The 144,179-nt window shown below is 40.0% G+C and overlaps 2 protein-coding genes across 20 annotated transcripts; one reads left to right on the forward strand and one right to left on the reverse strand.

Moving 5' to 3' along the window:
- Positions 1 to 10,029: 10,029 nt before the first annotated feature.
- GK (glycerol kinase) lies at positions 10,030 to 75,347 on the reverse strand. 18 transcript variants are annotated; one of them, XR_010474013.1, is made up of 22 exons: positions 75,121 to 75,347; positions 67,223 to 67,296; positions 66,442 to 66,548; positions 65,795 to 65,872; positions 63,886 to 63,965; positions 62,485 to 62,622; positions 61,885 to 61,994; positions 61,241 to 61,307; positions 60,098 to 60,115; positions 59,057 to 59,092; positions 58,365 to 58,432; positions 56,750 to 56,792; positions 55,984 to 56,064; positions 54,039 to 54,117; positions 52,079 to 52,175; positions 50,328 to 50,412; positions 46,406 to 46,526; positions 44,514 to 44,657; positions 43,520 to 43,600; positions 14,265 to 14,323; positions 13,883 to 13,995; positions 10,030 to 12,750 (listed from the first exon to the last, which is right to left on the reverse strand). XR_010474013.1 is itself a non-coding variant. In XM_065070600.1 (22 exons), the coding sequence occupies exons 1-21, from the start codon at positions 75,196 to 75,198 to the stop codon at positions 39,861 to 39,863; spliced, it is 1,716 nt and encodes a 571-aa protein (XP_064926672.1). In that variant the 5' UTR covers positions 75,199 to 75,347; the 3' UTR covers positions 36,447 to 38,744; positions 39,834 to 39,860. The 18 variants fall into 18 exon arrangements, 14 of the variants coding, with proteins under 14 accessions (XP_064926743.1, XP_064926655.1, XP_064926680.1 ...); XM_065070600.1 differs by lacking the exons at positions 10,030 to 12,750; positions 13,883 to 13,995; positions 14,265 to 14,323 and adding exons at positions 36,447 to 38,744; positions 39,834 to 39,904; positions 41,863 to 41,949; XM_065070593.1 differs by lacking the exons at positions 10,030 to 12,750; positions 13,883 to 13,995; positions 14,265 to 14,323 and adding exons at positions 36,447 to 38,744; positions 39,834 to 39,904; positions 41,863 to 41,952.
- A 20,649-nt stretch (positions 75,348 to 95,996) lies between these two features.
- TASL (TLR adaptor interacting with endolysosomal SLC15A4) lies at positions 95,997 to 107,565 on the forward strand. Of its 2 annotated transcripts, none has more exons than XM_021295386.2 (2): positions 95,997 to 96,549; positions 105,454 to 107,565. In XM_021295386.2, the coding sequence occupies exon 2, from the start codon at positions 105,477 to 105,479 to the stop codon at positions 106,353 to 106,355; it is 879 nt and encodes a 292-aa protein (XP_021151061.2). In that variant the 5' UTR covers positions 95,997 to 96,549; positions 105,454 to 105,476; the 3' UTR covers positions 106,356 to 107,565. The 2 variants fall into 2 exon arrangements, with proteins under 2 accessions (XP_021151061.2, XP_021151062.2); XM_021295387.2 differs by lacking the exon at positions 95,997 to 96,549 and adding an exon at positions 97,940 to 98,401.
- Positions 107,566 to 144,179: the final 36,614 nt, after the last annotated feature.

A 144,179-nucleotide genomic window follows, 5' to 3' on the forward strand; every position in this document is an offset into this window, starting at 1 on the left:
CATGCATCGGTATGCAGCCCATTTCTGTTTATTAGTACGTCTTCTCAATTATCTTGATTGTAACAGCTCACCATAATCTTGAAACTTGAAAGCTCTGCAGCTATGCTACGGCTGTATTTTGTTCACATACAGTTTCAGTCACTAAACACATTCTGGTCTAAAAAACCTACTGCCGCTTTGGTTTTGTACTTTCATCAGCAAACGTGTAAGAATTTAGTTTTGCATTCCTTTTGCTAAACTGAATTTATAAAATTTTTAGGATAAGTTTGTATTTTAATCAAGCATTTGATTCTTTCACTTTAGAATTCGTTGCAATTGAAACTATTTTTTTAAAAAGCTAGCTTATAAAAAAAATTTTAAAAGTTTAGGTCCAGATAAAATATTTTATGCTAATGGAGAACAAAAAGTCAGAAGACGGTAGATATAACAACTGACAGTGGCCACTATTCTGTTGTTTTCCTGACGTCATGACAAGGAGGACCTGCCTGAAATAATTGCATAGAACTAATTTATTTATTTGTAAGAATTGCTTGGTTTTGACAGTACTGCACCATCTCTTACACCTGTGGCACCGAGACTGATGATTTGTGATCTGGTGGGTACTCCAGGAATTCAGTGCTGCTGCTTCTCATCAGTCAAGATGATCCACAGTGCCGGGTAAGTCCTGGGCAGTCTGTAATTGCACCCTTTCTGACTGTAAATACACCTTTTGGAAGGAGGTGATTTAGATAACTGATTTCACCTGAGAGCTGGATTTACCACTATATATTAAATGGGTTGCATGACCTTTTTGTAGAGTCTTACAAAGTTGAGGAGAGGCCATATTAGTTGTAAGATAGAGGGTCTGTGATTGTGACATGTTCTAGTTTGACACCAAAACCAGGCCAGACCCTTAAAAGCCTCTTGCAGGAGTGAGACTTCATTTCACAAAATATTGTCTCTAGAAAGTTGTATTTCTAAACCAAAACACACACACACACAAAAGAGCCCTCCCCTCTCCCCAATTCATAAAAATTCCACTGTCCATATTTCTTTCCAGTTAGGCAAGACTTAAAACCTTGCATGTATTTGTTTATTTTGAAGATTTTGGCGCATTAATTTTCCTTTATTCCAAAACCATAGTGATTGTGTTGAAGTTACAGAGGCTTTCTTGCTGGGTTTGCTTAAAACAAGGAGTAATAACAGTTCTGTTACTGCTTTAGAAACAAACCCAAAAGGCCTCTGAATGAAAAACATGCAACACAGATGCTATTTGATTTTTGACTAAAAGGTTCTGACTGACGCTTCACAAGGCCTGCCTGCAGTTTAGTCAGCTGAAGTGTAGATTTGCCACAGCAGGAAAGATCATTGGCCTGTTAGGAAAAACAAACAAACCAAAACAAAGAAACCCCACACAGGACCAAAGGCTCCCCACCTTTGCAGAGGAGGTTGTTCAGGAGCTACCTGGTATTTATAAGTTCTGGTTAGCTGAAGCTGGGGCTTCCCTGCCCTGAATCAAACACGTAAGTTACGGCGTGATGAACATTCACCACAAGCTCTCGATGGCTCTGCCGATTTGTTCTCAGGTATCCTGAAGCAGCCTTGCAAATTGCCAGCATTGGGAATTCTATTTCACCTGAATTTTTTCTTCTCTATTAATAATTTTGAGCCTATTCAATTAATTCTAATGACTTGGCAAAGCTGAAGTTGCTTTTGGCAATGTAAATGGGTGTCTTTGTGAGTACCTCAAGCTCTAGACAGTGCCTGGTGTGACTCTGCCTGAGGTCCAGATCCCTGTGTAGACCCCTGTGACCCGTCCCTCAGTGATGGGGATAATAAATCAGATACGCTTTCCTCACAGATATGTGGGTTTAGAGTAAGCAGGGTCTGAAAAAACTCTGCAGAGAATGGCTTCTGTCTATGATGATTTGGGAATCCTTTTCCCTGGTTAGATTTCTGTGTATGTTTTGCTTCATGATGTGCAGCTGCAGTGGCGAAAAGCCTTGGTCATCTTTCATCACAGATACAGAGGCCTGATGGATTGTCTTGGTTGCTCTTCCAAGTAACTGTAACTTTCTTTTCCTACATTTATCTCAAAGGACCAGTTGTAAGCCAAACAGAAGTTATTTTCTCTCTCTTTTTTTTTCTTTGTTTTTGACTGATGTATATGACTATGAATCTGTTGCTTATCTTTGCAAACTGAAAATGCAACAAGCTTTGTGTGCTTTCACATTCTTCTTCACAATTCTTATAACTTCAGGTCACTGTTGTATCACATAAAGAACTACATAAATACTTTATAAACCTATAAAGCAAATCTTGAAAAATACATGTCATTTTAAAACTTACTTCAGGCTTTACTATTACTTTTGAATGAAACTGTTTGAGAAGCAGACTGGCTGACTTGATCCTGTCGCCCTTTTAAGAAACTCACGGCAATGCTGCTAGTAAGAATTGTTATCTCCAAAAAAACAGCAACTGCCAGACAGAATTTGCATACCTCACTTTGTACAATTGCAGAGAAATATTTGAAATAAGTTTATTTTTAAATATGTATGTTGGCCTTGCTTATCACACAATTGATTAAATAAAAAGCTAAGTGATTGGCATGCAAAACATTCACATCTAGTAGTCCGTATATTACAGTGTTGAAGCAGAAAGTCATCAGTCATATTCGTCAAGAGTGACAAGAAAAGAAGAACCTTTTTTTCAACAGCAGTATTAAACTGACTGAATATGACACTGTATGCCCTTTAAATGTTTTAGCATGTGTTCCCAGTTCATTGCCTTCCAGTTCTAGTCAATGCGAAATACATCCTGCTTTGGCCAAGGCAGTTCCCCAAGTATTTGTTGGTTCCTTGACTGAGGTTATCGATGGATAGCAACATTTTTCCAAATTACTAACTTTCCGGTCTGTGATAGTTGTTCATGCATGGTCACCTTGTGAGCATCACCTCCTCTCCAGCAATGCTTCTGTAAAGAAGCAGACTCTTTAGAAGTCAGAAAATCCAAATGGATCAACTGTGAACTTTTAAAGACAACTCTGTGAGTGTTGAACAGCTGTGTGCTTGCAAGATCTGTTATGAAAAATAATCTTCATTACTGAAATGTTATTTTGAGACAATACTCCATCTGGAATAGAGGCTGATGCAATTTGTCTCCCACTGCAAGAGCCACTGTTGATGTACAACTTCAAATGATTTCCCCCCTCCCAGTTTAATCTTTTAGACAAGCAGAGAATGGGTTAGGTGTATCAATGTGCTTTTTTGACTGGCTGTTTCCTAGGTTGCTAGTTAATCCCTACATTTGCATATTTCCCATCCCCTCCAGTGGGACTGAGGTGCAAATCCCTACCATTTGTGACTCTTTACAGTTCTATTTTTTTCTAATAAATCCTTAGTAGGAATTCTATTCTGATGAGAATGTATTTCAAACCCCAACTATGTGTTCTTGATGTCTAGAACTGAGAAGCAATAGCCATTTTTCCTTCTCCTTGTCTTTCTGATCCGCCTGGATCCACGACAATGTTTAGACTCCCTGCAGTCACAGAATCATAGAATGCCCTGAGTTGGAAGGGACCCACAAAGATTGAGTCCAACTCCTGGCCCTGCATAGGAGAACCCCAAAATTCACACCACATGCCTGAGTGCACTGTCCAGTCTCTTCTTGAACACTGTCAGGCTTGGGGCTGTGACACCTCCCTGGGGAGCCTGTTCCAGTGCTCCACCACCCTCTGGGGGAAGAACCTTCTCCTCATGTCCAACTTGAATCTCCCCTGGCACATCTTCCTGCCATTGCCTCGGGTTCTGTCACTGGTCACCAGAGAGAAGAGATCAGTGCCTGCCCCTCCTCCTCCCCTTGTGAGGAAGCTGGAGCCGCCATGAGCTCCAGGTGAGGCCGCACCAGTGCAGAGCAGAGTGGGACAATCTCCTCCCTCGCCCGGCTGGCAATGCTGTGCTTGGTGCACCCCGGACACCGTTGCCCCTCTTGGCTGCCAGGGCACACTGCTGGCTCACGTTCAACTTGCTGTTGACCAAAGCCCCCCGGTCTCTTTCTGCAGAGCTGCTCTCCAGCATTTCGTCCCCCAGGCTGGATGTACAGCCAGGGTCGCCATGTCCCAGGCACAAAATCTGGTGCTTGCTTTTATTGAACTTCATGCGACTGGTGACTGCCCAGTTCTCAAACTGTCCAGATCCCTCTGCAGGAGAATCATCCCTTACCATTTCAGTCTCCAAAAATGGAAAGGTACTGTTCCTGCACTGGTGTACCTCACACTCAGAGAACTAGGTAGCAAAAGGTAACCCTCTGGTGCCCACAGGGGAGAGCTAATATCGTTAGTCTCTGGCCTGCAGGACTTCTTTCTGCCAAAACCCGAGACCAGAGTAGATGCATGAGGTTTGTCCTGGGAAACTAAATGGAAAAGGAGGTGTCAGAAAAATGCAGCAGCTCTGGCCACTGCATGGCCAACAAACAGCACAGACAGCCACCTAGGCTTCCTAAAACAGAAATCAACTTGAAAATGACACCAAGCAACCTCAAGCCACCAAATAACCAACCTCAACCAAGCTAAACCAACAAACCTAAAACAACCAACCCAAGACAACCAAGCGGAACCCAACTTCAACAGCCCCAAACCCATCAAGCTTCAATGGCCTACAAACACACAACCTGCAAAAAACCTGCCTCAAACAAACAACCAGCCTCAACAAAACACTCTGAAACAACTCACAGAAACCCGGCTAAAGCAACCAACTTCAACCACCACTCAAAACAACAACAAGCTCCTAGCAAGGTAGAAACAAACAATCTACAAACAACCTAATTAGAACCTAATTCAGTGTAAAAAAAGCAAGTGAAAACAACCAGCTGTAAACAACCAGCCTCAACCAACCAAGCAACCAACCTCGAACAAAAGGCCTCAAGCAACCTAAACCAGCCTGGAACAAACAACCTCCCCCACCCTGAAGAAAAACAGCCTCCACAAAGCAACCTAAACCAAATCACTTGAAAATCCTACCTCAAACAAACAAGCCTGAACTAAGAAACCCAAAACAAACAACCTCGAACACTGCACATTCAACAACAAACCTCCAACTCCCTACCATCAGTGCACAAACAATCGGAACGGAAAAGGAGGTGGCAGGGCCACCCAGCAGCTGTGCCCAGTGCAGGGCCACCAAACAGCAGGGCAGCCCCTGGACCTCCTGGGCACAGGAACTGCCTCGGGGCAGCACCCTAAAGGCTTCCTCCATAGGGTGCTGGGCGGAGGGCTGGCAGGCGGGGCTGCTGCGGGTGGGGCTGCGGGCGGGGCTGCACACAGGGGCCCCGTCACCACCACGTCACAATGCCAGCACCCGGCAACGCAGCGGTCACAATGCCCCGGGCAGGATAAGAAGGAGCAGCCTCCCGTGTCCACTGCCAGAGCTGGCCCAGGGGCAGCCCGCACACATCCCAGAGGAAGCCCTTGAAGGGCTGGTGGAATTCCTCAGCGGGGGCTGAGGGAGGAGAAGACTGGAGGCTGGACGAGGCTGCTGGAGGTTCTTTGCTGCAAGGCTTATCTTTTGGATGGAAACCCTTGTCAGCTGGACAGCGGTGGTAAGACCAAGGGAATGACGTCTGGAGGAGCACTGTGGAGCTCGCTGTCCTCATCCCCTGCAGAGCCAGAGGCAGCAGTGGTAAGAAATAGGATGTAGAGATGCTGCCAGGGCTCCCGGTGCTTTGGAGCAGCCACTGCTGTCCTGGCAGGGATGGGAAAGATTCTTGCCGCCAAGTCGCACTCTCGCAACTGAGGCCCCTCACCACCTTTGGCCAACCTTTGGCCAACCTACTGCGACAAATGTACCCAAAGCCACATTCATACGCTAACCTACTGAAACCACCAACCTAAAAGAACCAATCTAAAGCATCCAACCTAAAATAATCTAAATAACCTATATCCAGTGACCTAAACTGCGATAAAGCAAACAAGCTCAACCAAACGACCTAAACCAACCTAAAACAACAGCAAAAGAGGAGAAAACATCCTAAACAAAAAACAGCACAGAGCATCCCACCTAAAACAATCAACCTAAAATACCAGCCTAGACCAACCAGCTAAATCACCTCAACCAAAAATCACCTCAACCAACCAACCCAAACCAGCCAACCCGAACCACTCAGCCTTCAAGAAAAAGCCTCTCACAAACACCCTCAAAACAACCTTCCTCAAAAAAAACTAAAACCACCTAAACACCCTGAACCAAGATACTTCAACCAAAAATCTAAACCAGACCAAGACAACCTACCCCAAAAAACCTCTCTGAAAAAACATCAACCAAACAGCCTAACAGAAACCAGGAAAACCAACCCACCTAAAACAAACAACACAAGTCAACTTTCACAAAATGACATCAAACAACCTAAACCAAGCTAAAACTGTAACCTAAACCAAGTCATTTAAGACCACCATCCTATACCAAACTCAACCAACCTTAAAACAACCTAAAACAACAAGGTTTAAGTGCCTTACGAACACGCAACCTATAGAGAGCCTAGAAATAAACTAGACACAACCTCACACAGCATCAAACCACCAACCGCACAAATCAACCCCAAAACAACTAATGGAAACAGAGCTAAAACAACCAACTTCAACCAACATTCAAACAAACAAGATTCAAAACACAAGGTAAAAATAAACAAGCTTCACCAAAAAAAAAAAAAAAAAAGAAAAGAAAGGAGGAACATAGAAGATCAAAACAAGCTACAAAGAACTACACAGAACCTCATCAAGGGTAAAAAAAGCAACCAAACCCAACCAACTGTAAACAACCAAACCCAGCCAACCAGCAAATCTCAAGCAACCAGCCTCAAACAGCCAGCCTCAAACCACCTAAGCCAAACCACCTGAGCCAACCTAAACAGCCTTAACCAAGACACCAAGACCAAAACCCATAACCAAACTCTAGTAGCCAACCCTCAAGAACCTTCCTGAAATAACATCCACCAAACAGCCTCATAAAAACAAGAACTACCAAAACACCTAAACCAAACAATAGAACTCAGCCTTAAAATGACGCCAAACCACCTCAAGCCACCAATTAACCAACCTCAACCAAGCTAAACCAATAAACCTAAATCCAGCAGCATAAGACAACCAACCGAAATCCAGCTTCAATAACCCCACAACAACCAAGCTTCAATGGCCTACAAAGAGACAGCCTGCAAACACCTTACCTCAACCAGCCTCAAAAAAAAAACCACCCTCCAACAACTAAGAGAAACCCAGCTAAAGCAACCAACTCGAAACAACTGACCTAAAAACAACTCAAACAACCTAATCCAACAACCTAAACCTAGCTCAACAGAAACAAACCCACCCAAATGACATAAAGCCAACTTCCTTGTAAAACATCCAACCTAAAATAATCTAAATAACCTTAATCCAACGACCTAAACCACACCAAAGCAAAGAAGCTCAACCAAATGACCTAAACCAACCTAAAACAAACAGCACCCATCCAGAACAAAAAGAGCTTAAAACATCTCACCTAAAAGAACCAACCCAAAAGAACCAATCTTAACCAATGAGCCTCCAAGAAAAAGCCTCTAACAAACACCCTCAAACAACCTTCCTCAAAAAAAAACTAAAACCACCTAAACACCCTGAACCAAGATACTTCAACCAAAAATCTAAACCAGACTAAGGCAACCTACCCCAAAGAACCTTTCTGAAAAAACATCAACCAAACAGCCTAACAGAAACCAGGAAAACCAACCCACCTAAAACAAACAACACAAATCAACCTTCACAAAATGACATCAAACAACCTACAACAACCAACTTGAAATAACCATCCTAAACCAAGCTAAAACAGAAACCCAAAACAAGTAACGTTAGACCACCAATCTAAACCAAACTTATCCAGCCTTCAGCAGCCTAAAACAACAAGGTTTAAATGCCTTACGAACACACAACCTACAAAGAACCTACAAAGAACCTAGAAACAACCTCATACAGCATCAAACAACCAACCACAAAAATGAATCATAAAAAAACTAATGGAAAGAACTCGTGGAAACCCAGCCAAAGCAACCAACTTCAACCAACCTTCAAAACAACAAGCTTCAAACAAGCTAGAAAGAAAGAATCTACCAGCAACCTCATTAGAACCTAATCCAGTGTAAAAAAAGCAACCAAATACAACCAGCTGTAAACAACCAGCCTCAACCAGCCAACCAACCTCGACCAACCAACCAACCAGCCCCAACCAACCTAAACCAAATGACCTAAGCCAGCCTAGAACAAACAACATCAATCTAAACCAAAATAGCCTCCACCAACCAGCCTAAACTAAACAACCTGAAACAACCAGCCCCAACCAAACAAGCTTGAAACAAGAAACCCTAAGCAAACAACCTCGAATCACAAACCTTCAGCAACCTACAAACCGTCCACAAACAATCGGAATGGCAAAGGATTAAGTTCGAAGCGCACCTGATGGATAGAAATCCTACTTCGCTGTTCAGCGAACAGATGCATACCCCTCAGGAGATAGGAAGAACCACCAAGCCCTAGAAGTGCCCAAGGCTATCAGGTCTTTTCAGCTGAACAGAAGTGGTAAGACCAAGGGAATGACTTCTGGAGGAGCACTGTGGAGCTCGCTGTCTTCATCCCCTGCAGAGCCAGGGGCAGCAGTGGTAAGCAATAGGATATACAGATGTTGCCAGGGCTCCCAGTGCTTTGGAGCAGCCCCTGCTGTCCTCACAGGCACAGGAAGGATTCTTGCCCTCCAGTCCAATCTGGCCAGAGGCATCTGGGCACTCTCAGAAGCCCATGAGACGACTCCCGGTTTAGTGATCATAGGGCTTGGGCAGCTCCTGGGAGGCACGACCGGCCTATGGGACAAGGAGCCAGGTCTGGCTCACATGCTCAGGGAACAGCCGATCGCCAGCGTTGGGGTCAGGAAGGAATTTTCCCCCGGGGCAGATTGGCACTGGTCCCCGGGGGTTTTTTGCCTTCCTCTGCAGCATTGAGCATGACCGCTTTGCAGAGCTCCTCTGAGCCCTTTGGGCTTGGTTCCTGCCTGTTGCTCAAGCACCAGGAAGATGGCCTCTCGTGCCCTGCAGCCGGGAGGAGGAAGCTTCTTGGAGTCCCAGGGTGGGTCCCAAGTCTTCTCCTAGGAGTTCCTTCTTGTCCTCCGTAGCACTGAGCACAGCCCCTGGCTCTCGCAGGCTTTCTTGCCCAGAGCAACTTTGCAGCAGGAGCCAGCTCTTCTCTTCCCTGGATTCCATTTCCCCAGGGCTCCTGGCTGCTGCCAAACAGCCTGTGCTTGGAAGGGCTCCCAGCTTGCTGCACCATCTGGATCTCCCACTTTTCAGCTCTCCCTGCATGCAACTCAAGCACCGCGCAGGAACAAGAGCGCTTTTCATGCAGCCCTAGCCAAGTAGCGTAGGAACCAAGAAAGTTTTCAAAGGGGAAAAACTCTGCTTGTCATCACTATCTGCCACACTTTGGAAAATACCTCACAGTATCACACAGCTCTTCCTCTTCTTCCTTACCTTCTTCTTCTTGTTTTTCTTCTTCTTCTTCCTCATCTTCCTCTTCTTCTTATTCTTCTTCCTTCTCATCTTCTTCTCCTTCCTCATCTTCTTCTTTTGTGTGTGGTCTGTCCTGATCCTCATTCCTCACATTCTCCCTCTTCAGGACACAGGGACAGCTTGGCCTAGATTGCTGCTGCTGTTCTTGCAGTTCTGCAACTTGCCTTTGCCAGCCTGCAAGGGATGTTTCTTCAAGGTAAACTGAAGAATGCATCAGCCTGCTCCTGGCTGCGCATGGGCATTGTGTTAATGCTCATGAGCATCGGCTCTGTAAACAGAGTCAGTAAATGACATAGAATAACCGAAAATAAAACAAAATAGAATCAAATCCTGTTTCCACTCGTATCCTTTGTGTTCTGTGTCCTCAAAAGTGTTTCCGGAGCTGAAAACCCCCTGGCATTTCATGTAAATAGTATTCCCATCCTTATTGGACTCACGGTGAGCACACGCAATAGAATACAATACATAGGATAGAATAGAAAAGAATTTAATAGTTATGCTGTGTTATGCCTTGAGTTCTGCATGACGAGTTCTTACAGAGCCCTGAGGGCTCCGTCCATCCAGGAGAGCCTCTCTCTGCAGGGCAGGGCCCAGGCCCAGCCAGGGACAGAGGTCGAGACGAGACGGGCACACACACCTACAACATGGCTCAGGCAGGGACACAAGGTCCCAGGCTGAGCTGAGACACGTCCCCTGGGCCCTTGGCAGGAGACGGTGGCGCTGGGTGGGGGTCCCAGGGGAGGCCAGTCCCAGACACTGAGCCCTAGGAGCAGCCCTATGGACCTTCTCTCTGTTAGAGTACTGTTGTTCTCAGGCTCTTTTGTCTTAGTCATGAAAAACTGAGAGGGTAATTCTAAAAATGAGTACAAGAAGGAAGAAAGAATCCACAGGAAATGAGCAGGTATTGTTCACCTCAGAAAGATTCGCAAGCCCTTGGCTGAGGAGCATGGCCTGCTTCAGACTGAGGGCTTGATCTTTGAGCCTCACTGGTGTCAGAGGTATGAGGTTTTGCTGCCCTGTGGAAACCCAACTCAACCAGATGAACAGAGAAGAGTTTCAAAAACTCTACTCATACTTGCTTTTTGCCAGTTTGCCCAGATGGTCCAACTACCTTGAGACGATGCCCAGCTCTCACCCCAGCACAAGGTACGTGCCTCCTTCCCACACCGCGACACAGGCAATGCCTGTGCTGGGATATGGTTATGGGTATTCAGTGCCTTCTGCACTGAAACGTCATCACAGATTTCCTCAGCATCTACTTTTGGGAAAGCAGGAGATAGGAAGAAGAATGGCATAGAATAGAACAGGACAGAACAATTCAGATGGAAGGGCCTTGTAACCATCACCTAGTCCAACTGCCTGACTGCTTCAGCACTCACCAGAAGTTAAAGCATGGTACTGAGGATGTTGCCCAAATGCCTCTTCAGCACTGACAGATGTGGGGCATCGACCACCTCTCCAGGAAGACTCTTCCAGGGTTTGACCACCTCTCAGTAAAGAAATGTTTCCTCATGTCAAGGCTGAACCGCCCCTGATGGACACAGCTGAGAGCCATTCCCATGTTTCCTGGCACTGGGGACCAGGCAGAAGAGCTCAGCACCTCCCTCTCCACTTCCCCTCCTCAGGAACCTGGAGACAGCAGTCATGTTGCCCCTCCGCCTCCTTCTCTCCAAAGCAGACAGACCCAGGGTCCTCAGCAGCTCCCCTTCCCCAGCTTTGCTGCCCTCCTCGCCATGCATCCAAGTCATGGAAGAAACTGCCATTTAAAATATTTAAATAGGAGCAACAGCAATTGCAGAGGGGGAGCAACAAGCCGGGGCAATACACTACTAGTAGTGTAAAAACATTAAAATTAAACAGGAAAAACAAAACCTGAGCACCATTTTAATTTACTGCTGCTGAGATCCACCTGTGCTTTTACATGGAGAGAAATTGGAAAACTAAATTCAGTAAAGACATTAGGAAACACACTGTCTAGAACAACCTTTGCTATTCAGAAGACAGAAAGATTTTTCTGTTCTATGAGATGATACCTCTAGGATCTTGATTCTGCGACTACGCAAAAGCATAATACCGTAGTGTTTCCTGTGAGGATCAGAGCATGTCAGAGACCTATTGAAAACCTATTCCCATCAAGCTTCTAGCTTCACTTACACATAAATATCTAGAAATTGGCTTCACAGAATCATAGAATGCCCTGAGTTGGAAGGCACCTACAAAGATTGAGTCCAACTCCTGGCCCTGCACAGGAGAACCCCACAGTTCACACCATGTGTCTGAGGGCTTGTCCAGTCTCTTCTTGAACACTGTCAGGCTTGGGGCTGTGACACCTCCCTGGGGAGCCTGTTCCAGTGCTCCACCACCCTCTGGGTAAAGAACCTTCTCCTCATGTCCAACTTGAATCTCCCCTGGCACATCTTCCTGCCATTCCCTCGGGTTCTGTCACTGGTCACCAGAGAGAAGAGCTCAGTGCCTGCCCCTCCTCCGCCCCTTGTGAGGAAGCTGTAGCCGCCATGAGGTTTCCCCTCAGCCTCCTCTTCTCCAGGCTGAACAAACCCAGTGACTTTAGCCGCTTCTCATATGGCTTCTCCTCTAAACCCTTCACCAACTTCACAGCCCTCTTCTGGACACTCTCCAGTAGCCTTATGTCCTTTTTATCCTGTGATGCTCAGAATTCCACAGAGTTCTCCAGTCATCCAGGTCACAAATCTTAAAGCACTACTCTCTCCTGGTGTCCTTTTCAAATACACTCTCCCACACTGGGAATCAAATGCAGCTGGCTTGCTGTGTTGACAAGGTGCCCACACTACTGAGATGATGAAAAATTAGATTATTATGATCCAAGACACCTTCAGTCCTTGTAGATCAGGGTGGGTGGATACCCACCCTCCAGCAAAGAGATGGAGAAGTCTTTGGAGGAAAATGCAAGTGCATACAACTGCTGTTGTGTGCCAGCAGCTGGGGAGGGCGGGGAGTCAGGGCAGCCCTAGAAATAGCCTGTGACTGAGCCTGGGTGCCGGGGATCCACATTGCACACTTGTGTGTATGTCCTCACGCTGGCAGATCCGCTGGAGAGGGGTTCGGCGTGAGACCACTGGTGCTGGGGCCACAGAGCAGCTGCAGCTTCATCTCCATCAGGCTACAGGGTTTGGTGACTCCATGCCGCTGGCAGTATGTGGCTGTAGAAATGCACTTGGGAAGGTGCAGTCATTCAGGAGAAAGTAGCACATAAACATAAGAAAAAGACATAATTGTACCAATGACAACAGAGTAATAGCAGGAGTTATGCTAAATATAAGCAAGTTATTTTAGTGTATTCTGGTTGTGACACAAATCATCTGGCCACCAAGGTGGGAAATACAGATGTTTTCATGAGCTATAAAAGTCACCAATCGTGTGAAATTCCCACATGGTGATGCCTGGCTTTAAAAATGAAAGCGAGTTTATTACAGCAATAAATGCAGAGTGTGTAAATGTTTCCCAGTAGTCTTCAAAGCTGTTTCTTAAAGCTGGAAGTGAAAGATAACCACTTTGCTCTTTTTCCAGCTCAATAATTCTACTGGCATCAAATTCACTCTACAAGAGAAACCACTTTAAAAGAAACTCTGCCTTGACAGATGAGGGACCTATTCCTTATTCAGAGGAATGATTTACGGTCTCCCAGAGAATTTTGTCTTGACTGGGTTTTTCTAACTTCTGCAGATATGCAGATCTTTATCAAGTTGTGCTGTTCCTCAGCTGCAACATTTTTTCATCAGCCTTTGCCAGTTGCAAGTAAAGGTCTGGCTGGTCTCCTGCAGGTCGCTGGTCTGATGCTGAAGACCTGCTGTTCCATTAGGGTTTGGAAATCCCAGCACCACCTTGGACGCTGGTTCCTCTCGTGATCTCAGTCGCCTCTCACAGTCTCTGCTTCTCTGGCTCTGATTTTGAGGAAAACAATCTGAACTACCTGTTTTGAAACCTTGCTGACCCAAGTGCGTGTACTGTCATTGAAGGCATCTAACATCTGGCAGTGCCCATGTAATGCTGTATAGCTGACTATTGCCTTTTTTTGTGTGTGTGCATAACCAGAAGATAGTATTTTGAAGCTCAGTTCTACAACTACATGTGTGGGTCCCGCTGAAGTAGAGAGGATCCTTTACATGCATCCAGTTTAGTAAGCGTGTTTTGTCAGATGAAGGTCTTGGTGACAGAACATGTGAGAAACTTTAGCCAGTTACTATTTTTATGAACAGTATTCAGGTGTGAGAAGAGTTAAATGATGGTAAGGAACATCAAGGGAAAAATATGCTGTTACCTTTGTGTGGTTATTTACATGAAATACCTTATTCAAGACACTGTGAGTTTTTCTTGGTAGTGGTTATCTATCCTTCACGGTTAAACCTCTCAAAAAGAAGAGAGTGGGGAGGTTCAGAATGCAAACGTCTTGCTGTCAGCCTGAAAACATTAGAGATACAAAATATTGGTCATGCACAACAGTGAAGTGACCACGGGAATGGAGAACAGAGTGAGGAGACAGTAGTAGTTGTCTATATGTATAATTTCTGGGTGCTGGTTTTGTGCTTGCAGTCACCAAAATCATAAGAGCAACTGCCTGCTTATCACAAACATGGCAACAGTAAATCATTTTTTCTCTGAACATGTCAGACCAAAGAAATACTGTCAGTGTAATAATACCAAGCTCCTTTACTTGTAGGCGTCCTCACCTGTAAACAGTCCCCACCAGACATGATATATATTTTCTGTGTCCAGTTCTGTCATAGATCTATTGTGAGGTAGAAAAGTGGGGAAAGTAAGATTAGGAACAACTGTATTTTTGTTTCATTACCTGTTCAGGTTAAAAAACCAACCGTCTACATCCTGGTTGTCCGACTGCCTTTAATTTGAAAGAAATGTTGCAGAGAAAACATTTTTTTCATTGCCTCTTCTGGTCTGCTCCAGACACATTGCACATTGGAAGCACAAAAAAAAGGGCGTATCAGAAACACACCCAGCTTCACCTTCTTTCCGAGCCACTTGCGTCAGGCACGAGCCGGGGCTGCTCTTGCGGCTGCTGCTGGCCACACGGCTCCGTGCCCCACTGGCGGCACCAGTGTGGCTGTGTCCTCTGGTGACTTTGTCCGGTGTTCAGGGAAAGGGAAGAAAAATCCGAGCCTGATTTCACTAGAATTTTGTAAAGGTCACATAGTGCAAGTTATTCTACTTAGTGAACTTGGGCTTTGTAGACATAAACCAAAATGGAGGTATGACTAACATTACAGAGCATCAATAGATAATGTGCCGAAACATCCCAGCGATGCAACGTCCAGTGAAGTGCCACTCAACAGAACAGAAACATACTGAGCCATCACCTGCAAGCAGGAAAAATGCTTTTGAGCCATAAGTCTTATGGCTAAGACTGGACACGGGAGAAAAGTTTGGCTCACACTGGAAACAGTGGCTCTGCTTTCTAGATCTAATCTATTGTAGCATATTGTTTTTGGTTTGCCACCACTTGAAAAATCAGAAATGAAATGTCTGCAGTGGATTAAGACCCTTCATGTGCTGTAGGAAGAGGTATAATCTAGATTAAGGCTCTAAACATCACAGCGTCACTCAAGACTATATTACCTATTTCTTTCTTTCTTTTTACATTCTTGTTTAAAAAAAAAACATGAGGTGGCCTGATGTGCTACCCTGCAGAAAGGTACAGTAATAGCACTGAACCTCAATTACTCTAGTTTTGCCCATCAGCTTTGATGGGATAAGATACTGATAAAACCTCAGTTATTCCCTTAAAATGTACCTCTAAGTTGTCAGGTTACATTTATTCACACATTGTCGTAGTACAGAATTTTTAACAGGCTAATTCCAAAGCCCTTTTCAAAGATTTCATCCATTCCCTCCAAAGCCAAAGTCAGAATACAACAACCGTAATTTGGTTTAAAAGCAAAAATTCCCTATCCCACCTTAACAGCTGTTGCTTTAACTTTCCTTGCATTGCTCTGGCCTTTCAGCCTGTGCCCAGGCGCCCAAACCCAGCACCCCCGGCAACAGCATCAGCCTCCCCTTGGAGCCGCATTGCCTTTCATGTGGGGCTTTAAGCAGCTCAGGGGCAGCAGCCGTGGTGCCCTCACCACATCCCCAGCCCGATGGTCCGAGCTGTCGCTGCCTGGCAAAACCCTCCCCGCTCGTCCCTTGGTGGGGCTGAAGGAGGGAGCAGAAGAGGGGCCAAAGATGCTGGGGACAGCGAGCAGCTCCAGCCCACGTCCATCACCAGCTGCGCCAGCCAGCGGCTACAAAAGGGGCTTTTTGGAGGCAGTGCTCTGATCCTAAAACAAAGGTGAAACCTGACATAAGAGATTTGTGAAAACGGCAGATATATTGCCCTGTGAAAGGTTTGGAATTACACCATTTCATGCCACAGTGGCTTTTATACTTGTCTGGGTTTGAAAAATCATATGGTGCAGTTTGAAATGGCTGGAAAAATAAAAAAAAAAAAAATCGATAGTAATGGTCTACTACCTGAGCAGTGGAAGAAATTCCAACATAACGTTAGAAACAAGGGTTATGCCTCTCCTGTAATGGTGTCTTTTGCTAGCCAGTAAAAACCTGTTTTTCTTGACCCGGTGGATCTGGAGGTGATGCCCTTCATCCTCTCCCACATTTGTAACAATGCCATCCACAACCCTGTCAGCCTAGGCGTCTCTAAAACCATAGTTATCACTAGTTTGTGACTCCTAAGTTGGTCAAACCCCAAAAAGCTTCACTTTCTTCCCAAGCTGCTGTCATTTCCCTGTGCAGATGTGCCCCTGCCACCTCATCTCGGCTCACTGGGGACTTTCCCTGCTCACTCCAGCCTTGGATTCTCTGTCAGGTCTCCCACTGCTCACTTATGAAAAGGGACCAAACAGAAGCAGGGTTGGCCTTTTATTTATTTCCTCCTTCTCATCAGACAACAGGCATTTAGGTTTATTCATGTATTCCTGGGGCTGACAAGGTGGGGAGGTGACACCAGTAACAGATGATACCAGTATTACATTAAGCTACCTGGCAGAACTCTCCAGCTTAACTTCTTATATATTTTCATATTTGGGTAAATAGGAGACTTGGAGCCCCATGACTGAACAAGGTCATAGAATCACAGAATAGTTTGGGTAGGGACCTTCAAAGGTCATCTAGTCCAACCCCCCTGCAATGAGCAGGGACATCTTCAATCAGATCAGGTTGCTCAGAGCCCCATCCAGCCTGGCCTCGGATGTCCCCAGGGATGGGGCATCTACCACCTCTCTGGGAAACCTGGGCCAGTGTTTCACCACCCTCATTGTAAAAAATTTCTTCCTCATGCCTAGTCTGAATCTCTCCTCTTTCAATTTAAAGCCATTACCCCTTGTCCTATCACAACAGACCCTTCTAAAAAGTCTTCCTATAGGTCCTTTTAAGTACTGAAAGGTTGCAATAATGTGTCCCTGGAGCCTTCTCTTCTCCAGGCTGAACAACCCCAAGTCTTTCAAGTCTCTAGGAAAGGCTTCTTTTGAGCAAAGGTATGCCATTGGCATTTGGGCTGAGCACCTTTACTGCACTCTAAGTGCAAAAGTGCAACCCTCAGCTCCCACACTGTGCCCAACAAGTTGTGGCACTTCATTTTGCCAATGTCCTTTCAGCACAATGAGCTGCGGGATCTAAGTATGTACTGGTAAAAGATTTCTTGAATTGGAAAGGGCTGAACAGGTCCAGATGTTTATCTGAATCTCTCTAAGGAACTGGAGCTAGCTGTTCCCCAGGTAGCTATGCTGCTGAGTCTCTCAGTAAAGCTGAGATAAGCCATAAGCCAAAGGAACACCAGGAAAGTTTGTCTCCCTCTCTTACAACCGTGCCTACCAGAGTCATCAAACAGCTCCATTAATCCCGAGTTGGAATAAGAAAACAGTTACTTTTCTAACGAAGCAGGAGAAGAAAACTATTGAGAAGTTAAGCAGCTGCCCCCCAAGAGGACAGCATCGAAGCCAACACAGTCCCACAGTATTCTCCGCCAGCATCAAAGCATTAATGCTCTCCCCACTTCAAGGGGTGAACCAGAGAAACAAACATTGTGTGACCAGCCCACAGTCGCACAGGACACATGTAGTGGAGGTGGGAGCTGAACCTGTAACCCCCGCTCTGACATCAGGGGTACCACACAAGAAAACATTATCACTGTTTTCTTAATTGGTCATATAAAGCAAAATTAAACCAACAAGGGTATACAATCTTAATTCTTAGTACAAATTATTAGACAACTGCTGAAGGAAATAATTGTGAACAAGTCATAGTATTGTTAAGAGAAAAAAATAAACCTGCACCAACTTTATAGGTACTGTTTAGGAAAACCTACTTTACTGAAAGCCAGTATATTATGATTTAACTACTTTATGATTTACGTGTGTTAACTTATTAATGAAAGGGCTCAATATATGTAAACAATCTTGGAAATAAAGGAAAATATCCTTTGCTACACCAAAATTAGAAACAAACAAAACGTGTTTTTAATGTTGTTCCAAGCTAAAAGAAAATAAAACCATCCCTGTGGACAGATACAATATGCATTAGCTAGTCCTTATCAGTTTTAATGAAATTTAAATAGATAGACAGGAAGTCTTAAGAAATGCAGAAGAGCAATATAAAAGGTGTTTGCTTTCAGTCCTTTCAAATCAAGTTATCCCCCTCACTGGCTATACATCAACTCAGCCAAAACCAGCTGTGAGATTGCTTGGACTGAGCCTGTGCAAAGCAGGCTCAATTAAACTATTATTTTATTACAGTTTGCTGCATGAGTTTATGCTCACAAAGAAATTATAACTTAAGTATCAAGCCTGCAATGGCATTTTTCATACTGAAAAATAGTCTCTTGCACAAAATCGATTTCAGTAACAATTCTCAGGGCAAGGTACAAGGACAATGTTTCAAAACCCAACTACAAAGGAAAAAAGAGCTCCCTTCCTCTGAAACACCAACCAAAGTGCAGTTTATCACATGCATGCCCTGTGTGTTACTGCCCCAAATTAGAGCATCTGGGAAAATAAACAGCAGTCTCATTTCATCTGCTCGTGATACTGTGAGGTCTAGATCGTGACTTCATAACAAAAATGGGCCTCAAATGTCATGGCCTGCGCTTTACACCCATTTAAAGAGAAAACAATATATGCAATAAGATCAATATTAAAACAAAAATAAAAAAACAACCCCAGACCCAAAACTAAGACCTGTGCATGAGGTGCCATCAGAGTAGATCACTCCAGAGCCCCTCCTTGTACTTGGACCATTCCTAGTGCCAGGACCCAGCCTAATGTGTCCTCAGCCTCCATCCAGCCTTGCTCCAGAGAGGTCCCAAAGCGTCTGTTGGGAAGGGTTCGGTCTCTGCAAGAGCAGGTTCACCCACAGCACCTGTAGTCATGCCCCAGCAGCTGGCCAGGGAATGGGCAGCTGAATTTGGATGCTGATACAGAGAGGCACCACAGTCTGGAATTGAGCCGGAGTTCTCTGGTATGCTGGAGAGGCTGCCCCTGAATCAGTGTGGGGGGAACCGGGCACCTGGGTTCCTGGCACTTTTATAGTTCACAGAATGCAACCATTCAGTCACAGGCTTCAGGGGAAATACTGCTATTCCTTTTCATCTGTGGGTTTGATGCCGTAAGGTGCTGGTGTCTTTCATTTTTCCGGTGAGTGTGGTGGCAGCTGGGAAACTCAGCTCCTCACAGAGCTGGGCTGGCTGGTGCAGGGTGATCCACCAGAAAAACCAATGCGGAGCAGCAGCCCTTAACAGGGCAGCCAAGTTGGTTTCAGCATCCCTTTTTTTCCACTGCTCTTTTCTCACTGTATTTTTAAATAATCTGAAGACTTTGGGGGTTGGACTAGATGACCTTTGAAGGTCCCTTCCAACCCAAACTATTTATGATTCCATGATATATGAATTCATACCCATGTAACTTTGCGTAAAACAATGTAGATCCACGAAATGCAAGTAAAACTTTGCTGAGAACTACCTAGTACTGATTTTGATGTATGAACATGCTTAACATACTTTACAGTAACATTTATGAGAACGCAATAACTGTGGTGTCCAGCACTTAATGTTCAATGTGCATTCTTGAAACACCTGAATTATAGTACTTAAAGACTTTACAATGCAGAGTAAAAAGGTATTAGACTGGAATATAGAGTTGTACTTATTCACAGTATCACAGTATCACAGTATGTTTGGGATTGGAATGGACCTCAAAAGATCATCTAGTCCAATCCCCCTGCTGGAGCAGGAACGCCTAAGTGAGGTCGCACAGGAACATGTCCAGGTGGGTTTTGAATGTCTCCAGAGAAGGAGACTCCACAGCCCCCCTGGGCAGCCTGTTCCAGTGCTCTGTCACTCTCACTGAGAAGAAGTTTTTTCTCAAATTTAAGTGGAACCTCTTGTGTTCCAGCTTGATCCCATTACCCCTTATCCTATCATTGTTTGCCACCAAGAAGAGCCTGGCTCCATCCTCATGGCACTCACCCTTTATATATTTATAAACATGAATGAGGTCACCCCTCAGTCTCCTCCAAACTAAAGAGTCCCAGCTCCCTCAGCCTTTCCTCATAAGGGAGATGCTCCACTCCCTTAATCATCTTTGTTGCCCTGCGCTGGACCCTCTCCAGCAGTTCCCTGTCCTTCTGGAACTGAGGGGCCCAGAACTTATTATTGAACCTAATTGTATTTTGCAGGAAAATATTAAATGAATCAGCTCTAACACTAGTGCAATTTCTTATTTCCAGCACTAAAACACCTCTGCAATAATGGAAACCCAGTGAAGAGTATTAACGAAAAAGGTCTTTTCGGTGTTCATGTGCTCAGTTCTACTTTTGGTAAGAAAAAACATTTTTTTGGTCCACATTTTCCACAGATTTCAGTGCATTCCTTTCGCTCTGTTTATGATTTGTTTTGACAGTTCAGACTGTATATGTTGAGAAAGGTAATGTAGACAAAAGGCACAACTGAGAAAGAATGGCAAAATTCAGTGCCAAAACACGGAGGTTACTTTATCTAGTAAACATAAAGCAAGGCATTTAGAACAAGGCTGAGTATCATCAAAGTAAATAGCAAATACACAGCAGTCCATTTATTTTCCCTTTCTTCCCATCAGAAATAATTACTGTTTAAAGATACCTACCTGAAGACCCATCATGTCTAGGAAAGACCAACAGAAATAATCACTTCCTTCAAAACTGATAAGAACTCAAACTGTGCAAATCAAATTTTCCCCACTTTGTCTGGCAAAAACTGTCAATCATACAAGGTATAGCAAACAATTCTCTGATTAAAAGAGCAGAAACAGTGCATTTTTTTTCCCCAAAGATAAAGCAGAAAAAATTTCTCAGCAGGTTTTATGGCAAATACAGCAATTAGACACTGGAAGGACATAAAAGATACTGTGGTTTGATTTCAGGTTCGCTGTAACTCTGTTTCTTTTACTGGAGTTTATAGTCCTTTTCATAATTCTCTATCTGCATGGAAAGTTCAAATCAAATTAATTTATTTTTCCTCAAATAAAGCCTCTACACCATATTCCATTTCTATTAAGTGGGACACAAAACCTGAAATAAAAACAACTGAATAGATTAAAGATACCATACTGTTTTTAACATTCAGATCATCTTTTACCTGGTAAAAAGAAGAACAAAAAAAAGAGTAAATAACCGGTGGAAGGTTTATTTTTTTGGTCTGGCCTTCACAAGTCCCCAAAATAACACAGAATTATTTTAGCCAATTCAGTCTTGCTTTAGCTACAGGATACAGCCGCAGTGATTTGCTGGTACCTTCTCAGGTGCACCCAAGCAGTGCTGGGGGTTCGATGCACTGCAGCGCTGTGTGGCCTTTGCCAGCACATTCCTCTTAATCTCATTCATGCAGTCAGCATTCCTAGTAAACACAGCGCGAAATCTCGAGGCTCAAATTTAAAGTTCCCTTAACAATAATTTTTTTCCCCCAACACAGGTATTTAATCTATATTGAGGAAAATAAAAAGTGTTATCTGGACCAATTTATCACAGCGTTGGTAAGGTATTAAAGGAAAACTGAAAGGAAATGAAGCTGTAAAGCAGAACTAGGTAGGAAGATTAATTTGGGGATTTCCTTTTTCTTTATGTCCTACTGCATATTTAATATTTAAAGAAGATACCTTCTTCTCCAAGAAGCAATAGAAAATACAGGGGAAAAAAAGAACATAAAAAGATAAAGCATAGTCATAAAACAGAGAAGGAAATTATAAAACTGGCACTGAAGTGAACATGAGCTGTTTAAAGAGAAAAAGGAATAGATTTTTTTTTCTGAAAAAAAAAAAAAACACATGCATTTAAATTTAAAGTGTAATTAAACAGAATGCTGGCTGGCAATTTAATATAGAGAAGATATCAAATAGCCATTGCACAGTAGTAAAGTGTTTAGTTAGCCAAGCTGATGGATTAAGTAAAGACTGTATGTCCCAACTCTTAACATCACCAGAAATTAAAATATATCTGAACTGCCGACAACACTTGGCATAAAGTTACTACTTAGGCTCTTGTCATTCCAGAGACTGCCTTGACCACCTCTCACACTTACTTCCTAGCTAAAGGTTGGATATTCATTGCCTGTGCTGTCCAGAATTCCTATATTAATGATGTTAAATATTTATGTGCCTTGAAGCAACAAAGAAGCATAAGTAAATGCATTAAAAAAGCTACCAAATAAAACAAAAACAAAAACCAAAAAACCCAAGCAGGGGAGTGTGGGGCATCCAGAAGACAACTCAGCCCACCAAAGATCCTGACTGTGCTCCAGTGGTGACTTTCTGTACTGAATACAAACGTGGCCCAGGGCAACAGGGTCAGAGCTGTGAGACTCGAGGGCACCTAAATTGTAGGCATTACATAGCTGCAAAGGAAAATACTTTCCACACCGTCACTTGAAGACCTTTTAGTATGTTTTAGCCGGAGAACATGATACCTGCATCCAAGAACATCCTTCTTTGGAGAAGGAAACCTGCAGGATTTGATGCCTAGTGCAGAACCATCAGTCTCACAAGGGTTAACCACACAGCTACTGGGGCAACAGGGCTGGACATTGTCTTTCACTGGTGGATTTGTGGGGGAAGTCAACACATGTATGAGTGAACGGTCCAAGCTCTGAAACCACACCTACATGAATGCAGAGGTTGTAAAGTTCCCTCAGGGTAGGGGGAAATCTTCAGCCATCAGGCTGGTGTTTGATCTGCACGTTTTCTTTTACAGCGTCTCTGCTTAGTCCAGAATTTATTTATACAGGAGTCCCACATGTGGATGTCATAGGTTTAACATAAAACTATAATAACGAGGGTCATAAATCAGCTAATGGTGTGATGTTGGTTAATGATTCATTGAAAAGCTGAAATAATAGAACTTAATAAATGATTGGGTTAGGGTAGGAAAAAAAACCCACCTGTATTTTAAAACAGAAAGGCATATGCGTGACCCCTTACTGACAGTGACAGAAACTTCACATTTGTTGTCTGGCAGCTGGAACTCTTCTCCCTTGCATACTATGTGGAACTAATCATTTTCCAAAAATAAACAGTCAGTGTGACCTTAAATAACAAATACGTAGCTTTTCAGGGTGGTAAAATCCATAACTTCTCAAGGTTCTTCTATATAATTCAGCAATGACCTGCTAGTGCCTTTCAAAGGACAACATAAAAATCAATACTGAGTTACAGAATTTTTTTGGTAACTTTCCCATTATCGATTTAACTCTTTTTAGAATTTAAGGCAATGAAACATTTATTACTTTTTCAAACTTTATTTTCCTGAAAAATTCTTACTCCAGTTTTGCTGTCCTGTCCTTACATTTACTCATTTCACTTTGCACCAGGCCCTCTATATTTCTGTGAAGTTAAATACATAATGAGATTTTCCCTACTTAGTTTATGTATATATTTTTGCTAAGTCTGGTAAGAGGACAACTCTTAATGTGCTTGATCTGCATATTTGTCATTTTAATTTATCAAGGTGCCCAGACCTCCTGCCCTTACTGGAGACAAGCATGAAGCATGAGAATTGTTGAAAGTTGATTTCTTTCTCTGGAAACAGATACCTATTTCTTTCTTGTTGAAGCTGTTAACAATAAAATACAGTCAAACACCTTTTCTGAGTGGAGACATTTCTCTGGATCAAAGCTATTATGACCAGCATTTTGTCCAGGGTTTTAATTTTTTTACACTTGACTGTCCTGAAAAGACAAAGAAGATCTGCACCATCAGTGGAAAGTAAAATCTCTTCTTGTCCTTCAAATTACAACTAAAAGATGGGAAAAGCACAAGAGGAAATACAGCAAAAGTAATGACCAGAGTGCTGTCCACACAGACCGCTTAGACATCTTTCAATTTAAGGTTATTTATTCAGCTTAAATCAAGTTTCAGTTATAAATAAAAGTGATAAACTATCCATCATTGTTTTTTCATAGGGCTCTTAGGCTATCAGATGGCAACATGCATCAATAGTTTTGTTTAGTTGCAAAGTTGAAGTGCCATGTATTCACAACTCATAAAGACCTGTTAAGATACGTGCTCTAATTTTTGTGCTTCACCTTTGAAATATATACACAAAATTCAGTTCAGGAAGGCAAGGAAATACTCAGAGCACAGGCTATGTTCTGGGCATCATTTCTGGGTTTATATGAAACTGTATCAAAGATCTGTACCAATTTCAAACAAGAGGTACAGCAATTATTGATATCCCAGAACACCGAGTTATGTGCTCTGCACAATTTCCACTTGAAATGCAGTAGCAGAAACCAGCAAATTGTTGCATTTGCTTTTAGCTCTATCTTCATTCCACAGAAAAGACACAACCATGTTTCAGTGCTGGGTGAAAGCAGCTTACAAATTGTTTGGAAAGCATTGATGTATCTTACACAATTAAAAGGACATAGCCTTCCTTTTTTAAAAATCAGAGTACAGTCAGGCACTGCACATTATCTGTGCATTCAAATCTTTCCTCATCGCATTTACTAAGTACATCAGCAAGCACTGAAATAAATGCCAGGTTGAAAATTTCCCGTGTGAGTTAATGTGAGAGCAAAGGTATTGCCTGATCTGAGAAGAATTTGTAGCAACCATTTGAGGCTTGTGCTTAGGGACAAACAGGGTAAATCATGCACTGCTGCTGTGGGAGGTTGATGTCAGGTAGAAAGGGTGGCTGGGCCAAGCGATTTCTGCTTCTTCTTCATTTCATGGTCATTATCTTCTTACCAGCAACCCTGAGTACTACTCCACCCATGCTTGTAAAGCAAATCAAAGAATCATTTTGATTGGAAAAGACCTTTGAGATCCTCAAGTCCAACTATTAATGTCACACTGCCAAGTTCACACCTAACCAAGTCCCTAGGAACCTCGTCTATGCATCTTTTAAACACCTCCAGGGATGGTGACGCCACCACTTCCCTGGGCAGCCTGTTCCAATGCCTGACAACCCTTTCCATTAAAAAAAAAAAATGTTTGTAATATCCAATCTAAACCTCCCCTGGCACAACTTGAGGCCATTTCCTCTCATCCTATCGCTTGCTACTTGAGAGAACAGACCAACACCCTCTATGCTAAAACCTCCTCTCAGGAGGTGAAACAGGGCACACACACACCAGTGACACCCGCACAACTTGCTCTCCTCATCCTGATGAAGGCTCTAGGATGACTGGGAAAATGTTGCTGGGCAGTGGGAAATGCCACCAGACTCAGCCATGTTCAGCAGTTCCCCAGGTCTCCAGTAGCCCAGGTATGACCCCTGCGCTGGGCAAGCACAGAGCGCACCTTGTGCCAGCAGCCACTGCATGGGATTTTCCAGCAACAGCTTCCCTTGACCTACTGAAAAACACAGTGGACAGTCAACTCACCTCTGTTCCTACTATTTGCACTAATTGTCTGTTATTTCATCACAGGAAGGATTAAAAATATGTCCTTGGGTACTGGCTAACTACTTCTGCAATAGAAAATAAAGAGAAAGCAACCTGTCTTCTCTTGATCCCAATTCATAGTCTTGATGACCACTGGAGTAAACCATCTCTTTAGACATAATCACAGTCCATTCACATGTAGGCATGTGCCCACATCCCTAAACCTTCTTCACTAACTCCTGCTCGCTGTGATGAAGTGTAAGTGTTTGGAAATGTTATTAATGTGCAAACAAGACCTGATCAGACCCCATAGTCATTTAGAGATCAAATCAACAGCCCAATACATAATATTTATCCTGGAGGAGCTACACAAACATCACTTGGCTGATTTTAAATGACTAATCATGCCTTGCAATAACACTTTTCTCATCAAAAATTGTTTCTTACCAGCAATTAAGTTTTGGGTGGTTTACTGCCTTTGGGATATTTTGCATAAACTTTGCTCAGGAACGGCAGAAACAGAATGAAGTTTATTTTGAAGCTAAAATGATCATGCAAGGAAACAAACACTCTGGCTGAAAACTCAACCTGGAGCTGATGGGTCATCACAGTTTATATGTAATAGATCTGTGATACAATATAAATAATACAAGTCCTACCATGCAGTCTGGAAAACACAATAATTACCAAGACTTTACATATTCATCCACCTACTCACATTTTGATTTTAGAGTGGTCTGTGACCTTTTTGCTTTCTAATAATAAACCCTTTTATTCACTTTCCTCTCATCAGAAAAAAAGTCAGACTACAATTAAGACAATTAGTCATATGTTACAGATTAAATAATAAAAAGCAGAAAATATAGTTTAATTAAAAATAAGGACACAGGAAAACAAAAATCAGCTATTTGACATACTAAAACTATATGGAACACTATAGTTTAAGTTTCTCTTCTCAGAAAGAGAGGTAATGAAAAAATAATAAACTTCAAGCACAATGTTCCAGATGTACTTCTCCTACTCTACATATAGGGAAATAAAAGCTACACAGAAATAAAGAGAAGATAAGCTATGGTAGACTCAACAGACCTTCTAAGAGGTCTTCCAAAGTCTAGTTAGAGGATGGAAATATGCTGCCATGCCCAACAACTCAAACACTACATAAATTGAAAAATAGAACTATTTCTATCTTCTTGAGCTTGAGAGAGAGAAAAAAGATTAAAAAGGTGAAAGCTAGAGGCTTTAAAATACATATATATATATATATATATAGAGCTATACCTGCAAGTGATAATTTTAACCCAGTACAGTGAAATTTGTATTAAAATAATTAAAGCTAACAGTGGCAATCCCATTAGGTGCAAAAGTGATCCCTAGGGAGAGAGAAAGCGGAAAAGCAAAGAACCAATGGCCAGAAAACAAGTTGTAGTAAGAGTAGTTGCATTTAAACAGTCCTAAAATTACATTCAGCCCTTTGAAGGAAACTGTAAGGCTGATGTGGCCCCTGGTGAAAATGAATTTAACACCCATGCCCTAGAGGAAGGGAATAAATCTTGTATATTGCCCGTGCCCCTTAGGGTTTACATCTACCTCCATTTGTTAAATACACCATGCCCGGGGCAGTGATATCATGACTTTCCTTACCAGCTAAAGATTCACAGCAACAGAGAGGCTGGTGGTGATGAGAAACATCCACCCCCACCCTGCTGGGATGAGTAATTTCCTAATGAAGAGCTTTACTTTCCACTCCAGCATCACGGATGTATCATTGAAAACTGTTTTGGATATAGCTGTAAATAATTAAATGCTGCTGGATGTAACTCATTTATTGACCATCTAGGAGTGAGACAAGGGCTCTTCCTAACTCATGGATAAAGAGCAGCGGGGTCCCAAATAGATGAGCAGTAATCAGGAGAAAAGCACGTGTGTTGGGTGAAAGAGTACGGCAGAACAGCAAAGTTCCTGTCCGGTGTAACACTGGATGAAACCTGCAGATAACAGTGGATCCTCACTGTAAGAGGGAACACAAAGAAACAGGCTGACAATCCTGTTTGAGTTTTGTGACCTTTTCCAGACATATCCTCGCTAATGGCACTTTGGCTCCTACTGGAGCTAATCCTGCAAAATTTGTACATTGGACTGCCCAAAGAAATCTCTCTTTGCCTGACAATGTCCCTTTCCTGGGGAGAGCAACAAACTGCAGCTACTGCAAAAGGCAGAGCCCTTTTTGCCCCTTATTTTTCAGAAAACATCAGACTTTCTTTGTGTGCAAAACCAAACACAGAAAAACAGTGAGGAACCATGTGCTTGACAAAATGTAGAGGGAAAACTCAGAAAGTCCAGCTTCATTTTGCCAGAAAGCTGTAATTTGGGGTCAGTTAAGTCAGAACAGGGGAAAATAAAGCTATGGTTCTGTAAAGGACACCGTAAGGAGGAGGGGGGGAAGGGAAAGTGGAAGCAATGAAAGCACCACCTCCACTTTCAAGCTGTTAATGATATCCAGCTGGTTTTCACTACTGAGAATATTGCTTTCCTCCCTGTGAAAAGTTAAGGTAATGCATTCTATTAAGCAGGAAAGTGTTCAAACTGACTAATATCCACTGTTCTGTGGAGAGGTGTCAGCATGGTATTTTTATTCTTCTCCTTCCTACTCCATCAGTAAAGCAGCAAAGGAAGCCGTGTTGAACAGCATTAGGCAATTAACGCAACTGATGCACTGACATTTTCCAGTGAAATCCTTTTGCTAGAATTTAATTATAAAACTTGGTGGACTCCTTTTACACAGTGAAAGTAATTTTAATTAAAACTTTTGCAGGGCTTTCAGTCAACTTCCTTTACACAATTTACTTGATGAATTTGATAAACACGTGCAATTACAGTGCTCTGGATTTTTAAATTGGTTTTATTTTTGTCAGGAATTCTAGCAGGCTTCTAAATGTCACCTGGGCAAAGATGATGTGATATGAATGGCTGGGTGGGAGCTGCCCTTGGCCACCATCCTAGTTAAGGGCTCAGTCTTTGATCAAATTATGCCTGTCTGTCTAGGTCCTGTCACTTGAGAGTGATGGCCCTGAGTGAAAGCATCCCAGACTCCTGGTGTGACTCAGGGTGAATGACTTAGTCCTATTGCAAGTACCATGTTTTGGACCTCCAGTCTGGACAGTGTGTCTTTGGAGGTCCAAAACTAAGCCTCAAAGTCCGTGAAGTCCCCTCAAAAGTACCACTTTGCGCTGCATGTTGGGCATGAGGTTAGGGCACCGTTCTGGCAAGCTGCTGGTCTCAACGCCGTGGTCCCCAAATGCAAAGGGATGGAGAACGCAGCCCCTCATAGCCTAGTTGTCACCTCTGCCGGGGCACTGAAACTGCATGGCTTCAGCTTGTGTGCTTGGTTTTTAGGGGAAGCAAGGAGAACACCTTCAGGTGAGAATCTTTTTGCTGCCTCATGGATGGAGGGCATTTGTGGAGCTGGTGTGCGTGACTTGCTGTGCTACTGCATGGGGGGAAAGCACAATTTTGCCTCCCAGGGCCAGCTCTGTGCTCCCAAGGGACTTCCAGTCACACGGGGTTGATGGGATGAAGCCCAAGAGACTTACTGGTCCCTGACAGCTTAGGGGTTAGGCTTAAATTTACATACAACTGTAGCTATCATAGGCAGGATTATTCCGCTCATAGCTAACCAGGGTTAAGAGACCCTGTGCTTTGTCATCTCTACTAGGATACCCAACACAGTATTTTTATAAAAAAGGAAATACAGCAGAACAATGAATAACTGAGTGACATTTCTCACACTGCACTGGTCTAGCACAACTATTAAGAAATGGTTAGTCTTATTTTGAGTAATTTAAACACAACAAAACAGTCAGTGAATGAAGAAAAATAAAGGAAAGAAGATGACTGAATGGGATCCAGAATGCCATGTTGTTACCTGGCTGATTCAGCCACAGGTTAGTGACAGGAGATCAGTGTCCTTCGTCGTTGTTTGCCCACCCACCGACAATGGCGTTAGAAACTCCTTTGGTATCTATCAGACATGTAGCTACACAGGGACAAACTGTAATCTCAACAGACATCCTAATGCCCAAAGACATAGTCCAGGTTTAAGTGGCAACAAGTATCCACTTGTGTATGGGGTGCACAAGGGTAAGAGAGTAAGACTTAGTCTGCTGCCTGTGCTTGGCTTGTTTTCTGAATAAACAAAGAGCTTCTCTTCTTTTTTAGTTATAAACAGCCAGTACTTTTCAGCAAAGACAGAATGTGGTTAAGAAAGCTAACACAATTTTCTGGTCCTCTATTAAGAAAATCAATTTGTGCTTTAAATTTTTAATCAATCAAAGGCTTCAGATTTAAAGCAGAACTTACCATAACCATATAGAAGTTTTTTACGTTGCAGTTGTTTATAAACTACACAATCATTTAGAATTTTCTCTCAAGTCACCTGTGGCATTAACTTAATGCTAACCTAGGTGGCACTAATAAATGATGACAACATCAAAGAATGAAAACAAATGTATATTTGTTGAAAATGAACATAACAAATAACATAATAAATATCCGTGCAACTGGCTTTTGAGTACAAATATGCCTTGATTAAACAATAGAAGTCCCATGCCTTGGGCCAGCAATGTCTGGTTACTTGGCTGATCAAACAGGAGTTTCATTTTTACAGTTAAGGCTACATTTCCTTAATATCTGCTGTGGCAGGAAAATGACAGTGGTGACAAACCTGTTTTTTGGAAAGTTTGCACCATATGGGTTGGTAGCAAAGATCAACCTAAAGAAAAAAGGAGACTGGAGGAATCAATCAGTCTGAACTGTGCACATACCCAAATAAAGGGATACCATCCCTGGGGGCTTTTTTTAAAACTCTTACCCATAATTCCTATCTCAAATGCTTTAGAAGTTTTCTTCATTGAAGAAAGATTACTTTTGAATAGATTAGCTTTATTCTACATTGTTTAAATTAGAGGTGTCATGCAACTTGGCCTGAAAAACAAGCTATTTAAATTGCTGTGATAACAGTCTGGTTTAGTTCAAGCCCAAGAGGCCAAGGCTAGGTCTGCAAAACAGTTTCTTAAAGCACAGAAATAAGGCTATTTTGCTGTGGTAAGACAGAGATTTTAGATCAGTTCCAATCTAAAAGGCCAGCGAAGCCAGTGAAAGCACAGCATTGCCACTATGTCTAACGTACATGGGTGCTAAGGTATCAACCAAGCAAAGTGCCCGTGTCCCCAGGGGAATCACAGCTGTGCTGGCAAAGGGTTACAGTGTGGGCTGCACTTCAGCATTGAGGTGGGGATGGAGAAGGATTATTTGAATTTATACAAACGCTAATGTACTTTTTTCTTCTGAATGTTCTTTTCCAGAAGCAGTTTTGTCATGATGGAAACCAGATCCACAAAAATCCCTATAAGGTACTATCCTGAATCCCAACAAACACCCAATGTGTGAACTTCAGCATCACTCTTCTTCAGTTCATCCCTCTGTATAGTGTTTCTTTCATACTGTAGCTACAAGGCCATCTGTCAAGAGGAAGGATTAGCTCTGTAAAGGTGGATAAGGAGTACACACACTCTGAAAAATGTATCTTTAAAGTATGAAAATGTCTGGCATGGCTACATTTTCTCTAAGATTGTCAGACAGTATCTCACTACAGTAGCAGGGTGAGGGGACAGATGGAGAAACCCCAGCTTCTTGTTCCTGTTCTGGAATGGCAACACTTTTACTGACATGAGGTCCTGACTCAAAGTGATGAAGTAGATAAGCAAACCCCAAATAACAAACAAACAGCTATCAGAAGCCTTCTGAGTGGATAAAATGTTTGAGTTTTTTCAGGGCCAGAGAAAAGAGGTAGAGAGAAAGAGGTACCTTGGAGATGCCTGTGAAAAGGTATTAGCTTCAGGCACCACAAGAATGAGAACCCATGCCTTATGCACTGCAAAACCTCTAACTTCAAAATAAAATAAAATAAAGAGACATGGATCCCAGTTACATCTGTTTTCTTCACTATGGAACATCAGTTCATTTCAAAACCTAGGCAGTGTCCAATATTAAATAGCCATAGGGAGAAAGAAATTACATACAGACTGGGAGACAAGATGCTGGAAAACAGTTCTGCGGAGAAGGATTTGGGAGTTTTAGTGGACAGCAAGTTGAACGTGATCCATCAGTGTGCCCTGGCAGCCAAGAGGGTCACCCATGTCCTGGGTGCACCAAGCACAGCGTTGCCAGCCGGGCGAGGGAGGTGATTGTCCCGCTCTGCTCTGCACTGGTGCGGCCTCACCTGGAGCACTGTGTGCAGTTCTGGGCAACACAGGATAAAAAGGACATAAAGCTACTGGAGAGTGTCCAGAAGAGAGATACGAAGTCAGTGAAGGGTTTGAAGGGGAGCTGTATGAGGAGCAGCTAAAGTCACTGGGTTTGTTCAGCCTGGAGGAGGCTGAGAGGAGACCTCATGGCAGCTACAGCTTCCTCACAAGGGGAGGAGGAGGGGCAGATGCTGAGCTCTTTTCTTTAGTGGCCAACCACAGAATCTGAAGGAATGGCAGGAAAATGTGCCAGGGGAGGTTTAGGTTGGACATGAGGAAAAGGTTCTTTACCCAGAGGGTGGTGGAGCACTGGAACAGGCTCCCCAGGGAGGTGTCACGGCCCCAAGCCTGACAGTGTTCAAGAAGAGACTGGACAACACCCTCAGACACATGGTGTGAACTGTGGGGTTGTCCTGTGCAGGGACAGGTTTTGGACTCGATGATCCTTGTGGGTCCCTTGCAACTCTGGACATTCTATGGTTCTACCTAATTATACTTTAATGGCTACTTTGTGCATATGGACTCTTAGGTCTGTGTGTAACCTTGGCACTGGAACAGTGTGAATTTTCGGTGAAAATTTGTAACATTACAAGTCTTAGGGGGATTTCTGTAAACAAGAATTGCTACATCTCTTGTTTTTTATTTTATTATGAAAGAACTCACTGTCTGTCCTCATACGCAGTTATTACTATGCATTTACTGCAAACTAGTTTGGTAGCACTGATCTACAGTGTGTAAATGAATTGCTCATATACTGATGCTATCTTTGTTTCTACTGTAAGGTAGTACAGCTGTGACTCATGTTTTTGTACAAATATTTAAATTATTATTTCAACATTTTCATTTAGAGAATACTGTGCCAAATGCTGCTGTGATAGCTTCAACAGATGCTATTTTGAAAGCAAGTAGGAATTTATTTTTTTTTTAGTGAAACTATAACAAAATCTTCCAACAATTTCAGAAATTCAAGGATATTATGTAAACCACTATAATCCTACTACTATGACCCGCAACCATCCTGTTGCTTGTGATATTGACCTACTGTTGTGTTACACTTGATTCTGCACTGCTAAAATTCTGGTATGTTTTTTCCTATGTTTCCTAAGTGCTTATCTCACACACTAAATATTAAAACCATGCCTGCATAATCCAACATACAACAAGCCTCATTTACGTATCAGTTGGGACTTGGTGTTTCACATACTCATGAATAAACAAATAGCCTATTTCAAGATTAGCAAATAAAATCTTTCATCACTACTGTAATATGTTTAACTTAATTAATTAATTAATATGAATTTTACTTAACATTACTTAACATTTAGTAGTTTGACAAACCCTGCACTGTATATGCTTGTTTGTTGTAGTATCAGTGGGGAAACAGAAAGACTGGTATCAAAGAAATGATCGCGTGATCTGAGATCTATTGCTGGCTATGACAGCCCTTGGTCATGCTTGAGTCTGAAGCTCATCAATGAGCCGAAATGCAAGCCAAGGTCAGGTACAATTCATTTACTTTAAGGCTTATGTATCAGAAAATCACAGAATAGATGCATCATGCTGCATATGAAGTGGTTTGCACCTCGTTGAAGACTAACTAGAGTCCAAATAGAACAGGTTGTGTTGGTAATACAAACCTGTTTCCTGAGGGGGCATGTCTTAAAGAGACTTAATAATACTTGTCTTGAGGTTTAACTGAGATACAACCACCACTACTTAGAGAACAATGTTAAAGTTATCATCTCATATTTTGAAGACAGGGTTCTTGCATGTTCCATATAGGTCACTCTCCCCCCTTTTCCCCTTCTTCCTTAACGCAAAAAGTTTGGACAGTATCAGATGCCTCCAATATTTGTAGCATGAGAGCTCTAGAAGCTTTTCTTCTTGTCAGCATTTTCTTCAGCTGAAGAATTCTTTAAAGTTTGTGGATGAAAGTGATGTTAATATTGAAACACAATGCAGGGGAGTGCGGGAGTGCATTACTATTTGTGTAATGCGTCCTCTCAACTGTAAGCTGACTTCAGTTTTTTAATATGGAGTAGTAATACAGTAGGCATTTCTGTGCTCATAAAAGCTGTCGAGAAACACTCATCAGTCTTGAATTCCTCTGTATCAAAGAGTAAGCTCAGGTTTTCAGTAATCAGTTCACCTGCAAGATAACATTTGCAAGAAAGATGGGTAGGGCTGTTGCAGTCAGAAAACTTAAAAAATAAATAGCTGCAGTGATATGCTCAAAGTTCCTGATGCTGTTTATGAAGGAGCCTGGGAAATGCAGGCACTGCAGAGCACACTGACTAACCCATCCTGTTGCCAAAACAAATAGAAGACCACCTGAACAGCTTTGGAACTGCGAGGGAAAGTGCTTGTTCAAGGCAGTGACAGCTGATCACCAATACCATCCTGTCTGCAAGGTCTTTTCTAGTTGCACAAGACACAAGAAGTGTGTCAGGTGATCCAGAAGCTAGAGCTCCTGGACCTTCAGTTCTGGGAGTGCTCCATCCCTGCAAAAACGAAAAATAATGGTGCTGGAGATTCTTCCAATGGAAGTGAATGTAAGGATAGTCAGAGAAGGAAGCCCCAGATCAGAATCCCATGGATTTAAAGAAAAAACACCACAGACAAAAAGAAATTACTCCCAAACTGGTATCTTCCCATTATAAAAATTTAAGGTATCCATATTTTTAGGTTTTGCTAACTACAATATAACTGCAGTCTCTTTGGAAGCATGTCATACCATGGCTGGCTTTTGGGCAGTTCTGAAGCACCTGGTGGTATAATACCATATAAAAAATAGGGTATTGAACTAATGCAATCAGGAATCTGAAAAAAAACAGTCTGGTTAAACTCCCACTAGCAAATGCTTAAAAAAGCAGAGCCAGCGAGAGCGGGGCCAGGTCCCGTTGGGTTTTGAGAATCTTGAAGGATGGAGACTCCACAACCTCTCTGAGCAACATGCTCCTGTGTGTGACCACCTTTTCTTTTGTTTGAATGGAATTTCCTGCATTTCAGTTTGTGCCCACTGCCCCTCATCCTGTCACTGGGCACCACAGAGAAGGGTCTTGCTCCATTGCTTTACTCCCTGCATCGGGTATTTCTATCTGAGCTTTCTCCAAGCTGAGAGGTCCCAGATCTCTCAGTGTCTCCCGTACAACAGATGATCCCATCCTTTACCCATCTTCGTGGCCTGTCACAGGACTCACTTTGGTATGTTCATCTGTCTCTCATACTGGCAATCCCAGAGCTGGACCCAGCACGCCAGGTGTGTCTCACCAGGGGAAGGATCACTCCCTTGACCTGTTGGAGATGCTCTGCCTGATGCAGCCCATGGTGCTGTTGGCCTTCTTTCCTGCAAGCACTGCCTCATGTTCAACTTGGTGTCCACCAGGACCATTTTTGCAAAGCTGCTTCCCAGCAGATTGGCCCTCAACATGCCTCAGTACAACAGGCTGGACTTGGCACTTCCCCTTATTGAACTTCACATGGTTCCTGTCAGTCCTTTCTCCACCTTCTTGAGATCCCTCTGGAGAGCATGGGAAAACCATTCCAGCAATGTTCTTTCGTCATTTTTTCGAGATTTAGAGGGCTGCTACTCATTTGCCTGCCCTTATCTCCAGGACTGATGAGTACTACTTCCATGAATGCTGGTAAATTATGATAATTAAAAAAAAACAACCCCAACAACAGCCAAAGATCCTGGGCTTGTGTTACAGCTCTTAATGGGACAGCATTCCACAGCTACAGATCTCAAATTCTTTAGATGGAAAGATTAGGGCCTGGGGATGCTGGTATGGATATTAAGAAGCTTATTTGGATAGGGCTCCAATAATAGACTAGACATTGTATTAGCTTTTGTTGAACAAAAAAATCTTCATACACATAAATTTCTGCTACTGATTACATTAATAAAGTTCTCATCTCATAATATTCCAGCTTGATGAATCATGGGATTTGAGTGTGCTCTTGTGCAGCACAGCCAAGGGCAAGCCTGTAATTTTGCTGTGTGAAAGGAAGACTCAAGTCTGATATTGAGTAATAATGTATTACCTCAGGTTTCTGTGTCCCGATGTGATATTTAAATGCCTTTTTTGGCAGGGGGGTGAGGAGGTGGGTTGGTTCTGACTCACACAACTGATTTTGATATAGGGAACTAAAGACTCTGTAAAAACTATACATGTATCATCTCCACATATACACGTACCCCCATGCTTCTTTCTTAAAATAATACCTGACACTCCTGGCTAGTGCCCTCAGCAGTGTTTTCTACTCCATGAGCATTTCTTCCCCCAACCCATAAAGGCTTTTGATCTGTAGCAGTTACCAGACCATGGTATAAGAGCAAAAGCCATTGGGCCTGTTGGCCCCACCATGCAAAGCTGTTTGAGATCTTCGGATCAAACCTGTATTATGACTGTATCCTTTTTAGTTTTTCTCCTTGTGTTTTCCTGCTTTTGTTCCTGAATATGGAGGGACTTGAAGAAATGTAATTTCTAATCCAGTCCTTGAAACTGAATATATCACTGAAAAGCAGAACGAAGTACTGCATGGATTTGAGCTGTACATGAGAGCACATGAAAGCACATCTGTGATATTTAAAGAGGGTGCTCTACTATTTAATGTGTCAATGTATGCTAATGCCTCATGCAAAAAACATTAATTAAAATGTGTCTGAAAGATAATGTGCAAGAATAAACTGACAGCTTATATTGATTTATTTATGGTATTTTAATACCAAGTTAACGCATTTCTCAAGTAAGAATTTTATAAATCTGGCAATTTATAGAAAAAAATAAATCACAGCTTCACAAAAGGCTAACTTTCAACAGTTTGTTCCCTCCCCCCCAACACGCAGTTTAAAATATATTTCAACTATGTTGGTAGAAAGTTAACAGTGGTGTGAAGTTCTTAAAAAACATTTGCAACAACAATTGAAAATAAAATAACGATTTTTGCTCAGTGAAAAAGTAACAGGAATTGTGTTTCCCGGTAAAATTCAGAAAAGCAGCAAAAAATCTCCCTTCTACTTATTATGTGCTACTTTTCCCCCTGCCACGTACATCACCAGCAAAAGCAACACTTCATCATTAACCATTCCCAGGTTCAGTACTTCAGTGTTTTTGGCAAGAAGTCAAGGGCAGAGGTCCGTTGTTTGAGATGTGTGCTTCCCTTGCCCTGTGTGCTCCAGAGCCTGCTGTCACTCTTGTTCCTTAGGGTGAGGTGGGATCAGTAACAACCCCAAGTAAAGGTAAGGAGTATAAAGATATTTCTATGGATTGACGCTGATTTTTCATTCTTTCTTTACCTCTCCCATACAAACTGGAAAACACAGACATTTTAGCTGGCACACCTCACATTTGAGTATTTATGAGATAAAGGATTCGAATGATGTTGTTATATTTTCTCCTGTGCACAAAACCCCCCTCTGTCAAATTTATACATGTAATCACAGGACAAAAAAAATGTTCCCTTCTCTAACTTCTTAAGTAAAAGTCACATTTTCAAAAGTCATTGCACTCAATAATAAAAAGGCAATTAATATGTATTTGATATTAAATACATTGTACAGACCTGAACTTCTGTGCAATCCATTGCTTCAGACACACACATATTTAACATCTTTTTAAAAACGAATCCTCTAAACATAGTTTCTATACTGATCTAATGGCACTAGACGAAAATACATTTTCTTTGACCTAAGCAATAAGGCTGGCACTTGTCATGCTCTTGGTGCAAACAGGAAAGCTGAACATACTATTATTGCATCACTCCTTTACCCCTGGAGGACAAAAAACTTCCAAGTGGATGCAACTCAGTTGTCATACACGTTGCCTGTGAATTCCAGTGGCCCAGTTCAGGTGCCAAGTGCTTACTCTTTCAGGTCAGGGTTTTGGTTGTCCCAGCATACTTTGTGACAACTTGCTGTTAAAACTATGGACATTGAAACTGAAAGGGAGATTTTGGTCCCTGAGATATACTAAATGAGATCAAGAGCTAAAGCACTGATATTTAATTTGGAGTGGACTCTCTTTAAGGAAAACTAAGTTAGCTTCAACTTCCAAAAGTTTAACAAATATCACTAAAATATTCTTGAGCAGGATGTCAGAATATATGTGGTATTGCTGAAGAAAAGTGCATTGTACAGAGTAGTTTTAAGAGTTATCAGTTGCTGAGGACCTGTCAGCAGTCCTGTATCAAATCTATCTTTTCAACCCAGCAGAATAGCACAAGAACATGAAACATGGCCTTAACAAACACATCTATTTAGTCCTATTTCTTTAAAGAAACAGCTACAGGACTTAGTCCTGAAAAACTGAACACAAATGCCAGAAGGCAAACCAAATTTTTAAACTTTGTAACTGATCATTTCGACAGTACCCTGTGGACCATACCAGCAACCTCTTCATTGCCAAACCAGTGGCGATGTGTGCTACTGGTAATACATTTTGAAATAGTGTTTAAAAGGTTTGTACCATTGAAGGTGTTTCAGATCAGCAGCAACTACAATAAAACATCTTTGGCAACCATAAACATATGAAAGGTAATTCACAGCAGCTGGAAGAATTGTAAGATGTTTACAAAGTTCTATAGTGCATTGTTAACTTTCTGCAGTGTGTTGTATAAAGTACCAAAGCCCTGAAAAGGGGAGCTAAACATCTGATATTACTTCAAAAGGTGCAGGGTTTTGATATACCAGCTTTCTCACACAAAGCTAGGGCTTGTGAAATTTTAGAGGATGATGTGAGAAAGTCCATGCAAAGACCTCCAGTGCAGTCAGAGTTGATGGGGAAAGGAGCAGAGTAATCGAGGGCTGAGGACTTAAGTTTCAGAGTACCCGTGGGAGGTTACACAGGGACTGGGAACAGATGGATTCATGAACGAATTTAGTCACACAAATAGTACAATCACATTGGTGGTGGAACCTCTTCAGAAAACAAAAGAAAAAAAATCAGCTGCATCTGGACAGTCCACTAAGTAGTTTCATTTACCAGTACCTTAAATAAGAAAAAAACATGTGTTAGTAATATAGAATTTACTCTAAAACATTAATAACACTCTATAATACAGCTGAGCTATTATATAAGAGGAATTCAGTATAACCATCTTTTGTTTTCAGTTAATGGGATTATAAATTAGGTGTATCTTGTGACATCAGATAAACCAGCACTTAAGTGTGTGGGATGTGCAGGAGAGAAAGATGGGTAAATTTTAACAAGTAGAAGAATCGAAGGAAGGTACTCTAAGCTTATTATTTTATTTTTTTTTTTTTCTGAATATGAGCTCAGCTTTCACAAATTTGGGAAACATTACTGCAACTAACTTGCAGAACTGCACAGTGATCCCTATACGTAAATAAGTATGCAATATGGCAGCATCTATCACAACACAAGAAACTAAAAAGGAAAAAGAGAATCTTAAAAAGACCACAAAGCATATTTAAGCAGGAAGAATATAGTTTTACTATCAGTACTGATGCCTTATCCTGTGAGAATAAAGTAAAAGAATTTATGTCACATAAGATCCCATATATAGCCAATCCCCATTTACACCTCACTTGAGAGGTGTCAGTTTAAGCATGCAAAGGCATGTCTTTAAATTTCAGTCTAATAAAACATAATATCACTTTCAGCTAACTTCCACCCCCTACAGAAGTACAGCTGCAGAATATGTTGAAACCTCTCAGATGTCCACTTCCAAAACTACTGTGAAAACTTAAAAGAATCTTAGCATAACAATTCCAGTCGCTACACACAACTTAATAGTGACATAAAACAAAGTACAGGCCATTTCTCCCCTGGGAGAGAAGAAGAATGAGGATCATAGAATAAGGTACAAGTAATGATCTAATTTTGATGAAATTGTGAAATGATATCATGCAATACGTTATTGTACTTCATATGCAGTCATCAGGTGCTGCATGAAAAGGCAGTTAGTCTAGCAGTTCTGTAAATGGGTTTTTGCCACATTAGTGTTCTCTATTCTGCCACAGCAGATTTTTCCTTCGCATTTCAGTAGCTGTAAAATCATGGCCCTGCCTTACAGAGACATGTTCAACAACAGCGCTGTTGACGTGCAAGACTTACTGCTGTTTCAGCACATGAAGGATGAATTCAATCCTCAGTAGATTCAATCCTCAAACCTACAATACTGATGACTGCGTTCCAGTTCCAGTGTTTTATTAAAAGGTAAAATATAACAAATTAATTAATGGAGTTCCTGTACTGAATTAGAAAGAAAGTCTGGTCAGCTGGTTCCAGCTTTTAAAAGCAGAGAATATTTACCAGAGGAAATGTCTAAGGGGGAAGCAGCCCTGCTCCAATCAGCAACACAAATTCTGTATATCATGTTCTACCCTAACACACAGCTGAGCAAAACTGCAAGCTGTACATATCATCGCTGATGCTATTCCTGTCTAGAGATCATCGTTTTCAAAACAAATAATAGCTGGAAATTTCTTGCAACTTCTCCTGTCCCCAAGCTTAACATGTAAATAATACACCAACATATTGGTATATAAAGTTCCTGTATTGGTATATATTGTAACTATATAGAGAGGATAATTTGAAAACAACAGTAAAAATGGGTTCTGAAGGCCAGAGTGATGGGATGAATGTTTCCCACTTGTGGGTTAGAAAAGCACTGACAAGCTTAGGGAAGGGAGAAAAATATATTTTTTTAATGAGTTCCAGCAGTGCAGGTTTAGATATTTATATGCAGGTTACTGATTAGTTAGTTTTAAAAAGCAATACACCCAGAATTTAAATTGCTTATCTGCCTAGTTAACATTGTTCTTCATATTATTTTAGGTATCCTCCATGTGGTGAAGAACCTGACCTGGAATTAATATTCGAGTTGCTTAGTTCAGCTTGTTAAAAATTTACCCACTTAATCACAGCTGGTTTTATTTTGTTCTTCACAATCAAGATTGTTTTCATTCACAGATACATTCCAGAATTAGTAAATTAATGTCAATCCATTTGTTCAGTTTGATTTTTGCCTAGCGTTTGTTTAGTTTGAATTTAGTTCTCCTACAAGCTCAGACAGTCTCTTCCATGCAAGAAAAAATACAACTGAATAGTTAATTCAGGCCGAATGAGTAGAAACAAAATACAAACACATAATCCCAGGAGCATGCTAGAGTCCTCAATTGTCTGTTTAATTAACACCTCCCACTCAGCCCACCAAAACCTAACAAAACAAAACAAACCAAAAACTAAACAAGCACCCCCCAAAAGCTTACTAAGTGGTAACAATGGCTATACTGTAAAATATTTTATTTGGAATGAAATTATGAAACACCACAACAAAGAACAAATGACATCACCATATAATCTTTTTCTTACCATAAGAATATCTTAATGAAATATCTTACTCCTGGCATAAGCAACTAACACCGTCATCCATGTTAAGAACTTCATTTTCAAATAAAACATATATTAATAGGTTGAAGATGCATCTTCATTGCATATGCACACAGTCCCTTTCCCCAGTTTTGCAGAGAGGCCTTTCAGGGTCTCTTTACACAAAATGAACTCAGTTATCCATCAAGAGTAAAGTACAAGAGAATATTCAATAGATTTAGTTGATGAAGATTTCTAACAATACAATTCCAAGGGGACCAGAAAAACTAAAAGGATGCATGAAACCTTTCAGGGACAGAAAAAAAGTCTTCCTTTTCTTTAAACAAGATCCTCAAAATAATTTTGAACATTATGAGAAGAAATAGAGAATAAAGGATGGAACCTTATTCTAACTGCAATACACACAGTAATGCAGGCAATGCAAAACTCTGCTGGGCTGCTCCAACCTATATACCCCTTTGGTAAACTGTGTACAGTCTGTGTAGCCAGATATAGGGAAAGGAGAATTCAAAGTTTCATGTGCATCTAACAACTATGAATTTCATGGCACATGAGGATGAATTGAAGATGGCATTCACCTGGTTCCCCTAGGTACCATATGTCTAATTCGCACCCTGGAACACTCGTGTGCATGAACAACAAAAAGCATCAGACATTTTTGCTAAAAATAAACAGGTGGAATACAAAAAAACCCAACACTTAAACCAGTGTAGACAGCTTTTAAAGTGATCTAGTTCAAACAATAACTAACCTGAGACGTACTTTGCTCCGATTAACATTATCACGCTACTCATAATAAAAAAACCCAAAGGCAGACTACAGAAGATACTAGGGTCAACTGCTGTCATCCAGGGGAGGGTGTTTCCAGTCAAGCAAATCAAAAGAGAGATATATATATAAATTACAATATATGTGTTAAAAATCATACGAACAGCAAAAAGTAACAAATGTAATGACATTTGCAGAAAAAATGAAAAAGATCATGTATAACCCCCACAATAATTCAAACAGGCTCTCAATATAAGAGTTCAAATCCAAATTCCACTGTTAGCACTATCTAGGTTAAGCCCAGTTCTAGTATTCTTCAATCTTAAATATTCCTAGCAGGCAGAAGACAGAGTTTCAAAGCACGAACTAAGGAAAGTAACATTTCCCTCCCCCCAGCGTTAAACAAGATAATTACTGAGGGTAAGTTTTTATAAGCATATCCCTTTTCATATGAGCTGAAGAATAAGAGTTTTAGTTTTCTGCAAGGTAGAATTTTCTATCTTTCAAAATGAAATAATGGTATAAAGTAAGACATGCATCAAGGATTTGGGATTTTAGCATACATAACAAAGAGTTTAGATGTAAGGCTACTAAATGACAACGGACAACACTGAAGTGAATCTTGTTATTCATTCGAAGTAACCTACTTCCCTTCCAAATAGCCTTGACAGAATTCTTTGTATAACCATGGTGTTAAATAAAACACTTAAACAAACATATAAGATGGTAAAAGGAAAATTTTAGCTTTAGCTTTTAAGAATAAAGGAAGAGACTTCATGCCACTCGAGGGCTTCAACAGTGGATTGTGGGGGTAGATTACATTTTGAGGATTCTTTACTTAATACTTTTCATTCTAACAGTTTTTCCAGCAAAAGGAAAGTGAAATTAAGACAAAGCCCATAAATGATGTGTTGTAGGATGACCCAGGACTAAAAACCTACCCTGAAATAGTGCTGAAATATAAATTCAAATTACAGATCAGAGAAGACTGCAGGTTTATTTAATCCACATCTGACAGATGAAAAAGCCCTCTACTTCGAAAGAAAAAATTTGTTCTGTCCCTCAAAAGTGTTTGTATATTCTCTGTGTGTGAACAATAGGTTTATGCAATTTTTCACTTTGTAACTTCTTGCTCTTAGTCCTCATGGGTCAAACAGGTTTTGATGTGGCTATCAATCCCTCCTTCCTATACAGCAAATAATAAAGGCAAGCTATAGCAAGAAAAAACACAGGATGAAACTTTTCTCCTTTGCAACATGAGGTTATAGTATAAGAAGAAAGTTTATTAAATCCCTCCACTGTCTTAGAATTGTGTTGTTTCTCTTCTACTAGGTAAGATTTTTTTTCTGTTGTAAACCAATGCTATTCTGCAAAACCTGCACTTAGTTGTGATTTCATGTCCTCTTTTTTTAGAGCCCTACAAGATATTGCTTGTGCATTCCTTTCAAAAGGAAGACCTGTCTGTCTGTCTATCTATCCATCTTCCTGCTTTGTTTCCATAGTGGTTTTAAGTAACAATTTTAAAATCATCGGAATAGTCCAGAGATTCTATGAACAGAAAAGGTCATGAAACTCAAGATTAACTACCTAGGCTAACTGGCTAATTAATAATAATTGACTTGCATTAATTTCTGGTTTACCATTTGACGGAGCTTCAGATGTCTCCCAGTCCATAGATCTCATCACAGCTTTCTTCCATCTGGCGTAGCGAGATTCACTTTCTGAAATTGAGAAATCAGCAAACAGAAAAGCTTATCAACGCATACAAGGAGTATTTGAAAAGCAGAGACTACAATATTAGCTTTCCACTCTTTTGCAGAGTATAGTTTGTCTGCACAGAACAAGTATTATAAAATGATGTTTTGAATACAAAACCCAAATGAAACCAACCCCAAACCCTACAGTTACGTATAGTAAGGAGAAATAAGCCTTAAAACCAATTTTACGCATGTTTGCCAATAAGAAGGTTTACAAGTAGGACAAAATGAAGCAATTGTTATTCACGTGGAAGCCTTTCAGTGCTGAAAATACTGTCTTAAGTAGGGATTATAGCAGTAATTGTAATCAAAATGATAAGACAAAATTCTGTACCAAAAACTAAGAAATTACTGAAAAGACAAAAATTCATTGTTTTGTATATGGATGAAATATGTCAAGACCATCTTTCCCATTCCTAGGAGCACATAAGAAAAGTCTCATCAAAACAATCTGTCCTTTCTACATCTGTGAAAACTCACAACTGCACAGAAATTTTAGAAGACATCTTTCTCAGTAAAAACCTTCCAAGATTTCTTTAATTTTACTTGCTATAAATAAATAGCTACTAACTGCAATGCTCAGTACAAAGCTTATTTCAAAAAGAAGGGAAAAACCCCAAACAACACATTCCCCTGTGGAATTATGTTGTTTTAATCATTTTCCAATCTTACTAGTCAATACATGGACAATATAGCAAGTGGAATGCACTTTTCTCTAAACCAAACACTATAAATCAGATCTTCAACATCTGTGAAGATACTCATGTATGTAGCTGTTTTTTAGATCAGTATATTAGACCGCAACAAAGAAAAAACCTTATCTGTGGACATAAAATATTGATTTTGCAACTTCTTAGATAACATGAAAGGGTTTTACCCTCTGGGTTGATCTGTGGTTCAAATCGTTCACATGTCACTGCTGTCAAATCTCCAGGATTCAGACTCCAAACTCCAACTCCTTCTGCAGCTCCTGCTGCCATAGCAGCTCCTAGAGCTGTTGTTTCAGGCATTGATGGCTTTACTGAAGTAAATCACAGAGAAGGTTGGGATGATTTTAATGAAAGTCACCTTGATTACATCAGAACTAAAGATTCACATATCTATCTAGAATAATATATATTTTCTACAACTGCTATATGCTTCCTTTAAATTTACCAATTGCAAACCTCACTTTATTGCCATTCACATGGTTATGAGGCTAACTTCACCTATGAGTCATCCAAGTTTTTGAAATATCTCAGATCACTACTTCCTTCAAGACTGAATCATGCAATTGCCCATTTTCATGCCATGTACAGGGCTGCTGACCTCAACCATTAGTTTCCTTAGAGTACTCCTGTTCACGATATACCACTTTTTTGCCTTCTCCCTTCTCAATAAAGTAATCACTGGCTAAGTTATCAGTCTTGTTCCCATGCTCTGGATATTGCATTATTGAAAGCATTTAAAAAAGGCATCTTAAAAGAGGCTACACACCTGTACTTATCAGCTTGCTTGCCTTCCAAGATACTATAGAGGACCATCTCATGGTCATCTGTTCTATTAACTCTAGAACTGCCTGCTTCTCCGCTTCAGCTAGGAAATCCTTTAAAATCTGATTTTACCAATCAAGTCCTTTCATCTGCTAACTACACATCTGCACTGCTAGTATGAGCCCTGTGTATTATGTATTATTTAAGGCAAGATATAATACCTCTAGAATCAAATACTTTCCATTGAAGTGTCTCACATTTATGCGTAAGAGACAATATGTTTTTTTTCTAAATGATTTTCTAGAAGCTGCATATTAGGCAAGATTATTACATTTATGCAGCAAATTATCAGTATTGATGAAGATATATAATATCTTTATGTTAATCAGTGACACACCGCATCATTAAGAATGCTACTGTATGGCTTACAATACTCAGCAATTTGGGATCTGCTACAGGTGTTAAAACATGTCTTCAGAAAGATGCACCCTTTTCACTGAAAATGTTCCAGGTTTCAAGTAAAGTCTTTAAAGAACTTTAGTGTACTGAAACACATCCTTCAAAAGCTAAAAGCTCTTTTCTATTATTCTAGGGGGCTTCTGTGAAAGAAATGTTACATGTTCATTTCTAAAATGGTCATGTTGATGTTAGATCAGAATAATGGTATTGGAAACTTTCATGTGCCTCAGAGAGGAGCGACCCCATTTGGGTTTGTATTTTTTCTTACGCATGTAAAGAAAACTGTTTGCAAGATCCCCACTTTTATTGTAAACTCTATTCCTTTCTTTGCTGCTGCTGTGGGAGGAAACAAAATGGACAATGTGTTCTGTGTGTCTTCTTTTACATTGTAAATGAACTCAAAATTTTGTGCAGGCAAAGAGAAAAGAAAAAAGGGTATTTGCTGTTTGCTGATATGCAAGAACAAAACATGAGCAGTGGAAGTGCAAAGTTCTGATTTTTCTCTGAGTAAGATTCTCAGGGACAACATGTTGCAGGAGGGCATTAGTTTAATTAATTTAAAAATTGATAGATGTTCAGCAATTTATATAAAAATTTTGAAGCTCAATATCATCACAGTACTGTCATATCTCAACACAAGAAAGAAGTCAGTGATTCTCTATGAAAGTGAATCTCAAAACTGGATGCAAGATCTAAAAACTTTTTCCTGAAAACAACTCCAACATTCTCAAACAGTAGCAAAAGACCAGCAAAACCAACAATTTGCCCTTATTAGTCATTACAAACCAATGTTGTTTTCAGTTTTAAAAAGAAATTCAGAGTTGTAATTTCATCTTACCTACTGGAATACAGAGAATGTCTGATTGGAGTTGCATGAGGAGCTTGTTATTAGTCATTCCTCCGTCTACTTGTAACTGATGTAGTGGTATCCCACAGTCCTTGTTCATGGCATCTAAAATCTTAAGTAAGAGCAATATACGTTATGATTTCATTGTAGAGAAATCCACTATACACTCTCAGTGTAAAATACTACTATAAATAATAAATTGTTATAATAATAAATAATTTTTAATAAGTTAATAATAAATAAAGAATTAATAAATAAGGAATAAAATTATTAATAATAAATTAAAAATAAATAATAATTCAGCATTTGCTGAAGTGTATTAAGTAGGTAATTGCCCTCCCCTATATATCAAGAGGGCAAAATGGAAGCAGTGGAAATACATTTTTGTTTAACATACAGCAAATGCATTCTATTTATTACAGAAATGGTAGTGCAGGAGCATCTCCTTTGAGAGCATCTCCTTTGATGCTCTATATCTAGCCAATGTGTTGCTCATTTGGTCTGAGAGGAAGAATTTTGAAGAAAAGCTGATGACAACTACAACATTTATCAAAGCAAACAAAGGAAGAAATAACACTAAGTGGAGGCCTTTAGCTGACTACAGTTTGTCTAGACACTTTCTCCAATTTGATGCATTAAAGACTTGAAAAATTTAAATATTTGAACTGGCAATCTGGAAGACACCTCAACAGGAACTGCTGAACATCAAACTGTTTCGAAAGAGCCGCCTCTTGAAATATTTTCAATTAGTTGTTGAAAATTTTACATTACATGAGATAGACTGGAAAAATCAACTTAGTGTAATTTTTTGTAAAATTATGCTACCTTCTTTTGAGCAGAGTAGAGGGATAAAAATTAATGAAAACTGTTCAAGTGTTTGCAAGGGATAATTAACTAAGAGCAGAGCATTTAATTCACTGATACCCATCAGTATGCATTTTAGGGGTCTGAAGCATCTTTCTTATGAAAAAAGATTGCGAGTCTTTTCAGCCTGCAGAAGAGAAGGCTGAGAGGGGATCTCATCAATGTTTATAAATATCTCAGGAGTGGGTATCAAGAGGATGGGACCAGACTCCTTCCAGTGGTGCCCAACAACAGGATGAGGGGCAACGGGCACAGACTGAAGCACAGGAGGTTCCATCTAAACATGAGGAGAAACTTCTTTACTTTGAGGTGCCAGAGCACTGGAACAGGCTGCCCAGAGAGGTTGTGGAGTCTCCTCCTGCCTGGACACATTCCTGTGCAATCTACTCTAGGTGAACCTGCTTTAGCAGGTGGGTTGGACTAGATGATCTCCAGAGGTTTCTTCCAACCCCAACCATTCTGTGATTCTGTTTTCTAAAAATGTAAGATTTGCTTTAAACCTTAGCTACTGGTAACACCACAGCATTATGCTACAAGCACCTATTAAATGCAGAATAGTGGGTTTTCTAGGGTTTTGTTAAAGCAACCAATTACATACCTCATTTACATTTTTTAACGTTAGAGCAGAATTTTTGTTGACAAAGTTAGGTATTCTCTTTGAATTTTTTCTATTTATTTGAATAAAAAAAGAGGTGTGCTTTTCTCAGCTTTAAATGATTAAGCAAGATAGACCACAAAAAAGACCAAAACTACAATGCATTCTGTGTTGCTCTGTAGTTCACAAAGTACCCAGTTATGCAATCCTTACTGGGAAAAGTCAACACGGTTTTTAAAAAAGAACAAAAAATTTATAGGTTTGTAAGGCAGTAAAAACTATACAGAGATTAATTGTCCAGTAGATTCTACCCATTCCCAGGAAGTATATCAGCCAGGTTCCTTATCAGAAAATCTTCAAAGGAACTAAAAGAACTACCAAAGGATAAATAACGGTTACAAATTAGAAGGATAAAGGCCAGTTTTCATGGTGGCAGCATCTGTCCATAGGTCTGCACTGTTCAACGCATCAGAAATAACCTGGAAAAGAGGACTCATAGCACAGCAGCAAAGTTTGCTGATACTACTAAGCTAGTACTGTTCTCCACCACTTACTTCTTTCACTTGTATCATTTTACATTTGTCTGTGCTGATTCCATCTGTCTTTTTTAAGATTCAGAAATTTCAGCAGTGCCTCATAATCTCAGCTTTACATACAGACACTGCTGGAGGCTCTGGCTTTGTTTACCACCGTGCAAGAGTGTGTTGTATCATACTATGCATTCAGTAGAGACTAAAACAAAGAAAAGAATGCTAGAAATCCAGAAGGGATGAAGGAATAAAACAAATCATGATCATGACACTGCTATCCCCATTGTACTGAAGTAGGATGAAGAATAAGGTATTCAAGTATGTAAGTTTCATCTAATGACAGCACTGTACAGCTCCTAGAACTGAAAAATTGCTTATTTTTCCATAATGCCTTCTGGAATAAAAAGTAAATGTCATCTGTCTGCACAAGGAAGGAGCTTTTTGGATAACAAGGAACAGAGACTTTGAAGGATTGGATGGCACAATAAAACAAGAAAAACTCCAATGAAGATGAAATGTGAAGGTTTTCCTGAAGGATACAAAAGATTTTTATTTTAACTGGAATGAAAACAAAAGCACTTAATTTCTGACAAGACAAAACTAACAACGTGTCTTTGAAAAATGTCGCTAGGACTTAATCTATTAATTTAAGCATGTCCACAGACCTGATTAGGCACTCCTGTCATTGTAATAACAGCACATTGGCTAAAGTATGAGGAAGTATTAAATCTTTTCAGTTAACTTCACCCTCACTCAGTCTGAGAGCTTTATTCCTTTCCCTCCTACTCCCAGCCACGCACCCTATCTCTTGTTCTGATATTTGCTACACTCCTCTATGAGGTAGCTGAGGTCATTAATCCAGCAGAAAAATTGCCCAGCAAAATGAGGGATAATTTCCTGCTGGAAAGTTAATTGAGCTGACACATGAAAAGGAATGGATGGGAGGAGGCACAAGGAAAGAGAGGATCATACAACAAACTAAACTATCAGTTCAGTTCCCTGTGACTTTACCCAGACTTCTAGTACCAGAAGCTTCCAATCTCCTTCAAGACTTTCTGAGGACTCAGAGGCTGCTTAGCACAGCTTCAAAAGCAGACATCTGGGTGAAATTGCTGCCTTTTTCTAGTTGAGTACTTTTTACTCTATTCTATGTTACTAATGAAACAGCAAGTTGCTTTCCTCGTCTCACACAGTTTTAGCTGAGTGTTACTTTAAAACTCAGTATCTTTAAATAGCTACAGTTTAAAAGCATGCAATCAAATCAAGGTTTGACTGTCACCCTTTGGTGTCTATGGATTTCATTTTCTCCTGTATTTGTATGTAACACAGGGAGTGTAAATTGGTAATAGATGGTGATACAAAGGTTCTAACACTCAGAACATACTGATATCAACTCCTTTGATTTGACTGGAGGATTCATTTCTTCTGTGAGAATTCAGGTTTGCTGTTGCAGAATGCAGCGAAGGCAATACAAGATGTAACAGGCAGGAGGTGAGTCCAGATTTCACTTGGTATGTTTGCTCCTGTCTTGCTTAAACTTATTTTTGTTCTCGTGTACTGGAAGCGACATAAGCCATCTCTGTCACAGCAGACAATATAAAATGTAATCTCCTATGCTAACACAACTTTTTAGTTACAGAACAGGCCTTGTTTAATGTTTAATGTTTCTATGTTCTGCCTCTCAAAATATTCACAAAATACATTCACCTTATTCTAAGTGCTGATAAAAAGCAGCATTGCCACCCCAAAATAATGTACCACCCAACCTCACCATTGTAGCTAGGCCCACAGGAACAGTTTTTCAACATTAGCACCACATAAAGAATAGCATCAAAGTATAATAAAAAGCAAATGATTAATCTTCCTGAAGAGTCCCTGTTATCACCCTAATTTGCAATGAATTTAGGATCAAATTTGTCCTTACCTCTCGTGTTTGAAAGCAGACTGCTTCCAGTGCAGCAAAGGCAATGTGGTTTTTATTTGTAAACTGAGTAAGGCCACAGATAATACTGTTAAAAACAAACAAACAAAAAACAGTTAGGACATACTTCTTTACCATACATCATTACTTCAGACATAGGCCTTCTAATTCAAAGCTCACCCAGTTCCATTGAGTGAGGACTGCTTTTTAATATTAAAAAGCTTTTTTCTCTTTAAACTCTCTAATCCCTGTTTTCCTGACAAATATGCTTTCAATGTCCATCCAATACAATTGCTAGAAATTAAAACTGCTTGCCAATCTGCATGCAAATGGGTACATATTCACCCATACACACACAAGCACACACACAGATTCTGGTCTTCCTTTAAGAAAAGGAAATGTATGATCAAGGCTGATTTTTCTTTAAAAAATTATATTACCTATGACTAAAATCTTAATAAGTTCTCTAGTGCTTTCAGTTCTTAAGGAAAAGTCCAGTGGGGTCAGTGCTATGCTCTAAATGCTTAACATTGTTTTCAGATCTATTCTGATCATTAGTTGCTTCTGCACCTTCAAAGATTTTTGGATATGGAAATTATGCTACATCTAACCATGAGTAAGCTGAATTCTGCCAATGTGCACTGAACTGCAGAGCTAAATAATCATCCTTTTATTCTATTTAAACATCTGAGGAACAGTATTGTACTACACAGATATGCTGCTATATTTGGTGTTGGATACGTGCAAGTTCAAAGATATTTAAAGGACATTTTTAGTTATCGCCACTCCAAGGATCAGCTTTTAACAGTGAAAAACTTAAGCTCTGTGATCTGAAAAACTGGAAAAACATCTAAAGCAAAGATTTTTTTCTTCCTTACATTGAAGGAAGGCATTGAAAAGGCATTGAAATTCTAAAGATGCAACGACTCAAAACCTTGGGAGATAGATATTCTTTTAAGTTATTTTATATTCAAATTTGTTATGCTTCTGTGACTCCCACAGCACATTGTGATTCCAGCAACAGTAGGCAAGCACAATAGCAGAAAAGACAAATAGAAGGCTACTGTTTGAACTAGTAGTTCTAATGAGGAACAGCTAGTTAAGTCCTAAAAACCAGGGAAGGGACTGGAAGGAGAAAAGAGTATTCAATAGACTGGAAAGAAAGCTGGACATAAGGGAAAGGAGAGGGAGAAGTGGGGAGGAATTAAGTAGCCTGTACCATTTGATACAGTGAATGCAGCAACCATGGGCAACAGTGCTCAAAAACATCATCAACTCTGAAATCTTCATTTTCTACTATTGTTGCCTGGCAGCTCACAGGTATGCAGACCTCCTCTTTCTCTTTAGTGAGATGAAAATCCTTACAGAACCAGAAATGTGTCAAGAAAATAGCTGGCACCATTAGCAGCAAGAATGATAGAACTGTCTTGCACTTGTCCCCTGAAATGCACAACCCAGACCAAATGTTTTCCCTTTCCTCCACCCTCTTTTTTTTGTTTTGGAGGGGAGAGGGAGAGCAGGGTGAGTAGCTGAGCTAGCTAATCCTTCTTTTTCTCCCTGTTGCAGCTGCTGTTTTGAACAGAGTAAATAGAAAACCAAAACACAGTAGTTACTTGAAAATACCACTGACAGTGATATATTGACACAGGTCAAAGGAACAAAAAGAACAATTTCACATACCTGGAAGGACTAGCAGCAGTATTTGTAAAAACATTAAATCTCTCTGTAAATGCAGTGTTTAGTCAGATTCTTACCCCCTTGCACTGGGTTCCCAGTATGGTGCATATAGTCCTGAAAATGCTGGCACAAAGTAGCAGCCGTAAGAAGTCCCTGCTTCTGCAGCCAGTTTTTCTAAGGCACACACACAAACAGTCTTCACTTAGCTTTTCATAAATGTACCAGCACTTAAATATGATACTTACAGGCATTATTATTTAAGTAGGGAAAATATTCAGAGTATGTGAGATGATAGCCACAAAAATAAGCCGCATACAGTTAGACAATACAACTACCTCCAGCACTCTGCTCTTCAGTAACTAGTTGTCCACTTGCAGCAACATGAATGGCAGACAGGTCAGAGGGAGTTGTGGGAATGTAAACTGAAAACTCAAAACTAAACACCAAAATTGTGTACTCAATATTCTGACCTAGATTCTGTGTGGTTTTCAAAGGGCATCCTGTGGGTAAAGAATGCAACCTTCAAAGCAGTCCAGGAGGTCACACTTGACTTGCATTTAAGTCAAGGCAAGCAAGTAAAACTGGATCAAGACCAAAGGGAGCTAAGAACTAAATTCCCATTAATTTCAAATGGATTTAGAGTTCTAAATTCTCAGCTTACATATGTAATCACAAGGCCACCTACAAGGAAATCTGAAGTTTCTTAATATCTGAGTAATAACTTTGGATAACTGAACTAACTCCTCAATATTAAAGTATTTGTATTTTTTAAAATTACATTAAAACATCTAGAACTACAAAGGAAGTAATGTGCAGCTACTTCCTATAACAAGAAAGTATTTTTTTCTGCTTTTGTAAATTACTTCTGTTTGTATTGATCAGAGAAGCGTAACAGGAGAGGAAAGAAGTAGGAAAACTTATTCAAAGTCTTTAAAATGGTAGTTTCATACAGACTCAATTCATAAAGGGAGTGAAGGGAGAAGGAAGAAGGAAGGATGTGTTGAGGGAACCATGAAGAGATGGTGAAGTCTCATACATACGACTTCTACAATTCTGACAAGACTGAAGTTCTTGAAGCTCAAACCTTCTAAAGGTCTAGTCAAATTTGTAAAGCCAACAGGTGCTGTAGTGTTTCAACAGCTGGCTAACTCATGTGACAGTAGTTTATATTCTTCTCTATAATCTGTGAAGCTTTCTTTTGGAAAAACAGACCAATGTTTTAATTTTTTTTTTGTTTTATGTAAAATTTGAATTCTAAATTTTTCCACCTTTGAATAAGATATCAATTAAAATATATAACAAATTGCTTTTAAATTCTAAATCTCATTATATCAGTCATTGTCAAACTGTCGCACTTGCGAGCATCTTACATTTTTTCCTTCTTCAGAGTCTGATACATTCCGGGTTTTCATAATGTTACACACCAGCTTGTTCCAGTTCAGCTCAAGCAGAAAACACCATCTACCCAAATGCTAAAGTATTACTGTATTCTTAGCCAAAACAGATTGCCATTCTCCACAATTCCTTTGAGAGGCAGCTTTGTACACTGAGGTCCCTAACTCAACGGATATGAAGCCTTCTACATAAACCATTGCATATGTAGGGACTCAGGTTCTCACGTTTATGACAAGAATGAGTATGTACGTTTAGGATCAAACATGCTCTGACTTCTGTAATAGAGACTAAAATACTCTTGGCTCCAGAAAATTCAATACTGTATGAAACCAGGAAATATGCTGTAAGTATAGTATCTTCCTGAATATCTGCTTGCTAGGGAAACTACTAAAAAGTACATGTTGCAATAGAACAAAGCTGGCAAAGGTTTTCAAAGACTGTGTTGGTATTCTGTACGAAATACATACCAATAAACAATGATTTAATGGATCTAAACCAAATTGTTCAAACATGGCAAAATATATACATCATCCAGCTTCTCTTTACTTGAATATTTTGAGCTTTCATTCAACATTAGAGCTATCAAGACACTGGGAAAGAAAACTTAAAGAAACTGAACAGCTCCAAATTGTGAATACTCACCAACTTCCTGTGAAGTCTGAACGATACCTAGATTGTCCCTCAGCCAACGAACAACAGCACCAGCTATAGCAACAGATCCCTGAAGGAAACAAAATCACTGCAACATCAAGAGACAACAACTGGTAGCTTCATGTTCCTTTTCATGGGACTGAAGAGGAGTGGTAGCTGTGGCCTCCAATTGCAGGCTGACAGTCATAGCCTAAAGCACTCCCAAGAATTCTCACAACCAAACCACATGTTTCTTGGCAGTTGAAGACTGCCATGTAAAAATAGCAGCCCGTTACACAGGCTCCATGTAGAAAAGGATAGATATTGCATGATTTTGCCCATTGGGGGGAGTTACCATGACATTTCCTAAGCAGTCTTCTTGTCTAATTTAGGTATTCTCCTGAATATACCGTTATATGGTTGGGTAGCCTCAGCCTCCTTTTTCTGACAAATGAAGATTTTTATACTTTGATTTAAAAATCTAAGACTGATTGTGTCTAGAGTCTAAATACAATACCCAGATAGAGAGAAAATTTAGGCACTTGCATTTACCAGCAAAATTTTTCTGTGGCCTCAGCAAACAGTGCTGAGTAGCTCCATCATGCCATAGATGAATGGCATGGTTCCAAATAGACGTCTCTATGAGACAGTCGCAAGTCTAGTAGACTAAGCTTCAAGTAAAATGGGAGCAGCATTATATTTTCATTCAAAGCCATTGCTAGAAGGATCGGGGATGTTTTCTAACCAGCTATCACAAGATATGAGTTTGATAAAAGACTGAATCCACATTTCTTGCCTCTCTGGAAAGTGTCTCAACCAGCAGACTGTACATATTTCAAGCATGGATACAGGAGAAGGAACACTTAATATTTTCTGTTGAGGTCATTTCTTTAGACAATATCATTAAAGACTTGGAGATGAGGAATAAGCAAGTATACATGCATGTGTTTCAGCATGCAGAAATAAAAATCATCTCTCACATATCTGCACAAAATTAAAACCACCAAGTTTGACAGAACATGACAAAGGCAAGATTAACTGTCTTTAGGGACGGAAAAGGAAATTAGCCTGGCCTAGTAAAGTACTGTAAGCCACAAACTATTCTGCCAGCAAATAAAATTGCATGTTACCTTTGTCTGTTTCACATGGAAAACATAGGCTCTCTACAAAAGCTCAATGGCAGCAGAGAACTCAGTATGTGTGTTTTGAGAAGAACTATTAGATCAAGCCCATTAAGCAACACAGATGGAAGAATAATCATTCCTCTGATCTTGATGAAGCTTTGGTGCCAAATAGGTGCTCAGCTGATCTGTGCTTCAGAATCAGCTTTAGAACAATGAACCCTGAAGTCATAGTAAAAATTCAATTTTTCTACAGAATTTGGATGCCCTCAGAGCTGTGTAGAGAACCGAGGAACTGAATTCTGGAAGTAGGTACCTAAGTCTTAGAATGTAAAAAGAACTCAATTGTTAGAGTATCTTGTATCAGAAATTTTATTCAGAGTTTAAAAAGTTAGAAGTAAAATCCATTAAAATGAAATAAAAACAAAAGACATTTAATCATGCCTTTTATCATGAGAGGATAACTGAAACACTAGTACTTTTTCCCCTATTTTTAAACCAATTTTAGTATAAATGTTTTTATTTTTTTATTTATTTGTAACATTTATTAAAGATTTGGCAGACTGTGTAACAGAAAAAATTTGTTAGCCAGCATGCCCTGAAAATATAGATGATGCAATGTATAAATATTTTTATTAGATTAGGTGATATAGATTGGAAATAGGGATAACCAAAACCACACATAACCTTAAACCACACATAAGCCTTGAGGCATGCAAGCTATAACACAAAGCTATTTTGATCTCCATGCAACTGAAGAGAACGTAAAGATACTAGTAAATAGAAGTAAACAAGAACATGTAGCACTACAAGAAGCAAGAAATTACTGGACTTACCTCTAGTGCATAACAAACAGGTTTGTCTCTGCCCAGTTTGTAAGCTATTGTGGTTAGAAGACCATGCTCAGAAAGCACAGACTAAATTGGGAAAGGGGACAGAAAAGGTAAAGCATGAACAGAGACAGAAAATATTGAAATACAAATATTCAAGTGATAATAAACAAGAGACAAACTCTTCACTAGGAAAAAAATAAATATGGGAAGTTAAACAAAGTAAATTATCAGTTACTCTTAATAAACAGCTAAGATAGAACCCTCAGTTCACTGGTGTTAATTCTCATTTCCACAAGCTGTCTCACATCTTTCCAGCCTCCTTATAGCAAATAATTTGGGCTCATTAGGAGGAGATGTGAATGAGAAGCAAGCCAAAGCTTTGCATTATTTACCCAACTTTAACTACAAAGAAAACTATGGGAGGAAATGAGAAGAAATAAAATAGCTAAGACAAAGAGAAAAGCAAGTAGTTCAGTAACACAACAGTCAGCACTTCTATGTGAGGTTAAGAAACATATACAAGGAAAGAGCAAGAAACGTGCTATGAAAAGTTCTTTTTGGAAACCTAAGGAGCTAGGAAACGGTCTTACTGAAACACCTTGAACACATTATTACTTTCTACTCTTTCAGATTTCAGATTTGCACTTTTCCTTATCTCTAGTGATATAACTGTTGCTACTAAGTTTAAGAAAGGCTAATACGGAGTTGTACTCAAGAACTTAAATAAAGATTATAAAATAAGAGTGAAAAACTGAAAAATGCAACTGACCTTCTGACCTGTATTGCACAGCAAGAAACATCCTGTTCCATACCTGGCATGAAAGCAAAGGAAAGTTAAAATGAGAATGTTTAAAGGATAAACTGTTAATGCAGTTCATGACTCCCCTGTGGAAAATCGAGACAGCACATTTTGCACCTTGAAGGTTATGTTACTAATGTTATGTTAACTAAGGTTATGTTACTAAGGTTATGTTAACTAATGATAAAATAATCCTGAAAAAGTTGATTTAAATGCAGCCTGCAGCTGAAAAATCTAGCCACACACCTCTCTCTCTGGCTATTTTTTGTGTAATACTTGATCAAGAAGCAGATATGGCTGAAAACTAAGTGCGAATTCCTCTTTGGTGGCAGTGTTTACCTACTTAAATTTAAGCTGATTATGAAAGCTACTTTATAAAATAAATATTTCACAATATAAAATTCATGCTTTTAAAGGGCAAAATTTAAAAACCTTTCTTCATGTCACAAAGAAGAGGGTTTTCTTTAAACATATTCAGCTCAAAAACTTCTAAAAATGGCATGTTTCTCATTTGAAGACTACACCACATGTATATGTACGTACATATACAAGGACACAGTTCAGTAAAGGGAATCCACTCTAAATTATTCTAAGAAATCGCTAGTTTCCTACCCTGAAAATTAACAGCTTAAAATAGTATTGAGAAAGTCTGCAGTTATATTTTGAGAAAAAAAGGGTAAAGCAATAACACAAAGGGGTTAAAAAAACTCTCACTTTTACCTTTTGGTTTAGATGGATTTTTTTCAAAAGGTCTCTTGTGTTATAAAAGAATCTCTTATAAAAATACTTTGTGATATTATTATTTAGAACCATGTTTGTTTTGCTAAAATACAAGGCCATTAGCCATTACATCTGTGTATAAATATAAAAGATAGAGTGAAGGTTAACTAGCAACAAGTACAGATTAACGTGTAATTAAATCTGTGAAAGTCCAATACTGTGTGTATGTACCTACGTGCTCAGTGAAGCACATGGTTGTAAATGGAACAGTAAATCATTTAAGCAGAGAGCTTTTCCTCAAATGAATGTTTGATTACAGCAGTTGCCTGATTTAGCTGATCAGCTATTTTAAACAAGGGACACTAAAAGGCTGAGAAATAGGAAAAAAAAGAAAAAAGGTAAATTCTCCACACTGAGCTAGACACAGAAGCAAAACTAGGCATTGCAACTGAAATGAACCTTTCCCATCTAGCAATGCTGTGGGGTTTTTTGTTATTCAGGTCTGTGTAATGTAACTTACACGGCCTGTATTTGTTTAACTTTAGGGCACAATTTAAATGCTACTGCAACTGTTTCCAGCTGTGTTTTGGAGAATTTTAAAAAAGTAAAACCTCCTGTCACAGACATTTCCTCACAGTGACTTTGTTTCAAAATACGCCTCACAAACCATTTAACTTTAATATCTGCACTATTTTATATGAAAGTCAGGGCACTGTTTACTTTGTGGATCAATACAGTCAAAAGGTAGAGCTGTAGTTCTGCAGTAAATACAAAAGCATTTGGCAGTTAGCTTGAAAGAGAACATAATACTAAATTCAAAACAGAACAGTGACATACTGTTTATCTTACAGCTTTCATAACTTACGTATTTTTTGCCTGCCCATCTTGAAAACACATTTGCCCAACAAGAGCAGCAGACTGGTCACCCAGGCACTGAAAAGAGAGATTTTTTAATTTCAGCAAATATCCACACATGAATCACATGCATGAGAAAGGAACATGAACATATGCATTTAACTCTAGTTCTAACCTATTAGGAGCACCTGGGCAACTGAAAGTCTCTATAGAGACAACCTGTGCTTTTTACTACTACTCATAGGAACTGCAAATGAAATGTGTTGTACCACTTATGGTGAACACTTGAAAGAAATCAAATTTAAAATGTAATATCCTGACGTATATTGTGTTGGAAAAAGCTGAGAATCTGCCCAACATTTCTGATTTATGTATATACTGAACTCTTTTTATATATTAATATAAAGCAGAGCTTGCTTCAATTTTGTAAGTTTACTTAGAGATCCTACATATCCAACAGCACTAAACATTCATACACATTAAAGCTGTCAGCTGTATTTCCACGGCCAGACCTTAACTTAATAATGAAGAACCCAGTCAATTAATAATTCAACTTCAGACTTCATGCCAAACATAAAGTAAAAACCAAACAAACAACTTAATTTGCAGCAGGGTTCACTCATCTTAAAGCTTTTTCCAGTGAAGATATGTTCATGCAGTATCAGGTTCTCATGCCAGAATCTGAGTTGAAGTAGGACTTACCCCAGAAATTGGTACACCTGTCAAAGCTCCAGATTTCTGATTTGCAAAAAGAGAAAGAAAAGCTACAAATCAGCTTTCCGTTACTACAATTTAAGCAATGAAAAAGAAGCTAAACTTGTAATGCTAAAGGAAAACAAAGAAGGGTCACATAAGCAACATGGTTCAGTTGACATGTACATTGGACTTCAGCTTAATGCAGCTCATGCCTAAAACACTAAAAAAATAGAGCAGGAAATTTACAGGTATACTTTATGTCAGCTCAACAGTTCTTAACATAAATTTTGTTGCAATCACAGCATACAGAAAATGAGATTCAGCATAATCTGTGCAGTCAGCATCAAGTGTAAAACGCAAAAGTACAAAATGGTAAAGTGACTAAAAAAAATGTGATTGTGATGACACACTAAGCAAAGACAGATGCTGAATTTTAAGATACAGCATTTTAAGTCTCATACATAATTTCTTCCATACACTGCCATGTAGTTTTTCTTGCAATAGTTATCATAGGAAAATTATATCCTGACAATTTTTACTTCTTTATTTAAATTGTTTCTTTGTGCAATTGTGAAAATGCATTTCCAGTGAAGTCATGCAAGTGCATTTCCAATCTGAATCTTTTTCTTTAATTCTAATTTTAATTAACTGGATTCAAGGTAACTGAGTTTATAAATGCACTAAAAACCCCTGCATGAATACGAAGTTTCATTACAATAGAATGAATGTTTGTAGAGAGAATGGCCCACTTTTCTCATTTATAAAATGGGACAGACAACATTTATTGGCCAGTAGCTGTACTTTTTTATTTCACTATAAAAAGAAACATTCAACAGCCCTCAAATTAAGGCAAAAACGTGCAACAAGACATTCCAGAAACACCTTTGACATGAACTCTAATCATAGTATCTCAAATTTGGAAATACCTTCCAAATTTATTGGTCTAGAAAGTGTGCTTTTACTAATCCTTAAACCAATGGAAATGCACAGCATCTGAACAGAATGAATAAGACACAGGTGGTCAGCCTAATTGAAGCCTCTACTCACCAGGCTAGAACAGATTTTCTACAGTCAGCAAAAGGAAGAAAAAAGAACAAAAAAAATGGAAGGAAAGGGGAAGAGAAATAAAAGTTCACGTTTAAAGTGACCAGCTATTCTGTTTCCCTTGCCAGGTATTATCTTTTTCCATTCAGCTTACATTTTCATTCAGCTTACTATAACCCACTGTCATCTGACTTTCACATCAATAGAAGTCAGCAATGACTTCTACCGGCATCTACACTAACAGATTAGCAAAATACTTACATTCCAGGCAAGACAGGGTTACATTAAAAAAAAAAAAAATCATAACTTGTCTTAATTACAAAATGGCTGTATGTTTTTAGTAAACAATAGAACAAACTAGCAGGAAAAAGCATGTACAATCACAACATCCAGTTTATCCAATTCTGAAGCTTTTAAGAATAAATTAGATGGCACTGTATCCGAAGAGTTGGTGCTGCATCAAAGTAAACTTGAAACTTCAGCCCCACAATAACAATTAATGATTTACTCCTAAGTAATAGTCACAGCTGCACTGGAAGCAGTGTGATTACAAAGACATCACAATATTCCAAAAAATATATATTATTTTACTGAGTGCTATGTAAATATACACAGCAAGAGGAGTTTATTTTTCAAAAAAAAGGCAATCTAAGGTGTCGCTTCCAATTTTCCAGTTCACGGAAACTGAGTAATCTTGCCTTTAGTTATGTAGAAATAAGACATTACACAACTTGTCCAGTCTTCATAGATCATGAAGACTTCCATAGTGACTTTTATCTCTTCAGTTATACAAGTAAAAATATTGTGCTCCAATAACAGCAATCCCATTGCTTTAATCTACTGATAATATATTGCATTCTGATGGCTAGTTTCTAAATCGATAAGTAATTGTAATAAAAGCCACAAATTTTTATCCTTATCAAAAACCTCTCCCATCTTGTTTTGTCTAATTGACACTTAGAAGAGAAAACAATAGATACTCAACTTCATATAACATCACATAACAGTAGATAATGACATACTAAACATAAACAATACTGGTCTAGAAAAAGCCATTAGTATTAATCTATGACAATTCTGTCAAATCCATATAGCTAGTTATTTTTTTAAAAGATTAACTTCACACACATACACAAGAAAACATACCATCAGGCCATAAATCTCAGAGGAGCTTCGGACTTTAGGAAGTATTTCCATAGGAATATCAAAGAACCTGAATGTAATACAAAACAATTTATATATATCATCAGAGCTAAATCAGAAAGCATTTTGCATTTATTTTCTTACATAAGTTTAAGCAGTGGAGAAAAAAAATAAAAGAAGCCTTGATTTCTAGGGTTTAATCCATCACTGTGTTTTTCCACTTGTTACAGTGACACTGAATTACAGAGTAAAACAACATATATTTGAATATTTTGAAAACACATCCAAGTCCTTCATGTGGGAAGTCATTCCTCTTCTCAAAACATCTTTATAATACTGTTATTAATAAATATAATTATAATTTTAAACAGAGACACTATCATTGTAACTGCCTTAAAAATTTGGTTAAGAAATAAAGAAACTATTAAATGTCATTGCTTCATGAACTGGTCTTCCACCTTCCAAAAAAAAAATCAAGGCTCTCATTGTTTTAATTAATCTACACAATTGTAATTTGGACATCTGCAGAATGTTAACAGTAAATACAACAGTAATTGCTGATCTTAGTCTAGATATTAAATTAGTTTCTTTACACATCACTTACAGAATCTATTTAAATAACACTACTACTGAAAAACTGAGCTTACTGGCAGAGCTCAGGATCCCAGTCCAAGGAATGAATGTTGAACAACATTGTCCTACTGGCATTGGTTACATCTGTACAGTGAACGCCTCCATTCTTTCCACCTGTCAAACACTAAACAAAAAATATCAACAGTTCTCACCAAGAAAAAGGTACAGGTTTACTGTAACAAATTACAAAATAACTATTCTACATTCACAAAGCTTTCAGTGTGGGACTGGGAACTCCAATATTTCTGCAACAACTAAAGAGGCAGACCTGAGGTAGCAGAAAAAAGCCATGAGAGAGGTAATAAGGGTATAGCAGTACCTCCTGGATTCTTATATTGCAAAGGTGGCTAATACGTTTCTGAAATCTGAGATTTTTCCAAAAGCATGAGCAAAAGTTTACAGCAATGTATAAATGGTAAACTACACATAGGCATCTACAAAAAATACAGCAATACAGGGACAGTAAAAGTTCATCTTGTAAGGAACGTCTTTAGTGGCTTGTATTGACATCACTGTCTGATCAGTCTGCATCATGTGTCACAGTACTTTGCACAGACATTCACATGATGTGGTAATTAATTTTAAAAAGTGACAATAAACTCACAAATACATACCCATATAAGCCATGAATCAATAGTCCCAAATAGAGCTCTTCCATCATCAACTGCTTGCTGAATCTCTTTCACATTATCCAAAAGCCACCGAAGTTTCACTGCACTAAAATAAGTGCTAAGTGGAAGACCAGTTCTAGACTGTAAAATTAAAAAAAACCCAAACCTTTAATCATAGAATCACAGAATCATCTTAGTTGGAAAAAACTTTTAAGAGCACTGAGTCCAACTGTTAACCTAACACTGCCAAGTCAGCCACCAAACCATGCCCCCAGGAATCGCATCTACGTGTCTTTTAAACACCTCCAGTGATGGTGACTCCACCACTTCCTTGGGCAGCCTGTTCCAATGCCTGACAACCCTTTCCGTTTATAATTTTTCTTAATATCCAGTCTTAAACCTTCCCTGGTCCAACTTGAGACCACGCAAGTATCTTTTCCATGAATACTGTAGTTATATGTAAAACTGTGATAATAAGACAAAAACCAAAGACACAAAGCTCAGAGAAATGACGCAAGCTTGTTCTTTAAATAAGTATTAAAGATACAATACACAAGTCTCAAAATATCAAAATCAAATGAACAGTGCACTGATGGACAAAGATCAAAGCTGATCTACATGCTGTTCAAAGACCATTTATGCCGAAATAGTTGTTTGCAGAAGTCCTGTCTTATCTAGGCTATGACTAGGCAGCAAGTAATGCCAACAAAAATGAGTTGCAGGACACAGGAAAGATCAAATTTGTATTATATTAGAAATTAAAAATCAAATAAGTTTATATGCTTTGTGACATCCATTTCCTGGCTACAGGAAAATACACAATATACAAAATACACAATATTTATACAATCAACCAAGGAAAACATAAACCAAAGAATTATGACACCTTTTTGCAAGCATTTTGTTCCAATTTGTTGTATGTATATATGCAAACATATATAAAAAAAGAATTAATTTGCTCTTCATAAAATATCTTCCCAGTTCTCAGGTTGGTTGCAATTAATTTCAATATTAAGGCATAAAATAAGAAAGGATAATAATTTTCACATCAATAAATTATTTTCCAAGTTTTTTTTTCTACTTTCTAATTTTTGTGTGTGATGCTTACTTATCATTCGACAGGTAGCACATGACTAAGTCTTACTACCCATTACTCATTTAACTTCTCTAGTGAGATAGGTAAGGAATGTTAACCACTTATTTTGAGGGAAATAAACATTTTCCAGTCTCAGATCTGTAGTATAGTATTATGCACATTTTTTATTATTTGACAAGCTAAGAGGGACTAGAAGCTAGAACTGACTGACTTGGTTTTGGGGAATTCTGAGAACACACCTCCAAAACATTATATACTGTAGCGATAAGAGTTCAGCTACTATTTAAAAGTTCTGGAATATCTCTTACCTTAAAATATGCTTTGTTTTTTCCTGGAATTCTTTTAAGAAGCCGTTCAACTGTTGACTGGGTTCTCAGGTCAAGCCATACTAAAAGCACAAATAAAATTAACTGATCACCTGATTTAATACACAAAAAGTGACATGTACAAACTGCTTCTACAAAACTAGAGTTCTTTCCAGTAAACCCCTGCCCTTATTTTTAGCTTTTCATGTAGCTGAAAGAATATTGTATTACCATTGTATTTTTAATGTAGTGTTGCAAAAATTAAAAATGTTTAGATAAACTTATTTGATTTAGAAGAACAAATGATTTGAGAAATCAAACAGAATTTTCCACATAATAGGATATCTACTTTTCTCTACCAGAGCATATGCAAATGATTAATACTACCTTGTTTACAACAGATAACTGTCATTAAACTAGGAAGCTAAAACAAATAGCAGGTTGATTATTTACTATTTCTATGAAAACTTTGGACTAAAGTGCTATGTCAGAGTTATGAAGGTACAGCTGGACTTGAGATAAAGCTGTAAACAACATCTATTTGAATACAGAGAAGTCCTGGGTTTTCAGTGATACTATGTTAAACTAAATCTGGTACTTGACATGGCCTAAAAGAGCAAATTAAACAATTATCATTTCTCAGCTGATATAATCTGAAAAGCCAAGGTAAGTTAAAAATAAAAGCCCAAATCAATAAGTAGTCATTAAACCTATTTAACACATTTTTCCTTTAAAGTTAAATCAAGAGCATCCAGAAAATTCAGTAAGCTACTTCATTTAAAAGGAAGCGATTGTCATTCAGAGGAACCTTGACAGGCTTGAGAGGTGGGCCTGTGTGAACCACATGAAGTTTAACAAGGCCAAGGGCAGGTCCTGCACATGGGGAAGCACAATCCCAAGCACAAATACAGGCTGGACAGAGAATGGATGGAGAGCAGCCCTGAGGAGAAGGACTTGGGGGTGTTGATGTGAAGCTCAATATGAGCCAGCAATGTGCATTTGCAGCCCAGAAAGCCAACTGTACCCTGGGCTGCATCAAAAGAAGAGTGCCCAGCAGGTCGAGGGAGATGATTCTCCCCCTCTACTCTATTCTCGTGAGACCCCACCTGAAGTACTGTGTCCAGCTCCAGGGTCCTTAGTACAGGAAAGACATGGACAGGTTGGAGAGGGTCCAGAGGAGGCCACAAAAATTATCAGAGGGATAGAACACCTCTCCTGCGAGGTCAGCCTGATAGAGTTGGGGTTGTTCAGCATGCAGAACAGTAGGCTCTGAGAACACCTTATAGTGGCCTCCCAGTACCTAAAAGGGCTTATAAGAAAGCTGGAGAGGGACTTTTTACAAGGGCATGTAGTAGCAGGGCAAGGGGTAATGGCTTTGAACTGAAAGAGGGTAGATTTGTATTAGATATAAGGAAGAAATTCTTTACTGTGAGGGTGGTGAGGCACTGGAACAGGCTGTCCAGAGGAACTGTGGATGCCCCTTCCCTGAAAGTGTTCAAGGTTAGGTTGTATGGGATTTTGAGCAACCTGGTCTAGCAGAAGGTGTCCCTGCTCGTGGCAGGGGGGTGGGAGCTAGATGGGTCTTTAAGGTCCCTTCCAACCCAAAGCATTCTATGATTCTATAAGTCAGAGCTTCGTTACATGCCAGGGATGTACAAAACCCCTCAGGAACATTGTTTATTTTTTTTTTTAAAAGCCCATAAAGCAATTTATAAAGTAAAAATTTTAATGGAATAGACTTTTTAAAAATTGCTCTGATGTACACAAACACACAACTTAGGACACAGATACCAAAAAATCAAACAAGTTAGTAGGCTAGGCCACAATGAGATCTGCACAGGATACTAGGAAAGCACTTTTCTACAACACTCTCATTTTATGATATTACACACTCAGAAAATATAGTAGTTACCAATAGCATTTGAAAGAGGTTCTCCAGTTGTCTTGTCCCAAACCACTGTTGTTTCTCTCTGATTGCTGACTCCAATGGCTTAAGGACAAAATAGAGAGAAGTATCCTTTTCAGAAGGTTTATTTTACCCAAAATGGGGGTGGAGTAGGGTAGGGAAAGGTGGAGTGGAAAACAGGTAAGGAGAAGAGGAAAGTAAATGGGAAATAAAAAGCTTCCAACTTTTCCATGTTATGATCTAGAAATGGTACTTCTAAAAACTCGTCATTCAACTTTTGCTGTTTAATCTATGCACTCTATTTTTTTTTTTTTTTTTCACAAGTGGAGCCAGCAACAACACTGACAGGGAAACTATCTGTTCCTGTTAAGTCCTAATTTAAATTTCAGAATTTTTTAATTTGTCACTCGCCTCTGTGATTTTCAAAGATTAGGTTAAATCTACTTTGTAGATTTTGCATTGCTAATATAAACGACAGACTTATTTTCTCATTATTCCTCCCAAACAAACTGCTCTCAATTCCAGTTTAACATCTTCTTTGAGGCCAGCACATGCTGTCACCATTCTTTTTATTGAGTTAAAAACTAGGGAATCTGTCTTGTTCAACGATGAGTATGTTTAAGCCCTTGGTTACCCTTAGGTACCAGGAATACCTTTTATGTTAGTGATGTCTATGTTCAGTTGTTGCAGTTTCTCACAGGTCCTTTCAACACATTCATGGACAGACTTTAATATTTCCTTTGGATCTTGTTCTACCCATCTTTAATAAAAAGTAAACACAAGTTAATAAAAAGACAAAAAATTACATTTAGGGGAAAAAAAGAAATTCTAGTCTGAAAAAACAGCTGAGCATTTTGTCACAATCATAACTACAAACTATGTTTTATATATACAGAAAAAGTGTAATGAATTTCAAACCTTTTTCAAACAGTAAGCTGTATTTTCACAAGAAAACTATGTGCAGAAAACAAAGACATTTGTTTTGGTTTATTCTATACAGAGGGCTTTGGCAGCAAAATGGTAGGTCAGTTAAGAAGAAACAAACTAAAAAACAATGCCTAAGAGAACAAACCAAGCAATTTCTATGGACTAGGCTGAAGACTATGATTAAATTGTAATAATTACTAGTTTTACCACTTTAAAGCAAACTTAAAGTCTTGTTTAAACTTCAGTTTCAATCTTTAATGTTTAAACTTTAGATATGTTAATGAGTAGTCAAACACAAAATATTTTTAGTTTATGTAACTCAGAGCACACACCAGACACCCATGTGTCTTTTTTAATGCCATTTTCCCTACTACACAATATTTTATAGCAGATACTATATTCTTAATAATTATTAATCAACTTCAGTTGTGATCATTCACAGATAAAAAAAACCCTAAGCTCTACAAAATTGTACATAAACAAAAAAAACACAGAGATAATTCATACCCTTCTTTGGGGAATTTCTGCTCTATCTCAACTTGATGGTGACTCAAGAGCTCTGCTGTTTTTGCATTAAAAACCTGAAAATAAATTACACAACAGAATTTTCTATAAACACAGAAGTTTAAACAACAATTAACTAACATTTATTTTTCCGAACAAATACAGTGCAGTGATAATTGATAGTCAGAATCTGTCATCAACCCAAATATCCATATAACCCGGGTTCATATATATGGATTTTTGTAATTAAGGTGAGCAAAGAATATTTTGGTGAGCTTTGCTGTCAATTAAAACTGCCTTTTTTTTTCTTCCTTGATGGACTGGGAAATAACTACATTTTTTCTTATGGAGTTTGTGGAAATTAAATTAATGATGCATTTGAGAACATACCTCTCAGTAAAATACTCACTGCTAGTCATAATAACATCTATTTAGTTCCTGCTCTGCTACTCTAATGCCAGAGCTATGCCTTTTCTTGGGTTAGCTCAGTTAGCTCACTTTTAGGAAGAGTGATTTTAAGAGAGACAATCACACATCGTCTAGAAATCACAGAAGGGACCAAACTATGAAGAAGGAAAAAGCACCTAGGCAGAAACAAACTACAAATACAGAGCTCGTGAACAATCTGACAAAAAAAAAGCAACACAATACATTTAAAAAAGAGAAGAAAATGCAGAAAAGTGGCTTGGATTTGGATATACTACAATAAAAAACAGCAGAGTAGAGAATTCTGAGGACTTTACTAATGGTTGTCCGTAAGGAATCACAAGTTAGAGGCTCCGGCTTGCAGTAGAAGCTCTGCTAGAATACACAGTGATCTTCCTTTGCTTGTTTCCAAAAGTAATCTACTGTGGCCAAGGTATGACAACACCCAGTAAAACATCCAACTTAATTGTACAATGAGTAAATCAGCATAACTGACTGGGCAATGAAGACATTCCTGTGAAAACATCTTTCTCACAAGTATCATGCAGAATCTTCTGCTTGAAGAATGTTCAGGGACCTAGAAATTAAAATCTAGCAGCAGAGAGACGAACTGCAGAATATGCCAGTAGGACACCATCCTACCTTTCTACGGCAAGCAGAGGAGTGTCAGACTGAAAAATCACTCTTGTGCCAAGGGCACAAAATTCAGTTATACCCATCCACAATACAACTGAATCTTTTCTAGACTTCCATGGCAATGTTCTCTTCTCATTCCACACATTTTAGGAATTTCTCTTAAAAGCTTTTAATCCATAAACTCTTGATTTCATTTAGATAGTACAGTTTACTCTGAAACTATTAGAACAAATCTGATGAAGCGCAGATGAAGTTCTGATTCTCTAGTTTCTTTGAAACCTTAAAGTGTATCTTTAGAGTGAAACTTTGAAGTTTAGAAACATTCTAGTTATATATTAGAATAATAGAATAATTCAGGCTGAAAAGGACCTTGAGAAATCTTTAGTACAACCTCCTGCTCAAGGCAGGGTCAGCTATGAGATCAGACCAGGTTGTTCAAGGATTTTTTCTAGACAGGTCTTGAAAACCTTCAAGGATGGAAACAGCACAACCTCTCTGGAAAACATGAAAAGCTAATTTTTCACCTCCTCTCCCCACAAAAGAAGTCTTTAGAAGGTGTATGCTCATCCTTCTCTGTTATTAGTTGCAAAGATCACACAGAAAATGCATCACTGTATTCTTTTTACCATATTTACTTATCAGTGTGTGTTTCATTTACCAGCTCAGGCTTGACATGATGCTATCTTAATAAAAGGGTAAGCTTTGTCAGTACTGCATGCTTGGAAGGAACTAATATGACGGGATAAGGGTCTTAAAGCACTATGCAACACAGTTAGTAGCAGAGATTAAGTTTTGCATGTATGCAGCAAGATTTTTTGTACTTGAAATTGCCTTTCTGACAAAAGCACAGTAACATTTACAAAGTTTTTATAAGACGGAAATATAGAAGACATTTTATTCAACGTGTATGTATCTGACTTACTAACAATATTAAATATCACTCAATAATCATTCACCATTACTCATTCAGTATTCCTTGAAACAGAAGGCAATGCATAAGGATTCCTACTGTTTTCAGGAAGTAAATACAGATTTAATTAGACAAGGTCATTCATTGAACCTGGCATGTGTGACCTGCAGATAATAAAAGGATGAAGCTCTAGCACAGCAAGGCTTTTTGCCTCCTTCTAAGAAACCTGTTCTAACAGCAATAAATTCTCAAGAAGCAATAACACTACAAATGCATACATTTTTCATGCCCATAGAGAAGAACTAGGCAAACATGCACTCCTAATCTATCACAAGAAAAACTGCAAGCTTCTGACACCCTCAACAAAAGCAGCAGACACTCCCTGTACCTCAGGGCAAGGGATTAAAAAAGTTTCACTGAGGACAATACCATGTTATATAGTGCTAAACAGAAGTCTGATACACAAAAGGATGCCAAACATAAATGACTCATTACATTTACACTCAGAAGATGACAAAATAGGGAATAAACAGAACAAATGGGACGACCTCTCATTCCCTGTGCCTTCCTCCCCCTTCCAAAAAAAACAACTGTTGCCAAAAAAAAATCCCCAAACCATCTTTGCTTCTTTCTGACAGTGATGAGAGAAATAGATGACAATAAGTAATTCAGATAAGGTCAATATATTCCTGTTGAAACAGGTGTGAAGTGTATTTTTGTCACTGCTCTCCTTCCTTTCATATTCATTAAGAACTGATTCCAGTTTATGATACTGATCTCTCACTTTTGGGGGGATCTCTCACTTTTTGGGGAGAAAGTCAAAGTCAGTTTTGCCCTAATTGTAGCAGCAGTAATCACAAAATAATTGTCTAGGCTATTAGGACATGCAGAGCTCTCATGAACAGAGACGATTTGATGAAAGCCAACAGATATATATCGAATTCTCTGATGAGAGATTAAAGAAAAGGAATAAGTAACACCTTTCTTCCACTCCCAATGAATTATCATACAAAGAACAAGAGCTTGAGCCTTGAATCTCTGAGTGAAGGAGAATGAAGACCTATGTAGCTACACTGCATGTAAGCAAGCAGACAAGCACAAGAGCTGATCACTTAATTCAAGCTCTTTATAGGGTCTCTAATAGAATACATGATATCATACGAAGCAGTGCAAACAATTAATAGACATAGAATCATAGTATACCAGGTTGGAAGGGACCTCAAGGATCATCTGGTCCAACCTTTCTTGGCAAAAGCACAGTCTAGACAAGCTGGACCAGCACCCTGTGCAGCTGAATCTTAAAAGTTGCGTGGTATTACACTGAGATTCAGATCAATCAGTTCTAATAGTTTTCAAAGAATGAAAAGAAATATGGGACAACTAGACCCATGATGCTCATGGAAGTGCACAGCTGAAAAGACAATAGTGAAAACAGATTTTAGAAGTAACTTTTCATGACTTTCAAGCTTTGCTGTGTAACTCCGCCTACAGAAACGCTGCTTCTGTTAGCCTATGCTGTATCTTCACGACTTTCTGTTAAGCTGGAACAGCTATGGCTTTGCAGGCAAACAAGCTCAGAGCTGGAGTTCTGAACTTGCATTGAAATCAGCCCAACTAGGAGAAGGATGACAAACAATAATTCCACCTTTAGCATTTAACTAGGATTAGCAGCAGGTAGTCAGAATGTATGAATAAGCATGGTTTAACAAACCTCTTAGAAATTATCTTGCTTGGAAGGCTCCTGATGAACAGACCTTGCTCCTCTCTCAAGGAGGTGCTTATGATTACGGGAATACAAAGCAAAATACAATGTATTTTAAATTATAAAAGCTAAGAGCTAGGGAAAAATTGAAGTATTTGCAATATTTTTAACCCTTCATGTTAGCTATACTATCGAGTTTTGCTTTTTCCCAAAAGGTCACGTTACTTCAGTAGAAGGGTGAAATGGATTTCACTCTGAAGGGTAAGCTCAATGGATTCTAAGTTTTTCCTTATCTAAACCCAGTTTCTGTTTACTGAAAAAAAAATGCTTACAGTGTTATAAAGCTTTATTTCAATGTTTCTTCTGGAAATGAAGTAACAGAAGAAAGAAATATTCCACTGAAGTAGAAAAAAAATTGTCTGTGGCTAACTGACAAACCTAGAACTTGAAGTACTGTATACATACTTCACTGTTTGTGGACTTCACTGAGTATTTAGAGTCTTGCTGTTCCTGGATAAAATGCCAGAAAGACTTCATGCAGCAAATACCCTTCAAGAAATCAGGCAGTTGTTCAGATGGCCATTAGCACCTGATCTCAAGACTTTTAGCAAAAGAGTGGATATTTATTACAGTGGACTTTTATTACATCATTCTTGAATAAAATCAAATGGAAAATGAGAGATGCAAGTATTTGACAGAAATATTTGGCAAAACATCTTGATCAAAATTTATTCATCTGGGTACATTTGTTTAACCTACTCAATTTATTTTCCTACTTGATATCTTGAGGAAAATGAGCCTTACGCAATTGCACTAGTACTCAAAGCACTGCACTCCCCCTGGTAACTCTGTTACCCAAGTTCAACCCAACCTAACAGAGAAGTTGACATCTCAAAAATAATTACAGCTAATTTTGCAAAAGCAAGTAGCTTAGCAAAACAAACAAACAAACAAACAAACAAACAAAACCAACAAAATCCAAATTAGGGTCCCCAGAGGGTAGAACTACAGCATAACCTAAAACTGTACTGTGAGAAGCAAGGATAAAGGAGTGACAGTAACAGAAATGCACCCAAGTTATGGTGTTTCTTGATCATCTGTGCTCGTACAGCCTCATTCATGTAAGCAGGAGAATCTCTCAAAATTTGTGTCCATACACAGAATAATTAGTTCTGGAAGGAATCTCTTGAGGTTGTCTAGCCCAACCCACTTCTCAGGTAAGCTTAAATGCAAAGTCAGACCAGGTTGTTCAGGGTGTTTTCAGGTGTTGAGTGTCTGCAAGGATGAAAATTCAAGAGACTTTCTGGGCCTCTGACTCAGAGCCCCTCATACTGAGACATGTCTTCCTGACATCTATTTAGAACTTCACGTGCTGCAACTCATGTTCATGTCCTGTTGTCTTTTTCTACACATCTCTGAGAAAAGGCTGATTCTGTGTTCTCTACAGACAGTGGTTAAATAGCTGAAGACAGCCCCTTAGACTTCCATGTGACCAAACAAACCCTGATCTCCCAACCTCTTCTTGCATGCCTCGTGCTGCAGACTCTCTCTTCCTCTGGAGGGACCAAGACCAGACACAGTGTTCTTGATACTGCCTAAGTGCCACAAAGATGGCAACAATTACTTCCTTTGATCTGCAGTCTGCGCTTTTCTTAATGTGGTTAATCTTCACCGCAACAAGGACACACTGCCCACTTATATTCAGTTTGCTGTCCAGGAGGAATGAAGGTCCTTTTTCACCAAGCTGCTTATTAGCTTTCTGTTCCAAGTGCTAAACTTCTTCGAATTTCATGAAGCTTCTGCCAGGCCCCTTCTCCAAATGGAATTCCAATGAACTGCTCTCCCTGGTCAGTCATCACCTGCATGCTTGAGAGGGTACTCCAACACATTTCCAAGGCTGTTGATGAAAATACTATGTATGGGGTATCAGCCCTCACTACTGACCGCTGTGGAACACCACATGTAAATTGGCCACCTGTAATTGTAAATTTAGACTCTGAACTGTTGACACTACCCTTTGGCCCCAAAGACCAGCCAGGTTTTCACGCAGACACCTTTAACCTGGTGAAAATCAAATGCCTTCCATCTTAAAAAACTAGGTAACAGTTGCACTGTACTACTGAAGACATGTGCAAAGTAACCAACAACTAGATTTTTACTGTTGACTTGGTGAAGATGAAAATTGTTGGAAAGAGAAAAAAAAATCAGAAATCAGTGAGAAAGATATGCAAAATAACACAAAAAAAGACCAAGAGGTAATAAGAGTCAAGGAAACTAAAAGAACACATTATATTTTGGCTTAAAATATTTCAAAGCAAAGTCTCTCTTCTAACTGTGGCAATCTCTTTGCAGCATAAATTCTCCAGATACATGTGTTATTATTTGAATGACTGATGCAACTTGCAGCAGAACCCTGTGCACTTTGCCCTCTTCTTCCCACCTACCCCATGGTCTGATTTAATTCAGTGATGATGTATCTTTTTTGCTTAAATCCATATAATTTTATTAACATAACAGTTTGGTCACACTGACAAAATTAAGAAAATGCTGTATTTTGAAATGAATTGAGAGAAACTGAGATGGATACAAGAAGAACTGGAGAGTGATAGACACAATACACTCTAAAAAAAAAAAGGAAAGAACTACGGCCTCTTGTTTATTAGTGTGAGCATCTGAATCCTCCGACAGATGAAACATACCTCATGTAGACAGAAAAAAAACCCTACTGTATAGAAGCCATTGGTGAATGCATCTAGTGTAAGAAACTCCTTGCTAGAGGAACTTGTAAAAATACTTGTAAAAAGAGCTTGAGTATAAACTTAAAGCTTGCAGTGTCTCTTTTAGTTCTACTAGTGTTATCCTTTTTGGCTACAAAAAAACTTAACTTGGTGTACACATATAGCAGATAGAGTTTATCTTCAGGTGTTACAGTGAACTTTTCCAAATTGTTTTCCAAAAACGACTCCTGACTGGCATTCAAGAGAGCCCGCTGGTGTCATTTGTCAGTTTGGAGTCTCTCCACCCCCAGATCTGTGTTTTGTCATTTGACAATCCCATGAAGGTCATGATACTAAGCAATAACGGTAACACAGGTCAAGAAGATATTCTGCTTCATGAAAGAACATTCAATATAGGGGAAGCATTAAAAATAAAATTAAATTAAATTTAAAAAAGGACATGCATCTTCCCAGTTCAAAGTTGTGCACATTTTGCATCTAGCTATTATCTCTATTCAGCTTCCATAGTGGGAATTAACACTGGGATCTAAGTCAAATTACCATGACTTACTGACTAGGTGACAGGACATTTGTAGAGATTTGCAAGCAGGAAGTTTATATAGTAAGTTTCATATACAATAACAACATTAGTTACTGTCTATTGCATAATCTGGAAATAACTAGAGCCTGAAACTAAAGGACTTGTATATATGATTACTATATTAATCATCCCTTCCTTAAACTGTCTTTCTCCAGCACTTAAACAGCCCCATCTTTCATAAGGTGTACAAGTTCAGTTGCTTGAATACCCACAGTGCATGGGGTGCACTGACACTAAGGTTGTAGCCTCCAGAACCACAGCAGTCAGTTCAACAGGCCCACGTAGATTTCAGAGTGGAACAAAGCAGAGTCATTGCATTGTTTGCACACTAGCTAATCACAGCCACTGAACTCTCACGGATCTGTTTCTCCAGTGTCTGAGCACCTTGTCAATTTAATTTCATTCAGGTGGAGACGCCTGACAGATTTAAAACACAGCCTGCTCGAAGCAGCAGGATTTTGCAGCCCCTCAAGCAGCAGCCAGAAACGCTGGCCTCCGGCTTGCTCTGGGGCCGGCGGGCACTGCTGGCACAGCGGCCCGGCCCGCTCCCCTCTGTTCTGTCAGGCGAGCAGCGCTGCTCTCCCCCTATCGCGGCGGGAAGACGACAGGGGTCTGATCACCGGGCGACACCGCCGGCCTGCGGTTCCGCCACACCCGTGTCCACTGGCGCCCGCTTCTCGCGGCGCGGCAGACCCGGCCCGCCGGGGGACAGAGGGATGCCGGCTCGGGGCAAGAGACGGGAGCCGGGGCGGAGGCAGCAAGGCCCTGCGCGGCCCGCTCCCTTTGCCCTTCCCCAAGGGCACAGCAGAAGCCGGAGGGACCCCGCGAGGATGCGGGAGAGGAAAGGAGCCGCCGGTCCCCCGCACTCCTCAGCGCCCGGAGCGGCCCCGAGCCCCACGATGTGCTCACCAGGAAGCGAGTGGAGCTGGTGCCCTGATCGATGGAGCCCACCAGTGGCCCCAGCACCATCCGGTCCGACGCGGCCATGAGCCCCGCTCAGCCGCCCGTTGGGTCTCCTCAGCGATCCCTCAGCGAGCGGTTAGCGGCCGCGCCAACGCTGCCCCGGCAGCTCGCGGCCAGCGGCGCGTGGCTGCCGAGGCGAAGCCGGCGGAGGGGCGGGGCGGGGGGCGGGCGGGGCCGGGGGGCGCTGCCGCACGCGTAGTCAGCCCGCAGCCAACCAGAGCTCGGGGCGCGGCGGGGGCGGAGGGGCGGGGGCGGGGCCGGGAAGCGCAGGAAGTGGGACAGCGGCCGGGGGGGAGAAGGGGGGGTGTGGGGAGAGCGGTGAGGGGGTCACGCGATGGTCACTCCCCTTGCCCCGCCCGCCCGAGCGCGGTTGGCGCGAGCGGAGCCGTTGGCGCGAGCGGAGCCGTTGGCCTGAGGGGAGGCGCGGGAAACCTGAGGGGTTTCCTGACGGGAGTCGCTTGGCGAGGGGCTTCGGAGGGCGGTGAGAGGTTACCGGCAGAGCCTGCTGAACGACGTCCCGGGGCTCCAGCCTGGGGTCGTTTGTGCCGTGCGGCGGTGTTCCCCGGGGCGAAGCCTGTTTCGCTTGTAATTGGGGAAAAGGGCGGAAAAAAAAAACGCTCGCGGGCCCGGCCGGCGGCTCTGCCGTTCTGAGGCGAGATCCAGCCGCTGAGGATGGGTGCTTGGGTGGTGCCAAGCCGGGATGTCCACTGGAAATTTTCTGTTCAGAGCGAACATTGCCAGGGATGCAATTCAAAACTGAGTCACCATTGCCATGGTGATGGCTGAAAAACGTTACCAGGCCCAAAGGGTCTTGTTTCATCTTTCAAAGCTTTACCCTATGTCAAGCAAAAAATATTAACTTTTAAAAATGAGATCTTGATCCTCCTTCCTCACAATGTGTTGGTAACTGGTGCTTCAAGAATACTGCTGGTGTTGCAACACCCATGATAGAATTGCAAAAGCTAATAATGCTGACTAAAGCACATGAGAAGTCAGCCCCCAGAGAAACCATTACATAGATTTGTCTTTGCTGAAACTCTCCATGAGTGGTAGTTGTCCAAACTCGCGGTGTTTTGATGGCATTGCTGCCTGATCAGCAAAATCTGATTGCTGCCGCTTAGTAATGTTTTGCGTGACATCTTACCCAACGGTTTTGACATACCCTTTTTTGTCTGTTAGTACTTGAGCTAGCATCTAGGAGCGTTGGCTGGGATGTGAACAATGCTATCTGCTAATGTGTAATAGATAACAAGGGGTTTAGCTGCAGCCCGTAATTACAAAATCTGAAATGAGACAAATGCATCTTAGTAGTAAGATCGGTATTTTCAAGAGTAAGAAGAATGAAGCACTGGAACCACTTACTAAATATTATGAAGGATTCTCTCTTGTTCTAAAATTTTATAACCAAGACCGGTATTGTGTCTTAGAACTTAAGCTGTAGTTCAGAGACCAGTTTGCTCAAGGACATGCTGCAACCCATAGGGAAGGATCCAGAGCAAGTCATACTAGAAGGTCATGATGATTCCTCCTGGCTTTGCAAGAGACCCTTCTACTTTCTTCAGTTGTCATGGTCGATGCTGCAGGCAGCTCCTACTCTAAAGCCATGGGCAACAACTGCAGTTGGCTTGTAAAGCTCATGCAAGACTGCAGCATCTTCATATAGATTAGTGATTTGAGGAATTAATCTCATGGGATCATAGTTAAGTCTGAATCCATTACTACAGTTGCTAGGAAAAGTGTGGGGTTTGTGTTATTTCTTCTGTTTCTTCTAAAAACTGCCATATGGTGTTTTGAATGTATTTTATCTCAAGATAAGACGTGACTATTTTCAGCAAAGATTGCAGTCTCTCAGGTTCCCAAAAGAGAGGAAGCAATATCATAACTGATATTTATGTAAAACATGAAATACTACTTCACCTATGTAAAATTTCTAAAGATCACTGAGTTACAGAAATTTTCTAGGAGGTACAGATCTTCCATTTTTGGGGGGGTATTCTTTAGCAGTGCCTGTGTGTTTTCGTGGGCTGTGAACAGGAGGGGTGGCAGTGATAACCTATGCCATTTATTTAACCTGAAACAGACACAAGCAAGAGAGAATAAGGAAGAATTTTGACTGAAACTAGAAAACGCAGAGTTAGGGAGAATTGCCTGTTCTTCCTAGCTCATTCAGCAGTGTACTCTCCCTTCTTTTACATTTCTATTCAGTGTTTGAAATGAACATTTTTTTCCTGTAGTATGTATTATACAATACAGGAGCATTACTATTTGCAGAGTTATTAGTACAGGTGTTGGACACTGTCCCAAGGAAGACGCCTGCAGGGGAAGGAAGGGTGGAGCTGTGGTGGTACCTTTGCTGTATGATGGTGTGAGGCTGCACTCTGCTGAGATAGTTTTAACGGAATTAGTTTTCCTTTAAAAGAAAGAGCATGGGTATCTGTGTGGACTAATTTCTTCTGCTTCTGGCTCACATCTCACCGAGGCAAGTCTACACAGTGCAGCCTAAGTTGTTAGCTATTCTATTCCCTGCTGAAGAACATATATGATGGGGGGGGGGAGGGGAAGGGAAGAAAAAAAAAAATCAAGCTCTTATCTAGCAAGTACTAATTGGGAGCCTTGTCTATATTATTTATGACAAGTGGAGAGATCCTGGACTAAAACATCTTGGGCCTGGCATCCTTTGATTTTGGAGAACTTAATTACAACAAAGTTGAATTCAGTTCTATTTGTGAAGATGGAACTTATTTTCAACTGCCTATGCAGTGTGGATTCCTGCACATGGTGCTCTTGTTCCACATGCAATTTTTTGACCACTTGTTCTGCAGACTGAACTTGAGTGGAAGTTTTATCCACCTCTGAATATAGCCCCACTGTTTTCTTGGGTATTTTAGGGCAGTGAACATGCTTGAAACACATTCATTAAGCACATAAATATTTACAGTGCATTTTTCAGAGACAACATAATTCGGTTCCTGGAGAACTATTTTCAGTAGCAAATAAACCCAGCTGTTTACCTTCTTTTTTGTTTGGTATGTTGTTGTTTTTGTTTTTTTTTTTTTTTTCCTCCAGTCTCAGTAGAATGTTGGTAATTAAATTCTGCTCTTTCTGTCATATTATTTTTTATTGACCTCAAGGACAAAATGTAACTGCGTCAGGCTACTCCAAGCATGTGACACAGTGTGAGTTGAAGAGTGAATGCCAGACGTCCACGTGTCTTTCCTTTCCGTGTCATAGTGACAGAGGAGGCTTGGCAGTCAAATCCTGCTCTTCCTTACTGATGTCCGATCTTTGTGTTCCCCCGGGAAGAGCTGCAGGCAAATACTTTGAACTATCCTGGAACAGGTGTACCTATAAAGTGCACAGTCTGCCGAGATAACGAGTCACGCTGTCACATACACCCTTTTGCCTACTGGGAAGATGAATGGCATGTGTGAGAGTGAATATGCCTGCACAGGTGGATAAATTCAGTCTGTCTCACTGGCTCAGGCAGCAAACACGAGCAGATCATGACCTTGGCTGTCAATGTCTTTGTGTTTATGTATGTCATCTGCTGCAGTGCCTATATGCAGAGAACCTTCTCATAGATCCTGGGGAAGGAGATTAGTACGAATAACTCTACATTCTGTCTCCTCAGCTTATTTTGGAAGGTGTCCACATGCAGTACTCTGTCACAATTTGGCAGGAAGATTTTTATTGTGAAGCCATGACTGTGGTGAAGCAACGAAATGTCTTGCAGGATATGCTTTACTTTTGACCTGATATTAGACAATAGTTTTCCGTGAATGAAATTTTATATTTAGAATCACTCTCATGCTGTTCAAGCCCTGAGCAATCACTATTGCAGTTGCTCTCTTTCTGGTGGATAAAAATAAAACTTAGATGAAATAAATTCACATTTTAAAGATTACTAATACTAAGCACTTTGAAAAGTGCTTTACATGTGTATTATTACTCAAATCAAAATGGGAAAACCAGAAATTAAATCCACTCAATAATTTTATATAAGGAAAAGTAAGCATTCTTGGGAATTAAAATAAATAATTCAGAGAAATAGAAATATTCTTTAGTGTTATAGTGGACGCTTTGTGCTTCAGAATCCTTAACTCTGAGATACTTCTAGCTTCCGTACAAAAATATGACAACTTACTGCAAGATTTACTCCTGAGGGAAAATGTACACTGCATTGAAAGGGAGCATGAAAACTGAGTTGGTTTTCTATTGGTTTTGTAGCAGCTGTATTTTGCAAAATTTAAAAAAAAAAAAAAAATTATTTTTATCAAATGGGTTAATCTAGTTTGTGCTTCATAAACAGATTATATGACCAGTTCTCATAGGCTCATTCTGTTCTTTCACTTTCAAATTAGCAGAGGCAAAGCAACTGCTGCTCATACAGGGCATCTATTCACATGTATCTTTTTTTTTGCACTGGATAATGCATATTTCCAAAAATAAGCTTAAGTGAAATTGCTATGTATAATAATAGGATTAGAAAAAAGGTGAATTGCTCTGAATATTGATATTTGATGCTTTTGTCTCTAAATCCAGGCTTAGAATTGAAAATTTAGTGATGCACTCTACAGGCTCTGGTTTCCATGTGTGACGATATTAAAAACAAGAAGCAGAATTGTGTGAGAACCCTGAGACTGTCACTGCACTGGATTTAAACAAATTCTATTAATCCTCCACTACCCTGTGCTCTTATATAATACAGAAGAAATAAAGCACAGAAGAAAAATATAATGTTTCAAGTGAGAGGTGCCATATGTCCACAGAGAGTACAGGATGATAGTTTATTAAAGCATACTATCAAATATGTATTAATTTTTTAGAAATATATTTAATTAAGGATAATCCATATTTAGTAGACCTAAGAATATAGACTGCATACTTTTGGTTTTCTGTTTCAGTTTGGTTATTGCATGCTGAGTTGCTGTGCAACATCCTCAGAAAGGGCACTGAGAATTTAGTACTGATTATTATATTTTAGTCTAGTCATTTATTCTAGGTAATTAGATGGCCCCAGGATCCATACATTTCTTTGTCCATGAACTTCAAAAGCTTTTGATATCATGTGTCTACAAAACCTCTTGTGGAAGTTTGGGTTTTTTTTACAAATATGGAGAAAAGCTCAGAGCAGCTATATTACTGTCCCGTGTCATGTAGCAAGTCCTTAGCAGAGCAGAGGTAAAGGACAGTGTTCCCTCAGGTCCAAAGGCTGCATTCCTCAGCCACTGCCTTTCTCAGGAATCAGTAACCACATTCCTGTTGACCTCAGAGAGAACAGAACTGAATTATCTAATAATAACCAGCAGAGGCAAGATTCCACAGGGTACACTGAGCTACCCGCACATAGGTCCTGAAAAATGGTGTTTTTACCACTACTATCCTGGTCCCGGCTGTGCACAGTTTCTGCTTGTTGTGCAATGGGTCTGGTTTTTGTTGGATCCCTTCTTGAGTTGTCTGAGCTCATTAATATGGCAGAAAACATACCCAGACAACATAAAAGCAGATTGTTTTCTGCCAAGAAGCTGCATTGACTCATTTAGTGCAATGAGTGCCAGAGCGGGTGCAAAAGCAGAGCTTTCCACAGCTAGGAGCATGGGAAAGGTTAAGAATGAGTAGGAGATGATGTGGGGGAGACTAGGGACAGCATGAAATACTCAGCAACTGCAACCTCTTAGATTGCCTCAGCTGCTCATGGACCTTCAGCCTCTATATCATCAAATCAGATGTTAGCTATCTGTTGGGAAATTCTGGTGATATTAATGGCTACACTATTGTCACGAGGACTCAACTATACTCTCTGTTTTTAAGAATAACTTTAATACATTGCTGTTTTCAATTTTACATCATAAAATGAGTGTTTCTCTCATAAAAGTGATGGAACAGCTCACCTATACAGAGGTCTTTTGATGATTCTTTGTACTCTGGTTATATTCTAAGGCAAAGTGAGGTTAGTTACCAGCAGCTGGAGTTCTTGGGCACTGGTAGGTAATGTACGGAGAGCATCTGAGAGAGTTGTGTTTGCTCAGCCATAGGAAGGCCTAGGGCACATCTTACAGCTGCTTATAGCTACCTTGTGGGAGGCTATAGAGGAGATGGATCCAGTCTCTTCTTGGAAGTGCCTGGTGACGGGACAAGAGGAAACAACAGTGTGCCCAGGTGGCCAAGAAGGCCAACAGTATCCTGTCCTGTATCAAAAACAGCGTGGTCAGCAGGACAAGGGAAGTGATCCTTTCCCTGTACTCTGCATTGGTGAGGCCACACCTGGAGTATTGTGTTCAGTTCTGGGCCCCTCAGTTCAGGAAAGACATTGAAGTGCTGGAGCGGGTCCAGAGAAGAGCAACACGACTGGTGAAGGGACTTGAACATAAGACCTATGAGGAGAGGCTGAGGGAGCTGGGGTTGTTTAGTCTAGAGAAGAGGAGGCTTAGAGGTGACCTCATCACTCTCTATAACTACCTGAAGGGAAGTTATAGCCAGGTGGGGTTTGGTCTCTTCTCCCAGGCAGTTAGCAATAGGACAAGGGGGCATGGGCTTAAACTCTACCAGGGGAAATTTAGGCTGGATATTAGAAAGAAGTTCTTTACAGAGAGAGTGGTCAGGCATTGGAATGGCCTGCCCAGGGAGGTAGTGGACTCGCCGTCCCTGGAGGTTTTTAAACTGAGATTGGACATGGCACTTAGTGCCATGATCTAGTAAACGGACTAGAGTTGGACCAAGGGTTGGACTCGATGATCTCTGAGGTCTTTTCCAACCCAGTCGATTCTGTGATTCTGTGATTCTGTGAAAGAGACACCAGTTGGAACACATGTAATTCTGGTTAGATGTAAGGAATGGCTAGTAATATGCAGCTTTTTTAAAAAACATTTTTCCCCCTTCCTACAGACAGAGTTGTCAAACAGTGGAGCAGATGCCCAGAGAAAGCTGTAAAATCTCCATTCTTCAGGACACTCAAAATACAACTGGACAAGGCCTGACCAGCCTACTCTAACTGGGCCTGCTTTGAACAGGTCTAAGACCAGTTGGCCTCCAGACATTCCTTCCAGAACACATGATTCTGTGGTTCTGTGACTTTTTTGAGCGTAAGTGAACAAGTGCTCACTGCTGAGTACCTGTAGCCGTGCTCCCCCTCTACTCCCTTTAACTCTGTGACAGGTCTGTCAGTAGACATCACCCCATGCCGTCAATTCCTCTCCATCTGCAATCTAAACAGAGACAAGTTGGAGTATGAAATAGAGACACAGAGGAGAGCATGAAGCTGGTATACTCGTGGATTACAGTTCTTAAGAAACTTAAACTGTGGCTAAACAACCTGTTTTCCTTTCTTCGGAAGTACTGTGTGCCACAGTTTCCATGTGATGTCTCCAGGCAGAATCTGAAACAACTGAAGTAGTTCAAGCAAAAAATGACCTCAGGACTGCTGCCACTACCTGCACTGTTTCCAAATGCTCTAGCAATTGTGTTGTGCTTTATAGTCTATAGGGGCTTAATAATGAAGTTTAGGGGGCCATCATATAGATTTTGAAGATGGAGACAGTGTCGAAATCATTCTGAGACAGTCATTCACTGATGTTACCTTTGCCCTAAATACCCAGATCAAAAATACCTCTGTGGGGCTGGGGTTAGCAATAGGATTGAATGGTATCGGAGAACATCTGATAGTTTTGAATTACAAAAAGGCAGATCCCTGTGGACATCTAAAGAGGAGTACTGTGATTCATCCATTTTAGAGACTGGACGGCTAGGAAAGCATACAATTTCAGCTACTTGGCTAGTAAATTTGGCTACATTCTTACGCAGAAGCATGGTATGTGTGTGAAGAGATACTTCATCAGAAAAACTGGTGTGTTAGAATGATAATCTCTTAAGTGTCCAAATGTCATGTACATTCCAAGTGGAACTGCTGATAACTGTGGTGGTTACTCGCATTACCATGTCATAAAGGACTCAGAAGTAATGGAAACCCCAACCTCAGATTTCACAGCATCAAGGAATTTCTTACTAGAAGAGGAGCACAGGACACTGCTTTTAACTTTTGCATCAGTTTTTAACAGGTGAGGAATGGGTGGAAATTGCTACTAGATTAATAGTTACACAGATATACGACCCAAAGAGATGGTTCAAAATAAAGGAATGAAGACCTAGAAGCAAAGCGTGGTATGGTAATTGAATAACCCAGTCCTAAGAGTTGCTGCCAGATTAAGACTTTTCCCTTATTTTTTTGCCTAATATTTTTAGGTATTTTTGAGTTTTCTAGATATTTCCTTAAATGAATGAAGAGTGTGGGTGTTTAAACAAAAAGTCTATAGTCCCAGCAAGGACTTGATATTTACAGTCCACTACTTCTGCAGAAGATCACTGAGCAATTAAGAAGAGTCCAGCAGAGCCTGATTTATAGGTGAAGACATTCTGGAGAAATTTGTTGTTGGATATTGTCATATAAGCCTTGCTCAGTTTTGCTGACTCCTCCAGCAGTATTTGGGAATACTTTCCATAAGAGATTATGAAAATACCCCGAATTTATGTTGTGAATCTAGAGGTTCTGTATGTAAGGAGAAAAATCCTTTCTGAGTGATATTGGGGGTAAATGAACTGTTTTCATTTAAAAAGCAGTATTTAGAAGTGCAGAAAAAGACTGAGCTTTGCAGAAGCCTAAAAGTTTTTCTTCTTAATAACTCTTTCTTTCTTGTTTTCCCCTTTCCTTTCCCCTTTCCCCTTTCCCCTTTCCCCTTTCCCCTTTCCCCTTTCCCCTTTCCTTTCCTTTCCCTTCCTTTCCTTTCCTTTAAATTAATTTGGAAGATATTGCATATATTTCTTGCTGGGATTGCTAAAGCAGAACCCCAAAGCTATGCTTAAGGGGGTGGAGAAACAGCAACCCAGCTCTAAGAAGACAAAAAACTCTCAGATAGTCTCAACTAAAATGAACTACAAGAAGAAAACGGAGGAAGACGACCAACGTATCAATGAAGCTGCCTGAGAGAGAAGTGATCTTTAGCAGCAGAGAATTGCAAAGGTTGTGAGGTTAAAAAAACTGTAGAGTATCTTGAGGAGAGCACGAGAAAGTTGAAACATATCTAGTAGATATCATTAGGGCAAAAATCCCAGTCAGACAGAGAAAGAGTATATGTGGACTGATCTTCAAAGACTGAGTTTGTCGTTTTGATAATTTATCATGTGCTTTGTGAGCATCCGCTGAGACTACATATCTTAAGCACTACTTAGGACAGCTAATCTAAAGAATGCACATTCCTGGTGCAATGCTGGAGAAGCACAACACGTGAAAAGAAGAAAATTGTTAGACTGAAACAGTGACTGGTTTAACGGTTCTTGCTCCTCTCCTGGAAGGTGGGGATGAACTGCTCAGCATACAGTCCTGACCCAGCATGGGACCCAGCCTGCTGCAGTCCAGGCAGCTCAGGGTAATTCTAGTGTTAAGACCAGCTTCTGTCAGAGCCACCTGGATTACGACCAAGCCTGAAGGGCAGGATGCTAGACCAGGGGCAAATGTAAGGATTGTCTTTCCCTGGAGTGACTATAAGGTGACACATCAGTAGTGTCAACTAGAGTAATCAGATTTGCATACTTGATTCTAAAGCACAGGCACTTGGGCAGTGGGAGGTGTTTATTACAGGTTTATGTATGAAATGTAAAGATGGCTCAACCTATGCTGTCAGTTATGGCTATTTCAGTAGGTTATTATGCAGTTCTGTACATGGTCAAATTATGTGAATCTTATATACTGACTGGTTTTCCAACAGCAGGTTCCTGATTTTCTTTAATATACCTCAAGACATAGTTTCCTGCTCATGTTTCCCAGGCTAAGTTGCCGATAACTGCAGCACACTGTAGTTGTGTTATTCCATCATATTCCAGGGCCTTCAACATTTCAGTCTACCTGGCAGTGCTTCGTTAACAGAATGCATTTATGTATTCATATTGCATCTACTTGTTATTAATTTCTGTCTAGTTTCAGTAATGCTCTTGGTTCATTATTAGAACAGGTTACTCACAGGCACTTGGTTCTTCCCAGGTTAAAACACTCTTCTGCAGGAGCAGAAGCTCCTTAGGGGCAGAGTTGAGAGCTAGGGTGGAAACTGCTCCATCTGCCTTGTTTGTGAGTCATCCTTGTGAGTACATTCACTTCTAGAAGCTGGATTGATTCTTTTATGCAATTTAATAACATTCTAATGACTACAAAAGGGTGATTTGTCAGTATATACTCCTTATGGAGGCAATTAGGCCAAAAGATACTGAAGGCATAGATAAAATCGTAAGGATAGACATTCAGATGATGAACATCAGTGTAGCAGCAGTAAAATTCATCTGCTTATTGCAGAAGTAGAAAAAAAATTGCCTTTCTAATGACATTATAAGGTTCCTATTATTCTAAGATAAATTTATAGCTGTTTATTCTGTATGAAATTATGTTTTTGGTATAATAATAATACTACAAAGAAATTTAATTGCTAACCGTAGTCTCTTTTATACATATTCATGTCTACTGTATTATTTGGGACAAAAAATCAGCCTGAGGCAACACACTGCTCAATTGATTTCATATACTATAGATATAGTTTATTCTCTCTGTTCTGTGCAGTAACGTTTATCTGGCTAATGACCAAGACACTGCACAGTGAGTGCACCACAGCCGAATGTTTGAAAATACTTTAGGAAAATTCTTGCTCCCCCTGCAGTCAAAGGAAGCTTTTGCAGGGTATTTAAGAAGGAAAGGAGATGTACATTTCTCCTGTGGATGCTGTAAAATGTGTCTGATGTTTGTATGTGCATTTGTTTGCTTTGCTTTGCTTTGTCACTGCTTACTTAAGATAGAAACTAGATTAAAATTTTAACATCAAAATACATTTGTCATGGATATCTTTGCTTACTATCTTTGTTTGCTGTACTTTTGTAAACAAGATAGTGGGTAAACAGAAAACACTACTTCCATGGTGTGTTTTGTACACAGTTCTCAGATGATTAATGGTGGAGCATGTGGGTCTGCTAAAACAAGAGGACAGAGAGATTAGAAATTTCAGAGGCATTTGGAACACAAGGAATTACAGCTCTTATTACTTCCCAATAATATTTTAAAGTGTGATATGCACATTGAAAATAAATGGTATTAATACTAAATAATTATTGTATGTGTATATAACATATGTGATTTAGTAAATGTCTTCTTATATACATGTAATATAAAGATCTATAAAGCTTTGTGTAATAATGTAGTATTTCCAGATATTATATTACAATAGTACCGCAGTGTACATGAACATGCATGAAGTGGTAAGTGGTTTTATAAGAGTTTAATGCCATTAATTTTCATAGAATTATTTAGGTTGGGAGTGAACTCAGAAGGTCACCTCATTACCCTCGTCTAAGATTAAAAAAAAAGAACAACACCAACCAACCAACCAACCACACTTTCTCCCCCCCCCACCCCGACATTCTATTATGCAACTCCTTAAGTTCCCAGAAGACACAACATTCAAATAAAAGGATCTTTTCTGTACATTCTTCTGGAAGGACTAATTCTTATCTTTTTTTTTGCCTCTTCCTCTTTAAAATTTTATAATAATTAGAGTCCTGATATAAAACAAAGAGCTCTTGTGTAGCTGAAATGCTATGTTTTCCTTATATACCACAGCAGAAGGTTTTGCTTACTATCATTTTGACAACTGAGATAGTGTATGTGAAACAGGTGATCCCAGCTAACAAAGCATATTTCTCATGACAGCTTGCTGGACAGGAGAGGATGGATTTAAGAATTGCATAACAGAATTAAGCAGTGAACATTTCAGATGCTTTAAAGTCAGTTCAGAGCTATGTGTTTTGGCAAATAAAGGAGAGATTTTTTTAATCAAAATGGATTAACTCTGAGAAGTTATTTTTAGCTTGAAATATTAGTATTTCTCCAGGCCAGTCCCATAAAATTTGAAAATCAGATTTATACTGTTATACAGAAAATACCTCCTAAAAGAAACATACTGCAGAATATCTTATGGCTATGCAAATAGCCCTCATCAGGCAAACTTTAACCAGCCAGACTTCCAAAGAAATCTGATATGCAATCTGTCATTGAAGAAGAGGATGCTGTGGAAGAAAAGTGAGAAGCCATTTTCCCTGAATGTGTTGTGTCCTTCTGCACGTAGAGTAGCTGGTGTGTTGTTACTGTATTTGTTAGAGAGTCACTCTGCCTCTATTTTGTCAACTGGAGTTCAGAGACTATCTTGTTTGTAACAAATTTCATGGGAAAGTTCATTCTATAATTTTATGAGCAATGCTCCACTCATTTACCTCAGGAGGTAAAGAATGAGGAACTGGAATATGCTCTGTCAAAGAAGCAGTTCAGGGGTGGAGTGTCCATTTCTTACCAAATCTTATAAAATATATCTTATCTCATGAATGCAAACCTGAAGAGACCCAGACTCTCACCTTTGTGCCTTTAAACGTGAGCCTTGCCACCTGCAGCAGGTGAGTCCAATAACCTGTGGTTGTGGGCCTGAGGACTGGAGAAGTGGGAAAAAAAAAAGCAGAATGATTTCTTCAAGTCTTCAGGGGAAAGAGCTTCTCAATTCCCAAATAGCTTCATAACAATCACTTTTTGAGAGAACAGGACAAAGACACCACTGTGATGCTTTGAGGCAGATCCTCTCCTCATTTCATGAGGACCCTGGCCTACCAGCACGGATTGGATCAACCTATAGCTGACAGGGTCGCGCATCAAGGTGCTGATAGTTTTTTTTTCCTTTTTCCTGAGCTCCTCTAACACTTGTGTATTGGTTGGAAATGCCCTTCAGTTGCTATGCAGAGCTGGTCAGACCTGCTCAGTTCACCGCAGAGGTCATGTTGCTTGGCGGGAATTGAACAGAATAGTTGAAGTTAACTCTTGTCTGTCCTCTCCTTAGCCACAGCTGCAAGACAGCAAGGCAGTGACCAAGCAGCTTCTGCTCTTCAGGAGAGCTTGTGCTTCATGCTGGAGATACAGCTGAGTCTTTGGAGAAGCTGCGGCCTGCAACTTTCTCCTGGTCTTTTCTTTAGAGTGATGTAGCTGATTCAAACTCTTCAGTTAAGAAACAAAGTCCAGCCCTTGAGAGCAGTCATTAGAGACCAGGTCTTTTTACACAGTTGACCTTAGCAGTCATACTCTAAAACTCCTCAGGACTACCAGAGGACATTATCTGTAATATAACCACTTTTCTCTGCAGTTCAGAGTCTGTGAGTGATAAGCAAACAACCTGCTTTATGGGCAGCAAGCAGCCTTAATCCTGACTTTTGCCTAGGCATAAAAATAACTGCGTTCAAAGTACTTTGTGCTGGTACAAGGCTAGATACACATTCCTGTGACCATTGATTGAATCACGTATCAAACATGGGTGAGTCAGGGTGGTTGTGAAATACTTCCTAGTTACTTGTAGCAGTAAATCCATAGCAGAATGTGAATTATACTCTGATTCTAAGTGTTCCTTATCTTATCATGACATCTGGGTGTGTATAATTATTTTGTAAGTTTCTTCTATTATTTTATTTTGCCTTAGCTGACCTAGCATGAATGGCTACTCAGTTTGATGATGATAGAGATGTCTGTAGGATCACTGTAATTTTAAAATTACAATTTCTGTGTTGTAATTAATGATGTTTGTGCTGCTTGGTGTGATATGAGACAAAAAAGGAAATGGCACAAATACTAAACATATCTAATATCTGATGATTTTTCTAGTTCTCTCCTCATAAAAATCTATATCAAGTCATTAAAGATTCCAACTATAACTCAAAACAAAAGATAAACAATTTAAAGAAAAAAAAAAGTAACTAACTTTGCCTGACAGCATGGTCCTACATTTTTCAACATTTCTAGAATACCCAGAAAGATACAAATGTTCCTTAATACTGCCTTAAGAGTTAAACTTTTCAATTTAGTCGGTGCTATTCCCACTCTTCCTGGTTTCATAATTGCTTCTTTAAAATGAACAAAGAAACAAACAAAAACCTGTGTTATCCACATTGTCCTGAAGCCTCTGAGCTTTCTACCTCTTGTTGATTTTCCAAAATCCTTCACTCTTTTGCAAGTACTGATGCCAGCGTTCAGACTTGTTCTGCTATGGAAATATAATTACTTGGCCTGTGGCTGCCTTCTTTGGTTAACTTTCTCTTGGTTTCCAGTTTTGCTTAGTGGTTGCTGAGATAACTTGAGTTTGTTCCCCTTTTGTGAGACCAAATCCACAAGATTGTCTTGTTTTCCTGAAACTGTTATGTAAACTAGTATTTGCTAGTAAGTGATTTTATGAGTTGGGAAAATTAGTCATACAATATTTATAGATCTCATTCAGAAACATATAGGTTGTTGGCAGCATTGGCAATATATCATGAGTTATCAAATATCAAAAGCTGCTTTGAGCACAAAAATATTTATTTACCTTTAGTCCCTGTTTTTCTCCTTTGTGGTTATTCTGTTACCTCTTCGTCTAGTTTCATATGAGCCGTTAGCTATTGTGTTGTTGTGCTTACAATATTTGTGTATTGTATCAATGTGCTTTCACACATCACTGTTATTTTATGTTGCAGTAGCAACAAACATTCACAGAGAGGCATTTATTGTCTTTTGTGCAAAATACTGTATTTTCTACCTCCTTACTTAGAATCACAGACCAGCAGAGACAGGAAGGTACCTGTGAAGATCATCTGGTCCAAACATGTGCTTGCTCAGAGCAGAGTCAGTGAGAGCAGGTTGCTCAGACCTGTGTCCAGTTGGGTATCTTCAAGGACAGAGACTCAACAGCCTCTCTGAGCAACCTGTTCCTGTGTTGGATCACCTTCACAGTAAAAAAGTGTCTTATGTTTACATGAAATTTCTTGTATTTAGTATGTGCTCATTGCCTCTTGTCCTGTCACTTGGAAGAGGCTGGGTTTGTTGTCTTTACTCCTCCCATCGGGTATTCATGTGCATGAATAAATCCCCCTGAGCCTTCTCCAGACTGAGAAGTCCCAGCTCTCTCTGCCTTTCCTCTTATGTCAGGTACTCCAGTCCCTTAATCACCTTTGCAGTTCTGTGCTGGACTCGCTCCAGTATGTCCACGTCTCATTGTGGGGAGCTCACCACTGGACCCAGTGCTCCAGATCTGTCTTGCCAGGGGTGAGTGGAGGGGAAGGCTCAGCTTTCTGCTGGCAATGCTCTGTCTAATGCAGCACAAAATGATTTTAGCCTTCTTTTTAAAAGGACACATTGGTGGCTCATAATGTCCTTTTTTTTTCTTTTTTTTTTTTTTTTAATTAAAATGTTCTGCCTTGTTCCTAAATCTTTGTATTGTTTCTGTTGCAGTCTTCCTGAGTACGTATATGTGTCTTCAGAAAATCTTCCAAGCACCATGTCAAACATACACTTTTCATTAACCCAGCTGAGTTCCACCTTAAAGCAAATATATTTGTTTTCAGAAAACACTGAATGCTTTTTTCTTAAATTGTTTTTCTCATATTTATGTAACTAAATAACCTTTTGCTATCAGTTTTCTTGCAAGATCTCAGTTTTAGCTTCCATCTGAAAAAAACTCCTTGATTCTCTGTGCCTGTATAATTGTTTGATTTAATGTTTTTCTGCCCCTTACCAGCAACCATCTCTTTCAAAAAATAAACTCAGCGACCCTTAGCTTTCATTCTGCTTTTCAGAAACTTGTTCGTGGTACCATTCCTCCCTCTTACCCCCTCTGCCAGGTCTCATGCCCCAATGAGCATCGTTTCATTAGCAGACGGAACTGACGATTTGTCCGCGGTCATTCCAGCCTGTAACATTTGCTGCTTTTTCTTTTTTTTTGTTCATGAAACAGTTGCCCAGGAATCCCTAACTCAAACAAAACCACGGGCAGTGTTTTGCTGGCATCTGATTTATATAGACCAAAGTGCAGGAGGGTTTTCTATTATTGTCTTGTTAAAAGTACTCTGTGGATCAACTGGTTTTTCTGTTGCTGCTTCCAAAATTTCTTGATTGTCTCCATTGTAAAACCAGTGCCTGAATGCAGGCACAATTTTCAATTGAATGCTACTGGCAGAGAATTTGAGACAGCTGAAAATGTTGGTTGCTGGAAAGATGAAAGAATGAGAATTGAGGGATGTGGAAATCACAGTCAAAGACCGAGCCAGTACTTGAGAAAAAGATACATGAAATTCAGGCAGTTACCACTGGATGGCTCTGCCTAGAAATTACAGACATGTGCCAATACACCAAATGTAACCAGGTCTCTGTAATACCTCTTAGGTTTCTTCAGTTTTTGTGGTATTTTGATACACTATCCAAAAAATCCCTTCTTAGTAGCTTGTTTGCCTTCACTTTTATTATGTTACACTGAAGTAGAGTAAAAAAATATAGAAGAAGAAACGCCCCATCTATTGCTCAATCCTGTTTTCCAGTTAAAAGCTCTTTGCCTCGTTTTAAAACCTTACCACTAGTGACTAGCTGTCACTGAACCAAGAAGTACATTAGCAGTGTGACGCATGATTTATTTTTAACAAAGGCTCAATGCAAGCATTGGAATTAGAGTATGTATCATATGGCAGGATTCAGGTAGGCAGTGTTCCAGGCAATCTGTATTGCCTTTGAAAATAACATTTGAAACTTTTATATTATAAATTAACTAGTTCCTCCTTTGGAATTACACAGAAAATCCTGGTTTGTCCCAGAGAGTCTTGTCTAGCCACAGTGGGAATCTGACACAAAGCCAGGAAGAAAACTGCTAATATTGTACTGAGCTAGTCCTGCAGCAATGAATAGTCTTTCTTGTCCTCAAGGTGCAGACAGGTGAAAGAAGCTCCTCCTCTTATCAGCTGGGATTTGCTGAGGCTTAGAGCTTATCGAATCTGGAGACCTGCTAAGAAGGGAATTTAGAGCTCACCCAGAGGCAAAAAAGCAGAAAAAGGTTCTTGGGGGAAGAAAGAAAAAGGGGAGGAGGGAAAGGTAGGCTACACCCTGCTCTGCCAGCATCGGTAAAACAACTTCAGGCTCTGCTACCCTCTCCCTAGGATGGTGTTGTGGGCTGCTGGAGTCTCTGTTCTAGGCACTGCGTCTGAACAAAGACTCCTTCAATAAAAGGTGGAACTGTGTTCCAAGCAGCATAAATAGTTCCTCCCAGACCTACTGGTTAGTCTTATTACTAATCCAATGATGTGTCTTTCTATCTGATACATAGGATGTAATTAGCTGCTACCTAATTAAGTGAGCATATGTGGTTAATCATTCCAGACTTGTGAAGCAAAGGATGCATTGTAACATCCCTCTGGTATTCCTGCAGTAGGAAGTGATCTGACATAGTTAGGGGCTCAAGCACCTTTTTATTCTGCAGGACATGCTTTGAAATGCAGGGATCTGGGATGGCTGATCTATTTGTTTGCCACCTGAAATACTAATCTTGATCATTCCTATTTGCTAAGCACACTCAGGTTTACGAATAAGATAATAATTGTGACATTTTTTCATTGTTTGCAGAAATGATTTATATGAATTTCAAGCACCTAAAGTTTTCAATGTATGAAAAGCATCAAATAAAACTAAAATCAGGAGAAACCACCAACTCTTCAGATTATATATACATATTTTGGAAGTTTAGACACCTACAAATAAATGATGTGTGTTGGGGAAAAATCCAGGAAAAAAAGGTTACTGCTGATTTTCTTCTTTGAAAACAGACTTTTAAAGAAATGAATGAGGCCTACCACAACACAAATTCCATGAAAGGTGCAGAACTGATGTCTTTGCATCCTGGAAAGCTTAAAAAATGACCCCTGAAAACTGCCTAAAAAGATCTGGAAGGTGCAAACATAAGCAGGGTTATAACTGCTGATAAACCCTTTAGCTGAGCTGGCTGGTGAGCTGGGGAAGAATACACTTAATTGCTTAAAGAGTGGTTGAGGTTTGCGCTCTACCCACTGTGCTGCTGGTTCAAGCTGCTCTCTGCTGCTGGCTGAAACGCATCATACCCTGAGGTATTTCAGTCAGCAGCAGAGAGCAAGCTCTACACACTGCTCATGGGGTACATCAGTTTTTCAGTAAATATTTATCTACATATTTATACATTGTGGACCATCTTTTATTCTCATTATTGTTTGAGGCTAGAGGGGTGTTAAAAAGTAGGTGGCATTTAGATTTTTTTAACCATCTATTTCTAAGTTATCATGCTACTAGTTGGGGAGGAGAAAAAAAAGGAAAAGAGAGGGAAAAAAAGGAAAAAAAAAACACACTTTTTGGTTTTCGGCCAGACATTGACAATGGAAAGAGGGCAGCCTGCCCAGCACACTGCCTTCTGATGCTTTACAGGCCACTTGTCATTCATGCACTGCAGACTAAATAACAGTGCTTATATGCTTATGTGCCCATATGTGGTTATGCATGGACAGCACAATATACTCTGCCATCAATGGGATCCCTTGTACAGTAAGGGACTTTATTCTGAATACATCGGCACAGCATTATTAATGACCTTCCTTAAAAAAATATGGGCAGAACAGTTTGACAGCTAAAGGTAAAGAAAGGATTATGGATCAAGAGAGGTTAAGATCGGAAGGAAAGATTTCTAAACTGTGACAAGACCAGTCTCCTAGTTCATGTAAATTAGCGAGAGGAGAAAAGAACACGAACTGAACAGACTTCATTAACTGGCTGTTCATTACTAGAAAATACTAATGCTGCGAACGTAACGTAGAACAGCTTCAAAATGCTGTGTACAATACTGCCGTCTTTTCTCATAGAAAACTCGCTCTGGCATTGGGGATTTTATTGAAGAGTGTGATGGCCTTGCTTATAATTTTCTCATATCAAAGGCCTTGCTTTTTCTTCTTGATTTTCACATAGATTGAACCTATAGAAATGACTGGATATAACTAAAATATGTATGTGAGCCACAAAAGAGAAATGAAATTTAACATGAGAATAAATTGTATATTTTATCGACTAGGAGGAGCTTATAAGGCAGCAAATATTCCTTATTACATTGTCACTTGAAGCACAAAAAACATATTATAATGCAACAAGAAATCAGGAAATTCATGGCCCTTGCCTCTGTAGATAACTAAAAGATTTAATGGTCATTTGTATGACAAAATGACGGTTTAATTTTAAAGCATCAAACTCTGTGTGTAAAACCTGATTGCTTTAGCCACGTGGAAGGTGCTGTGCTCTCTGACTTGGATTCCTGGAGCTGAGGCTCTGGGCCCCAAGCACAGACAGACTTCTTGGTGCTGCATGGGCAGCCACTGCCAGTGAGCAGCTGGAAGCAGTAAATGCGGGTGCTCTCCAAAATTCCCCCACCTTTTCCAGAAGAGCAAGGCTCTCTGTGCATCCATTCCTTTTTTTCCTTCTTGGAAGCACCTGGCCAAGAGGAGAATGATGCCATATCCACCTTTCTTCTACATAACAGGTGGATGGCTGGAGTAAATGATCCAGGAGACTCTCTTCAGCCTGAGATTTCTCAAAACCAGACTTGCCTAGCACACATTTGGAAGATGAGAATCGTCACATTTTACCTAGAAAATTACATTGATCCATTTTCTGCTACCAGCAATGAAGAAAGAGAAAACGGAGTACAATGGAGGCTTCTTCCCTGTTTAAAGACTTATTTTTTACTCAAATAATTAATTATACTGGTGTAATTAATGCATTGGAAACTGAGTTTCAGGCTCTAATCAAGTTTGGCACACTGGGAAACTTGAAATATAACTGATTTTGCTGCTGTAAGGAACACAAATCATTCATGATTGTTCTTTATGATGGAGTGCTACATAATGTGCTTATCTCTTTCCCATAACCTCTTCATTTGGAAAGACCAAAGGGATTTAAATTATCCCCTTTGTCATATGGAACAAAGAAATTATAAACTAGGTGATAATCTTAAGATGTTATCTTTAAACTTCTGAATTTCAAAATTCCTAGTTAATGGTATAGGCGTAGCTAATGCAGAGAGTGCTTACTGTGTACATACCTGCTTGAGTATATGTACGGGAAAACAGATTTATTTTCTGCTCTTATTCCTACTATTAATTTTAACAAAAGCTATGGAATATTGGTCCTCTCAAAGGCTCCCAATTTATAATTTCTAGAATACAAACATTTTACCTACAAGTGACAGGCAGCTGCCTTAGCAATGTTTGACAAAACAGGCCCAGGCTAAGCGGAGTTTTATTTATCCTAAACCTCTGTGGGGGAGCCTGTGTCTATAAAGAAGGAACTTCAGCCTTGTCATGTGTTTCTGGCAGTACAGCATTATCAGTTACAACATATTGAGACACACCCATGGAATGACATTGGTGGGCAATGTTACCCTGTAAAGAAATAATAAACTGTCTGGTACTGGCGTATAGATGGGTCCCTTGAAAGCGTTTTTCTGACCTGCTTGCATCAGCCAATAGTGCATCACATTCAGAGCAGATGTGGACAGCAAAAGAGTGGGTGCTGAAACCCTCCCTCCATGGTGTGTGTGTTCGGGGGAGGTTGGTTTGGACTGGCTCCACCCTGGTCCCGTGAAACCCCAGGAGGAAACTTACCCATGGCAAATTTCAAGTATGGTCCTGGGGTGTGGAGTTTCCTCCAAAAGGAATCTGCTTCACGTGCTTCAAGACGTAAACCAAAGCACAATGAAAGGATACAACTGGCAGATGTGTTTTGAAAAGAAACTCTTGAACTGAAATAGAAAGTTAAGATAGGGTCAAAATTAAAGCAGATTCCTAGAGGAAACTCCCTGGGAATAGGAGAAACTTGAAATGTGCTTTGTTTGCAGGAGGGGATGGGAGGAGATGGGGATAACAGATGCATGAGACTTGTAGCAAAGTGCACTGAGAGAAACAAGTTGTCGTGGCCTCGGACAATCTGAGCTACGTGTACAGATGAAGAGACTGACTGAGCAAATGACCCCCTGAGCTGCTGAAGCTTTCCCTCTCCTCTCCTCTCACACCTATTCCACTGGGTGCTGGAGGCACAGCGCCTGTGGGGATCTTTGCAAAAGGGGGCCGGTGCTGCTACATCGAGCAGTGTCCCGACTCCTTCAACTCTGAATCTAGCCCGCAGAGCGCTACACTCAGCAGTTGATAGGCTACAACATAAAAATTCATATATGACAATGCTTCTTAGATGCGGATAACCCTCCCAAAGTCATGAGTGAACAGGGAGAAGGTCACTTGAATAAATGAGTGTCCCCAAAGTCTAGATTGCCATGATGTTAATGTGCAATTTATATGATCAAAAATGACAGTTTTACATCTCCCTTCCACAGGCACAGATAGCTACTCGGCAGAAATATGGACAGTGTTTTACTTCCTCTAGAGCGCTAAAAACATCATATGCGCATAACTGGGGGAAAAAAAAGGCCACTTGTTTTTGCCAAATGTAGGTGCCTGAAGGTAAGTCTGAAATCCATATTTAGGTATCCATATAAAAGTAGATTGATTTTTCAGTGGTTTTGGATAGCTGTGCTTTTATGGCTGTGGAAGCAGTTTTTACTTTCAAAAATCTGTCAATTTTTATATTTCTGTTTTTACATGGATTTAGGTGATTTGAAATATATTTTGAAAACTCGCTGACAACCTTTATAGAACTGATTTTTTTATACTACCAAAGTTATTTCCCAGCAGTCTAACAAGAAATATTGAGCTCCTAGGTACATATTGCTCTGTGGGTCTACAGAGGAGGTAAAACTTGCTAGTGATGTATTTCTTGCTCCTCTCAATACTATTTCAACCAGATAATGGAAACACCAAAAAAGTGTTGGACCAGAATAAATTTGAAAAGGCTTGAGATTGGTCCATAGGACTGGTGAAGGATTAGAGAAAAAAATACAATAATATTAATGTTAATGTTAAGCATGAAGGAGTTGTTGGTTACTACAGTAGTTTTGTTTCTACAGGGAATGCTTTTTGCAGTGAAGATATGTATTGAGATTTGCATTAAACTGCCAATTTTGTCCAGTTCTTGTGCTTTTTAGATGTTAATCCTAGCATAGCATTTGATCAGGTATAATATTATATGATTAAATTGTTCTATGAATTAGCTAGGGATGTCTAGGTAGGGCCAGACTGACATATGTATTTTTTCCATGCCTATGGCTAAGACTTTGGATAGTAGTCCTGGTTGTGTATCATATCACAGAAATATTTAGCAGAATTATGTTAACAGAAGCATTATACTACAACATATTTTCTGTCTGACAGAGTTGGAGGCTTCTGAGAAAAAAATAAATAAATTAAGAAATAGGTCCTCAATAAGGAAGTTAAAATACATTGAGAGTGAATATAATTTTTTCTTTTTCTTGCAATGTATGGATGCCTGGTAATACCTTTTTAAGCAAATTCTGTACATCCTGTTGGGATCAATTCAAACCTTTCAGCTACGTGCTTCAGACAGTACATATCCTCTGTCCTTTAAGGAATGCCGCAACACTGAACTCAAAGCCATATGTACTGTCAATACACCTCAGGCTTGGAGGCTGAACTCACACTTGCCCAAGGTTATTATATTTTCATGTCCTGTCCCTGCTAAGAGAAGCTGCCTGTCCGGGTACGTCAGGGGCTGAGGTACCAAATGCACCTCCTTCTTAATTAATGTTCTTTGTGACAAGTTTTAGGGATACCAAGCAAAACCTGATAAACCAGCCGAGCTGTGCTGTTAGGGGCAATCTGAGGGGTACAAGGGTCTGCAGGCAGCAAAGCAGGCATGCTGTGACATGCATTTCTGCTTTGGCATCTTGCTTTTCCTACCTGTTTGACACGACAGTCTCGACATATCCAGGTGTCTTGCTGTGTCAGTTAAAAGGAGAGTGATAGATAATGCTTGAAATGGGGTACAGTGTAAGTTGTCAACAACTGAACAGTTTCACTAAGATTGTTCTAGCTGTTCAATTCACCAAGTTATTTTTTTGTATAGCAGTTAATAGTGAGAGGTCCATCTGCCTGGACTGAGTGTGTTGCAATCAGCTATTTTAACAGTACACAGTTTCACAATGAAGTTTCATTTAAACATAAAAGAGGAAGCAAGTTCAGTCAGTTATGAAACCCCCTCATCTCCTAAGGGACTTCCTTTCTATACTTCTGTGCTATAGAGGACTAGAAATAAAGCACATGTCATCTTAGAAGTGTATTTAAAAAAGAAATAAAAACAGAACGTGGCATTTTGGGGTAGGACAGAGTCACAGGAAGCTTTAAACTGGTTAGAAGACAACTGGTTTTCTGTACCTGGTCAGCTGCTGGATCTTTGGAGGTAAGAACTAGTTATAGCCTATGCATTATATAAATGTATGAAAAGGTTGCTCTTGCTTATCAAAGTGGCTCAGTTCTGTTTGTGTGGGACCACAGTTGGTAGCTGATAAAAAGAAGAATGTACTTTTCTTATTTGGAAAGCATGTGCGTGTTTGCAGAGTCTCAACTCCACGTGCAGTTTCTGCTGCCCCAAGAAGTGATGAGAACACTTCAAAAGTGCCATCTTTACAGCTGTGGCTGCCTGTGATTGGTCTGCAATGCAACTTCAAAATATATATATATAAAATGATCCTCTGATATTTCTAAAGTCTATTGTAAAATAATACTAAAAACGTTTTACAGAATAGTTTTAAAGGGAACCTTGTCAGGTGTGTTGCTTTTAGCATAATTATGGTATTTTTACTGATATTTCTGCAAATGTTAGTGTACTGTCCAAGTGATGTCTTGTCAGCAGAGAACTCTATTTGTAGATTAGAAGTAAAAATGGGCACCATAATAGATAAACATGAGCATCATATTAAAAAAAAAATGTTCATAGAATAAAAGCTGAGACTTTTTTGAAAACAAGATGATTCTAAAAAGTATAGAGGAAGAAACTTTATAATTGTATTTTCCTGATTCACAGCGAATTTCCTGGTTCACTGCAAATTCACAGCTTCACATGGGTGTACACACAGAATACGCACCCTCCCCCCTCTTTTTTATACTCTACAGCAGATGTGACTAATGTTTCAATGCTCATTAGTGCACCATTTCCCTTGCTTCTCCTGGGAAACCCCTTCAGCCTTTTCTGTCTTTCTTGCTGTTTATTCTCTTCACTTCTAGAAAATATTTTCTCTTCTGTGAGTGCACATGAATTTATTTCCTTTTTACTTCAGCTGCTTAGATACCAAATATTTCAGTCCAAGTAGTTTAGTCATGACAGCAATGAACAACTCATTAAAATAAACACAGAAATTCAGAAACATGAAATGATTTCCACCCCAGAAAGACATGAAATAAATGTAGAAATATAATGTATTCAAGTAATTCTTCTGAATGTGGAGCTCGATGCATTCCTGTTCATATTTCATGTTGCAGCTTACAGCGGTGGGTATGAGATGTAAAACGCTATCAAACCAGATTGACCGTGTCCTAAACCAACTTTGTATGGGTATAGGTGATTAAGAACACTGTGGAAAATGATAAACCAGTCTTGCTCTGTAAAAAGTTTTAGGGAAGTTGAACTGATAAAACAGACTTGGATGGGAAATTGTTTGAGAGCTCAAGAAGCTATATTTACCCACATACGGTTTTCATTGTGTTTTTATGGAAGCCTGTCCCCTCAGGCTCCACTTAAAGATACAACAGCACTCAAACATACTGTAAGAATTTATGTTTTCCCAGATGAAAGAAATCAGCTGCTCCTGAAGCTTACTGCCATCCATTTAGCATGATTGAAAATGGGTCGACACTTGTATAACAAGAACAACTGTACAGCAGACATAATGTGTTCTTGGGGAAGATGTCTCCTCATTTGCTTCCTTCAACCTGTCCTTCAAGGAGATTCCCTCATACTCTTGAAATACAGGATTAATATCCTCTCAAACCTACTCGTTTCCCCCAAGACAGCCCATATTCCCCCATGGGAGGGATGCTCCCAGCTTTCCTGCATCTCTTGAACTGTTGATGTGTGGATAAAGAAGGTGATGTTTTCTTCTGCAGAAAGACCAAAAGATCAGAGTGAAGGGAGCTGTGGGGAGGGGCTCGTCATGAAAGAGCTGGAAAGAAACACTGCTGAAAGAGCCTCAGGGCACAGTCTCATAGGTCTCAGATCTTCCAGAGCAGCAGCAGCAGCAGCAGCAGCAGCAGCACAGAGAGTAAGTTACACAGGGTGCAGGTAGCGTGCAGGTGCACATGCAAAAGCACCTGTTAGCTCTTCTGCCATGGGCAAAGTGGGCCATCTCCTACCTGAAATACCAGCCACTGTTGTAGAATCCTAGAGCCACAGAACAGCCCAGGTTGGAAGTGACCTTGAAAGATCAACTGGTCCAATCTTTAGTGAGAAAGGAAGCCTAGATGAGATTATCTAGTACCCTGTGCAACTGCATCTTGAAAACCTCCAGCAATGGGGACTCCACCACATCCCTGGGGAGGTTGTTCCAGTCACTGATTGTTCTCACTGTAAAAAATTTATTTCCTACATTGAGACGAAACCTCTCCCAATGCAACTTGTATCCACTGCCCCTTGTCTTCCTCATGTGGCTCCTTGTGAAGGGAAAGCCTCTGTCCTCTTTGTAGCTGCCCTATAGGTACTGGAATACTGTGATGAGATACCTCCCAACCCAGCCTTCTTTTTTTACAGAGAGGAGAGTCCTAACTCCTTCAATCTTTCCTCATAGGGTGGGTCCTCCAGCCCTTTGATTGTCTTTGTGTCCCTCCATTGGACCCTCTCCAGTCTGTCCACATATTTCTTGAATTGTGAGGGCCAGAATAGGACACGCCAGGTGTGGCCTGACATATGCTGAGTAGAGTGAGATGTTCACATCTTTACCTCTACTAGTGGTGTCCTTGCCCAGGGATCGATTTGCCTTCATTGCTGCAGTGGTGCACTGTTGAGCCATGTTCAGCTTGTTGTCCACCAGAACCCCCAGGTCTTTTTCAGCAAGGCTGCTCCCCAGCCACATCAGATCCCAGCTTGTACTGGGCTTGTTGGTTATGTTGTCCCAGGTACAGCGCCTTTGTTAAACTTCATACTGTTATTGCTGGCCCACTCTTCCAGCCTGTCCAGGTCTCCCTGGAAGATGAATTTCCCTTCCGACATGTTCACCTCATCATGCAGTTTAGTGTCATCAGCACTACCTTTACCCAAGCCAGCCCCGGGCACTGGAGAAAACCCTTGTGAACTGAGGTTCAGATACAAAAGATCTGTGGCTTTCAGGCATTAAGGAAAGGCTAAACTCATCCATAACCACAGCTCACTGTACTACCTTCTTCACTCTCCTGATTTCCCTATGCTGGCAGCACTGAGGCTTCCTGGGCCCTGTTTCACACTTCCTGGGCTTCCTGTTTCACTGGAAGGTGAGGTAAGGGTCCTACAACATATACAGGCTTGCTCTCCAGCCTATCCCACTTGCCAGGTGAACTCTTGCATGCATGTCCTGCAGCCTGAGGTAGATCCCAAACCTCACTGAAGGGATCTGTCTGTATCTCCGCAGCCTGGAAAAGTGTCTCTTAAAACGGTGAAAAAATGCTACAGATGGATCTGCAGTGTTTGAGTTCCCTCAAGACAGGGAGACTGTCATCTGCGGTCCCATCTAGTAAGTCAGCTAGAACTTAAGGTATACCCTGTGATAAAACTTGAACTCCAGCTACCAGCTGCACAACTTTAGTGCCACCGAGGGCCTTACTTGGGGATCTGAAAGCCAGACATACTCAAAACAAGCTTGTCTGTTCAATGAGTTTCCACCCCATCCTTTTGCAATGCAAAAGAATGTCCCTGTCCCCACTGAGCTGTGATCCCAGTTGGCACCACGTTCTTTCCATTGCCCCTAACAACTTTTCATCTTGCTCAGGTTTTTATGTAGGACACGATTTATCATATCTCTTTGTGTTTTGTTTATCCTGAGCCAAAAACTCCCATTCCATTTGCCTGCTCCCAGACTATAATGTGAGGTCTTTATGCAAACATTGGCACCATCTCCAAGCTTTATAACCCAGCAAATTTGCTGCCACTCAGAAAAGACTGGCAATACCACTGGATTCTCCACATGGCTTTAAACATTCATCCTGCCTTTAGGCTTTTCTTGTGCTGAAGAACTGAATAAAAACCCCAGGCAGGGCATGTGAGCTTTTAAGATCATCTGACAGTGATAAAGACTGTATCAGACAGAAAAGACATTGAAACCAGACAGACTTCTCGCTCAGTCTTCACTAGGCTTAGGTAGAATGGAGTCAGCTCCCATTCCCAGGAGAGTAGCCACACAAGGAAAAATCTCTTTGTCCGCCTTGTGTGCAAAATGCATCAGATCAGAATTGTAAAAAGGACTTTTTTTTCCTTGTGCAACAAAAGTCATGCATTTATTTTCAGGAAGAGAGAACTGAAATTTGAATTTAAGGAGCATGAGACCCTAAAAAAGACATTAGATATAATCCCTGTGCACTTGGAATCCTGGTGTGTATGTGCCTCTGTGGCATGGAAAGGGGATTAAGAGAAGAGACACGAGGAAGTAGAATTAATGAAAACTGTCATCTTTATCAGATGTAATATGCAAGAATTAAAGGTGACCCGATTGTGTGACCAGCCATTGGTAGTGATGTAATAACAACTTGTCAGCGGTATACAATACATAATAGTACTAGGACCAGAAATACATGCATGTGTCTTTTGCATTCAGGCTCTCGTCACTGCCTACCAAAGCTTCAATCATATTTCCTTGCAGAGCTGGGAATAGTCAGATTAGTGCAACAGCACTTGCCCAGTTTGGAGGGTAAGCCTGGAACTCATTCCACAAACTCCCGAGCATGACGGGAGCCTAATCTTTTTGGATTTGTCAGTTCTTTTCTTTTCTTTCCACTCCTGCCTTGGACAGTGTGCTCTAAAACTCTTAAAATAAGTATTGCAGAATGCAGTGCAAAGAAATGAAACCAGTGGTTTCATTTCCCTAACGTATCACCTTATGACAGAAACAGCATAACATCTGGGTAGTAGGAAAGACAGGAGTGTCACATGCTACCTGAAGACAACTGGCTTTGCGTACATTGGTCAAGCAGTGAAAGGACCATATGTTATATTTACACTAATTTCTCAGAATCCACACTAAAAACGAGCATAGGAATAAATGTGTAACAATCCCAGATTCAAGCTAGCCAAAGTTAGTGGTGGCTTTGCAATAAAGCCACCGGGGCCATGGATGACTGGGGGAAGGGAACAGCCTTTGCACTGCAAAAGGGGTGGAACAGAAACAAGAGAGAGGGGCATGAGTTGATAACCTGAGTCACTCTAGCATTTGGCTAAGATTTCTGTGGTGGCAGCTTAATCACGGCTAAAACCTGAAGCAAAACAACAACAGCATACTGCAAAGAAAGCCAAGCCCCAAACATGTTTGTTTGTCGTTTGTTTGGTTTGTGTTTTTGTGTTGTTGTTGTTTGTTTTGTTTGGTCTGTTTTTTTTTCCCTTTTGTGTAAATGTTTTCATTAAATATTACCTGCCTGTGGGAAATCTCACACAACTAGCAGCAGCAGAGAGGATCCAGGGCCACCAACGCAAGTGTTTAGACACATTGGATTTCCATGAGTATTTCCTTCTGAAGGAAGTTTATTTTCTCACCAGTGTGAAAATTTTATCACTAGTGTGAAAATTATTTTATTCTGCCCCACCAAGGAAAGTCTTGTATCATGCTGTCTACTTCTTAACGTCTGCGTAAGGTCTGTATCAATGCTTAGACAAGATTTAGCCAACATTTATTATTAGTGCAGCATTTTTCACTAGCAATTGTGACACCTGAAATACTTTACTAAGAAATAAGAGTTCTTTCACTCTTGGAAAAGATAAATCGAACAGCAGCGTGGGGTTGTGCAGTGTGTGCCAGAGAGATGCCACCTCCCCATTCACAGTTTATGGGAATATGTTCCCATTCTGGTCCTCTGTCACAGTGGGTGTTTGGAAATAGACAGGCAAACTGTCAAGTGACTGGGACATATGTTCTTATCTGCAGAGACAGTATCTGTTAAGGATTAAAATTATATAATTGGATTAAATAGTAAATTAAGAAACGTGTGCTATTAAAACAAAGACAAGTTGTCTGTTCCTCTGTCACACAAGATGTTTTGTACTATAGAGAGAAAAAACCAAAATTTATTTTAATTTAGTTTTACTTAAGGTTTACTTTCTCTTTGCTGGACCACACAATTTCTTTCGGACATCTTTCCCATTGATTGTCTCCTTGACATCTGTTAAATATAAAGACACAGGGGTGGATTTAAGAACAATTATGTGGTAGCAGAGCTGCAAAACATTGGACAGAACATTTACTGATGTGCAGATGCATGTGTGTCCTTGCTAACGAGTCCTGTCTTTCATTGCTAACGTGTCTACGCAGATTTGAGACTGAGGTGCCTGCTCAGAGAGCGGAGAGAGTGACTGCTGGAACCTGATTGTGCCTTTGTAGAAATGCAATGGAAACTGATGTGAGAGCTGGTAGTGCTCATGACTAATCCAACAGTGAAGGAGCTGGAGTACTTCTGAAATGTGCACTTTCCTATGCGTTGCACTGGAATATGTCTCTTAAAAAGTACACTGCAGATTTCTACATCTAGGGTAGTCAGTTTAAAATCCTTTTATAGTAACTGAACAGTGATAAGCAGTTCTAGGGCACAATTCATCTTCTTTCAATTTAGGCGTGTAAAACAGGCCAGATGAATCATGCCTCCGGAAAGCCTTGCTGGTGTCACTGACATTTTCATGTCTAAAATTTAGAGACAATTAATTCTATCCTGTTCAGCACGCAGAAGTGCAAAATGCTATTTTATGATCTGAATTTTTTTAATAAAAAAGGAACAAGACCTACAGTCATTCATTAGTCTGGAACAGAAGGGGTGATGCTCTCAATATGAATCTCAAATCAACATAGTTCTGAAGCAGCTGACAAACCACACACAAAAAAAGTTGCTTCAAAACCTATGAGAAAAAGGGGGAAACCCCTCAGGTTCTTACTGAAGTCAAGGGCCAAACCATACATATCTAAGTGTAAGCTAATACAGCAACTATTACCGCAAGAAACCACTTCTTGTTCCTCTCTTCCCAATTCACTTGCTGGATGTATTGGACATGCCACACATTACTGTATTATACAGAACATTTTTTGATGTGATTGAGTTCGCAGCACAACAGAGAAACTAGCTGATCGCTTTGCTCATTGACTCAAGTCCTTTAGAAAGACAGAGACACTCTTGTTCATGTCCACATTGGAAACATCTCTCTGCAGCTAGCAACAAGCCTTGTGTGTGTAATCAGCACTCAGTGAGTTTGCAGTGAAGTAACAGTTTGTTCTTGTCGTTTTTTCTGTCTGCCAGTGGTTCCTTTCCTTCAGTGAAGGATGCTGTCAGAAGGTTACCTTTATGGAATTGCCTACCTTTGTGAAGACCTGAACCCTGAGCTCTACAGCAAGAGTTCAACTGAGGAAGTAGTGTATGAAATGAGGTCCATTAGTTTTTCTTCCATGGACGATGCACAAGGAAAAAGCCTCCTTCAGAGGTGCAGATCTGCGGGCAAGTGCCTCTCCTCAGCCTGCGCTAGAGGCAGCAAGCACAGCAGAAAGCAGAAGGATAATCCCTTGCAGCCCACACAGCACCCTGTGCCTGCGGACCAGCCATCTCCAGCTGTGAATGCCTGTGAAGGAATGACAAGAAAAGACACATACCTGGTTCCATCTTCCTGCAAAAGCATTTGCAAGAACTACAATGATTTGCACATAGCCGGAGACTGCGTGGTGCCAATTAGCTCAGTCACGACAGGCTTTACCTGCGACAGCGGCATAGGCCCCTTCTTGGAGTCCTCAGAGATTCCTCCCCCCATGGAGTCCGTGAGGGTCCCCCCCTCCAGCGACACCATCCGCAAGCCCGCCCAGGGCTACTCCTCATGCTGGCGGCTGGCAAGCTTGGTGCCCCACCAGCAGCCCCTCTCCGACTCAGCCCTGAATGACTACCTGGAACAGAAGCTGGTGGAACTGTATAAGCAGTACATCATGGATAGCGTCGCCAACAGGGCATCCCCCACTCAGATCCTGGCCTCGGAGCTTATCATGACTAATGTAGATCAAATCAGCATGAAGATATCACGGGAGAGGAATATGGAGACCACCAAGGCCAAAGACATTGTCATCAGCCGCTTCTTACAAATAGCCAGTGGAAAAATATCTTCAGAAATGAGCACACCTAGTCTGCATATTTCCCAGTATAGCCACACTAATGCATAATATTTGAATGCCTGGTTTTATGTTCTGCAAAGTCAACTTCTAGTTTCTTAAGACATTCTTCTGCTTCATAAAAATGCATTTACTATCTACCACTTAAATCTTCCAGTACATATTAAATAAGTAAAAATATCTGTTCTGTGCAGCCCTCATTGTGAAACAGATGATCTGTTTTTTTATTAAAAAAAAAAAAAAAAAGTTTTTCCCTAAAGGTTTATTTTAGTGAGCCTCAGACGTTTAAAAAGTTTAGTAGAAAAATTGCCAAGAGCATATGACAGCGTTCAAGGTGCTCTGGTGTTCACTTTGTTCCTCATATGCTTGACATATCATTTCAACTTTCCTCTGTCTGGAGTCAGGGTGAAGAAGACTTGTGCCCATGAAAGCACAAGCACAGTGATCACAGAGCCACTGAAATCCAGAATTTAGGATGTCATCTAATTCATCTAATTCATCTAATTCATCTCCCTGCCCCACACGATATCCCTCACAGAAGTTTTTCACAATTTGTTCTTAAAGATATCAAGTGATAGACATTTATGGTTTCTTCTGTGCTAATCCTAATTATTTAGTTGGTGTCTTCCTGTTCAAAAGTTACCATCCCTTTTTGTGAAGCAAAAGCTATTTCCAAACAGAATTCACCAGTAGAAGAGTGCCTGTATACAAGTGTGTTTTGCACTGAACCAGACTATTACGATGGATGCTGGTGGCCTGTGATCGCAGACACCACCTTTGCCAGCTACTAGCAGACCTGCAGCCATTGGAGTGGTTGTGTAGGGACAGCAATGAAAATAAAGGGGGAGGAGGATGAAGAATTCACCTTTGTTAAGAGAATTGCACATTGAGAAGTACAGGCTAATCTGAAATCCATTGGATTAATGTCAACAGTTCCCTTGAATGCAGAAGGAAAGCTGACCCGGACTGCTCGGCAGTATGGCTAACCCCTTCTTTTGATAGGATCATTGCTCTGTATCACAGGTCAAGGTCATTTGAACCTGAAGTATTTCTAGTAGAAGGCCCTCTTTTGTAAAGTTTCACTAAGTCTTAAAAAAAAATTTGGAAAAAAGGTAGAAAAAAATAGCTGCCTTGTGGGCAAGGATGGTTACCGAGTCTGTATAATGTATAACACATTGTCAATGCCAACCCATCATTGGTTGAGTTTCTAAGTATAAATATAATATAAATACTAATTTATAATAAATATTTATAAAATGTTTGCATGTTTTTTTATTCCACAGTGTTGTTTTGATCTCTCCTCTCCTCTCCTCTCCTCTCCTCTCCTCTCCTCTCCTCTCCTCTCCTCTCCTCTCCTCTCCTCTCCTCTCCTCTCCTCTCCTCTCCTCTCCTCTCCTCTCCTCTCCTCTCCTCTCCTCTCCTCTCCTCTCCTCTCCTCTCCTCTCCTCTCCTCTCCTCTCCTCTCCTCTCCTCTCCATGTATATTTCAAAAACAAATGTAAAGCAGTAAACATGTCAGTTTATTCTACCGATGCTGTCTTTCCAGACATTACTGGGATAGCTCAGTCTATTTTCCTGCTTGTGCAATGAAGGGGTATCCAAAAAACAGTTGTCACAAGAACCTTTGATGTGTGAATCCAGAGACTGTACATCTGTTGCCATAGCAGCTGACCCAAATACTATTATTCAGCACTTCAGGATAGATAATTTCTGGTTTATAATATTTCTAGACTGTGGTCAAATGCAATTTACAAATAGGAAAAAAATGTTATTTTTCAGAGAAAATAACATTCATGGTAATACATAGGCACAAACTTGTGTTCTGCGTGCAAAATCCATTACCAGTACATGTCTCAAGTCAACTCTGCCAGGATAATGGGAATGTATGAAAATGGCTTACAGAGGACAGCAAAACTGAGCAAATACAGTAATTTTTGTGTCCTACATATACAGATTCAGGCTTTTCAAAACACAGGTTGCTTCGTGTTTGTTTTGTTTTGTTTTTCATGCCTATTGACATTCACATCACTGGATTTTAGTAGCAAAAGCTGTAGCAGAAAGCAACTTCAGAGTTGAATGCACAAATCAATACCCTCCCTGAAGGATCTGGCACCTTCATCAGAGAACATGACCCATTCTTACACTCAACTCTGCCCACTCCACAGGCCGCATACTGCGTGAACAAAACAGCATTTGATCTCCCGTTACTCAGAAATCGAGACTGTGATTTTCCTGCCAGCTGGCAGGGCTGTGACCATGGCCCGTGAGCAGCACCTGCTTGCCGTGGCTTCCTTCTCAGAAGACACGCAGGAAACAGCACAGGCAGCTGGAGAACAGGGGCTGAGAGGTCTACCCAGACCCACCTGAAAACCTTTCCTGGGCTCACCAGTGCTGTGTCAGGGGCTGCAATGAGAACCAGGGGTTGGATACCCAGAGGATGGTGATCTTACAGCAATGCACCATGGGGCAGTGGAGGAAAAAGACACATCTTAAATATACAAAAGCATGGCTGGTGCATTTAGAGGGCATGTTTGATACTTACATTTGATTAATTGTAGAATCATAGAATCGTTTAGGTTAGAAAAGACCTTTAAGATCATTGAGTCCAACTGTAAACCTGAAACTGCCCAAACCACCTCTAAACCATGTCCCTAAGCACCACATCTAGATGTCTTTTAAACACCTCAATCAACTACAAATTATTCCATTTCCATGCAGCTTTCTTCTAAGCAAATTACTTAATATAATCATACCTACTTTCAAGTAGAGTTCTTATAATACATTGTATTGTCAGACTGGCTTTTCAAATTTGAACCACATAATCTTCATAATCTTTGCAGAAGCTGATTTTTTCTGGAAAGAAAGCATCAACCACTTCCTCCCCACATGTGGTTATTTGCTTTTCCCTGCCCAAATATAAATTCCCATTTCATTCTGAGCCCTGTAGTGTACCTGCTTCTCATGCGACTTACGTACCAGCCACATTCCATTATCTGAAACAGTACCGTGTAACTTTTGGATTTAAAGGCAGTTTCTACATAAACAAACAGCTATTTCTTACTTTCCACTGGGCTCAGCTGAAAGTTAATTTATATCTCTGTCCTTCCTCCATTTTAAACTAATCTTCCTCTGCACACCTCTAGGTGTGGCTATTTCATGCTAAATGCACTTAGATAGCAATTAGGCTGCTATTAGCATGAGTCAGGTTGTTATCTAAAGCGATTATCATCTTCTCTCTCCTTCTCCCTCCCTTCCTCTTCTGCCTCAGGGTCAAACGTTTAAAGAGAGAGATACCGATTTTTTTAGTAGCACTGTTAAATAACTAATTTTTAGCCAGGGGCGTATTGTTTCTTGACAGGAGTTTTTCAAAACACTGATGGAATTCCGCTGGCTGGGTAGTGTGTGCTGGAAATTCTGCCCTTACAATACTTCCTATTAACATGGCTATTTTAATATGACTAAGAACAAGCAAGAAGGCAAAGATAATTGTAATGAAGATTTCAGTAGCAGTTTGCTTGACGTTTTGACCAACTGTCAAGAAACTAATCTCAGAAGGATAGTTTATAACCACCTTCAGCATGCCGTAGCAGATTCCCTGGGCATTTATTTACAGAACATATTACTCCTTACTGATAACATGACTATAGCACCTAGGAGTTTTGTTGTTTATACGTAGTGTAACTGTGCCCCCGAGAGTCCGAGCATGATGGCATCCGTGGCAGATGAACACTGCCTGCATCCCTCCGGAAAGGCTGTGTGTGTGGTGTGATGAGAACAACCCTTGTCAGAACTGGGGGAAAAATAGAGGGAAAAGGAAGTTGTCAGATCTGTTCAAACTGTAGCTCCTGCATTTGGGTTTAACCCCTTTGCTGGTTCTGACTTCTTGTCTGTACCAAGAAGTGGTGAGGGGAAAAAAAAAGGGATATAAAGTGCAGGCTGGGCTTTGTGCTGAATGTTAAAGAGAGCGTTTCATGCTCTGTTTGCTGTGTTCAGATGAAGGCAAAAAGCTAAGCACCTAAAGCTGAAATAAGTTCTGCAGCACTGACTTGAGCTGGTCATATTGCTGGGGTTTCACCTGGGGAAAGCTGCTGCAGGGCAGGAGCAGGCTGGGACCTCTCAGCACCAGTGGGTTTGAAGGAACAGCCTGAGGTTCAGCTCATTCCCCTTCTACTTTCCTTTCAAGAGCTGAAGGAGTGAGGAGCTATTTAGGACTATCCCTTCACTGAGCTTCTTTCTACCACAGCTTTCTCTCAGAGATAGGACCTGCTGAGGAAGTAACCAGCTGTAGGTATAAGTGGCTTGAGCAGGAGGGGAATAAAGGGACTACAGATTTTATTACCATGTTTATCAATCAGAATTGTTGTAAAATACCTTTGTTACTCGTGTGGATGGGCAGGCATCACTTGTTCTCACAGATTCAAGAGGGATGATAACTGATTTAGGGACATCACCATGTTATGGCAACGACTTCAAACCAATATCAAGATATGAAAGGCCTGCTGCACTTTTGCTAATTGATGAAATCAGTAACTTGCCACAAATCTAGTAAAATGCAGCCTATTGGACCCAGAAAGGCTCCTGTGTGTCTACAACAGCTGGTGGGTGTTCATTTGGTGCCTCTATGATGTTTGCAGAAGCAAACCGCCTCTGACAGACTGGTACGAAGACTACAGACTGTGCTCAGAAGGGGTGGGAATTTCTTGAGCTGCATTAATTACACAGAGCATGGACACATCAGGTGGCTTAAATTGGTGTATTGACATCTGCTGGTGTAAATGGGCAGGAGTGTCCTCTGGTCGTTGGAGCCATGGCAACTAACATGGAATGAGACCCAGTTTCCAAGACATAGTGTGCCAGGTAAAACCATCACTGTCTTAGAAAACCATTTAAAGTTTAGGTATGTATAGTAAAAAATGACTAATATGTAAAGGAACAGAATTTTAGGTGAAAACAGAATTATTCTGTGCATTGCAGCATTACTTCTGCTTTTACTGTACTGGGAAGATTTGGCTTGCTTTCTCCACAGCATTAATGCCGACAGGATTAGGGTGACTTTTCAGAATACTAAGCAGGCTTTCTACGCACTGAAGGGAACAAAGTTCCTGAGGCTCATTCCCAGACCGTCTTGTATCTCTTTTGAAGCAAAAGTTGGATGAACTACCTTGTCTGAAGTGAAAAATCCCCTCAAGGAATATTAACAGTACCTCGTTTCAAATTAACATCTGATTATTGCTGAACTCTATGCTGCCATTCCCCCCAGTGTTATCCTCCCACTTTATCTTTCCACAAGGCTGGTCCTGCCATGCCAAAACCTCCAGGACTCCCCTGAGGTTTCCCTCCCTCCTCCTGCCATACTACCCCTGCTTGGTGGTTTTACATGCCACACTTGGCCTGCTCCTGTGTTCTCTAACCTCCTCTCGCACCCCTCACAGAAGGTGATCCTGGCTCCCCTGAGAACCAGGAGAAGGATCTGTGAGATGGCACAGCTGGATGCTGAGCATCTGGAGACAAGCACTGTCAAAAGATGAGGATGGTGGAGAGAGATCAGAAGGGCTGGAGGTGGCCGCACCGTCCCTGTGGCAGAGGTGAGGGACCCCGGCAGAGGCAGAGGAGCCCTCGCAGAGTGGGGTTTGTGAAATGTTCTTGGGGATGGTGGGGAGCTGAGGAAACAGGTTTCACAATTTTCCTCATGAAGACAAGTCTGAGGGACGGCAGTGTTTACAGCCACTCCCTGGCTGGAAGGAGCACCTCTGTATTTAAAAATCAACAATCTTGCCAGCTCCACCTGTGGCATTTTTCAACCTTAACGAGTTGTAGCATCCAATACGGTGTTTCATTCACTTCCTCTGCAGCCATGGCTGAGCAGGAGAGATCATAGAATACCAGGTTGAAAGAGACCTCAAGGATCATCTGGTTCAATCTTTCTTGGCAAGAGCACAGTTTAGATAAGATGGCCCAGCACCCTGTCCAGCTGAATCTTAAAAGTGTAAGTGTCCAATGTTGAGGAATCCACCACTTCCCTGGGGACATTATTCCAATGTCTGATCTCATAGTGAAAAATTTCCCTCTTTTTTCCAATTGGAATCTCCCCAGGAGTAACTTGGTGAGGGACCTGTGACCAGGCTGGTGCCTTAGCGTCTGCACCAGACAGCAGTACACCAGCATGGACCCTGGTGCCATCTGGCTCATCTCTGACTGACAAACAATGTTGTCCTTTGATAACCTTTTCTTGCTATACGTGAAGTGGATTAGGAGAGCTCTCTTAAGAGCAAACAATGGGAAGGGAAAAGGTGTGAGGCACAGAGCCAGGCTGTGCAGTGGCTTTTTTCCAGATTCATTTTGTGTAACCACAGCTAGACCTATGAGAATAAAATAGTAGATGGCAGAGCTGACTCTGGTGTTTTCATTGATACAGTTCTCCAGTTTTCATCTTTGCACACAAACTGCCTTGCCTAAAAGTGGATCCTGCATGGAGTGTAGTGGTAGGACAGAAAAAAAGCCAGTAATGATTTGAACAGCACCATTCTAACACAGTTGACAAATTCCAATACTTTTCTAAATGAAAACTTTTTGTCAAAACAAATAAACATGTTAAACATGTTAGAGATAGACTCAGCAGCAGTAAGATCACCAATTTTAAGAAAGAGAGGTTAGAGGTTTTCAGTTCTGAGACTTTAAACCAAGTAATCTGAAGGTGTTATTGACCTATTTAGCTGGCTGAAGGGTCACTTCGGAAGCACAATGCTTGACTAAAGAGATACAGCTGAGAAGTTAAAAAAAATCTACTGAGCAGTCAGTTTTTCCACTAATAAGGTCATATTAAAAATGCACAGCCATGTTCTTTAAAGTCAGGATAATTCAAGCAGAAATTTGATTATTTGATTACGTGCACCTACAGTTTCTTATTTTAAAAGAGCATAATCTAGCAGGTAGGGAAATGTTAGTCTATCAAAAGACGTTTTCCAAAAATCAACCCAGAAAAGACCAACAACTGATCCTAAGAGGGCCTAAGCAATCACAAATCAGTGTGAATTAAGTGGTGAGAATCAGAAAATATGCAACATAATTTCAAAAGTGGCTCCTGCTTGTGCATCCATTGTTGTGAGAGAAAAATGAATCAGGAGCCGGTGGAGGGGATAACAGCTCTTGCTGTGCCTCAAAGATTATTTTTTGCTGCTTCACAGACGAGAAACATCTAAATTGTACATCTAGAAGCATTCATCTCTAACTTCTCATTACTTTAAGAAATGAATCAAAGATTCGTTATTTTGGCAGCATGTGGCAGCTGACATCCCTTTGGTGTTCACAGACCACAGCCAGTTTTTGGTACTGAGCCCCTGTGCTGCTGTCTCACTCAAGCACATAGAGCAGACAGTCCCTCAGGGTGCTGTGTCCTCCCTTGTCTGTGTGCATCACTGGAAGTCCTCATGGAGAACCCCCCTGCTTCATGCATGCTCGTCTTGTGCACTCTCCTTTGCCCTGGCTGCCCTGCCCCTTTCTCACAGCCCCTTTCCCTCAAAGTGCTTTGCCACCTCAGCAGTCCCAGTTGTTGGGTGACACTGACGGATGTGGTTTTTAGTCCCAGCAATCCTGAACCTTTCTAAAAAAAACCTCTGTCCCCATAAGATTCATGGTATATTCCCAAGAAGCTCCATCATGCTTATTGTCTCTGGCCCTCAAGCTGAGAGATGGGTGTAATGGCAAATAGGGAAGGAACAGGCAGGAACAGATGAGAGGCAGGATGAGCTGCCAAATGCAAACAGCTGGTGAAGATACCAGAATTCTGCATTTTCTCAAGCCCATACTGACTCTTTTACTGTCCTGCTTTTTGGGTAGACATTCACTTTCTTCAAATACTCTTCTTTATAACTAGGTACGTGAAATTCCAGGGTCCTGCTTCCAGTGCCTCTTTCCAGATGACACTTACCCGTCTTTTAGACATCTTCTGAAATCAAGGACAAATTTCCATACTCAACATATCTGTTGCTCAGAACAACTTCTGTCTAATATTCATTGCTCACATTTACCAGACACCGCACGTCACTGCTTCCTCCTCTTACCCTTGCTACTCTGTGCATATATCAGAAATGCTTCATCTTCCTTCTGCAGAGAATTTGGACCTGCCCAGCTTCAGCCTCACAGTAGCCAAATTTCTTCTAAGACTATTCCAGCCTATATCATAAAACCTGTACACTCAAGGCCGTATGAAAATTATTTGGAAGCATGCAACTCAGATTGCTATAAAGACATTCAATTTCATATGAAGCTGCACAGTTCAAAAGAGACAGCTATGAGACTAAGAGTGAGTGGAAAGGTAGAGAGGTATTTATTAGAAAAGAGAATCGGAGGAGTTTGTTCTTTAATTCACACAACTACTTTTGTTTTGCTTCAAACTAGGTTCCAAAACCCACAGTGACAAGTTTATAGTTTAAAATCCAATGAAGTCATCAGCTCTTAGTAAACAGTTGCTTCATCAACTTCTCTTAGCAGCCTTGACCTGTGAGCACTTATTTAATTTTATTTCCTCTGGCCTTACAATTTTCTTCTTTTACTTTGGATATATCCCTTTGGCCTTGGCAACTTTTAATATGTGTTCTTCTTTGAGATAAGGCTATTGCAAGTACATTAGACAGTTGAACCAATGTTGATATACTGAGCAGGCCTAAGGTAGCTTTTTTTTTAAAAAAAAAAATTCTTCCTTTCTTCTTTCAATTCAGGCCTTGACCAGCTAAACTCAGAAAAGAAGCTAGACATGTAGTCATGGGAAAACCAATTAAAGCAAATCGATTAGAACAACATGCACTTCTGAGACCACACGGGGTAGAGTTTATTTCTGTTAGCTTATGGTCTATTGCATAAAAGAAAATTCCAGACTGGATACATAGTCCAGAGGACCCCTATAGACAGCAGAAAGTCTGGCTATAAATATACATCTGAAGACTGGAGCAAAGGAGAATGGTACCTGCTAGAAGCACGTTCATTAAATCCACTTGAAATTATTAAAATAATTGATTAATTCTTTTGTAAAATACTACATTACTGTTCAGTCAGGAACATGATTATTTCCTAATGATTTAATCATATATATCTGAGCTACTTGTGTAAAAATCGATCAATTTTATGTCAGCTGTCATTACATATGCTATAAGGGTTATTGAACCAATGATGTATACAAAATATTCTATTGTGTTTAAAGATCAAAGGCATTTGTAAAATGATAAACCACTTTTAGATTACATTCAGTTTTCAGGCCAATTCTTGTATACTGTGCAATTAAGTCCATTAGTGACCTATTTCTTTATTCTTCTCACAACATGATCAGCAGCATATTGTAAAAATCCATGATACATATTCTTGTATCTAATGAAGTCATACAGCCCCTGATCCTTGTCTACCAGATGTGACCCTCACATTTTAAGCTACAGTAAAGCAAAAGAATGTGTCATCTTTCAAATACAAATTAAGAAAATATTTTAAAGACAAGTTTTATTATAGGCAAGTTGTACCCTCTTTACTCCCATTAAATAGCACTTTTCTTTGCAATTCATTAGCTCAATGGACTGAGTCATGAAACAAAGTAGTATTCAGTTTAAGTAAGGGCATCAGATGCAAGCCTTTAATAAACAAAGAAAGAAAATTTCTGCAAAATATAAGAACATTAATTCATTTGACGTGATCATAACTTGGAGGGAAGTTCAAGTGCTCCTACTTAGATTGAGGTTCCCAACATGAGACATCCAAATCTGATTAGTTTGGAGGTAATGCATTTCTATGCGTATGTTGTTGTTATTATCTATCTATCTATCTATCTATCTATCTATCTATCTATCTATCTATCTATCTAATCTAGCTAGCTCGATAGATGGGGAAGAGTTAGGTTATGAGGAAATGTAACCCTATTTTTTTGTTGTTGTTTTCTTTTAATGTTTGATGACATGGAGATCGGATAGCAAATGAGGAATGAAGATAGAAGAATGATGTCATCAAAATGAGGAATTAGTAAAATAATCTTCGTAGAAGGGTGAAGAAAGCAGGAGTGAAATTGTCAAGGATGTTGTAGTGCTTGAGAATGCAAAATCTGAGAACTTGGACAGGAGCCATCTGTATCTGCTGATGGCCAGCAATTGCAAATGACATGCAGAATAAACTTATGATAAAAGGAGAAGTGAAAGATGAAGTTGTTAGGAAAACAGAATTGAAGGTTTTTTATTGTTGTTTGGACAGAAGAGAATAAAACAGCTTTGTACTGTGAAGGTAAAGATGCAGAGGAATCCAGGAGAAATGCAGAATAAATGATACTGGGGACATGAAGCCATGGAGACAAGCAGAGGAGATCAAAATAAAAAAAAAAGAAGAAAAAAAAAGAGGAAAAATTGTAGGAGAACAATGAAAGCAAGAAAAGGTATAATGTCCTTGAACTGAAAGGCTGAAATGTAATTTTGATTGGGCATGGTCGACAGTTCTTTTATGATGAAAAGAACGGAGGGCAAATAGGAAAAAGTGTGATAGCAAGTAAAATATGTGAAAGGGTCTGAAGCTATGGTCAAGCATTTAGCTAGGAAGACTGAAGAGTCATGACTGAAGCACAGGGAAAATCAACGATTATAGTCACAGCAGAAAGGAAAGAGAGGCTGGGGAGGAGATACTTACGATGAAAAAATGTCATTGAACTGGAAGAACCAGCTGGCTGTAGAAAAGGCTGTGGTGCTGTTGGCCAGGGCAAAGTGAGAAACAAACCCAGGGAAAGACTGGGTTGGAAAAACACAAATGGTGAGACAGCAGAGGAGGATCATTTTTTTGTGAAAGTAGCCCTAGACAGCTGACCAGGGCTGCTGAGCCGTGTGGTGAAATGTAGAGCAGAGGGGCTGTGTGAATAATTACCATGGGACATGTAGGCACAGATGGGGCTGTGGAGGGAAAAAAAAGTGAAACTAGAATGAAATTAAAGACTGCTATGTTCACATCACAGGGACTGGGAGATATGAGGAGAGAAGAACTTCTCGGATGAGAAGAAAGAGTGAAAAAAAGAGAGACTGGAAGTGTTCAGTAAAAGAGACAGATGCCCAAGAAGTTCAAGAACTGCGTTGATCCACGATGCACAATGTCGATCTGCAAGGAAAGGCAGCCACATGAGTAGTACCAGTTGAAAAGACAGAATTCCTTCAGACAGTGAAGAGCTGAAGGAAATGTGTAGAGGCTCCAGATTTCAGTTGGCTGTGGGAGTGGGCCATAGAGAAACAAAAAAATCCAAGCAAAAATGCTTCAGAGCAGCTTGTCCTGATTAAAGGCACGCCACCACAGAGGCCTTGGTATCCGATTTCATGGAACCCAATCCAGCACTCACATGGTCCTTACAACCTGCTGTGACTGCATGCTGTTTTGCAGCCTTTGAAGGAACAGATTCAGTCAAAGTATAGATTTCGTATTTATCTTCATGTTTGCATTATAGAAAGCTGTGGTAATGCAGTCTGGAGGCAACAAAATGAAAGCACTATGTCCAAATCCATTTGCAAAAGGAAGAATTGAATTTACTTCTAGGGTAGAGAGAACTGAAGGCTTTTTGACAATATATTCTTTCATTATTCAGACTGAGTGAAAAGTTAACCTAATTTTGAGATTTCGCAGCACTTGATAAATAAAGATCAGTATCTTTGGCAGAAAGATAATTTTGGTGTTCATTGTATGGCAAACCTTGTAAGAGGAACAGATATTTGGCTGAGTACTTCTGAATTTTAATAAAAGTAGAAGCCGTGGTTGCTCCTTACCTTGAATAATACTTTATATACACACTGAAGAAGTAAAACAAGATAGTTCATTGCCTGTGAGCTCAACCTGTGAGCTCTAAGGGAAAAGGATAGGAATGCAGCACTGTAGGCAGAAAGCATGTAGAAGTTACTGAATCTTGCCTTTTTCTCTCACTGATCTGAATTTGTAGCAGGATGCATTTTTTATATAAGCTCCAGATAAGCTATATAATATGAACAATGTTTTGAAGCCATATTTAGTACTGTTCCTTCTCAGCACCTTGACGTAAGGCTTAATCTTGGAGTCTTCCTGATGCACATCATCAGAACTAATTTGAATCAATTTTATATTCTCATTCAGTTTGCTTGTAAATTAACAGAAGAAACACCTGCTACATCTACCATGATGTATTTTGATGACTGTGAAATGTCAGCTGTAAAGCCTTTCATTTCATCAAAGTAGAGCTAACCGTTTGAAAATACTCTCTAGAAACAGAAGACCTATTAAAGTGTCTATACAAATAAGTAGGAACTTGGACTGATTCACAGCACCTTTGGGAAGAAAAAGACTTAAGATCACCGAACTGTCATCTCTTAATTGTATATTATTGTTCCAGATATCCCTATGAAAAAAGAACAGATAACTCCTGATTAAAAAATAATGATTTTAGAAATATCAGTTGATTTGTTCATACAAATGAAATACAAGATGGTATGGGAATGGAAGAGTGCTTTGACAGCCTTCCATTCCATTAAACAGTTCTTCAGAAGTGCACTGCAGTATGGAAAAGTAAATAATTTAATTTGACTGACCGCCATATATTTTCCTGCCTCTCATTAAATTTAGCAGTTTTGGTTTACGAGAAATAAGGAGGGAAAACAATCTAAAAAACGATTATAAGGTGAAGATTGTGGGTGGGCACTAATCACATGAATGAAAACAGGCTCAGATGAAGCTAAAAGTGAGTGATATTTAAGTCATGCAAAGGAAACACAGTTATAAAAAAAAAAGGGGGGGGGCTAGCAAGTTGCCATCAGAACCCCTACAAACGCAGATTAAGCAAAAAATCTTTTATTGAATTTTTCAGTCTAGCATGTTGAATTTATCTTCTGTTCTTAAGAGGGAGCATATAGACTCTACTATTACTTGCAAACAGCTAGACAGATTGTTAAGCTGATGTGCAAAGGATGCTTGAAGATACATAAATGTTTTATTTGTTTATTATTATTTATTCACAGACGAGCCTGTACAATGAAGTGTGTTTACACCTTTCGTAGCTTTTTATTCAGTCTCAGGTGAATTTTGAAACAAATATTGCAAATGAAATGAGAGACAGAAGCTGAATATTGTATCTACTGCAAGTGTACAGGCAAGGAGTAAAATAACCTGTGGAGATTAGACCTTTAAATTGTATTATTTTAATAAAGAGTTTCTAGAGAAGCAGACACACATTTTATTTGACAGCATTCAGTATCTGAACCAATAAAATTGTATTCCGTAGTTGCCATAAATAATTACCTTGATGATTCCTGTTTCTGTTTATACTTGCAGAAAATCCAGGGAGGATAATGTTATCTACTTGCATTTATTCCTTCGAATATGTATCTTAATGAATTCCTGTTGGCCTTTATTCCTTTGTGAATCAACTCCGATCAGCTTTCTGTGAATATCCAGCTGAAATTCAAGCTGTGCATGCTGCTTGACCATATGAATGGAAACAGATAGCATTGACTTCATTGCCCTGACTGGAGGCTTCCCATAAGCTACCAGGACATCAAATTGCTCAGAAAGAGGTAGCAGCTAGATTGGATTCGAAACGTTTAGAAATTTTCAAACCTCTCCTGGCCACTCAAGCCTTGCATGAAGCATCTTTCCTAGAAAGAAACAAATTAAGAGCCAAGATTTACTAGTTGGATGCAAGAGTTTAGGTTTAATTTTGCCCTGCCCCTTCCACTCAAAGGAAAGGAATTCCCATAGCAGTGGCTGGGCTGCTCTGGGAGCAGATGCTTCCCCCCTCTAGGCTCTCCAGCTTCAACACCACCTTAAATGCATGACCCTACTTACCATCTTCAGTGATACAGGCATGCAAGGCTGGGGTAAGTGGAGTGAGATTTAAGTACCCATGGCTTTGGGGGTTTTGAAACTGTCCTGAACAGTGTCCCACAAAACACCAGTTGTGTTCTTATGGGAATGGTTGTACATAGGAACATACAACTTTTCTTCAACAAATATTGGTGTGAAAAAATATTGACGTTTGCAGAAAACTAAAATAAAAAGGGTCAGGCACTGTCAGTGTAAAACAATTTTAAAGCTGAGCAAATAAGAGCTTTTGGAGTTAGTTTTTCATCTTCTAGTAGCTAGATATGAGACCTGAAATAAAAAAACCCAAAAACCAAAAAAACTCAACAAAAGCTTTATTTTCTTGAAGATTTTCCTTACTAGTGAACAACTGTATGTTAAAAAATCAATGAATGGAAAATATAGTGCTAAAAATGAAGTCATGGTGCTAAACAGCATGAGTGAACTTTGAAAGACTGGTAGGTCCAATGGGCAGATCACATTTGTTCAACCTCTTCTGCTTCCATTTCGTTGCATTTGGTGTCTATAAACTGTAAAGTGAGTCTTTGCCTGCTATACACCTGCTTCACCTGCAAGTAAAACACACCAAAATTTGCGTCAAAAAATCTAGTTTTGGATCAAGTTTTAATTCAGTAAACATACTGTTGCAATGGTAGAGGTATCATTGCACGTAAGTCATTAAATGCCTGAGTTCTGTGCAAAAATCTAGGTAACAATTATTAAAAGAAATGCACAAGCAAAACAGCTGAAGTTATTTATCTTTTCAATTTTATGAGTGACTGGAGAACTAGTGAGCATTTAATCTGTGAAAGATTGAAGGCCAAGCAAAGCAAAAAGAAAAGTCTTTTCATCAGAGTATTTTAAACAGTTTGTTTTTTATTCAGGTTTGGGGGGTTTCTTTATTTGATCTTTTGACTTTGTGCCTAGTGAGCATGTTGAACAAAGGGCATTAATGTTAATAAGAGGGTACATCTCAGAAATGGAAAAAATATATTTAAGGGATTTTAGCATTCATATATGCAACAGCCACAACTGAATTTGAGAGCCAGATGACTAATTCTGGGGAAATATGTAAGTAGTCTTCACGTTGACAGTCTGATTTAATATTATGGTTATGTTTAAGATCGTGAAAATATATCTCAATGCATAGCTAAAAACGTATTTGTTTTAATGGTTCAAGCAATTTGGTTTCAAATTCTTTCTGTAAGGTTTAAGCCATAACGCATTTAGGAACATGTTAGCTAAATTGACCTGTGCAGTGGTAATGTTAGTCCATAGCTCCTGTAATTGAAACACATCACATAATATGGTTTTCAAGATGGAATATTTCTTGGCTTATACGTGTCCTGATTGTAAGATCTGATTCAAAGCAATTTCCTTTGGGAGCTTTAGTCTCAGGTGGATCACAGTTTTAAAACACACCTCTCACCTTTCCAAAGAGCCGTGTGAATTTCACATATCTTTTAATTATGCACAAGTTCGTAAAGTACAAGAATGGGCATGCTGTTATGATTTATTTTTCAATTAATGTGTAACTTTGACTGAGGTAAAAATAAATGTTTGAAAATGAGCAGCGAATGGTTGAAGTGAGCATAGAGCTAGAGTCACAGGAATACATCTTATGCTCTGATGTGATTGTGCAAGAATTACAGGTAGCTAATTGAAAAAGTAATTCTTCACACAAAATGGTTGTGAAGGAAAGTTTGAAACTGAATGTGATATTTTCTTATCTCGCTGTGTCTAGAGAGTCTGAAACAACAGGTCCAAGCAGAGAAGCCAGTGTTGCGCTTGCCAGACATTAAGACATTTTCAAACCTTGTTTTTGATGTATAGAACAGAAAAAGAGAGAAAGCAAGAGGCCAGCAAACCCACATCTCCTCTGCTGCCATTTCACACCGGAGCAGCCAGCCCAGCCCCGGTGCTGCAGCCACTGCGTGGGGGTGCAGGCCGCACCTCCACCACCCGCCCTGCTCCCCATTTCCCAGTCTCTGCAGCAGTGCATGCACCTTCCTTTCTTATTGTTTTCACCTCAACAAAGGCTGAGTGCCTCTCAGTATAACTTATTTCACCACCAGCAGAAGGGTGTTGATCCAGCCTGTGCTCTGTCGTCAGCTTGGTGTGGCAGGCAGGGCGAGTGTGGAAACAGGAACAACTGGTTGAATGTAAAGGTGTGGAAATGGAGGAGAAGAAAAAGTGCATGTTACTTTTTGAACAGTTTATCTGTCCCACTTCAGGATGGCAAATCTGAGCCCCTGCCATCTGTTTACCTGCCAGGTGCTAATTCCACCCAGGATAATTTTCAGGAGCTTTTCCTGTGGCTGTGTTCCAATGGGAGGATTTCTGAGCTCTAGCAGCTCTTAATTCTAGTTCAAATATTGGTGCCAGGCAGCCCATGGAGAGGAAAGATCTCATTATTTTTGTTAGGATTCCACATTTGGCAGGAGCTGTAGCAAATGAATTATAGAAGACTGGTAAAAGGGCGCATCACCATCCTGACATGCAGTTCACACATAGCTTGTGTTAAAATGCTATTATTTCTCAAAGGGGTTTTGCCGGGCAGGGAGGTTTTGGAGGCTTTCTGAGCAGATGACACACAGGTTCACTGATGCCTCAAGCTTTCAGCTTCGAGATATTTCCAGAACCAGACCTCCCTGAACCCCCGGTTTGTGTGGTGGAGTGCTACCTTCAGAATGGAAACGTCTACAAATGACAAGACAGGTAACCCAAGGAAACAAAAGGTCAGAAGAAACAGAGGGATTTTGATACTTCTCACATATAGAAAAAAATGTATATTTAAGGGATTTTAGAAGGTTCAATATTTCTTTATCTACTCTTGTTTTTAAGTTGGTAAAACATTAAAAATGCCACAGATGTAATTCACAGCAGGGCCAAAGGGAGGTTAAATTAATCTCCAAACTCACAACAGGGATGGTTAATTCTCATTTGTGAGCTGTGAAAGTGCCAGTTTATTCATTCCCAGGACCTGACAAACAAAAGGTGGGAACAAAGGAAGAAACAAGACTGATTTGTTCTTTTTTCTGATGTAGAAATTAATGTTTATCAACTCACTTTCTCTAATGACTCACTAAGAAAGCAAGAAAGTAAAAGCATCTCATTTGCTCTGCAGAACAGGACGTAAATATTCCATCTTCATGCCACTGTAAGAAAGAGGCATTGCACGTATCTTTTTTGGAGTTGTCTGACTGTTTTACAGTGCATAAGCATACTAACTGTTATTTTCTGTCATTTTCCAGCATTTTTGTGTTTTCTTAAACACAGGCATGCAGACAGCTGAGCTCCATTGTTCCTACTGCAAGTGCAAACCCAGAAATCTTCACTGAACTCAGTGACCTGCTGTAGACCAAGATGAATACAGAATATACACAACTTAAAGACCGAAGACACAGGCTACAAAACGGCAATGAAGCACATGTACAATGATTGTGGAAAAGCTCTTCTGCCTGTGAGCTTTGTAGCGCTGCTGGATGCAAGAAATATTCTAGCACCTGGTCAAGCTGGGATGCAGGAGGGGTGAGAGTGGGCATGGATTAGTGAGAGGTGAGAAGAGGCTTGGCTGTGATGAACTTGTCCTTGGCTCTTCTGCACCTACACGAGATCTAGCAACGCAGAGATATAACTGAGGACTGGTTTAGTCTCCATCTGTAGAGGAAGTTTAAAGGGACTGAAAATGGGAGGTGTAAACTGTCCTATCTTTGCTCCACTGACCGGCAGTTCTGCTCACATCAGACAAGAAATCTCCCAGAAGCACCCAGCCTGCTGGCCCCATGTTGATGATTAGGTGTAGGATGCCCATTGCAGGCTATGAAGTTTGAAAGGCGGCAGACATGGCTGAACACAAGCCAAGGCCTGTACTGTGGTCCTGAGCACTACACCAGGGTGGTATGTTTGGTTTAATGTGTGTTAGACAAGCTCTGTAATTTTTTGGATATGCACTGCCCACAGCAGCAATCACTTAATGCATCATTAGATTTTGCAATAATTGGCTAGTACGGGCTCCTTTACAAGAGGGGAAGTGATTTTGCTCGCATCACATTTTATGTGAGTGTGCTATTAGTCATATGCCATTGCTGGTATATTTGACTTGTTTGTTGTCTAATGTTCAAAGTGAACACTATTTAAGATTTATTTTGTAATTTTCACTATGCCAATGTAAAACACATAGTTTGTTGCCATCAGGTTGGAAAAAAAATTACCTCTTAATGCAAAAAGGGTGTCAAGATTTGGAATTTCCCAGTAACAAATGACAGAAGCACAAAATATACCTTCTTCCTATATTTCGCTTCTTTGACTATGATGTGCTTTTTATATAACATCGTGGGTTTCATTATTGTCCCTAGAAAGCCCTTGGAACTGAGGAGTGCTGTCCCAGCAATGTTATTATGCTGACAAAAAGATTTTAATGTTTAGACAGTTATAAAATATATGAATGCAAGAATAATGTTTCAGTTGCATAATGTAATACCAGAAATAGCTCACCAGTCATCTTAATCAGATCATCATTCACTCAAAATCTCAATAATTTGCAGAATACCTTGTCTCAATGGAGGTCAGAGAAGACACTGGTAAGGTCAGCAATTAGTTCTGGTAGTGAAAGCTGGCACTCAGTAGATGGGACAGTAATTATAAACTGTATAAAACTTGAAATATTTTACATGAGAGGCTGCTACAATCTTGGGGTCTTTTTTGGTTCCTATGAATTCTCATCCACTTACAGCCATTAATGTTCCTGATTTGAACAGAGATACAAATTAAAGAAAGAGCTGTCTTCAAATCATTAGCTCTCCCGTCCTTTTAAGTTAATACTGTTGGTATAAAGGAATGTTTTCAAAGCTTCCAAAATCTGATTTGCACTCTAAAATGACATTTCCACCACATCTGTTCCATTCACCTATGTCTATTTAAAATAATTATAACAGGAATTCCTCCTTGCTGAGAGAAGTCCAGACAGCTGGCATGTTCCCTTTAACCTTGATAAAACTAAAAGGCATCACGTCTTTCTTGTTAGCAATTCTGCATAACATTTCTCCTGCCAGTGCAATTTAAAGCACCTGGTTGCCTGAAGTAAGGTCAGGAAGGTTGAAAAGATGAGCAAATACGTTCTGTGGGGTTTTTTTTTAATCATATGAATATACTAGATTAGCAAAAAGGTTTGTGTTTTTTTGTTTTGTTTTGTTTTGTTTTCATTCCATTGCAAGCATAGTTACAGAACTGACTTGGAGATTTGCTGTATTCCTGAATAATTATTGTCTAAATCATTCCTGTCATTGGAGAGATGCTTACAAAATTTATAAACATCAAGAACAATTTAGGTTAAAGATCTAAAAAACACCTGGTAGCTGAAAACCTAGCTCATCAATAATTCAAAGTAGTTCTGGGGAATGTAATGTATTTATTTGCAATGCTTTACCTAAAACTGTGTCTGTATGGGTTTGAATGCTCTGCTGTGCCACAAGGTGTCATTGTTTTACCAATATCAACTTTTAAAATCCACACTGTAGGAAAATAGGCAAAAAATTCCTTTGCCTGGCATTTTAAGAACTTGGAACTATACACAGATGATTATCCAGTTTTTAGCTGCTTGAGGAATGTAGAAAATGGCAACCTGTCAAAGACTAAATCAGAAAGATCTCCTTGACACCCATTAATGTACCAGCAAGCTTTCAAGGTCTTTAGGCTGGTTGGCTTTTCCTTCCTTGTGTACAGGCACGCCGTGTGGCCATTCGATCCCCTTCCCCCGATACGTAGCAAGGAATTTTATTTTAATTCTATTTCAATGGCTTGGGGTATGACAGGCGGCATTTTGACAAACCCAGGTTTCTGTCCACCCCCCAGGCGAAGGCCTGGTTCACAGCTGCTGCCTCCCCCTGCCTGGCTGCTTGCCCTGGGAGGGCTGCCTGCCCCACACCAGGACCTGCCTGGCTGTACTGGTGTTATTAACACAGCTCTTTGTATGACACTGAGCCTGGTACACAGACATGAGGCAGTATACTGTAAAGAAGAAATTATGCTATGAAACATATATGGAAAACAACTGGGCTCGAGCATTAGTACTACAATATTCTTTGCAGCGGCATCAGCCAAATAAAACCCCAAGAATATTTATCCAGATAAACACCTAGCCAGCAAAATTCGGCTAAATTTCTCAGAGAAAGCCTGGGTGGGGTACCCATCACTTCCACCGGGCTTGTCTGTTGCAGTGCTGGGAGCTGGCTGCTCAGCCAGGATTCCCCCTCTGCTCTGAAGGGGAAGCACTACTGGAGGTGCTCAGCCATTATTCTGTTAGCTCTGTCCTTGGGGCACCCAGAAACATTGTTTCAAAATGAGTTCATTATGCAAAAAACCTTCAGAAAACCTAGAGGGTGAAAGAGAAAAGGAAAAGGCAGGAGCAAGATGAATCATCTCACAAGGTGGAGCGGGAGAGACCTGGCATTGACTTGCAAGGTTGGAAGAAGTGCTGGGAAAAGGGGATGCAGCAAAGGAGTTGTCAGGCAATCTTGTTCAGTGGACGGGGAGGTATTGCTTGGGGTTTTCTGCCCAGGGACTTATGACCTTGGAAAGGACCTTTGAGTTTCCTAACATGAGATGGCAGAATAGGAAACTTTGATGTGTTAATAGGAGCTTGTTGGTATGTTACACAAGCATGTGCTGCTGAGACCAAAGATGGTGGGCTGTAGGTTGAGAAGGCCAGACAAAACCACCCTATTCTATTCATAGATTATAAAGCTAGCAACCTATTGCTGTAATAAAATGAAGTAAAATAAAATAGCAGATATCCTAGGTATTCTATCATATCACTGTCAGCTGAAAATGGATGTTAAAGACAGGGAGTAGATCCTTCATTTTGCAATCTGTTTTGAAAATCTCAGTGGATCTTCCAAAACTTCAAAACCACTGGAAAAGTTTCTTCATCCTGGGATGAAGATTACTGATTACTGATAGACATGTAAAAAGCTTGCTGGCAATTGCTGTCTAAATCATTATCTTTTCTGTCCATAAATAGCGACACTCTCAGAAGATCATTCAAGTATAGAAAAGAGGGAATTTATCCACTGGAGTTTGCTAGATTATAGAAAGATGTTAGGCTATGTACTCGGTATCAGTCAGATTGGCATAGGGAGAGGAAAATATGGCTTTGTTGCCCCAACTTGTCTTGTGAATTCTAGCACTGGTTAGTTAGAGAGATGTTTTTCTGAGCATCCAGAGAAATAGGCTCTTACTGAGGATCCTTTCTATAAATTAGTATTGATATATAAAAAGTCTAGTAAAAAAGCACACAGATTCTTCTCTCTGGGACTCCTGCTTTTCTTTTCTTACCAGTGAATGTACCAAACATATTTTCTGTCTTTGATTTAATACACATGCCAAACCACATTTCTTCATGCACTGTCTCTTACCAGGAGCTTCTGCAGGTAGTGTCACACGGGGGTTGCTGGCAGCAGCAGTGAGCAGTGTGGCATCCATTGCACTACCTGCTGGTGTCTCACCCGATCCTACCTCCAGCTCATTCCACTGCACATCTCCTCTGGCAGGTTTCTGTGTGTTTAGATATGTCACCCTGCTTTTGTTTTTGCCTCCATTAGGTTTCACTAGCCAAGGTATGTATACTTCTAAATGCTTAAACTGCAAATTAGTCCCCACAAAACCTGTGTTTACAGTAACGATAGTTAATCTCATCCTGGCAGACAGAGCATGACTCATGTCTCTGGGATGGAAGGTATTGCAGGGTCTTTATGAGCTGTGTAACATCTTCTCCTCAGGCTGTCAAAGGTGCATCTAACCTCTGCTAATGATTCCCCAAATGTCACTGTGTTAATGATCTCTTTTCAGCTCAAACCATAAGCCGTGGCCATCTATTTCGCATGAGGCAGATAGCTTGCTTTGTGTATAAACTGCACCTCAAATGGAACATTTCTGCTGGAAACTGCATTCCACAGCAGGGCTCAAAATGTCCTGTAATAGTTACAAAGATAATATCTCATCCATTATAAAAACCAAAACAAAACCAACAAACAAAACCAAAACCCAAGAACACCAAACCAGGAGCTTTTACTGTGCACTTTATTTGTTCAGCCTAGGAAGAGGTGAAACTTCAGGCTTCTCTTTTGTCTCCTCGTGTGCCAGTGTGGATGTGGCAGCGGTGGCTCTGGCCACCACTTGCAGCTGTGGCTGTGATGGCGTGATGGGGATTTGCGGAGTGGGACCTCTGAGACCCTTACAGTCGCACCCTTCCTGGTGTCACTGTCTGCTGATGGCTGAAGTCCCAGCATGACCCTTCTTCCTCCGCAGCCCTGGGGAGGGAGAACAGCCCAAGTGCCTGAGTACTGCTTCACCCTCCCTGGAAACATTTCTCTGGCGGTCAAAGCAGCAAGGCAAAGAAGCGCTCATCTTCCTTTCAGGGCTTGACAAGCCTCATTTCATAAAGGCTTTTTGCATTTGCCAGATTTCGGTAGCTGATCAGGAGCTGTTTATGCAGGCGCAGCTTGGTCCCTGAACACCTTCCAGGCAGTGTGTTATCATGTACTCGGTTTGTACAGCCTGCTTTCTACACAGTGGGTATTCAGTAAATTCACTGAGTACAGCCAAGCTGTCATGCATCAAAGAAAGGGGGAAAAAAATCAAACTATTATTTGTCTTCTCAGAGTCCTTCAAGGCTAAACAGGCTGCCCCCAGCAGCACACAACGACAACACTCAATACTCAGATCTTGCTCTTGAAATACGTTTCCATGTACAATTACCACTGAACAGGGTGAGGGCTGGCATGAGTCATGGTAACATGACGACAGAAATATTGGGGCAGTCAGTCTGCCCAGTTTTAGTACTCTTTTCATCACATTGTGCAAAACATTAGAAGAGAGCTGCGTGAACACTGAATGCAGAAATAGGAGGAATACAAGTTAAGTTTAACATAGGTAAGAGAAAGCCAATAAGATTAGAGGGGACTGCCCTAGTAGTCAAGTTTTGCATTCACTAGCTTTAACCTGCTCTTTCAGCTCCAACTAGACTGTATTGATTAGCTGGAAGGGTGAGTTAAGTGGATTATATTAGTCTGTGGAAAAGATAAAGAAAACATGAGGTGACCCCTTAGAATAACTCCTTTCAGTATAAAGAGGCTGCTACTGAAGACCACTTAAAAAACAGCTGTCTAGTGACCAAATTATTTTTCATTCTTTCCCATTGTCATTATGTTAATCAAAAGAGATACAGATGCTCAGCTACCAGCTTCTCACTAGTGTTCAAAGGCACTTAACTCCTATTTTTGTCTTTGAAAATGTCCCATTATAATACCTAATACATTTCCAGCAGTCCTTCGTGCTCAGCATTTATCACTTATCCAGTAATCCCTATCTTCTCCAGCCCCCGTGCTGACAAATTTTAGCCCTATATTTCAAAACTTTAATAACTACAGGGGCACAATTCAACTCAGCAGAAGCTCAGGATTGTCTTGGTTTCTCACAGCAACCATCAGGAATCCTGGAAGAAAATGAGCCAAATGAAAATATTATATGGCAAAATAGTAGGCAGAAATATTATAGACTTATTTTTGGAAGATGGCTACACAATTGTTAAAATGAAATGTGTTTTACACACCAATTCTGTAAATTATTCTAATTAAAAAAACACATACTGTAGGAACATTTGACTCATTTCTGTTAGAGAGCAAAATTTATGGTTCAAAGGAAAGCAGCACATACTGTCACTTCTGCATGGCATTTTAGTGATGCCTTTTCTAGAAACTTAAACACAAAATTAATTCTGGTTTTCCTGATTGGGACATTGTCATAAAGATTAGAAATTTGGCAGTCAAAACAATCTATGGTGCAGATAACTGCAAAATATTGATCTAGGAACAACAGGAGTTTAGTTTTAGGTGAGCTTTCTTTAACATTGTCCTTGGTAACGTGTGAATACCTTATAGCTTTCTGTTGCTTTTCTTGCTGCTATTTGTTATTTCACCACAGAAGCATGTGGGAGAATCTGTGATGTTCTAAAGAACTACTTGATAGAATACAGAGCGCAGAGAAGATTTTTTTAAGATCCTTATGATCCTTCCCCAAAGGTAATCTGTTCATTGCAAAGGATAAGGTAAGTATGTTAGTGAATGGTGCTAACTTTTGAGAAAGCACGAAACAAAACAAACAGGGTTTAAATAGATTGGGTAATTGGACAGAAAATAGTGTAGGACTGAATTTAGAAATACTTTGGTTAATAAATCCAGAGAAAATCTCAAATTTTCAAGTAGATCAAGCTTGAGAACATATACTGGTGTAACATTGCCACCTTATTTTGAGTAGGAATAGATTACAATCTATCAAATTCAATAAGGAGAGTAAATGTTCCATTTGGAAAATTGAATTCCAGAACATAGGTGCTATCTTTCTAAGTTCAGAACAACAAAACTCTTCTCTCTGCATAGTATATCATTTTGGTTTTCCTCAAAAACATTCCCCATAGGAGAAACTCTGTAGAGTTTCTAATTTCTGGTATGTTACCTGCTTCTGTATTCACTGGACTGAATAGTGTGAAGCATTATCGAAGAATGGTTTGGTTTTGTTATGCGTTACAAATCAAAGCCAAAGATGACCTCTTTCTTCTGCTGGTTCTGTTCAAAACTGTTGCAGGAGAAACATGGGGTTGAAATTTTATGTTTGTTTCTTTGTTCTTGCTTCCTCTAGCCTTTCTACAGTTTTCTGTCCTCTGATGGCAAACACCGATTACTGTCTACAGAGCTCTTTCTGTTCCCCTTTGACCAGATCCTGGCTTAAAACCCATTTCCCACCAGGGAGCAGTCTGGACTGAGTGGTCCTGTCTTATGGCACTGAGTAACTGGTGCCACAAGGCATGTCCCTCCCTGTCACCAGGACCTGCCCAGCCACCATCCCAGCTCCACAGAAATACTGCCAGAGGTCTGAGTGGTGGTGGGTGAAACCTCTTTTTTCTCACAGACTCTCATCCAGACTCTGACATCCTGTATCATAAAGAGGAATCTTTGGTCCGATCCATGTCTTACAGGCATGTGAACTTGAGATTATTTTATATGCATAATTTAATCAAAAGAGCATGGTATTCCGCTTACACAAATAAACAGAAAATAAATTAAGCACTGGATACCAGGTGTTGGGCTTACTGTCAGCTACTTTTGGAATAAAATGTGACTAAAACTATGTAACAAGGAGACTTGCATAATAGAATTCACTTTATTCTGCATTATAATGTAAATCTCTATGTCCTGTGACTCCAACTACAGTATTTTATATGAAAATAGCTGATGACGCAAACCAGATTTTGCTGTTGCTGAGGCCTTGCTCTCTGATCTTTCTTCCATACATTTGGGTTAAAAAAGTACAATTTCCCTCCAAATGCCTCCCCTAAAAGCTTTTAAGAGATAAACATTTTTCCCCTTCCTTATTGTAATGTAAACTTGGACCCATAAAGTTTCATTAAAAGAGTGTACATCTTTCCCCTTCAGAAGTTATCTACCACATTTCTTCTTATCCTTTGGATGACTGCAGTAATTTTTATACTGTGCTGTCAGGAGTATAATGTTAAGTGCTTCATTAATGATGATTTGTTCCATCGAAAAGTTTAAAATAGGCAGATCCTGGCAAGGGCCTGACATTATTTATTTTCATTCTTTGTATTAAACTCTGCGAAGAACATTTTTAAGAGCAGTTTTGTTTCTGCTTGGGGATGCTATAAGGGATATTTCACATGCCACCGCTTCAGAGACAGCATTAATCAGGAGAACAATAATGATGGCTGCACACATTGCTAATAAATATTTGCATTTATTTGTACTAAAAGGGACACATTTCACTGTGTGAAAGGAAGGAGAAAAGTAGAGAGATTCTTGTCTGCTTTTGGAAACAATGATGGTTCCAGAGATTTGCTGCTAGAAGGGCTAAGAAATAATAATTGGTCCTCAAGGACCTATGGCCTGCAGAGTGTGGTACAGTAGTGCAGCAGAAAGAAAATAAAACTGGAAGCTGTGGCTTGCCTTAGGGGACAGGCTGGGGATCCCTGGGGTACCTGACTTCAGAAGAAAACCAGGGGATCACACTGAACTTTGGAGGTGGGGATGGATGGGGAGGAGCAGGGGCTGGGAGGGGATGCCTCAGCACTCTGACATGGATTTAGCTCCTCACCTGGCTCCTGGCTTGGGACCTGCTCCTACATTTTGAGATGTCCAGCTTGTTACTTGCCTGGAGAGTGAATCGGGGGGCAGTACTCATGCTAAAATATAGGCAAGCACATAGTCCCTGCACAGCTTCATATATGAAAACTCAAAGACTTTTTAAAAATTTCGCTAACTTTTTGAATACTAACTTCCCCCTGCCCCGCAAGGGAATAAGACCAATGCAAAATGGTACAAAATATGTATGTTTTTGTTACTTAACTAACATTTTTGCAAGATATTTTAAAAGCATGAAACTCATTGCAAACAAATCTGGAGGAAATGTAATTTTTTGCCCATTTGATGTATAAACAGACATTTTACTACAGCTTAAATTTCACATGACCTCATGTAAACAGCAGGCATAAGGAGTTTCAAATGATAGGTCATTTCATTTGCGTGTTTTAGTTCACTCTGTCTATACTTCGCTAGGCAGACTGGGGCTTAAGTATGCCCATTAGTAAACTGGAGAGAATTACATCTAAAGATTTGAGGCTCTTGTCTGTGAACTCCAAGATGGCTTCTGGAAACGAAGAATAAGCTGCCTGTGACAGTCAGGAAACAAAAAAGGTTAAAAGTGCAGTCTCCCAAAAATCACTTTTATAAGTACTATTAAATAACTTGGCAGGAAAAGAAAGGAAAGGTCAAACACAGTATTAAAAGTCTCTGAATCAAATAACCTAGAGAAATAGTTAACAAAGACACTTACAGCCCCTTTACAATTAGTCTTTCCTGGGCCTTTGAGGAGACCAGATTTTGCCTGTGCGATATAAAATGTCACTGGAAAAATGTTTATTTAATCAGCATGGATTAAAATACATGAATCTTTGCCTGGCTTGACTCAGCTGCAATAATTTTCCAGCACATATCTGCAGCAGTCAGATACCAGCCTAACTGGGTCTGTGGTTCATAGTCCAGTCATTCGTCAGTTCCCCTGTGCTAGAAAAATCCAGCAATCTGTTTTAGAGAGTGAAATTCTACAGAAATTACAGTTCCCACAATAGAAATAATAACACAAAGCTAGATGTAAGGGGCCCTCACCCATTTCAGTGTCCAGACTGCTATTTATTTTAGTACGGCTGGGAAAAAATCCCCACACAAACAGGCTAACAGCAGAGGAATTCTTTACTGCAGATTGTTTTTAATTTTACATTTTAATTTACATTGATCATCACACATAATTTAATTTAGTGGTAGGGACACAGAGCTAATGAGGAGGTACTGGCCACAGGGGGTGGAAGTGACCCTGGCAGGAGGGAAGGGGAGGAAGAGAAGGGGAAGGAAGAAGGGGAAGGAGGGCAGGACAGCTGGACATACGCACCAGGGCTGGAGCCCGTGAAAGGGATGGAAGCTGGGATCCCTCACAGCTACCACACTTCTGACAATAGACAGATTAACTTCTTGCTCTCTTCGCAGGGCTCAGCAACCTCGACACGTTGATGGTCTGCGCGATGATATGAAAGACAATAAAAGAGAGGGATGTGTTCACTCTAATTGTCAGGGGTAAAAAAATAGCAAAGAAGAAGCAAAGAAACTTTTATAAACTAAAACTTGTCATGGGACAGGCCCACATTAAGAGCTGTCCAGGCGGTGCCATTCCCAATAAATCCAATTAATCTGGAGTATTGACATTTACATTCAGGATTATGATGACCTCACACCAGCAGCAATTTGCTGGCTGTGTTAACAATGGCAGAACTGATACTCAGAAACTGCCAAAACATTTAAAGCAACACAGATGTCGTATGTCTACTCCCAGTTAGCAGTGCAAGACATTAACAAGCTGAATGATCAGTTTTAAAAAGTTTTATAAAGTCTATATACATCCATTTGCTTTTTGACTAATGAAACTGCCTTGCAGGTTCGTTTTTGCCTCCTATTTTCTCCATCTAAAGGCAGCAGTTTAGGAGTCTGATTTCCATTACAGATGCTGTTGGTGCATAAAGGGAGAGTGCCTGTGGAGAAAGCTCCGGATTAGGCGTGCTCCCTGTGGAGTGTTCAAAACCCATTTCTGATAAAACATGGTATTTGATTTATTTCTCCTTTGTAAAGAATCTTATGCAAAACCATGCTGCAGTCTGGTCACGGTGTACGAAGCCTGCCGTGCCCGACACTTGGCATATTAAGGGAAGCTACAGCAGCATTGGGTAAAGGCCCAAGTAAGGGGTCTGCTCAGGAAACTGTACAATCACAAATAGAGCTATGTGGAATTTTTCAAAATAATAACTTACTCTCTTGAAACGTTTCTACAAATAAATCAAAATTATTTGTTGATATGTGTTGAATTTCACAAGTAGTTTAGCCTTCCACACCTTCTGTCCTCCCCAACTATATAGTATGCCAAATTGGAGGGGTTTTAAACCTATTTTACCTGATTCTTCTCTCACCATAAACCTGGATCTGTTTTTCCACATTTCAGACTGACCATGCTGTGGAAATCTCAATAGTTCTATTTTAACATATTAGGGATCTGGGTAGATAAAGAAAATCCTGCACAGGCCCACTTCAAAAAAGAGTTGAAGTAAATATTCAGTTGATGTAAAGTGTCTGAGGGTTCATATACAGAGAAAAGAGGATGCATATCCTGAAGGAGGGAAACATTTCAGGGGGAGTTAAAGCCTCATCACCTTAGCCACCAGAGACTCAACTATAAGAAATCCTTTGGAAATCAAATTTCATTAGTTCCAGTCCTCACAGCACTAGAATCTAAATAAAAATTCCTGACTTTTATGTGTCAAATGATGTTTTGAGATTAAACGGATTTCTCCCTCTCTCTTTTCCCCCCAGCACCTGCCCCCATGCACCACAGGTAAATCCCCTGAAAATTAAAAAAATGTTTAATCTCAAATGAAATCTTCCTTACTTCAGGAAGAACACTGGAAAATATTTCTTTAGGGTCACCCAATACTATTTTTTTTCCCCATTCTTTATTCCTTTACCACAATTTTAAGTATTTTATTTTTAGAGTTTCAACCAGAAACTGGAGTGTCAGCTGCTTTGCTGTGGTTAATGCAGAACAGCATGAGTGGTAAAGCTTGTCTTTTGTGTAGTGTCTGTAAAGAAATACCCATTTCTCCCATGGCACCAGACCACAGCTGTTCCTTCTTTCTGATTTTCATGATCCAGAAGATGTGGGGAGCACAGCATCACTTCACGTGCGGTCTTCAAATCTGGGCAGAATGGGGACTGATTATAGCTGTTCTGCCAGATCTTCCTCCTGTCCTCTGGCAGAGAAGGTGATGCACTTCAAAACTGCTTTGTGACTAGAGAAATAAAGGCTGAAGAAGACCGAAAATGCTGCCTTTAACTCTGATATAAAAAAGAGACAGGTAAGAACATGTAGTATTAGTGATGTGCTGTTTTAACCCCCTTCAAAGTCTGGTAATACAAATAAGGAGGCTTTTTGATTCCTATATTTTTTGCAGATAACACATTGTGGTCTTCTATGGGCGGACATAAGGGTTGTCTGAAAATGCTCTCTGTAGTGTGGGAACTATGTGGCTACATTAGGTTCACCAGTGTCCTTGAACTAACAAGCCAGCCTGCTGGAAGGGTCACTGCCACACTGATGGCTGCATGAAGGTGACAGATGATACAGCTTTTGACTCGTGACAAAAACCGGTCAAAGTAACATCACGCCTGTCAGCAAAACCTGTGTCCTTTGTCACCTTCATGCAGGCATCGTGTACCGATATTAAAAATAATGAGAGGGTTTTGTCCTTATCAACAATGGGAAGGTTACTCCATGATCTCATCACTCTGGAAAAGTGGGAGGAAAGCAAGAAACAAGCAGGTAAAGAAGAAAAAAATGGGAAGGAATAATGAAAACAAAAGGAGATGGAGGGAAGGAAACATCATACTCATCTGAGAGGAAGAACTTGGAGAAACTGAGAGAGGGACTGAAGCGTGACACAACACTAATGGTGAACAAATGTATAAGTCAGTGTTTCTCCTATACAAGGAGAAACTTTGGGAGGTGACCATTATCTCACAAAGTTGTTTAGATGGGACAAGGCAACAAAGGAACAAAAAACAGTGTGCTGTAATGTGGCCTTTTTTTTTTTTTTTTGTAAGAAAAGGTATTTCTTTCTGAATTTTAATTTCCTAAGCAGAGAATGTCATGGTTCTCTGCCAAATCCATGAAATATGAGTTTGCCAAGATCAGTGATGATTTTGATAGATGGACTGAAAGCTTTTCAGTCATACATTAAAGAAAGGAAGGAAGTTTATTAAAATAATTTTTCTTCCAACTTTTTTACTTAGTCAACATAAATTCAGTGTTTTGTGGCACTTTGCATAAAAAAATCCACATATACTGGACAAATCAAACTAATGTTCTCTTCCAAACACTATCTTCTTTGTGAAAAGTATCTGTATCTGTGAAGCCTGAAAATGTTTCCATACTTTGACTACAGAAAACGCAGAAAGCCATACAGATCCAGTATATTGGCATGTCATTCTCATGAAATGACCGTGTGTCTACTATAGTATTTTAGTTTGAACCAGGACTGAATTTTTGTCCCACTTACCGTGCCACGTATCAGAGAATTTTCTAGGAGGACACAAAACAGGCTCTTTGATCTCAAAATCACAGAATGGTTGAGGTTGGAGTCGACCTCTGGAGATCATGTAGTCCAACACACCTGCTAAAGCAGGTTCACCTGGAGCAGGTGTCCAAGTGGGTTTTGAATGTCTCCAGAGAAGGAGACTACAGCCTCTCTGGTCAGCATGTTCCAGTGCTCTGGCACCGTCAAAGTAAAGAAGTTCCTTCTCATATTCAAATGGAACTGCTAGTATTTCAGTTTGTGTCTGTTGCCCCTCATCCTGTCACTGGGCACCACTGAAAGGAGTCTGGTCCCATCTTCTTGACACCCACCCTTGAGATATTTATAAACATTGATGAGATCCCCTCTCAGCCTTCTCTTCTGCAGGCTGAACAGACCCAGCTCTCTCAGCCTCTCCTCAAAAGAAAGATGCTTCAGACCTCTCATCATCTTTTTAGCCCACTGCTGGACTCCCTCTGGTAATTCCTTATCCTTCTTAAATTGGGGAGCCCAGAACTGGGCACAGTACTCCAGATGCGGCCTCACCAGGGCAGAGTAGAGGGGGAGGAGAACCTTCCTCAACCTGGTGCTCACACTTTTTCTAGTGCACCCCGGGACACCATTGGTCTTCTTGACCACGAGGGCACAAGGTTATTTGATCCCATAAACATCTTTGTAGCCCTCCACTGGCCTCTCTCCAGCAGTTCCTTGTCTTTCTTTAACTTCCTTGATTGAACTGAACTTGCAGATACTACCCCAATGTGTACATAAGGCACTTCAGTTGATAATGAGCAATTAATCCATAAAGCCAGAGTAAAGCTAATCTGGCATAACACCCTCTGAAATGCTTATGTTATCTATGACAGGTGCTTGACATCAGCTGCTTCAATCAGCAGATCTGCTCCCATTGGTTTGCATTACTTGCTAATGTAGACACAGCTTGAAAATGCCAGCACCTAGTGCTTGAGGGAACATGTAACCCACGGGGCCAAAGTGCAGTTCCCAGTTCCTGGCTCTGTACATCCACCCTGGCCCTATTTAGTCTGTGTGCCATGGTGAGACCTCAGTGTGCAATGTAGCAGAGAGATCTGGACCCACAGCCACAAGTACCTGGGCTGGAGAACCCGGGAGCCAAGATGGTTTGGTATACAATCTAATAGAGACCACCTGTCCAGAAGCGTAGCCACAGCTGATGAAATATAACAGCTCGTGTGCTGAGTTGGAGGCACAGAGGATAAGTTATCCGGGGCCAGAAGGTTTGTCTTTATGTGAAAACATTTCTCCTGAGAGTCCCACATGTCATTCTGCATGGCTTCTGTTTGACAAATGTGAGCTCTGTGCCTGCTGCTTTTCAGAAGTCACAGCTGCCTTAGATGAATAGGATATCTGTTCTGAATGTACATTAACCATTCCTATAAACTCTGCTTTAAATTCAATTTAAACAGATTATGTATAAGTAGCCGTAAGTTACTGGTAGTGTGTACAAGAATATTGTACCTTCTCCAAGACAATCACAAAATTAAGGAAAAACACACCATGTTATACAGGGAAGTCCCCAATTTACTGAAATAATATTTGGGGTTTTTTTTCACTCAAAAAAAACCCAAAAAACAACCCAACTCTGCCTTCTCAGGCTTAAGGCCTCATTCCAGGGGCTTTATTTTTAATGAAAAGAAACCACCTCAAGGTTAGCCTTGAAAAAAACACCTAGTAGTATATAATCATACTAGACAGACAGCTTTGCTAAATGCTTTTTTCCTTCATAGATTTCTCAGGCTTCTTAGACAGTATATGTGAGCAGTACAGAACATACAAAAAGCAATTTCAGTCTGGACACAGAAAAAGCGGTAGAAACATTTTTTGCCATATGGACATTTTTACTCACTTATAAACATACGTGTATACTCACATGCACTGCCAAATAGTCTTAAGCATCCGTCTTTTGCCATTCTGGTGTGCACACAGCTACAGAAGTATCAGTATCTATATCATTTTGACCACCTATATTTCTTCCTGTGAATGATAAATAATTAGTGGTGTAGGTATAAAGCTTATGTATTTCTAGCCAATGACACCTTCAAGGTCCCTCTGCTGCCTACTGCATGACCTTGGTTTCAAAGCACACGGAATGGAAACCTTGAAACTGAGATCAGCAGGAATCATTCTGACAGAAAACAGATGCAGCACAATAGAGGAAAATACACATTTAATTTTAATCTTTATTTTCAAACAGCCTGGCTATTACCAGTTCTTAAAAAAATCCTAAGGTACAGACTGTCCTTCACACAAGTAGTATACATTCTAATACTCCAATTACATTTGGATTGGATAACATTGTCACTACAATAACTATAGCAATGTCTGCATTTATTCCTCCCTTTAGACACAGCAGCAGCAGAACACGTACGTACCTGCGGAAGTAACATAACAAAGGGCTATGGCCTTACAATGAGCCTTCTTAATGAAAGATTCCTGACTTCATAAAAGTACAATAAGAAGCATTTTGTTTCATAATATTTGGACAGGGAGGTTACAAGGCTGTAATACAGACAGATGATACGCAGCGATGTGACCTTAAAGATACTGCTTTTATCTTATGCTACTTTTCAATTTTATGTTCCGTTTCAAGCCACCTAATCTTAGGTAGGGCTTAATAGGCTTCTTACTTGTTTTATGAAAGGGAATGAAAACAATATCTTTACAAAGTGAGAAACACAATTTGAGATCATGTCAATAACACCGGTGCAGGTCCATATGAAATAGAGAAAACCATGCCTGGCTCTCCAGCTGCACTTGACCCTGGGAAATAATCTCTGAATAGAAGTCTGTCTCAAGTCTTCCCACTAGGATGACTGCTTGCCCCTGTGTTATTTAGTGCTTTTATTGGGAAGAAAATACAAACCTTTGCTGATATTGGTTGTTAATGTCACAAAGATGAAAGCGGTGCTTAAATAATAAAAAGAGGCAGATCACTTGTAGAAAGCTGCCTGGATTGCTTAAGCTGCTCGTGACCAGAGAAGTAACATCTTAATACTGCTAGAGCACAGGAACAAAGAATGTGTGACAATGTTTATGAGGTTACCTTGGAAAACAGCAATAGTTAAAAGAATTAACTTACAATAATGGTAAAAAGGACTAGCATTGTATTTAGACAAAAAAAAAAAAGGGACATATTAAAAGAGTAGAAAAAGATACTTATAATGGTATCTGTAGGAACAATACTGGAAGATAGTGTACATATCCGAAATCTGTTCTCAATAATAGCATGTGGAAATGGCTTGTAACGACACAAAGGTCTCGAAGAACTTTCTAATGATTTGGGTAATTTAAAGAATTGTAATGTAAACATCTGATTTTTGGAGGCACATGAAAATTAACTCCATTCCACAAATGGATGAAGGTTCAATATGACAATAATTATTGATCCTACTTTGACAAAGTAAAGGATGGCTAACAAATTGAAAAAGTGGGTGAAATGGATCACTGTGGCAGAGGAATCCTTCTTTCTGTCATGCCACAAGACATTTTTGCAACAAAAAGAACTATTCCTTCCTTGTAGAATCTGGTAATCCATGAACTCAAACTTTCTCAATTTGTGGGCATATAACCATTTTGTCAGTGCAAATGCAAACCTTTTTGAAATTTCACATATGCAGATAAATAATTTCTGAATTTGCTCCCTTCTATGAATTACACAGAAACAGTACACAGGGTTCCAGAGGTTTCTTCATCACACATTAAATATCACACCGTTCTCTTTTCCGTAATGGACATCTTTATGGACCTCAAATCACCAATGTAGTCTCTTTCCAAACATCTCAATTTTCTATTTATTCAATTCAGTGCTATCCTGATTACTGTCTTAGCCCTGTGATTCAGCCCAATACTTGCAAATGAGAGAATTGGCTGATATGTCATACTTCTTTTTGGTGTTTTCAGGCATCATGGTGTCATGACTCGTCTCCCAGTTCAGCACAGAACAAACTTCTCTTTTTGCCTTTTAATAGGAAAACAGAAACTTTATTTGTCCATTTCCTTTGGGTATAGCCAGACAGTCTTTGTCATACCTATTTTAGTAAGCTGATTTTCATCTTTATTTCCATTCCTGAGTACACACATATACAACGTACATTCGCACCCGTACCTGGATATTTCTGAAACTCAAAAAAGTTTAATTGTAAAGCTAAGTAAAAGTGCTAAATTTATTAGAATATGGTTATGTATAGTTGAATAGGAGGCTTGTCTACCATGTCACTATACACAGACGTTTTTCCCCCTTTCCTTTCTATTTTCTTCATAAATTGAACTTTTCTGTGAGAAAAAGTACAGACAATATGAGAGATTTAACCACAAAATGTCTGATAACAAGAACAATGAGAAGAGAAACAAAATGGATAAGAGAATGCAGACACTGGAAGAAAGGCAGAAAACATCCTGGAAATCTGCACACAGGCCTGAGAGCATATTGTTGATTCTGAACCATAAACTGTATTCAATGTAATTTTGTCCTTTGCACCTAACCACAAGGATGAATGCAGGCAGAGATAGGAAATATTTCTGTGAATTGTTATGCTTACCGCTTCTCTCTTCTCCTTCTTTTTATTGTTAACCACTTTAAATTCACTTTTACCTAAGACCATTTTGAGTATAAAACTATAATTGCCCTATAGCATAGTTTTGAAGGCAAAATAAGCTCCTAACCTGGGAGATGAGTAAGAGGAGCCTCAGGTCTTTTCATCAAAGCAGCCTAAAAAATGGTGCATTGCGGACTTCAGCTAAGATAGCGCAGTTAAAGGAAAAGTCAGTTGATCACAAGAAACGAAGAACAATGATCAATGTTTTTCATAAATTAGAATTCTAAATTATTGTGTGGGATTCACAGTTTTGGGAAAAGGTTAAAGTAAGAGATTTTGTTGTGCAAGAAAATTAATTGCTGTTTTAAAGATCTTCTGCCATTATGTTGCTGGAAAAAACCTGGTGACCAGTTTCCTCACCAGTGGTTATTGTCATGTTGGTTAGGATATGTCATATCACTTCTGCCCGTACTGAAGCATTAAAAGTAAGCTAACACGTGATATATTTCATCCTTTAAAACAATAAAATCAGGTAGAGATTTTTTTTTTCCCCATGAACTGGCCTTCACAGGCTTACGCACTTGGCAAAACCTTCGTTTTATATTTTAGTTTTAGAGTGTTTCCTTAAGCTGCTTAATCATAAGTAGAAATTTCCCATTGGAAGCTGCTCATGTTGTTTTTGGAGAACTATTCATGAATGGGGCAGGTGTCGGCTCCTTATCTTCTGAGAGTGGTTCATCTCAGGGAGTCTATTTCAACTCTGAATTAACCTACAAGTCTCAAAGGCAAACACAAAACACTGACAACCCTATGAATAAAGAAACACCAACTACTCATACACCTCAAAATGTATACTGTTCACTGAGAAATAAGAAATGGGCTACAGAATACTTAAATACATAGTATACACTGTCTTAATTAGGTTCCTGTATCAATTCTGAACTTCGAAGAACATTCTCAGAAGGCTTGATTCAAAAGGTAAAAAGTCAATATCTCTGATTTTCTAAGTAACAGCTGACAGTTTCATTTTGCTGACATCTTCTAGATTAACATTTGGTAGCAGGTTGTTTTTCCTTTTTTAAGTGAGGGTCTATAATTAATGTAACTACTCCTACATTTCTACAGTCCTAAAATTACATTCGGCCCTTTGAAGGCAACTGCAGGGCTGATGTGGCCCCTGGTGAAACTGAGTTTGATATCCCTGGTCTGTAATAAGTCCTACATGACAGTTAAATAAAATAAGACTTTAGCTTTGGTTTTGTTCCAGAAGTTTATTTTATTACTAATATTTATTATTTATATTGAAGTTAATATATCCAAACTACTGTTTAAACACTAGTTTATATTAACTGTGGTTCCAAAATAATACGATTTATGTAATACCTGAAAATATGGAGCAGAGTGTGAGGCTCCTGCTTATCAGCTGAGTTAAGCTGTTCAGTGAGTTAGATTTCAAGCATTTAGAACTTTTTAAGAAATTAACAACCGGAATCTATACTTGCCAGTCAATGTGTATTTATGGACCTTGCAGTCTCTTTGATGATAGCGCAGCTGTATTGAAACTCTCAACAGCACATGAGTTAGGAACTGCAGGGAGGCTGGCTGCAAGCTACCAAGTGGGCTTGTTGCAGGGAGTGGAGTCCCCTTCCCTTCTCCTCTCTGCCTGGCTCCTGGTGACATGTCTGCTGGTCCCTGTCAGACAGCTCCCAGGACTCCAGTGTGTGAATTGTACTGTGGAGCCCTTGCACTGCTTGAGACCTTTATTGGTTGCATCTCCAGTAAGCTTTATGACAATGTAAGATACGCCTCTGTACATCCGTAGCCGTGAGATGCTGCTGATTCAGTTTCCAAAGCTGCTGGGAATGACGGTGGCCTGAGAGAGACCCCGCATCACAGAGCTTCAGCAACCTCAGGTAGCTGCCTTCCTTGTTGGTATGTACCTCTAACTGGGTAACAAAGTGACTTGAGATCCGATATCCATAGCTAACTGTAGCATTGCATTTGTTCTATATTTATACAACAATCATAAGTCACTTTGGGCAGTCTGTTTTCAGGAGATGACTGCTTTGCTCTCCAGACTGAAATCTCTATTCCCTCAGCCTTGTGACTCATAATGTACCTTTAGTCATATTTTAACCTTCAGCACTGTATTTTCTGTCACATCTTATTGCTTAGTACATGCTGTTGAGCACAGCAACATCACACCACTAGATAAACCTCAGTGACTTCTGGATGAAAAGCAAGTTCACTTTTTAATAAAAGTTCTCCTTTAATATGAATGCTTAATACGAATGTTGCATGCATGCCCTTGACATACTTGCTAGATAATAACAGCAATAATGTCTGTACACACAAGGGTAAAACAGCTTATTTTTTGCCATATTATAAAACCATGCTGGTTTACTGGGTTTCATCTCATTATATTTAATAAGTCTTTTTTAAAAGTCAATTGATCTATAAAATGCAACAGATTTGGGGATGTTTCAGGAATGGCTTTAATCTCTTTACATTCAGAGACACCTGACCTACCTTCTACTTATTTTAATGCAGCTGGTATTTCAGATGTCTCAGTAATTTATTCTATTGCATTACAAATCATATGGCTTTACAAAACCATATTCTATGGCAAACAAAACGTCCTATGTTATTTTTAAAAAGAGAAGCTATTGAAGATTATGCTATAGGGTTGCTAATCGTCACTAGTCAAACATCATATTAATAAAATATAAAGCGAATTTAT

The sequence above is a fragment of the Columba livia genome, chromosome 1, assembly GCF_036013475.1.
Source record: "Columba livia isolate bColLiv1 breed racing homer chromosome 1, bColLiv1.pat.W.v2, whole genome shotgun sequence".
NCBI lineage: Eukaryota > Metazoa > Chordata > Aves > Columbiformes > Columbidae > Columba > Columba livia.

Bases quoted from the DNA above. Each gene is read 5' to 3' on its own strand.
- GK (XM_065070583.1), bottom strand. From the start codon at position 75,198: ATGGCCGCGTCGGACCGGATGGTGCTGGGGCCACTGGTGGGCTCCATC. The intron at 65,873-66,441 runs GTATTCCTGGTA...TTTGTCCTTAAG, and splicing joins AGACATCACTAACATAAAAG to CCATTGGAGTCAGCAATCAG. The intron at 62,623-63,885 runs GTAAGAGATATT...TTAATTTTACAG, and splicing joins AAAACAAAGCATATTTTAAG to TCTAGAACTGGTCTTCCACT.
- TASL (XM_021295386.2), top strand. From the start codon at position 105,477: ATGCTGTCAGAAGGTTACCTTTATGGAATTGCCTACCTTTGTGAAGAC.